This window comes from Heteronotia binoei, chromosome 10, assembly GCF_032191835.1.
Source record: "Heteronotia binoei isolate CCM8104 ecotype False Entrance Well chromosome 10, APGP_CSIRO_Hbin_v1, whole genome shotgun sequence".
Classification (NCBI taxonomy): domain Eukaryota; kingdom Metazoa; phylum Chordata; class Lepidosauria; order Squamata; family Gekkonidae; genus Heteronotia; species Heteronotia binoei.
In genome coordinates this window covers 94542269-94686447 of record NC_083232.1, presented here as the reverse complement: position 1 = coordinate 94686447, position 144179 = coordinate 94542269, and the positions used below count along the sequence as shown (strand labels likewise).

Below are 144179 nucleotides of genomic sequence, written 5' to 3'. Positions count from 1 at the left end.
TTTCTCAAAAATTATTTTTCAGTTTTCCTGAGAAAACCCAGATACATTTGGGAAGCCAAAGTTTAAAAAAAAAAAAAGTAAAGATGCAAGCACCGGTCGTTTCCAACTCTGGGGTGATGTCACATCACGTTTTCACGGCAGACTTTTTACGGGGTGGTTTACCATTGCCTTCCCCAGTCCTCTACACTTTCCCCCCAGCAAGCTGGGTCCTCATTTTACTGACCTCGGAAGGATGAGTCAACCTTGACGCGGCTACCTGAACCCAGCTTCCGCCGGGATCAAACTCAGGTTGTGAGCAGAGCTTGGACTGCAATACTGCAGCTTACCACTCTGCACCACCGGGCTCCTTGGGGAGCCAAAACATACCCCAAAATACTGATAAGGGGGTTTTATTTGGGGGGGGGGCTATTTTCAGTTTGGATAGAGGGATCAATGAATCCTGGTCAAGGTGACACTATGATTACTTTCACTTTTGACTTGACAGGTGCAGCTCATTGGTTTTATGATTGTCAAGATAATATGAATGTTTCTGCAACAGGTTACAGAGTGAAAACCTGGGTCTAATACCAGTTCTGATAACTAAGTCTGAAATTCAAGCTCACAGGCCCTGCCAAAGCGAGCAAACACATCTGTATACACCAGACTTCTACTACCACAGTGAACAGCTGGTTTCAAGCGAAAACACAGGAACAGGCTGAACATGGCATGCGTTTAAAAATACTACCTACCAGGTACTTACAAACACCACTTTGGACAATATCTATACACTGGCTTCGAGAGGGTATAGCAGACAGGCACTGGCTCACCATCTGTTATAATATCAAGAACAAAAAAGCATGCAAAGATGTATTTGTTTACTATGCACACACAGTAGGTCTCTGCTTAAAACTGCCAAACACAACGCTGTCTATTAATCCATCATGAGAACATGAAAAAACAGACGATTTGCTTCCAGATGTTGTTGAAGGAACAGCCTGCTTCATCATATCTGTTGTCAAGCACACAACAAGAGGCAATATGCATGGGGGGGAATGGACTCAATATTCAGCCTAATCAACATAGACCAGGGGTGGCCAAACTGCAGCTCAGGAGCCACATGTGGCTCTTCCACACAGATTGTGTGGCTCTCAAAGCCTCACCCCCCACCCCACTGGCCAGCTTGGAGAAGGCATTTGTCTCTTTAAATCACTTCTCGAAGCCAACCCAACCAGTGACTTGGAGAAGTGATTTAAATTTAAAGTTGCTTTCTTTCCACCTCTCCTTCCCCCCATCTATTCCCACCTTTCTTACCACCCTTCCTTCCTGTCTTGCGGCTCTCAAGCATCTGATGTTTATTCTATGTGGCTCTTACATTAAGCAAGTTTGGCCACCCTTGGCCTATGCTATCAGGACAGGCCACTCCTCCAAAGAAAGGAGGGAGAGCACAGAGCTAATTCCACGGCAGGCCTGCTCTCAGTCCCATGTGGGACTGCGCAGAAGACATGAACCTGTACTCTCAGGACGGCTATTTTTTACGGGTTCCTAAATGATAAGGGGTGAGAAAACACAGTCTGTACTTGACGTTAGGTTGAAGCTAGGAAACAAAATCCCCATCAAGCTAGGAAGCACAAAATCCCCACCAGATTTATTATCCGTGTAAGTTGCATCAACTTGCAACAAATTTGGAGCACTGAATCACAAGGAGGTTTTGCTCCCTTAGCACACTTTGATTTGAAGCTTTCAAAGGAAGACAATCAAATAGCCAAATTTTTAACAACTTAAAGTATTTGGCTACTGCACACTGCTTGGTAATAGATAAACGAGACAGTAAAATGACAGAATTCTTTAGAAGTCTTATCCGGTAACCTGGCAAGTCAGCAAACCCATGTCGACATGAGCCCTCCAGGGACAAAGAGCTTACTGCAGCATGAACAAATTGCTCCTAGGCTGTGGTCAATATCGAGGCTACAGATCCAATGCTAATGAACGTTTCCTGCTTGAAATGGAGAACAAGCTCCGCCTTCTATATCATCAAACTGAAAATGATGCTCATACTTATATTCTCATATCTCATTAGCTTCATTTTTTTAAAAGACACATCATTTTCTAGGATTTATGGTACGTAGCCAGGTGTTCTTACAGGAATGGGTGCACCTGTTAAGACACAAAGCCTTTTTCTTCTTTCTACCCCTGCATGGAAGTTTCACCAGAAGGGAAGGTGGGCCTGGCTGCCTGTCCAACTGCTTATTCATTTCCTTTTTTCAATTTGCTGAGTGTCTGGAACACATTTGCAGGCGGAAGCCTCCTAGGCAGCCCCTCTTCCTAAGCTGTCACCCCAGAACAGAACCCACAATATAAAACCATAACATATATACCACTCAAAATAACAGCAGCCAATAAAAATCAATCAAAAACCAAAACGGACAACTGGTGAAAACAAAACGCAGTTAATCACAAACCATCAAAACACAAATAAGGTCAGTAGAAATTTCCAAAACAAGCAGGGGACCTGCAAGGATTGGGGGTGGGAGGGGGAGAAACCATCCCCACCCCAGTCGATCCTCTTCGCCACACCATCCCCACTTTCTTTCCCCCTTTCAGCCCTCACGGCTTCTCTGCTTTCTAGTCAGGGAAACATGCAGCATGGCTTGGGATGAAAATCTTATGTAGTGGGCACTCCTGCTTTTTTCTAGTGGCCAGGAGAACGGAGGGAAATTTGGGGCCGTCACAGAATTACAGGCCAGCAACTACTGAGAGGAAATCATAGCAGCCCCCTACTCTCCAAACACAAAAGCTCCTGGCCTTGCTTTCAATGGCTTTTCCTTCCCCTTCTCACAGAATCCCCCACCCCCAACCAATTCTTCCCCTCCCAATATGCTTTGCATTTTTTTTAGCACATATTCAAAAAGTCCAGAATATTTAGGTTGCTTTGTGATGATTTTCAAAGTGTCACTTCTTGCAAAAATACAACCTGGGATAATGGGAATGTTAAGACACACAAGGATTTTCTGGAAATGGTGCAGGAGAGAACTTGGCCGCCTCTGAGCTCCAGAGACCCAGAATTCCTGGGGGACTGGCCTTGTTGCCACGTTGACCCTGCTACCAGCTCTTGCTTCCAGGGCAGGCAAAGAGGAACAAATACATAAGAGTGTGAATGAGCACTGTCTATAGCAAACAAGGAGGGAAATTTGAATATAGCCCCTAGACCAAATCCAGAATTACCATTCTCTTGCCCAAACATCAAAATCTTAATTCCACTAAAAATTACAGAAGAGCACTCCAAGTGAATTCCTCAATTGTAACTTCCACGTCCCATCCTACCAATTTGAACTGTTTTGCCTCAAAGTGCAACCATATTCCCCACTCCCTTGAGCAGTACAGTCTTGCAAGGTGGCTTTTATGATTTCCCCTTTGAATCCTGAACTTTTCCAAATGCTACGCTAGTTCTTTTTGCCACTGGGTCACTGAATCAGGAGTGTTTTTCCTTCTAGATCTCATGAGTTTAGCCCTCTCATGTAAAAGCGGCTTTTAACAACCATTCAAACCACTGGTAATTCTTGCCCTGTCAAACTTATTTATGTCACAAAAGATTCTGCTCCTGACATGAGAATACGCTGAGAAACTGAAGTGCTTCAGAGGATTGTGGCTCACTTGCAACCCAACCCCGATTACCTGTGCCGCCATCTGAAAGCAAAATTAGCTTTGCTCTGAAAGAACATACCAAGCACGGCTTCCATTACTATGTCAAAGGGATTCAGCCTTGCCATGGCCTCCTGCAACTGGCTCGCAACGCCAGCAATGAGTCCCTAAGAACCTACGAGAGTCAACCTGTTTGGTTCATTTCCGTTTTCCAGCGATGTACTTGGCAAGCCAGTTTTGGAATCGCACGTGTGCCGTTTCATAGGAAGCAAACATTCAAACGAAGCCATGGTGAAATCAAGTCCTTGATCAATTTGTGCAGGATGTCAATACCCATCCTCAACCTCCTCTTTTATAGGCGAACAATACTTTCTTTTTTTATCTCGCTGCTGCTAGACATATCCCTGTACTGCTTCAGGATGCCAGTCCAATGTGCACCTTTTGCCACAAAAGAGACACATTATGAGCAAAACCCGGCATTGGCAGAAACTACCAAGCACTGGGCTCAGCTGTGTGTGGGGGAAGGGGAGGGGGGGGTTGACAAGAGAAAAATCTCTTGCCTTAATAAGGCAGTCAGGAAAGGGTTAACTACTCCAGCTCAGAAAACAGGGCTAGTAACCGTGAGAACATCACTATCAACTAGAACACTTCCTCAAAATAGTTATGCCTACCTTTCCCCAACCAACAGCAAAATCACAAAAAAAATCAAATAAAAATACTGAAACATAAAATAAACCTAAAGCAATGTTTGAAAACATTGCTTTAAAACCCATGTGTATGTTTCCAGTAGCCCAGATCCATACTCCAAATGTTCTTTGCTACAGCCTCCATGGAGGGTGGAAGCCCTCTGGACCTCTCCTAGGAGGCTGGAGAAGATGCTGAAAAAGAGGGGCACTGTAAGCTCTTGGAGGATTGGCTACATCGGGGGGGGGGGGGTGCAGCCTAATAAGCAAAGGAATTTCTGCTACAAAAAAAGCCCTGCCCAACAGGAACATACTGGGAGAGGCAATTCTGCAGACATGTGGCCCCAGATCATTAAGAGCTTTAAAGGAAAGCATCAGCAGCTTGAACTGGCCCCAAATCCCAGTTGTCAGCCAGTGAAGGTTAAGGTGCTCCCAACAGCCTTGTAACAGGTGGGCTTGACATATTTTGCACCAGCTGAAGTTCCCAGATTTCATTCAAGAGCAGCCCCGTATAAAACACGCAACAGCAATCTAGTCTGGAAGCACAGACCGCGATGGCAAATACATGAGCTATCACTAACCACTGAAGAGTTGGAACTAGTACAAGTTGAAGGCGACAGACAGCGTATCTCCAGAAATCAAAGCATGACCAGCCACAGAGTGGCAAAAAGAGAAAAGCAACCCTCCTCCCTTCTGTGGAGTTGCCATTCTTGAGAAGACCACCTTGTACATAAACCCAGCATCACTTTCTCCTCCCGCTGGTTAATGCCAGGAGGGGTGGGGGGGGAAGGCGAACACATTCTAAGGAGAAAGCCAGTGGAAATACAGGAATTTTGCACCTTTCGTTAAAAGCACAAATGTTCCTCAGTGCAAATGGGCTTAACTAAGCAAAACAAATCCCCCCGCTGCTAATTTTTGAGCAGGCGGCTACTTGCTGCATAGCGATGCAGACTGAAGACAAGGTCATTCCCAGATCAAAAACCAGTGGAGAAATGTAAAGAGAACACCCCCACAAACACCATCCCCCTTGCCAGGTTCCTAGGCGATGGACAGAAACTGATGACCAGCAAGCCTTTCAATTCACCCTGATAACGCAAAGGTTGCCAGGGCCAACGGGCCTTGCAGGAAGAAGCAAAAGCAATTACTTTGGCCGTGCCGTCAATGGATGTCGCCCAGGAACCACTTACTCTGATGTTGTCCTTAGGCTTCAAGTGAAGACTACCCTGAAATAAAACGATTTGTCAGCTGCAGCCAATATTAGCATCCCGTTATTCTCGCTGCCCTTCTCACTCTGCTTAGGATTTTGTTCTAAACAAACATTTCGCACCCCTGGCCAGGCTGCAAAAACTTATCCTTAAAAAAAAAATGGGAGGGAGGGAGCAGCAGCACTTCTCAGCATGGACGACGTTACCTCCATCACAGCCCAGTGATATAAAAACTGGTCCAGATCTGTCAGGTAGAGCTGGATAGGAGACAGTTGTGCTTGGCTTATGTGAGGTCTCCCTCTGATGCTCTGCAGGCTGGTCAGCTCTTCTTTGGAAAAGCCTGGGGGAAGAAATGGGGGAGAATTAGATTCAGACCTCCAAAGCGAACCACAGGGCCATTATTTTGTCTACAGCAGAAATGGACGGGACCATGGAGGTAAAGTAGCTTGAAAAAAACACAGTCTCTCCGTTTACAAAATAATGATAATGTATAATGTTTAACAAAGACACCTTTAACTTTGCAACACACTAATGCAGTTCAAAAACCATCCGGTGCGCAACATAGCTACTGTCCAAAATTCATAATAATTTTATAATCAGTAGCTATATTGTATGGATGGTTTTTTAATTGCATTAGTGTATTGCAAAGTTAAGGTGCCTGGTTAAACATTATACATTATCATTATTTTGTAAGAGAGACTGTGTGTTTTTTTCAAGTTATTTTGTCTACAGCAGAAATATAGTAGAGACTCATTACAATGTTATTTCACTTTGTGTAAGTATAAAACACCAGTATACAAGACTGTAGTTTAGAACTATAAATTAATTAAATGTGAATATCTACATCTTCATACATGATCACAGAAGCATTGTCTAAGAGCGCTATAACGAAGTATCTAAACAGTGCCACCGTTGGGATGCCTGGACTCCACTGAGAAGCATTCTATCCTATGGGCCCAAAGGGTAAAATGCACTCCATTGTCTCCTATGGGCTCACAGGATAGAACGGGGAGATCGGGCACCACCGCATGTCAGTGGAGCCCAGGCATCCCAATGGTGGCACTGTTGCCCTGCTTTGATGCTTTGTTATAGCGCTCTTACACCAACACCCCGCCCCCCATTGCAGAGATTGTGTGCCAGCCAGCAAAAAAGGTGTGAAAACCACCAGCACTCCTGGAAGTGCTACAGGGCATTTCTCACAGCCTGCTGTAGCGATTCAGATCCAGGAGGAGGGGCTGAAAATCACATGATGCCTCAGGCACACCCCACTAAGGGGCAGTTCTGTGATAGTTTGAAAAGGTAAAAGTATTCCAGTAGTAGCCAGTTATTGCAATGGGTCTGTCTGAATTGACAGAAAGAACCTGTTACTGGGCAGTAGCTGGCCAGCTGTCATTCCGGAATACTTAGGCTGTGTGAAAAAGACCTTGGTTATGTTGTCACTACTCATCACTTAACCCAGCACTTTTTGTTGTGGTACTTTCATGCACACGTTGTTTTGGGCTGCTGAATTTCTGAAAAATACCTCGAGTCCACATGTGCACAAAGTACTATAACGTTCTGCACCTGATTGGCAGTTTAGGATACGTTTAGTAACTCCAAGAAAAGCTGTCTTGATATCTGTAATCCCTGACATTTTAAAACCTTTTTATATACACCCACACTGCTTGAGGCCTCCCATATCATTGCTGGGTACGAGGAACGTACAGTGCAAAGAACTCTGAATATATAATGTACTGTTGACTATATAATGTGAATTATTTTAAATTCTATACATTATGCAAATCATTAATTTTTGTCTATAGTAATCATATAATAGTAGTAAGAGTGTTGTATGTATTTTTCAGGGCAGCATTTCTTAAAGCTGCAAACTTCAAAATATCACTCATTTCTCCTAAACCAGATTTTTTTTGGGGGGAGAGGCAGTCTAAGAACATCTCACATTTTATTTTACAGAAGCTAAAAGAACCAAAGTTCTCTTTTGTCTCTGTTAAGCTTTTAAGAATTGATTCCAGACCAAGAGTTCAGTAATTTACCGTAAATCATAATTAATACCATTGTTGCTTCTTGGAGCTCTTACATTTTAATACCTCTAGTGACAATGAAAACAGCTACTCCTGATGTTTTCGTTACAAAGTATAGATTCAAATCCTTAAATTGGGACAAAAGTTAAAGCAGGGGTGTCAAACATGCAGTTCGGGGGCTGAATCAGGCCCCCGGAGGGCTCCTATCAGGCCCCCGAGCAACTGGCTGTCATCTGCTTCCTTCTCCCTATATCTTGCTTCCTTCTGCATAACAGCTTGCTTTGCCAGGCTCTCTCAATCGCACAGCAGAGCTACTGAGCCAAGCCTTTCTTCCTTCTATTGACTGACACCCCTCCCCACCCCCAGTCCGTGGGGAAGGAAAGAAAGAGCCAGACCTTCCTTTGGCCAGTTCCCTGGATCCCATGGGAGAAATATAAAGAAAGCACCTTTAAAACCAATGAGTGCTAACATTTTAAGCATGTTTTAAGTTTTAAAAAATATATATTTGTGTTTGTCTGTGTTCTTTATAAAATTTCTCTGCTACCTAATCTTAAATAGGTACACACATGGCCTGGCCCAACAAGGTCTCATTTATGTCAGATCCAACCCTCATAACAAATGAGTTCGACACCCTTGAGTTAAAAGTGTTGGTTTGGCATATTATTTCTATTAGGCTGTATTAAGTCTGGTAACAGCCCAAAAGCAGTCTTAATTATGAAAAGAGTATGGCTGGGCAAGAAGTTCAAAGGTGACAGAAGGCAACACTGCCTTGCAATGAGATGATGGGGGCACCCCACACCAGTTTTCCATTCAGCAAAAGAGGCCTTTGGAAAGTCATACCAACGGGCTGCATCTGCAGGCACAATCAGGACACAGAGGTCTGCCGGACGAAAAGACACCAGAGGCTATCTGGGTAGTGCAAGACTGCTAAATTATTTTAGTGGGCTAGCCAGTCTTCTTCCACCTGCCAGGCTGGCATAGACAGCTACCTGGACGAATTTCAATACACTACTGAGCATTCCAACTGCAATAATTTATATTTAGATACTGAGAACAATGTTTCAGAGCTATGAGGCCACTACAGAACCAAATGCAGAGTTGTGTGTTAAAAACCAAGGACACACCCATCAGAGCTGCATTTTGTAAAAAAATTCACGCTCCTGTAAAATAGAAAACAAAACCTAGATATAGCTTAGATGCTCTGCCTACTGGCCCAGATTGAAAAGGAATCCTCACAAACTACAAAGGAAATCCAGGTGACAAAAAACGAGTGGGTAAATGAAGAAAACCAGTGCTTTCACTGCTTTTTCCATAAATGTTATTACTTCTGCTCACTCTTTGCACTCATTTTTAGTCTCAGTCATCTTGTAGTTATTTTCTTCCAATGCAACCAAACAGTATCGTCTTGCAGAAAGCCAATTCAATTTCTTTACTACTTTCACGAGAGTTACCTGTAAGGGTTGAAAATAAGAAGCTGAAGTAGTCCACCTCAGCCACAGAGCTCTGCGCTGGACATTTCCTTCCCACAAAAGGTGATCTACGGGCGGGAGGGGGTGGGGGGAGAGAAGATTACATTCATCATTTAGGCCCAAGTTATACAGAGCTGCAGTAGATTTAAATGCAAATTGCTCCTAACCGCATATTACGGGAGGTTCACATTCAAATAGATGGGCGGATGCGACACTGCCCCCTTCTACCAGCCCTGCTGTCCTCTTGACATTGTTTTTCCTCAGAATCAGAAACCAGAAGGGAGAGAGGCTGAGACAAAAATCCCAGGAAAGAAGGCTTTCGGAGAAGGTTCTTTAGATCAGCTCCATGCTCTTGCTTTGTGCAGAAAGGGGGCATGTCAAGACATCAATCTGTCATGTACCTGAAGCCTCTCAGCCTAGTTTTCATATTAATATGTGTTTCTACAAACCACCAATTGGCATACGTACTGGAGGGAACAACTGAAGGATTGGAGAGAAAAATGAACCAGAAGTCGAAGAAGGAAGCCGAAAAAGTGTTGGCAAAGATTGAGAAATGCGCCTCGTTAATCATGGCTGGGGGGAGACGGCCTCGCAGATTGCTATGACTTGGAAGGCTATAAGCCAATTTGCTTGGAATTTCTTCCTCCACATGAACACTTTATCATGGGGAGGCTCATTTTTAACCCAGTGTCTGATCATGTAGGAAAAAGAACCAGCAATCTTATTCACTTCAGGGCTGCCAGCTACAGCCTGGTAACAGTGGGAGGGTTGTGGGCGGGAATACGGAGGAGCCGTCATGCTGACTGCAAAAAAAATCAACAACAGAGCAGGGAAGTTAGAGAACCAGTGAAAAAACCAAATCGTTTCCCAAGCAATTAGTAAACAAATGCTATTGTAATAATAAAAGAAAAGAACACACCCAATCACAAAATCAGGTAAGAGGCAGTGTTCCCTCTAGGTTGAGTTAGTGTGAGCTAGCTCACAATTTTTTAGCCTCTGGCTCAGCTCAGGAAAAAATTGTTCTAGAGCAAACTAATTTATGTAGTAGCTCACCACTTTAATGCAAGTAGCTTACAACTTTAAAGCCACTAGCTCACAAAGTAGAATTTTTGCTCACAAGACTCCATTGCTTAGAGGGAACGCTGGTAAGAGGTCATACAAATATCCTTAGAAACTCAAACCAAAAGGAACCGATTAAATCACATTACAGTCCACCTCAAACAAGGTAAAAAAAAATCTTCAAGGAACAGAACCCACATACAGATGACTTTGAACAATGTACAAGGGATTCCCAAAACTCATAGTCACATAGCAGGTCTTCATCAATAGGATGCAACACATATAGCACTGTCAAAGGCTGATTCCAAAATGCATCTAAGTCAAAAATTCCATATTCAATATGAGAATCTCTTTAAAATCTCTACAGTAGCAACCTTTTTGGATATATGCCTTTGTCAAGAGATGAGAATAACACCCAGTTATGGAATCAAGTAAGTGGTCAGTATCCACTAATACAGTGACGTTACATACAGATGGAGCACAGTCACCTTCTCAATGTGTCGCAGTCCAATGGTAAATTCAAATCAGGTACGGTGACAACATACAAAAGATATTCTCTGCAGTGGCTAGGGAATATATCCAAAGTGCAACAACATGCCGGGGGTCATAGAAACTTTTTTTAAAAGACTGATATTTTCCTACAGGATAACCATGCCTCATCTCCCTTCTGTGTCTCTTGCCACAGGTGCTTTCCCCAGCTTGTACAGTCTTGGCAATATTCCAAGCCCCAGCTACTGCTAAGAAACATTCTTTTATGCTGGCAGACTAGTTCATTTAGACCCCTTTTTTATTTCATTTCAGATGGATCACCGATTTCAGAAACGCAGCTATAACCAACTAATATCTAGGAGGAATTAGATGGGATTTGAAAGACATACACACCAGCTGTAAGGGGAAACAATTTGGCTCTAAGCACAGTAATTTTTCCCCCTTATTTGTTACAAACAGACTGAAAATCTAAATTGGAGAAACCGTCCAAGACGTAAGCGGGCAAGGGATGTTTATTTAAATATAAACCTTCCAATCTAATACCGTCTTCATGCAAATCTGTTTTTGAAATACAAACGAGGGTTATGTATTTGAGCCTCTATCTGAATTAGCCTTCTCTACAACAGTACTGTGCGCTCCTGGATAAAGCCTGAACATCTGAGCTTCCATTCTGAGTAACTTTCTGAGCTTTACAATTGGAAAGAAAAGCCAGGAGTCATATTGGTAGTGTAAAGAAAGACTCAAAGAGATAACAAGGGAGCTCAAAGTCTGCTCCGCAGCTGTTGTGGCACCTCGACAGGCAGGGTGCCACATTCTGATATGCTGCAAATTATGTTGTGCAAATAAGATGCTGCACCCAGGGCCATAGGATTCATCTCCAAGTATCACAGGTTGCGTCAGAACAGAACAGAAAATGCTGTCTACGGGTTGCTAATCTTTTTCAGAGAATCATTTCAAGATGACCTACCCGCTGAATGACATACAGTACTGGAATGTAAGCTATTTTATTATTTTCAGATGAGGTACAATGCATGAATTTTGCCGAATGCACTCAAGAGTTCTTCCACGCAGACACAAGTGTTATGGCCAGCGAAACTTCATTAAAAAGAGTTCAGTAATATGATAATCACTTCCGAAATATCCCATATATGGCCACGTCTAGTTCTAGGCTAGAAATTAAATGAACAGTTCCTCGTCACCAGCTGCAAGCTGAATCTACCATATTCATGCAATTATATGGTATTTGAAGAAGATTCAAGTTTGAAACACTGCAAATCTAGTACTCGGCATTAAACGGCTCCCCCAGAACTTTTAAAGTAACACTCCAAGCTGACAAAACATCAGATAACTCAAGTTCACAAGCTGAGACTTTCACACTTCCTACATTTAATTCTAAATTAGTACTTTATCCAGAGAGCAGCAACAAGTCCTATTGAGAAATAATAGCTATCTAACAGGAGACCGGATCAATTATGTTGCTGTGCTGAGTCTTATTTAGATGACCCGAGAAGACTGACCGAGTCCGAAAGAGGATATGCGTAAAAATACCTCCCCACCCCCATTCTCCACCAGTACAACAGACCATTCCCAGGGAAGAAACACAGCGCCATCTACTGAGACCATTCACTCCCACAAAACAAAACCAGATCTGGAAACTGTGCCTGAATCTTGAGTGTCCTCGGCCAGAGAAAGTTAGTTCCACTCTTTACAAGCCGCTACAAATTTCAAAAAGGAATGCTAAAAGTTCACAGATGTATTTTTAACTTGGTGTGATAGCCAACATACAAGTCTGCACAGTTTAACCTGCCTAGTCCAGGACAGCAGTTCAGCCTCCTCCATCAATTTTGCAGACCAGCATGGCAATTCTTTTTTTAAAATACAACTGGTATACCAGATTTAAGCAGTGGTTAGTCAATTTAATCTGGTAATATGTTCTAATATAATCATCGTCAAATTCCCTGTAGCAAAAGTACAACGACCAAAGCCAGTTCAGGTATGCCTGAGGTGAAGGACCTCAGCTGTATCAGTGGAATGGAGAAAGCACCCAGCCAACCCATATCTCAAGTTACTAGATCTTAATGAGGAGCTACCCCTTTCCAGCATTATTTTCCAACCACATCAGAAATAAAAACACCTTTCTCTGCTTGTCACCTCCTAAAGCCTGCAGAGACATTCCAGGTTAGACCTTCTGAAAACTAAGCCATCTTCTTCTCATTCTTTATTTTGAAGAAGAGTGGTTAAATAGCCACTGGCTTTTCCTGGCCATTGCACTTCCATTTACTGTCACAATACAGGCATTTATGAGGAAAAACCTGATACCAATTTTGTAAAAGCAAAACATGAACTGTACATACAATTTAAACCAGTAATCATGGGGGAGGAAATCCCAAATATTAGCGAACTCTAACTGCAGGCGCAAAGGATAAGTGAAAAAGAGTACTAAAGGCCAATCCTTTCCCCTCTAGATCTAACATGACCAGCCTTCTGTGTCCTACTTAGAAAGCATGGCCTTCTAAAGCCATGCCTTCTTCGCCATCAGGCCAGCACAGTGCTCTCTTCTCTGTCAGTTACAGTTGCTTTACTGCCCCTAATCCGACTCCTAAAAAAATAATCTCTGCATTTTAACTGTTGAAAAACTTTTAGCCTTCTGATTCCAGGAATAAGGCAGCCTACTTGATAGCTTCTGGACTACACAAAAGATTATTTCGCTTTCTCGGCCCCTAACTACCAATTCACAGAGAGCTTACTTTCGGACACCAGAATGCAAACTAGTTTTCCTCTTCCCAGTCTACAGATTGACACAAGTTACCAATGAGTGAGAGGCCATTATGACTACCCACCGCCAATTCTGTGCATGCAGGAGATGAAACACCTGGTTCTGCAGGCCTCTCAATTCAGCAAATTTAAGACCGTTAATCAGTTTCACGATTTTAAAAAAAAAAAGGCGAATGGCTATTTACCTGGTACGCAATATCCCAATAAGAGTGGCAGATAACTTCACAGACAGTTTTCCCATAATGCAGCAGCGACTAAGAGAAGACAGCAGGCTAGCTGGTAATTGTGGCAAAAAGTAAACAAGCTGGACTAAGCGCTGCTGAGATTCGACTGGCAGAAGAGCCACAGCGCCATCTAGTGGATCTAAAGCAAACAGAAAAAAAACACAAAAAGCTAAAAACATCTGAGAACGTATTTTCCATCAGTATTTTAGACAATGAACTTTTTTTTGCATTCCTTTCTAAACTGTTATGAGCATTTGCAAAACATGTATCAAGCTACAGAATGTGTCAGTATTTAACAGACTGCTTTCTTAGTTTAAGACCAAAGGTTCCTATTTTTAACTTTATTTATTTAAAAGACTTATTTATTAGCCACCTGTCTTCTTTACAGAGATCAAGGCAGTGTATTATAATAAAATACATAAAACAGATCACATAACACATTACAGAAAGATACTGAAACGCTGTTGCAGAACATACCACATATCAGGGCAATCCTAAACAGAGTTACTGCCTTCTAAGTCTCACTAAGTCTAAGGTTGTAACTGTGCTTAGATATATTTCTCATATTTGCAAGGACCTATACATGGAGAAATGAAAGAGTGCACAAAAAAGCCATAAGAGTTTCCATTACAGCAATCTGATCCTTCAACAGGTCTTTTTCCTCCAGGCGACTTCAGAGTCATTGCCCAACTTGCTCAGAGATACACAAGCGTGAAAAATCAACAGAATCATATTTTGCAAAATGGAACTTGAGTTACGGACTTTCGTCCGTGTCTCACTCTGGCCCTGCAAGACAATTTGGGCAGAAGTCTCTTCCATTAAAAATAAAGCCCCTGCACCAGCAATGGCCTTCTTCAAATTAGAATCATGAGCTCAATCTACCGCTGAAGTGTTTGTTTCTAGGCTCCTGCCTTCTGAGAAATCAGTAGTCTTTGTCCCCCCCCCCCCCCCAATACTTCTAATTTTAAATTTCCATAGAGATGTTACCATAAATTCGAGGAGCAGCAGCTTGTAAACTCTGCAGCATTTCTTTGTTTGCCCGAGATGCTGCAGAATAAATAGTTCCAATAAGCTGGTCTGAGAGCTCCGGGTTTCGCAAGCCAAGGAGAACAAGCTGTTGAGGGAGACCAGCCAGCCAACGCGTTAATACTTTGCTTCTGCTTCTAGAGAACAGAGAAACATAATAGCATCAGCGTAAAACACCTAGAAGTTTAGACTGCTTTCTTAAACCATTCAAGCATTTCCACAATTACACATCATCAGGGTCATTTTGTAGGGAAATAGTTGGTGCAGCTCATTAGCTCCCACCTCCCAGCCAAAAGCAACCTGACACAACAAAGGAGAGCCCCGGGCAAGTGAGGCCTGCTTGGGCTGGCTAGACATCCAGCCAGTCCAAGCAGGTCTCGTTCAGCTGGGGCTCTCCTTGGCCGCCCCCGCCCTGTCAAAAGGCCAGCAAGTCACCTGCTGCCCCAAATCACATAAGAAGTGCAGAAAGGGTGGTGCGGGCTTCTCCAGGGGTTAATGAGGGCTGCTGGAGGTGTGGCAAAACCCCTGATGGCTGGCTGGCTGGCAGCTCTCCTAATCCAGGGATTGTTATGCAGCTGCACCTACTATTCAATGGAGAAGGTAGGTATGTGGGAAGGAAGATGGGGAACCATCAGAAAAGTGCAGGAGCTGTGCTCCTGTGAGCTCCTGCTGAATTCGAGGCCTGCACATCATCATCAATTAGAACACACAAACAGATGAATACAATTTTCAATGAAAAGCAGAGGAATCATGACGTTCCACAAAGAAAGTACCATGAGGTATGCTGTTTCTCATGAAAAAAGGAAACTTCTGGTTCTTAAAAGGGGCGTATCTAATTTTCCTTCTGTAGCAAGATCTTTGTTTCACATTTGACCGTGCACCAGTTTTTTTTATTGCTAGATAATAATCTGCCCTCACAAATGGAATACCCTAAGCTGTTTTCCCTCCCTATGGGCTACAGCATTTCTTCCTCTCATATTTTGGCTGAATTCAAATCAAAAGAGCAATACATTCTTCAACAGTATTACTCAGGCATCTCCTCTTTCAGCAAACTTATATTTCAGCCAAAAAGCCCACCTGTGAAATTCATGCATAGCGGCCAGTATCCCTACAAATTGTCCAGTTGTTAGTGTCCAGGCTAGCATCTCCTACTCCTGAGTGAGGAACCCAGGGATCATCTCAGTAGAAAAATATTAGAATATATCTTAGGAAATTCAACAGAAAACTAAAATATTCTACCTGTTTGTCCGAGTGTTCAACTCTTCTTTTTGATAAACCCTGTTGAAAAATTTCAGAAGCAAGGTACGCACAGAGAACGGAAGATTTCTTTGCTGGTAGAGCGTGTAAACGGCTTTCATTAGCGTTTCAGAAGTCACTGGGGAGAAATCAAAACTTTTAATTGTCTTTGATCTAGGGAACATGTGCAGAGACGTTTTTTGGCACTTTATCCTACTATGGGGCTGGATCCAAAGACCTCCTTGTGGAATGAATGTCACCTCACCTTCACACTGCAACTCTCTGTGCCACCTGAAAAGCCAGGCCTGAGAGCAGGGGAACACTCAGGAATCATCCAAGAGGCAGTGTGGAAGGCTGAGCAGTAAGAGAGAGCAGTGGAAACTCTACTTGTGCAAGAGGAAGTGCCTTCCCACTTGTGCAGTGCAGACAAGAAGAATTATTGGAGATTTATACCCCACCCTTCTCTCTGAATCAGAGACTCAGTGGCTTACAATCTCCTATATCTTCTCCCCCCACAACAGACACCCTGTGAGGTGGGTGGGGCTGAGAGGGCTCTCACAGCAGCTGCTCTTTCAAGGACAACCTCTGCCAGAGCTATGACTGACCCAAGGCCATTCCAGCAATTGCAAGTGGCGGAGTGGGGAATCAAACCTGGTTATCCCAGATAAGAGTCCACGCACTTAACCACTACACCAAACTTGACAAGACTCAAGTGGATTCTAGATTCCCACCCAGAGCACAGAGATACTGCACTGTGTGTGTGTTTAGATTGAAATGTTCCTTTAACTTCATCGAGGACAATTAAAACAGCTTCTGAAAAATTCACATTCACATGCTATCTCTTGTCATGGAACAAAACTGCACCGAACTGATGTGTGCATTATGATATTATAACTAACGTGTCCTGGCACCACAATTCATGCCTATGTGCAATACTGTAAACGTCTGAGAGAGATCAGCTTGGAACCTAGGCTTCCTGCCCACTTGTGCTCCTCCTTGTCCTTTGTGGAGGCAGTCCTGCAGTGAAGGCCACATCTCCTCGGGCGTCACGTACACAAGACCAACATCTTCCAAGCGCCCAGTGAGAGAGGAATGTGCTCCACAGGACAGCACTGCGCTTGCAACTGACAAAGATGGTTGCAAAGGAGGGGAAAGCACAGGATCCCAAGTCACAGAAACTGTTTATTCTACAAGGATAGAACACCAACACTTGTATTCCTGACAGTGAAGACAATAGTATTTACTACCACTGTAGCTCATAAGAGCCTGATAGAAGATGATGATATTGGATTTATATCCTGCCCTCCACTCCGAATTTCAGAGTCTCAGAGCAGCTCACAATCTCCTTTATCTTCCTCCCCCACAACAAACACCCCGTGAGGTGAGTGGGGCTGGAGAGGGCTCTCCCAGCAGCTGCCCTTTCAAGGACAGAAACGCAGAGCGGCTTACAATCTCCTATATCTTCTCCCCGCACAACAGACACCCCGTAAGGTGGGTGAGGCTGGAGAGGGCTCTCCCAGCAGCTGCCCTTTCAAGGACAACCTCTGCCAGAGCTATGGCTGACCTAAGGCCATTCCAGCAGCTGCAAGTGGAGGAGTGGGGAATCAAACCCGGTTCTCCCAGACAAGAGTCCACACACTTAACCCCTACACCAAACTGGCTCTCCTATAAAATGAATCTCCATTCTTTTCTCCAACAGAAAATGCTAGCTGAATCCAATCTACATTCTTTCAGTAAAAAGTGGATGAGCTGATTACAGGAAAAGCCTCATCCTACTTATTTGCATCAAGAGCAGCAAAATAATCTACTAACTTTAAGCAGTTCAAGAAGCCCTCTGTGAGCAAAATATGAATGGCAAACTGAAGTGTTATTTCTGAGTTAGTATTTTGTGATCCCCGTCAATTCTGCTACAAGCATGTGCAAGCACTATGCCACACGTCTCAATTTACTTCTTCCCATGCTATATTACGACTGATTTAATAAATTTGCGCATTTGCACCATAACATCTGAGGCCATTTATCCTGATTGTATATACCTTTGATTGATAGGAGAGCCGGTGCAGTACAGTGATTAATCGATCTGGGAAAGGCAGGTTCCAATCCCCACTCCGCCATGCAAGCTTGCTGGATGACCTTGGGCCAGTCATGCAGTTTTAGCCTATCCAAGCTTTGCTATCCAATGCATGAGAGGAAAACCATATAAACTGCTCTGGGTCTCCACTGGGGAGACAGGCTGGGGATGAATGAAATACTGTAAAACTACCGGCCAGGAAGAGTTTCCCCCTTTTGTCTTTCTTCATTGTAAACATACTGGTTAAATGCAACCAAATTTTTGCTGGCGAAAAAGAAGAGAAACATGCCAAAAAAAGGCTGTAATGGGAATTGTGAGATTTGCAAGTCATGTGGGATGGGGGAGCAGGACTTTTTTTTTTATAGCAGGAACTCCTTTGCATATTGGGTCACATACCCCCGATGTAGCCAATCCTCCAAGAGATTACAGTAGGCCCTGTAAGAAGAGCCCTGTAAACTCTCAGTGGATTGGCTACATCAGGGGTATGTGGCCCAATATGCAAGGGAGTTCCTGCTACAAATAAAGCCCTGGAGGGGAGGGGACTGTAGTAGGGAGAGGAAATCGTTTGAGTGACCCTTACCTTTGTTTATCTGTATCTGCCAAAGCCTCCAAGTCACTCTCAGCAACCCGTCCAACTGCTTAGAGTTCAACTTGTAACCACCTTCAAGAGTCTCTATCACAAATTTTCTAATCATATCTATCCAATGAGAATCCATGTGGAGTGTTGCAGAACTTGCCAACGAGACCATAATATCGCATAAGGTCAAATTTAATAAGAGATGGTCAACGTTATTTGAAGGCGTCATGTAGCACTTGTTGCTAGATGGAAGACAGAAAAGAGTTGTATGAATATTGACAAAACCTTAACACTTCAGCATTACTTAAGGGGGAAACTGTTTTAATGGAACCTCTCATGAGGTGCATAAGACTATATTTAGCTATCTCAAGTAAGAGCATATCTAATCCAAAGTACTAAAGACTCACTGGGACCCAATGCAATCACCAATACATCCCCAGTAACAGGGGAAATGAGATCTATGAAGAAGCCGACAGTTTCAAGACTGTGCATACTCCATAGTTGGTGCACATACACATGCACAGTTAATGGTGCTAGAGCACAGATTAGAGAAGTCCCAGGTTTACACAATTATATTTAAAAGGCTTCTAGGGGAAGGCAATGGTAAACCACCCCGAAAAAAGTCTGCTGTGAAAATGTTATGATGCGATGTCACCCCAGAGTCAGAAACGACTTGATGCTTGCACAGGGGATGACCTTTACCTTTTTAGTGCCTACAATTGTTATAAGCAGCACCCGAAATCTCAACCAGCAGAGAGAAGGGCCTAAGACTGTTCTAATGACTTGACGGGCCACTCATGGCATGGACAGAAAAGTATGTTTTTGTTTGAAAAATTCCTATGCCCCCTTACCAAGGAACCCAATCACTCCCTCTTATGTCTTCTTGCGTACCTTTTCAAGGAATCTTTCTTTCTGTGCTTGATCGTTTCTTGGAAAGAGTAAGGAAAATGGCACATGAAATGGTGCTTGAAATCAGCCAGATAATTTGCTCGAAGCCACGCTTCCTGTTGTGAAAACATCATACATCAAATGAAGGTAAACCACGATAATAATTTTCTCTATGCAATAATTGCCGATTGCTTGAAGACAGACTGAGCTTTTCGGAGGGAAGCTTTTGTAAACAGACACAGTTATTTAAGAGGCTTTCAAGTGCGTAATGCAAGTCATATAAATGACCACCACACCCATTAGCCACAAGGCAAAGACTTCTAGCATTGAATAACAGCTAGCAGGAGGGGCAGTTTTTAAAAAATAGACCCTTCGTTATATGACTGCAAGATGTAACTATGTTTGTTCTTTCACCAACTGACTCGCACAAGTGATTGGGGATGGGAACCAACTGGGAAAAGCCAGTTCGGTTCACAAACTGAACAAAGGCATGTCTCAAGGCAGTTAGTAAACCGGTTTGCATGGGACGCAGCCTCCCTGGGGTCCTAGAGGCTCCAAAATCACAGGACTCTCCAGCTGACTCTCCTCTGCCTGCCCACCAGGTTTGGTGAAGGCTGGACTTTGCGGTCCAAGTTACAGAATACCAAACTAGGCACCCCCCCAGAAGAGCAATTTTTGGGAGATGTCAGGTGCAGATTCGGGAGTGTATAGAACAGACCCTGAGTGAGCTTTAGGCATCCAACTCACAGTGCACCTCCCCAGGATGCCCCTTCACATGCCTCACAAGTTACATGTGGATTGCAACTGCAGGGTCCAAGTTCTGGACCCCAAACAAGGTGATCTCAGGAAAGTGCTTTTTGGAGAGATGTCAGGCACAGGTGCATAGACCAGACCACCCTCCGTCCTACTGAAATTGTGATCACCGGGCAGGACAAGCCTGCAAGCCACCCGCAGGCTCCTACCCAGCCCCACCCTCCCTCTGTGGACTGTCACTGGGCAGGGCCAACCCTCCTGCTCTGCTCAAGGCATGGAAGCCACCTGCACAGATGCAGGTGGCTGCACGTCCCCAGGCTCACCCTCCCTCACTGTATGGACGTGGTGAGTTGCTCCCAATGGGGAGAACATGCCAGCATCACAAACACAGAAGCTCCAGGGAGGTCATGTTGCCACCGGGCGGACTTTAAGGACAAGAGTGGATGGCTACTGTACAAGGACAATGATATGGAGTTAGTGACCAGCATAACGGCGTGGTAGGATTTCAGGGCAGACTGGAAGGATGTGTTGGGTGGCTCCCGACAGGAAGATCATGCCAGCATCCACAAACAGAACCCAATGAGAGGGCATGGACCTGGCCAGTGATCACGGTGTCAAGCGGGCAGTCTGAGAGGACTTGGTGGATGATGGCTCCAGCGGGGTGGTCCATTTTGACCAGCATTTACAATGGTGTGGGCAGATTTGGCTGTGCCCAGTTATCACGTGGCCAGCTGATGGAGGACACAAGGTGGTGTGGGTGGATGGGAGCTCGTGAACCGGTGGCGAGGATAGAAGTGGGAAGATAAGGACCCATGAAGAGGGCAATATAACATCGTCACTCATAGTGCTGGAATATTTGTGCTGCTGCACCTTGTATCTTCAGGGTAAGATCCATATTTGTGTATGGAGATTTTAAAATTGGGGAAGGAGACATGCTCAAAATTAGGGAGGTACAAAGTGGAACAATTGCAACGCGTTTGTTTCTTCCAGCACGGTCACAGTGCCTGTTTTGCAAGGCAACCCCAACCCTCCTGGCCTTGCTTCGGGCTCAAGAGCCACCATCCTGGGGTGAGGTTTGACATGGAGAGGACCCCAAGCAGCAACTCTGGAACCAGACAGGCACCCACCAAGATCAGAGCCAAAAGAGAAGCGGGGTGGTGTCTGAAATGGAGAGGAGTCAAGGGAAAGCACCCCAAGCAGTAACTCTGGATTCAAGCAGGCAAACCACCCCCTCCACAGCAGATTGGGGTGGCATTTGAAATGAAGAGGAGTAAGGCATCCCAGGCAGCAATTAAATCGAAGCCCCTCCCCCCAAAAAAGCAGCCTGAAAATAAAAGCACCCAAAGAGCACTGCAACCTGAAAGGAGGGAGAATAAAATGAAAAGAAAAGGAAGGGGAGGGGAGGGGAGGGGAGGGGAGGGGAGGGGAGGGAAGGGAAGGGAAGGGAAGGGAAGGGAAGGGAAGGGAAGGGAAGGGAAGGGAAGGGAAGGGAAGGGAAGGGAAGGGAAGGGAAGGGCAGGCAAGGCAAGGTAAGGTAAGGTAAGGGCAGGGCAGGCAAGGGAAGGGAAGGGAAGGGAAGGGAAAGCTGACAGCAGTGAACGCCTGATAAATCAAAATGCTTGCTATGTGAAAGAGGCATTCAATCCTGATTTTCTTACCCTTTGCAGCATGAAAACGAGTGGCAGCTCAGAGGACCCCATGGCAAAACTAAGCTCCCCAGCTCCTGACTGAATAGGCTGGCTCCCACCATGCCTAGCAAGCAAGCTCATGCACTAGGGCTCCTGCTCCATCCCAACCTACCACGCCCTGTGAACAAAGGGGACAGGTGCTCATCCAACACACAGACATCATCCCCTCCTATTGCAAGCAATGGGAAGGGAATTTTGTTATTGGCTGGCAGCATTATCCATCAAGCTTGGAGGGTCCCTGTTTGTGTTTCCAAGGCTGGAAAACATCACCACCCCCACCGTTACCTAGCGTTTTCTTGCCAGGTTTTGTGGGTGGGTTTCGCTGTCCAAGCCATACCCAAAAACTTGGTGATTTATTCAGATTTTAGCTCATCCATTGTGATCATATCAGGCCATGGGTAACAATACCCACACCTCGGTTGTCTTAGTTGGGATGAAGCCTGAACTGCAGAAGGCAGAAGACTCTGCTCCACTGACCACTCTTGTATTTGATATTACTAGAATTTTTAACAGACCTGATTAATCCACAGGCTTTACATGACCTGTCAGTCACAGAGGTATAAACAGCACAGCGCTATTTCCTGCACTGCTACAGGACCAACCCTAAATCAGACTTTTCCCTGCAGCCACTGTGGCCGGACCTGCCTGTCCCACATTGGTCTTGTCAGCCACCAGCGAGCCTGCAGCAAACGTGGACTATTGCACCCTTCTTAAATCTTCGTTCGCGAAGCCAAGCCGAGAGAGATTTCCTTGTGTTCTGAGTTCTGAGCAGCCACAGTTCTAGGTACCTCACTAGGCTACGTTCAGCCGCATTCCAGGAGCTTTTGAGCTCAGTTCCTGGCATCTGCACTCTCCCCCACATATCATCACTTTGGGGAATAAACCGCAAACCCACCAGCATCTTCAAACACTTAGTGGGAAGCTAGGTGTGAGAGCTGTTCTAAGGATCCCGCTTTGTGCAAATATCCTAACCACACTTGACTATTCCAGCAAAATAATGGAAAACAGCTTGAAAAATCATGTTAACTGGGAGCAGGTGACAAGAACCATAACTGTAACTGAAATATAACTGAGATACTTTAAAAAAAATCACATTCTGCGTTACAATGAGACTGCCAATTAATATACTTTTCCAGCTTCTGAACGGTGAAAAATTCTAATAGCAGTTTTTGCTTACTTCTTCATTCTGCAGTTTCATATATAAATGGAAAAAAACGAAGCTACTCATCTTCCCAACACATTTATGTTTTGACTACTTGAAGCGCATCTTTTCTACAAGTTAAAACATTTGTTAAGTTTGCTAATTCAAGACGGAATGCGAAGACCACCCATGCACACGCTCTTAATTTTAGCTTCAACGCTGCAAATGTGCAACTCTCGTAATTTTAACTTCTTACCATTTGTTGTGGCTCTTCGTTTTGCTTGGCCAGCTTCCACAAGAGGTGCACAATGCTCAGGACTTGCTCCATGAGCTGCAGAGATCCAGGCTCTAGAAGATTCCCAAGGGCAGGAGCTGCCACTTGCATGGGAGATGCTTCAATCCAACAATCAAGCAGCAGCGGAATTATTATTTCAATAAATTTTTTCAAATTTTCAGGGGATGACAGGCCTTGTTCTGTGCCACCTGTTACACTCACCAAAGACCTAAAACAGAGGCCGACAGAAATGTACAAAATTACTGCACAAAGTCCAATATTTAAGCCACAATCATATATATATTGTTACCTTGTGCTGTGTCCAGTGGTGCTTGTGTCCGACTCTCTTTATTTATATATATATATAGAGAGAGAGAGAGAGAGAGAGACAGAGACAGAGAGAGAGAGACAGAGACAGACAGACAGACTCACGCAGGAACACAACACAGGATAAAAAAAATACACAGAACCAGACTGCGTCAAATGTTTTAGAATTCTAGAATACCAGAGAGAGAGAGAGCCAGACTCACTTCAGAGTGCCCAGTAAAGCCTACACAATCAATGCCAGTGGTCTTCAGGATGGGGAGCGCTCTGAAGGAGAAACCTTCTCAGATGAGTATCGCCACCCCACCTCCCTGCCCCACTGTTTGCGACCAATGAAGGACTGAGAACCCAGAAGGTAACAGGGCTTTTTTAAAGGTGATTGTTTCACTGTCCCTCGTCCAGGTCTCTGTCACCATGCCATGTCCACATCTTGTGCTGAGATGTAATATCTTGCAGCATAGAGGTCTTATTATTAACGGACCTGACACTGCACATCCGAAGTGTTGAAGGGGGATGGAAATTCCTAGCCCTCACACCCACAGGTCTCAGGATGGGATCAAGCAGGCCCATATCTCCATATCCTTCTGTTCCAGAACTTTCTCCCACCACCATAGCTCCCCCTGCTCCCTTATCATTGGGATCCCAAGCCCAACACTGGCTCTCTCTGTGTTACTCTCACCCCTCTCACTGCTCCCACAATCCTCCCCCTCCCACACCTATCAGGCAATAATCCTAGATCTGCAAGATTGCAAGCCAATTGATCTAATCCAATTAACAAATTCAGCAGGCATAAGCCAAATCTCTTAGGTAAAGTGAACAACAATCTCCATCCCATCCCAACCTCCCCTCTTGCTACCCACCCCTGATAAGCAAGATACAAGCAGATTCTGACTAAAAAAGGGTGAGAGTAACATTAATTCTCTGTACTACCTAACTAACAATCCCAATATTAAACCCAGCATATGTAGCGAGGAGTCTTGCCCAGTACCAGGCAGCAGGTTAAAAGCCTCTCTCTTTCCCTGACAGGAGGAGGCAGAAGACCCCAGCAAGGTCTCAGTTCGATGACCCGGGAGGGTGGGAGTCCGAAGCCCTCCAGGCCTCTCATGTGCTGGCAAGTCCCCATCTCTAGGCACAGAGCCTTCTGCAGAAATGAACTCCGCCAGGAGTCTTTAGGGCCAGCCCGTGACCAGGATGGCCAAAGCAGGGCAGGGCATATAGGGCAAGCTGGAGGCACCCCACCACCCCTCACTCCAAGAAACAAGCTAGGGACTGCAGGGGGGTATAATAAGTGAACTAACGGACTCCAGGTCCATAGATAGCCTCCCGGTAAATACCAAAGAGGCAGAGGATGCCACAGCAGCAACAAGGTGATACATGGTGGCAAAGCGACTGTCCAGCTCGAATTTCCAGCCACCCGATTCTGCTACAACAGCCGAGGAGATGAGAAACAGCAGTGGGAATGGTGGAATACGCCACAACACAGGGGCTGGTGTTTCGGCCCTGTCACTGGCTCTTCGGGGACCACGAGATGATGATGTTGTTGAGAGGGTGTCGCGGCTCCAAACAGAAAAGCCACAGCAGGATGGCCAATGTCCAAGCAACCAGCTGCTGGGTCTGTGAAGGGCTGATAGTTATTCACAGCATCCAGGTTGATGTTTAAGCCATCCACCAATCCCAAGAAAGCTGGGAACAGTTAAGGCGGTCGCAATGGCGGGGGAGACTGCAATGGTGGAATCAATGGTTGGGCCGTCAGCTGCTGGCTCTACAGTGGCCGCAGAAGAGTGGGAGGCTACTGTAGGAAAGGCCATGGTGGCAGGGTCAACCTCCTAAAAGATCAGCAGTGGAGTCAGCATTTGGGCATCTTCATTCCTTCTTAAACCTTGCCCATGAACAGTAACAGCTCCAGTTCTTTAAACCAGGTAGGCTCAGTCCTCGCTCATTCGCTTCTGCCAAATCAGTGAGTTTATGTTTAATAAAAAATAAAAAATGTTTAATTAAAAAATGGAGAAAGTAGAGAAAGAAGTCCTTTTCTCCCTTTCTCACAATACAAGAACTCGTGGGCATTCGATGAAATTGCTGAGCAGCCAGGTTAAAACGGATAAAAGGAAGTACTTCTTCACCCAAAGGGTGATTAACATGTGGAATTCACTGCCACAGGAGGTGGTGGCGGCCACAAGTATAGCCACCTTCAAGAGGGGTTTAGATAAAAATATGGAGCACAGGTCCATCAGTGGCTATTAGCCACAGTGTATGTGTGTATATAACATTTTTTGCCACTGTGTGACACAGAGTGTTGGACTTGATGGGCCGTTGGCCTGATCCAACATGGCTTCTCTTATGTTCTTATGTTCTTAATTTATTCTGATCTGTAGTAAACCAGCAGAGCTCAGCTCACAGCCACCATCTTAGGTGCTTCTTTGAAAAAGCAGTCATGAGACTCCTCCTGAATAAGGCATCCCTAGGCCCCACTGGCCTGAACAACTGTAGCCCAGCGGCCAACATTTTACTTGGGGGCAAGGTGCTTGAGCAGCTGGTGGCCATGTAGTTTCAAGCTGTCTCAAAGGAGAAGGATTATCCAGACACATTTCAATCTGAATAAGGCCTGGTTTGGGGATAGAACCCATCTTGGTTGCCCTGATGGTTGATCTCTGACTGGAGAATGACACCAGGGTGCATCCCTATTGATCAGGGGTGTCAAACTCATTTGTTATGAGGGCTGGATCTGACATAAATGAGACCTTGTTGGGCCAGGCCATGTGTGTCATAAAATGTAATGCCAGGTAGCAAGATATAAACTTACCCAAATCAACAAAAAGAACACTGATACTGACACACAGAACACTGTTGGGCAAGGATTTAACACATATGACCTCCACAGGAATATGAGTAAAAAGGTAAAGTAGTCCCCTGTACAAGCACCAGTCATTTCCAACTCTGGGGTCACATCGCATCACGACATTTTCACGGCAGACTTTTTATGGGGTGGTTTGCCATTGCCTTCCCCAGTCAACTACACTTTCTCCTCAGCAAGCTGGGTCCTCATTTTACCGACCTCGGAAGGATGGAAGGCTAAGTCAACCTTGAGCCGGCTACCTGAACCCATCTTCCGGCGGGATCGAACTCAGGTTGTGAGCAGAGAGCTCGGATTGCAGTACTGCAGCTTCACCACTCTGCGCCACGGGACTCTTATGAGTACTGTGTCCCAATTTCAACAGCAGAGGAGGAATGAATATCAAACTTTTGTTGCAAGCGAACAAGCAATGCAGTTGTTCAAGAATGAACAGCTCTGAATTTGTCATAGTGGGCTATACCACAAAGTATCCGAAATGCCAAGCATTTATTCTAGCCAAGGTATTTATTCATGTCATTTTTTGTGGGGTCCACTGCTGAAATTAGGAGCAATGTATTAATGCAAAAATCATGTGTCATGCTAAAATCACATGCTCCTACATATAGCAGTAGGAGACCAATCCCAAATCCACAGTCTGTAGGAAAGAGAGGGAAAGTCAATATCTAAACTGGCACATTGCAAGAGCACTATTTCCTGGAACGTAAGGCATGGGAATACAAGGATAAATGGTGAGGAACCAGCTACTTCCAACCACTTCACTTTCTATGCTGGGCAGCCCATTATCAGTGAGGAAAGACGAACAATCAAACAGGTTGCCAGTTTCTTACCTCAGCCGGAATGATGAGTTGGTTCTGGGTTGCAAGCCCCCGTTTTCGTACAACTGGATGTGCTCCTGGCCCTTGGCAAGGTCTTGCCAATTGACAGTTAAGGCATTTTTTGGCATTTGGGGACTGCTATTTTTTCCTTGTAGTGCATCATCAACCAATTCACTGGATCCTTCCGCCAACACCTGGAGGAACTTCCGGAGCCTGAGCAGTACTTTCAGCCTCCACTGTTGGGAAGTTATCCTACGATTTGGACTCACAGACAGCATCCATGATACATTCTCTCTGCTTTTCAGCTGCTTTGACAGTTGCTGATGAGATATAAGCTCTACAAAGTTATTCAGCAACACGCTACTGCGGTCCATCAAAAGGGTAGGGTATTCCTCCAACAGAACATCCAACACTTTCAGAGAATCCTCCTGAATTCTTTCGCTGATGTGAGTCATAGCACTGGAGAGGTGAGCACTCACCAAAGGGAAAAACGGAGAGATATGCTCAGCTTGTATTTTTGGAGCCAGGAACTGAAGAAGGCGGATTGCTGCTGCTCTTACAGTAGAGTCCTTGTCTGTAAACACAGCTGCCAACTCACTCAGTATATTTGAAAGGTGTTCATCGATCACATATGGATACTGGGACAGCAGATCTTTGAGTCCCAAAAGTGCACTTTGCTTAACTCCAGCACTATAGTGGTTCATTTGTGAGAGCAGATCCTAGGAGAAACAGGCTGTATGTGTTAGTAATAGCTTCACAAGTAACCCGCATCACAAACTTTCTAAAACCAAGCTATTCATAAATAAATCATTCAAATGTTTTACTCTTATGCACAATTAGTGATTTGTGAACAATGAACTACTGGCTATATTTATGATCAACAGAGGAATAAAGACTACTAGAACAGCAAAATCTAAGCCTCAGAATCTTGCCGAACTGTAATCTGACGCAGATTTAGAGAAGTCTGACAGTGATTTCAAAGAGCTTAGGTAAAGACATTTTTGCAAGGTAAATGATTTATTGCCTCTTGGCTGGAGTAACCTGAAACCAGCTCCAATGAAATCTGCTCTACATCTAACTTACACTGAACCTCACGTCCTGAGGCGTTCTCCCTTCCCAAATACTTTTTAAAACATTTTTTTGTAATATCCAGCCCGTAGAAGAGTTCTGTTGAACTCAGGGGGTGATCCTCTCCTTTCTACTGAGGGCACTGGAGTTTCTTGGGGTACCTATTCCTGTCTGACATGAGATAGGAGTTTTTGTTAATATCTGTTCTTGCTATTTCATTGTTTTACTTGCACGCTTGTGAGAACCAATGTAATGGTTAGAGTACTGTTCTAGGATCTGGGATATGCAGGCTTGAATCCCACCCACCCTGCCATGGGAGTGTGCTAGGATTTTGGGCTGGTTACACTCTCAGCCTAACCTACCTCACAGAGTTCTTGGGAAAAGAAAAGAGAACAACGTAAGTTGCTTCACATCCCAACTGGGAAAGGAAGGCAGGGTATAAATGAAACAAAGTAAATAAATAAACGATAGCCAGATGTAAAACATAACCATGTATAAGAAACCCAGCAGAACCCACTACTGAACACAACAAAATTATAAGTTCGCCTACATCGCAAGAATGAGCACTTTAAACCCCTATGCGGAATGAGCACTCCACTATGAATGTCCCACCCTGAGAGTACTGTCTATTCAGTAAGAGGGGGCTCCTGTGTTGTATATTTCAGCAAACAATCTTTATCAGGAGCACAAAACTCACTGCACAGTTGCCATAAAACATAGCGCCATACAGATGTCATAGGGTGGAGGTGTGAGATATGTGAGATGCTGATCAGCATAACAGACTTTCTCAATTTTATCATACTAGTAGGAGGAGAACGTTTAGTTATTTCATGAAATGTCTTATCCAAGAAGCCTGAGAAAGCAGTCATTATATGATTTTGGTGCCCATGGAAGCTTGTGTTCTGTTAAACTAGATTCAAGAGGTGCTGTTTAACTTAGGGAAAGTTACAGCTAGTATTGATGTCTGCGTTCAACTGTACCTTTATGTTAAGCTTTCTGTTGTTTGTTGGAAGTACTGAGTCTTCTCTAAGCTGCTCAGGAATATGTACAGTCTTTGTTTTGAAGTTTGTGTCAGTGGCATTTTCTAGTCTAGGCTTCTTTTTCCCGACTTTCAGCTTCACTTTGTGAAAATCCTCCTGATGTTTCCTTTTCTTCGTCATTTTGAAACTAATTCTGCAAAGAAAATACCAAACACTTTAAAAATGCTTAAACAAAAAAAGTGAACTACATCCAACTAAACTCAGCAAGCAAAACCATCTACTACTCATTTTTAAACCCCAAAACATTAAACATATTGTGATCAAAAAGAGGCACTTATGTTACAGTTGAGAAAGAATTTCACATGCATCAGTTACCCTTCTCAAAGTAGTAGTAAACCTGTGTGTACTACTGCAGAGGAGATGCTCACCTGACTCGGACTGGGTCTCTCTCTCTCTACACACACACCAAAGGGATTTTCATTCAGCTTATTTTTATTTACATTATTTCTAATGCACCTTTGCCACTGAAACTACACAATGCAAGTCAATCCAATCAGTATTATCAGATATACGACACAATGTAACAGGACTAGCAAAAATCTGAAAGGAAGCACAGGAAGGAATAAGAATCCAGTAGCACCTTAAAGACTAAAACAATTTGCAGAAGGGTATGAGCTTTTGTGAGTCACTGCTCTCTTCTTCGGATAACTGTATCTGAAAAAGTGAACAGTCATTCACAAAAGCTCATATATTAGTCCTGAAGGTGCTCCTGGACTCTTACTCTTTTCTGCTGCTACACACAGACTAACATGGCTACTCATCTTGATCTAAAGCATAGGGATTAAACATAAAGTGAAAAATGATGTTACACAGAGATGTGAAAGCCCAGAAAAAAAATGAAAAAATTCAGAAAAAAAACCAGTTTTTTTCCTGAAGCCTTTTTCGTTTTGTTTTGTTTTTTCTGAAAAATTGAAAAAAGAAAAGAAATTGATTACGGAACATTTTATTTTAATATGATGAATAAAAACATGTTAAGACCGGGTTTTCAAATAGTAAACAGTTCAGGAGATTGTTGCTCCATTTGTTATAATTACAAATAAATATTATTTTAAAAGTAAATTATCTTTGTAATAATTGTTTGGATACACTATATTTTTAATAAGCTAGTTGTGATAATTTCATGCCAAGTAAAATAGTCCATGGTCAGATTTTATGTTGCTAAAAGTAACAGAATGACTTTCAATCAGGAAAAGAAAAAAGAAGTGCTAATGTAGCATTTTCTTTCAATTTTTCTGAAAATCCCCGGGGGTTTGGGGGGGGGGAAACCAGAAAAAAACTGGAGGGTTTTCAAAGCTTCAAAATTTCCAGAAATTTTACAACTCTAGTACAAATCCAATAAGAAAATTTAGAGCCTCAGAAAATATACACTATATATGAGATATCACCGTTCACAGCCCCATTCCCGTTATTAAAGCATCTTCCTGAACCTTCTTTTTCTTTTTTGCCATCATGCTGCAGCTGACTTATGACTGAAGAGTTTCCAAGGCAAGATATGCTCAGATGTGGCTTGCTATTGCCTCTCTATGCATAGCAACCCTGGCATTCCTTGGTGGTCTCTCATCCAAATGCCAGCCATGCTCAACCCTGCTTAGCTTCTGAGATCTGAAGAGATCGGACTAGCCTGAGCCACTCAGGTCTGGGTAATGCAACCCTACTACTTTAATAAAAACGTTATATATTACAGAGTTTGCAGAATACTAGACGTGTGGGTGGCCTCCTGGCTGACTTCCACTACAAAGAATTCACGTGTACAGCCTGGCTGATTTGCAAGATGGCACCAGGCCACGTTCAAATGGGCAGTAGTTGTGATGAGGCACTGGAGGAGACAAGGTACTGCAAATATGAGGAGAAAACACCAGCGGCGGGACTGGAAGGACGGTGGCAGGCACAGCTCTTATTTTGCTGCTGGGAGGTTTGCATTGGCAGATCCACGCGGGACCCACGCTGAGTCATATGGCTAAAGGCTCAGGGGGAGAGACGGCGCAAAGAGCACATTTTCCCAGTGGGTTTCTTCCTGAGTCCAGCAGGCATCCAATGCCAAAGAGAGGCTTCCCAAGCTGATTGGAGCGGCCTTAAAGGTTGAGCAGGGGTTTGATGGGAGAGGTCTGGCTCTCATCCAGTAAGCCACAGAAGTCAGGCAATGCCCCAAGGCCTGTACTGCATCACCAAGAGATTTGGAGACAGAATGCACCTTACTAGTTTGGTCAGTAGCTGATAACATCATCTAAACACAATGCTGTTTAAACAGAGTGATCAGACGAAAAAAAAACCTCCTGCGCTTCTTCCCCTCTCATGAGACCCAAGGATACTCTTGTCCCAGTGGTGTAAACTACAGCCAAGCGTTATACTTCTGAATCAGGTATGCTGGCTCCCTCCCTGGTAAGAGGAAACTTCAAGTCAGGGTTAACAATAGTTATGGTCAATGTAGAGATTTAATCCATAAACCTAGTTAAAGAGTTCTCTCTCTTTCTCCAAGTGTGTGCTTGGTTTCTGATCTATGAAAATTGTGTTGGGGGAAAAAACCCCTGTTCTTATAGACATATATCTGTATCCTGTTTCAGGAGGTAGTTTTGTTGGTCTGCAGCAGATCTGTCACACTTGAGTCCAGAAGAAGAAGAAGATATTGGATTTCTATCCCGCCCTCCACTCCGAAGAGTCTCAGAGCGGCTCCCAATCTCCTTTACCTTCCTCCCCCACAACAGACACTCTGTGAGGTGGGTGGGGCTGGAGAGGGCTCTCACAGCAGCTGCCCTTTCAAGGACAACCTCTGCTTGAGCTATGGCTGACCCAAGGCCATTCCAGCAGGTGCAAGTGGAGGAGTGGGGAATCAAACCCGGTTCTCCCAAATAAGAGTCCGCACACTTAACCATTACACCAAACTGGCTTCTCAGTAGAACCTGAGAAGTCAATATGATTTGGGGGGGGGGGGTGAGTTGGGTAGATAAGCTTTGGGAAGGAAAAGCTCCCTCGTTCAGATAGGAGATACAAAGCACATTGTAGGGTTACAAGATGTCCATTTTTTTCCAGGGCATGTCTTCTTTTCTGGTGTCCATCCTCTTTTGGGCTTTTTAAATAAAAACTGATGAAAATGTCCTCTCTTTCAGGGTTGGAAGGTTAGAAATATTTCTAGTTACCAGCAATGACCACAGTTTAAACTGTAGGGATATTGAAAATGAGATTTGTTACAGCTGGTGGTCTCTGCGAGGGGGGGGGGGAATTGTCTGCAGACCTTACCCCCCCACCCCTGTCCATGGCACTTTTGTGACGTGGGGAGCATCACTACAGCTACTGGAAGGCTCTTATATTGCCAGCAGAGCCCCAGGACTCCTGGGGCAAAATGATGGATGGTGATGAGGAAGATGAAGAAGATAATCTCTTAAACCCACAACTTCTCAGTCTCCTGCGTCAGAAGGCAACCAGATAGCTAACTGACAAACCAGATAACTAACTGCGAGAAGAGAAGGACAGTTTAAGGGGGTCCCCTGCCACTAGCAACACAGACCAAACTCAACACCTGGACTGTCTAGTGGGACACAGGTACAACTGGAATACTATCTGAGCTGAAGGAGTACCAGACCTCACAGGGACCAACATGACCGCCACCGGAACATGAAAGAAGACAAGCCGCTTCTGCAAGGAGCCCTGCATCCCAGACAAGAATACCAGGCTCCAGTGCTCCCAGCTGCTCACAGAGACAACCCCACCCTAGTAAGGGACACTGCGGCCCCTCCCACTTTTGTTGTCCCAGGAAACTCCCTTACTAACCCATGTGGGTTTGTCTGTCCCCCCCACTTAGACATTATTACTAATAAAGACATCTTTATGCAAAATGCATATCATTACTGTCTCTTTTGAAGCTCCCTGGAAAGGAGTATTTCTGGCGTGGGAGGGAGGCAGCAGGCAGCTTCTGCACTGGGGTGAGAGAGCCTGAGAAAGGATTTATATGGGGTATAAGCTCACCATCCAAAGCAGCCTCCAGGTGAACTGATACCTATCGCCTGGAGATCAGTGTTAACAGCAGGGGATCTCCAGACATTACTGGAGGTTGGCAACCCTCTCAGCCACACACGCCTTTAGAAGCCTCGCGGGGTGCCACGCCCTAAAGAGAGGGCTGACAAGAATCAGGACTGGACTGAACCCGCCTCGCTGTGAGGACAAAACACAAGCTTTCAGCCTGTGGGCGCCAACTACCCAGAACTCCTTGTAGTGCCTCAGCGTCCACCTGCCAAAGCAGCCACGGCCCCCAGATGAACTGATACCTGGTGGGGAGGGGTAGAGGAACGATGTTCAGAAATCTCCTTTAGGGTTGCCATGTCCAATTCAAGAAATATCTGGGGCCTTTGGGGGCGGAGCCAGGAGATATTGGGGGTGGAGCCAGGAGCAAAGTTGTGACAAGCATGATTGAACTCCAAAGGGACTGCACATCTTTTAAATGCCTTCCCTCCTTGGAAATAAAGGATAGGGGCACCTTCTTTGGGGGCTTATAGAATTGGGCTCCCTGGTCCAATCCTTTTGAAACTTGGAGGTGTTTTGGGGAGAAGCATTGGATGCTATGCTGCAAATGTGGTGCCTCTACATCAAAAAACAGCCCCAAGAGCCCCACATACCCGCAGATCAATTCTCCATTACACCCTATGGGACTCGGTATCCATAGGGAATAATGGAGCGAACAGCAGACATTTCGTCTCCCTCCCCTGTTTTCTGATGACTCTAAAGTGGGGAGAGGGGAGAGAAGAGTCCCCAAACCAGGGGATCCCCTGCCCTCACCTGGGGATCAGGCAAACCAGAAACCACAGCGTACAGATTAGTAAAATGAACAAGCACTGTGTAATTATATGCTGCAAATAAATGCTTTAAACATTCCACATCCACTTCTAATTAATCCAAAATTCATAATCAAAAATCCAGTGTTCAATCCAACCCTGGATACTCTGAAAACAAGGTACCAAATTCTGCTGTCCTTAACTTTCTTCTTGTTGACAGACACAGACAGTACCAATGATGAAGATTCCTTCCTGAGGTAGCAGTCCTCAATTCAACAGGTACAGCTACACGAGTCCTAGGTTCAAGTCATAAGAACATAAGAGAACGAAGCCATGTTGGATCAGGCCAATGGCCTCTCCAGTCCAACACTATCACACAGTGACCAAAAAACCAGGCGCCATCAGGAGGTCCATCAGTTGAACCAGGACACTAGAAGCCCTCCCACTCCCAGAGCACAATAATTTATGCAGCAGCTCCCCACTTTAATGCCAGTAGCTCACAAAGTAGATTTTTTACTCAGAGGACTCTGCAGCTTAGAGGGAACTTCTTGGCAACCCTTTGTTAGGTAGATTAATGACATAATAAGGCAGTTGTGTATGTAGCATAGTACAATAGGAATTCCTACTTATTTTTCTTTTATGTCCTACCCCTAATACCACCCACTGTAATAACTCATATGCTTCAGCCACTAAGAACATAAGAGAAGCCATGTTGGATCAAGCCATGGCCCATCCAATCCAACACTCTGTGTCACAGAAGAACATAAGAGAAGCCATGTTGGATCAAGCCATGGCCCATTCAATCCAACACTCTGTGTCACATAAGAACATAAGAGAAGCCATGTTGGATCAGGCAAGTGGCCCCTCCAGTCCAACACTCTGTGTCACATAAGAACATAAGAGAAGCCATGTTGGATCAAGCCATGGCCCATCCAATCCAACACTCTGTGTCACACAGTAGCCAAGAAAACCAGGTGCCACCAGGAGGTCCATCAGTGGGGCCAGGACACTAGAAGCCCTCCCAAGCACCAAGAATAGAGAGCATCACTGCCCCAGACAGAGTTCCATCTATAAGAGCATAAGAGAAACCATGTTGGATCAAGCCATGGCCCATCCAGTCCAACACTCTGTGTCACACAGTGACCAAAAAACCAGGCACCATGAGGAGGCCCATCAGTGGGGCCAGGACACTAGAAGCCCTCCTACTGTGCCCCCCCCGCAAGCACCAAGTATACAGAGCATCACTGCCCCAGACTCAGGCCTGAATGGCTCAGGCTAGTCCAGATCTCAGAAGCTAAGCAGGGTTAGAACATAAGAACATAAGAGAAGCCATGTTGGATCAGGCCAATGGCCCATCCAGTCCAACACTCTGTGTCACAGGAGAACATAAGAGAAGCCATGTTGGATCAGGCCAATGGCCCATCCAGTCCAACACTCTGTGTCACATAAGAACATAAGAGAAGCCATGTTGGATCAGGCCAATGGCCCATCCAGTCCAACACTCTGTGTCGCATAAGGACATAAGAGAAGCCCTGTTGGATCAGGCCAGTGGCCCATCCAGTCCAACACTCTGTGTCGCATAAGGACATAAGAGAAGCCCTGTTGGATCAGACCAGTGGCCCATCCAGTCCAACACTCTGTCACATAAGGACATAAGAGAAGCCCTGTTGCATCAGGCCAGTGGCCCATCCAGTCCAACACTCTGTGTCACAGAAGAACATAAGAGAAGCCATGCTGGATCAGGCCAATGGCCCATCCAGTCCAACACTCTGTGTCACAGAAGAATATAAGAGAAGCCATGCTGGATCAGGCCAATGGCCCATCCAGTCCAACACTCTGTGTCACAGAAGAACATAAGAGAAGCCATACTGGATCAGGCCAATGGCCCATCCAGTCCAACACTCTGTGTCACAGAAGAACATAAGAGAAGCCATGCTGGATCAGGCCAATGGCCCATCCAGTCCAACACTCTGTGTCACAGAAGAACATAAGAGAAGCCATGCTGGATCAGGCCAATGGCCCATCCAGTCCAACACTCTGTGTCACAGAAGAACATAAGAGAAGCCCTGTTGGATCAGGCCAGTGGCCCATCCAGAACAACACTCTGTGTCACAGAAGAACATAAGAGAAGCCATGCTGGATCAGGCCAATGGCCCATCCAGTCCAACACTCTGTGTCACATAAGAACATAAGAGAAGCCATGTTGGATCAGGCCAATGGCCCATCCAGTCCAACACTCTGTGTCACAGAAGAACATAAGAGAAGCCCTGTTGGATCAGGCCAGTGGCCCATCCAGACCAACACTCTGTGTCACAGAAGAACATAAGAGAAGCCATGCTGGATCAGGCCAATGGCCCATCCAGTCCAACACTCTGTGTCACAGAAGAACATAAGAGAAGCCATATTGGATCAGGCCAATGGCCTCTCCAGTCCAACACTCTGTGTCACAGAAGAACATAAGAGAAGCCCTGTTGGATCAGGCCAGTGGCCCATCCAGTCCAACACTCTGTGTCACATAAGAACATAAGAGAAGCCCTGTTGGATCAGGCCAATGGCCCATCCAGTCCAACACTCTGTGTCACATAAGAACATAAGAGAAGCCATGCTGGATCAGGCAAATGGCCCATCCAGTCCAACACTCTGTGTCACATAAGAACATAAGAGAAGCCATGTTGGATCAGGCCAATGGCCCATCCAGTCCTACACTCTGTGTCACATAAGAACATAAGAGAAGCCATGCTGGATCAGGCCAGTAGCCCATCCAATCCAACACTCTGTGTCACATAAGAACATAAGAGAAGCCATGCTGGATCAGGCCAATGGCCCATCCAGTCCAACACTCTGTGTCACAGAAGAACATAAGAGAAGCCATACTGGATCAGGCCAATGGCCCATCCAGTCCAACACTCTGTGTCACAGAAGAACATAAGAGAAGCCATGCTGGATCAGGCCAATGGCCCATCCAGTCCAACACTCTGTGTCACAGAAGAACATAAGAGAAGCCATGCTGGATCAGGCCAATGGCCCATCCAGTCCAACACTCTGTGTCACAGAAGAACATAAGAGAAGCCCTGTTGGATCAGGCCAATGGCCCATCCAGTCCTACACTCTGTGTCACATAAGAACATAAGAGAAGCCATGCTGGATAAGGCCAGTGGCCCATCCAATCCAACACTCTGTGTCACGTAAGAACATAAGAGAAGCCATGTTGGATCAGGCCAATGGCCCATCCAGTCCTACACTCTGTGTCACATAAGAACATAAGAGAAGCCATGTTGGATAAGGCCAGTGGCCCATCCAGTCCTACACTCTGTGTCACATAAGGACATAAGAGAAGCCATGTTGGATCAGGCCAATGGCCCATCCAGTCCTACACTCTGTGTCACATAAGAACATAAGAGAAGCCATGTTGGATCAGGCCAATGGCCCATCCAGTCCAACACTCTGTGTCACAGAAGAACATAAGAGAAGCCCTGTTGGATCAGGCCAGTGGCCCATCCAGACCAACACTCTGTGTCACAGAAGAACATAAGAGAAGCCATGCTGGATCAGGCCAATGGCCCATCCAGTCCAACACTCTGTGTCACAGAAGAACATAAGAGAAGCCATATTGGATCAGGCCAATGGCCTCTCCAGTCCAACACTCTGTGTCACAGAAGAACATAAGAGAAGCCCTGTTGGATCAGGCCAGTGGCCCATCCAGTCCAACACTCTGTGTCACATAAGAACATAAGAGAAGCCCTGTTGGATCAGGCCAATGGCCCATCCAGTCAAACACTCTGTGTCACATAAGAACATAAGAGAAGCCATGCTGGATCAGGCCAATGGCCCATCCAGTCCAACACTCTGTGTCACAGAAGAACATAAGAGAAGCCATGTTGGATCAGGCCAATGGCCCATCCAGTCCTACACTCTGTGTCACATAAGAACATAAGAGAAGCCATGCTGGATCAGGCCAATGGCCCATCCAGTCCAACACTCTGTGTCACAGAAGAACATAAGAGAAGCCATACTGGATCAGGCCAATGGCCCATCCAGTCCAACACTCTGTGTCACAGAAGAACATAAGAGAAGCCATGCTGGATCAGGCCAATGGCCCATCCAGTCCAACACTCTGTGTCACAGAAGAACATAAGAGAAGCCATGCTGGATCAGGCCAATGGCCCATGCAGTCCAACACTCTGTGTCACAGAAGAACATAAGAGAAGCCCTGTTGGATCAGGCCAGTGGCCCATCCAGACCAACACTCTGTGTCACAGAAGAACATAAGAGAAGCCATGCTGGATCAGGCCAATGGCCCATCCAGTCCAACACTCTGTGTCACATAAGAACATAAGAGAAGCCATGTTGGATCAGGCCAATGGCCCATCCAGTCCAACACTCTGTGTCACATAAGAACATAAGAGAAGCCATGCTGGATAAGGCCAGTGGCCCATCCAATCCAACACTCTGTGTCACATAAGAACATAAGAGAAGCCATGCTGGATCAGGCCAATGGCCCATCCAGTCCAACACTCTGTGTCACAGAAGAACATAAGAGAAGCCATACTGGATCAGGCCAATGGCCCATCCGGTCCAACACTCTGTGTCACAGAAGAACATAAGAGAAGCCATGCTGGATCAGGCCAATGGCCCATCCAGTCCAACACTCTGTGTCACAGAAGAACATAAGAGAAGCCATGCTGGATCAGGCCAATGGCCCATCCAGTCCAACACTCTGTGTCACAGAAGAACATAAGAGAAGCCCTGTTGGATCAGGCCAGTGGCCCATCCAGACCAACACTCTGTGTCACAGAAGAACATAAGAGAAGCCATGCTGGATCAGGCCAATGGCCCATCCAGTCCAACACTCTGTGTCACATAAGAACATAAGAGAAGCCATGTTGGATCAGGCCAATGGCCCATCCAGTCCAACACTCTGTGTCACAGAAGAACATAAGAGAAGCCCTGTTGGATCAGGCCAGTGGCCCATCCAGACCAACACTCTGTGTCACAGAAGAACATAAGAGAAGCCATATTGGATCAGGCCAATGGCCTCTCCAGTCCAACACTCTGTGTCACAGAAGAACATAAGAGAAGCCCTGTTGGATCAGGCCAGTGGCCCATCCAGTCCAACACTCTGTGTCACATAAGAACATAAGAGAAGCCCTGTTGGATCAGGCCAATGGCCCATCCAGTCCAACACTCTGTGTCACATAAGAACATAAGAGAAGCCATGCTGGATCAGGCCAATGGCCCATCCAGTCCAACACTCTGTGTCACATAAGAACATAAGAGAAGCCATGTTGGATCAGGCCAATGGCCCATCCAGTCCTACACTCTGTGTCACATAAGAACATAAGAGAAGCCATGCTGGATCAGGCCAGTGGCCCATCCAATCCAACACTCTGTGTCACATAAGAACATAAGAGAAGCCATGCTGGATCAGGCCAATGGCCCATCCAGTCCAACACTCTGTGTCACAGAAGAACATAAGAGAAGCCATACTGGATCAGGCCAATGGCCCATCCAGTCCAACACTCTGTGTCACAGAAGAACATAAGAGAAGCCATGCTGGATCAGGCCAATGGCCCATCCAGTCCAACACTCTGTGTCACAGAAGAACATAAGAGAAGCCATGCTGGATCAGGCCAATGGCCCATCCAGTCCAACACTCTGTGTCACAGAAGAACATAAGAGAAGCCCTGTTGGATCAGGCCAATGGCCCATCCAGTCCTACACTCTGTGTCACATAAGAACATAAGAGAAGCCATGCTGGATAAGGCCAGTGGCCCATCCAATCCAACACTCTGTGTCACATAAGAAAATAAGAGAAGCCATGCTGGATCAGGCCAATGGCCCATCCAGTCCAACACTCTGTGTCACAGAAGAACATAAGAGAAGCCATACTGGATCAGGCCAATGGCCCATCCAGTCCAACACTCTGTGTCACATAAGAACATAAGAGAAGCCCTGTTGGATCAGGCCAATGGCCCATCCAGTCCAACACTCTGTGTCACATAAGAACATAAGAGAAGCCATGTTGGATAAGGCCAGTGGCCCATCCAATCCAACACTCTGTGTCACATAAGAACATAAGAGAAGCCATGTTGGATCAGGCCAGTGGCCCATCCAGTCCTACACTCTGTGTCACATAAGAACATAAGAGAAGCCATGCTGGATAAGGCCAGTGGCCCATCCAATCCAACACTCTGTGTCACATAAGAACATAAGAGAAGCCCTGTTGGATCAGGCCAATGGCCCATCCAGTCCAACACTCTGTGTCACATAAGAACATAAGAGAAGCCCTGTTGGATCAGGCCAATGGCCCATCCAGTCCAACACTCTGTGTCACATAAGAACATAAGAGAAGCCCTGTTGGATCAGGCCAGTGACCCATCCAGACCAACACTCTGTGTCACATAAGAACATAAGAGAAGCCCTGTTGGATCAGGCCAAAGGCCCATCCAGACCAACACTCTGTGTCACATAAGAACATAAGAGAAGCCATGTTGGATCAGGCCAGTGACCCATCCAGTCCAACACTCTGTGTCACATAAGAACATAAGGAAGCCATGTTGGATCAGGCCAAAGGCCCATCCAGTCCAACACTCTGTGTCACATAAGAACATAAGAGAAGCCATGTTGGATCAGGCCAGTGGCCCATCCAGTCCAACACTCTGTGTCACATAAGAACATAAGAGAAGCCCTGTTGCATCAGGCCAATGGCCCATCCAGTCCAACACTCTGTGTCACAGAAGAACATAAGAGAAGCCATGTTGGATCAGGCCAATGGCCCATCCAGTCCAACACTCTGTGTCACTTAAGAACATAAGAGAAGCCCTGTTGGATCAGGCCAGTGGCCCATCCAGACCAACACTCTGTGTCACAGAAGAACATAAGAGAAGCCATGCTGGATCAGGCCAATGGCCCATCCAGTCCAACACTCTGTGTCACAGAAGAACATAAGAGAAGCCATGTTGGATCAGGCCAATGGCCCATCCAGTCCAACACTCTGTGTCACAGAAGAACATAAGAGAAGCCATGCTGGATCAGGCCAATGGCCCATCCAGTCCAACACTCTGTGTCACAGAAGAACATAAGAGAAGCCCTGTTGGATCAGGCCAATGGCCCATCCAGTCCTACACTCTGTGTCACATAAGAACATAAGAGAAGCCATGCTGGATAAGGCCAGTGGCCCATCCAATCCAACACTCTGTGTCACATAAGAAAATAAGAGAAGCCATGCTGGATCAGGCCAATGGCCCATCCAGTCCAACACTCTGTGTCACAGAAGAACATAAGAGAAGCCATACTGGATCAGGCCAATGGCCCATCCAGTCCAACACTCTGTGTCACATAAGAACATAAGAGAAGCCCTGTTGGATCAGGCCAATGGCCCATCCAGTCCAACACTCTGTGTCACATAAGAACATAAGAGAAGCCATGTTGGATAAGGCCAGTGGCCCATCCAATCCAACACTCTGTGTCACATAAGAACATAAGAGAAGCCATGTTGGATCAGGCCAGTGGCCCATCCAGTCCTACACTCTGTGTCACATAAGAACATAAGAGAAGCCATGCTGGATAAGGCCAGTGGCCCATCCAATCCAACACTCTGTGTCACATAAGAACATAAGAGAAGCCCTGTTGGATCAGGCCAATGGCCCATCCAGTCCAACACTCTGTGTCACATAAGAACATAAGAGAAGCCCTGTTGGATCAGGCCAATGGCCCATCCAGTCCAACACTCTGTGTCACATAAGAACATAAGAGAAGCCCTGTTGGATCAGGCCAGTGACCCATCCAGACCAACACTCTGTGTCACATAAGAACATAAGAGAAGCCCTGTTGGATCAGGCCAAAGGCCCATCCAGACCAACACTCTGTGTCACATAAGAACATAAGAGAAGCCATGTTGGATCAGGCCAGTGACCCATCCAGTCCAACACTCTGTGTCACATAAGAACATAAGGAAGCCATGTTGGATCAGGCCAAAGGCCCATCCAGTCCAACACTCTGTGTCACATAAGAACATAAGAGAAGCCATGTTGGATCAGGCCAGTGGCCCATCCAGTCCAACACTCTGTGTCACATAAGAACATAAGAGAAGCCCTGTTGCATCAGGCCAATGGCCCATCCAGTCCAACACTCTGTGTCACAGAAGAACATAAGAGAAGCCATGTTGGATCAGGCCAATGGCCCATCCAGTCCAACACTCTGTGTCACTTAAGAACATAAGAGAAGCCCTGTTGGATCAGGCCAATGGCCCATCCAGTCCAACATTCTGTGTCACATAAGAACATAAGAGAAGCCCTGTTGGATCAGGCCAATGGCCCATCCAGTCCAACACTCTGTGTCACATAAGAACATAAGAGAAGCCCTGTTGGATCAGGCCAATGGCCCATCCAGTCCAACACTCTGTGTCACATAAGAACATAAGAGAAGCCCTGTTGGATCAGGCCAGTGACCCATCCAGACCAACACTCTGTGTCACAGAAGAACATAAGAGAAGCCATGTTGGATCAGGCCAATGGCCCATCCAGTCCAACACTCTGTGTCACATAAGAACATAAGAGAAGCCATGTTAGATCAGGCCAAAGGCCCATCCAGTCCAACACTCTGTGTCACAGAAGAACATAAGAGAAGCCCTGTTGGATCAGGCCAATGGCCCATCCAGTCCAACACTCTGTGTCACAGAAGAACATAAGAGAAGCCCTGTTGGATGAGGCCAATGGCCCATCCAGTCCAACACTCTGTGTCACAGAAGAACATAAGAGAAGCCATGTTAGATCAGGCCAAAGGCCCATCCAGACCAACACTCTGTGTCACATAAGAACATAAGAGAAGCCATGTTGGATCAGGCCAGTGACCCATCCAGTCCAACACTCTGTGTCACATAAGAACATAAGGAAGCCATGTTGGATCAGGCCAAAGGCCCATCCAGTCCAACACTCTGTGTCACATAAGAACATAAGAGAAGCCATGTTGGATCAGGCCAGTGGCCCATCCAGTCCAACACTCTGTGTCACATAAGAACATAAGAGAAGCCCTGTTGCATCAGGCCAATGGCCCATCCAGTCCAACACTCTGTGTCACATAAGAACATAAGAGAAGCCATGCTGGATCAGGCCAATGGCCCATCCAGTCCAACACTCTGTGTCACAGAAGAACATAAGAGAAGCCATACTGGATCAGGCCAGTGGCCCATCCAGTCCAACACTCTGTGTCACATAAGAACATAAGAGAAGCCCTTTTGCATCAGGCCAATGGCCCATCCAGTCCAACACTCTGTGTCACAGAAGAACATAAGAGAAGCCCTGTTGGATCAGGCCAATGGCCCATCCAGTCCAACACTCTGTGTCACAGAAGAACATAAGAGAAGCCATGTTAGATCAGGCCAAAGGCCCATCCAGACCAACACTCTGTGTCACATAAGAACATAAGAGAAGCCATGTTAGATCAGGCCAAAGGCCCATCCAGACCAACACTCTGTGTCACAGAAGAACATAAGAGAAGCCCTGTTGGATCAGGCCAATGGCCCATCCAGTCCAACACTCTGTGTCACAGAAGAACATAAGAGAAGCCCTGTTGGATGAGGCCAATGGCCCATCCAGTCCAACACTCTGTGTCACAGAAGAACATAAGAGAAGCCATGTTAGATCAGGCCAAAGGCCCATCCAGACCAACACTCTGTGTCACATAAGAACATAAGAGAAGCCATGTTGGATCAGGCCAGTGACCCATCCAGTCCAACACTCTGTGTCACATAAGAACATAAGGAAGCCATGTTGGATCAGGCCAAAGGCCCATCCAGTCCAACACTCTGTGTCACATAAGAACATAAGAGAAGCCATGTTGGATCAGGCCAGTGGCCCATCCAGTCCAACACTCTGTGTCACATAAGAACATAAGAGAAGCCCTGTTGCATCAGGCCAATGGCCCATCCAGTCCAACACTCTGTGTCACATAAGAACATAAGAGAAGCCATGCTGGATCAGGCCAATGGCCCATCCAGTCCAACACTCTGTGTCACAGAAGAACATAAGAGAAGCCATACTGGATCAGGCCAGTGGCCCATCCAGTCCAACACTCTGTGTCACATAAGAACATAAGAGAAGCCCTTTTGCATCAGGCCAATGGCCCATCCAGTCCAACACTCTGTGTCACAGAAGAACATAAGAGAAGCCCTGTTGGATCAGGCCAATGGCCCATCCAGTCCAACACTCTGTGTCACAGAAGAACATAAGAGAAGCCATGTTAGATCAGGCCAAAGGCCCATCCAGACCAACACTCTGTGTCACATAAGAACATAAGAGAAGCCATGTTAGATCAGGCCAAAGGCCCATCCAGACCAACACTCTGTGTCACATAAGAGAAGCCATGTTGGATCAGGCCAACGACCCATCCAGTCCAACACTCTGTGTCACATAAGAACATAAGGAAGCCATGTTGGATCAGGCCAAAGGCCCATCCAGTCCAACACTCTGTGTCACATAAGAACATAAGAGAAGCCATGTTGGATCAGGCCAGTGGCCCATCCAGTCCAACACTCTGTGTCACATAAGAACATAAGAGAAGCCCTGTTGCATCAGGCCAATGGCCCATCCAGTCCAACACTCTGTGTCACATAAGAACATAAGAGAAGCCATGCTGGATCAGGCCAATGGCCCATCCAGTCCAACACTCTGTGTCACAGAAGAACATAAGAGAAGCCATACTGGATCAGGCCAGTGGCCCATCCAGTCCAACACTCTGTGTCACATAAGAACATAAGAGAAGCCCTTTTGCATCAGGCCAATGGCCCATCCAGTCCAACACTCTGTGTCACAGAAGAACATAAGAGAAGCCCTGTTGGATCAGGCCAATGGCCCATCCAGTCCAACACTCTGTGTCACAGAAGAACATAAGAGAAGCCATGTTAGATCAGGCCAAAGGCCCATCCAGACCAACACTCTGTGTCACATAAGAACATAAGAGAAGCCATGTTAGATCAGGCCAAAGGCCCATCCAGACCAACACTCTGTGTCACATAAGAACATAAGAGAAGCCATGTTGGATCAGGCCAACGACCCATCCAGTCCAACACTCTGTGTCACATAAGAACATAAGGAAGCCATGTTGGATCAGGCCAAAGGCCCATCCAGTCCAACACTCTGTGTCACATAAGAACATAAGAGAAGCCATGTTGGATCAGGCCAACGACCCATCCAGTCCAACACTCTGTGTCACATAAGAACATAAGGAAGCCATGTTGGATCAGGCCAAAGGCCCATCCAGTCCAACACTCTGTGTCACATAAGAACATAAGAGAAGCCCTGTTGCATCAGGCCAATGGCCCATCCAGTCCAACACTCTGTGTCACACAGTGACCAAAAAATCAGGCGCCACCAGGAGGTCCACCATTGGGGCCACGGCACCAGAAGCCCTCCCACTGTGTCCCACCCCAGCACCCCAGAATACAGAGCATCACTGCCCCAGAGAGAGTTCCAACAATACTCTATGGCTAATAGCCACTGATGGACCTCTGCTCCATTTGCTTATCCAATCCCCTCTTGAAGCCGGCTATGCTTGTAGCTGCCCCCACCTCCTGTGGCAGTGAGTTCCCCGTGTCAATCACCCTTTGGTGCCACTTCAACTGGCCGCTTTTCCTTAACTGGGGACTGGCAACCCTTCCCTGGCTCTCCAGCGCGTAAAAGGGCGCCCGCCTTCCCCGCCACGGCCGTCGGGAGACGAAGGCTGAGCCAACCGTCACGGGCTGCTGCGGTCGCCTGAGTGAGGCGCGCGGCGCGACTGCCCGACAAGGCGGGTGGTTTTCAAAAAGGCGGGGAAAGAGCGCCAATCCGGCCTCCCGCGCTGACCCGCCGGCTCCAGGGTCCTCGGGGCGAGGAGGGGGGCTGAGGCGGGGGCGGGCCGGGCCTTCTCCCGCCCCCTTCCCCACCAAGCACTCACCTGCGGGCCTGCGTCGCGCGCCGGCCTCCGACCCACGAAACCGCCACCCACGCGGCGCCCAACGGCCAGTCCCCTCACGGCTCCGGCCGCCTCCCCGGAAGTCGCCCCGCCTCCCCGGAAGTCGCTACAACCGCTCTGCAGGGCACGTGACTCCGCCTGAGCTCGGGAATGGCGGGTTCCTCTCTTTCTCCCGCCCTGGTGGGGAATAGGCGCGAGAAAGAGCGCGGCTCTTACCCGCCCTCTGACGCCCCCTGCTGGAGCGGAAGGAAAGGGATGCGGCGGGATCTACTGCGCACGCGCCGTTGTCGAGCCACGGGAAGCGAAGCTCTCCCGCGCCGCAGACCGGGGTTGCCACCTCTGGGAGAAATTCCTGGAGATTTGGAGGTGCAGCCTGGAGAGGGCGCAGTTTGGCCAGGGGTTGACCCCAAGAGCGGGGTACAACAATCCCATAGAGTAGTGATGCCATCAATGTTCCCCCTAAGCTGCAGTCTTGTGAGCAAAAATTCTACTTTGTGAGCTACTAGCATGAAAGTTGTGAGCTACGCATAAATTAGTGTGCTCTGGGGTCATCCTTTCTGAGCCAAGACAAAAATGTGAGCTGGAGGCTAAAAATCTGTGACGGAACACTGGTTGCCATCTCTGGGCTGGCAAATGGGGTGTGGGGGAGAAGCAAGAGGAGGATGGAGTTTAGGGAGAGGAAGGACTTCAGAGGCATATGGAATCCAAATGCCAAAGCGGCCATTTTCTCCAGTGGCCTGTTATCCCAGGAGATCTCCAGCCTGCACCTGGATGCTGGCAACCCCACCATAGAGGCCACCTTTCGAAGCAGCCGTTTTCTCCAGCTGTAATTCCAGATATTTGTAATTCCAGGAAATCTCCAATCTTATACAATCCAGAGGAGTCTGACAGCCATTCTGGAAGGAAGTCATGTCTCATGGCTACCAATAAAAGTGTAATGACAGAATAAAAGGGTGGCTGATGACGGAAGTGCAACAAAGATGATGATATTGGATTTATATCCCGCCCTATACTCTGAATCTGAGAGCAGACACAATCTCCTTTACTTCCCTCCCCCACAGCAGACACCCTTGTGATGTAGGTGGGGTTGAGAGAACTCTTACAGCAGCTGCCCTTTCGAGAACAACTCTGCCAGAGCTATGGCTGACCCAAGACCATTCCAGCAGCTGCAAGTGGAGGAGTGGGGAATCAAACCCAGTTCTCCCAGATGAGTCTGCGCACTCAACCACTACATCAAACTGGCTCTACGCCAAACAAAGGGTCCCCTCCCCCCTTCTGTGAAGATCTCCAGAGGGCACTCATCTTCCACTCTCCAACAACAACCCTTTGAGGAAGGCTGGGCTGCGAGTGAATGGGTGCTGCCCAAAAGCTACCCTTTTGAGCTTAATAGCAGCAGAGGAGGGACTTAAATCCAGGCCTCCCAGTCCAATGCTGAACTACGAGTTCCCAAAAGCGGTTCCCAGCATTTCTGAGAGGAAATACATCTTTACTCAATTAGTAATTGTGGAATTCACTGACAGCAAAGCAGGGCTGGATCTAGGGCGGGGGGCAGAGGGGGGTGCTTGCCCTGGGCACTAACGGAGGGGGGGGGCACGCCAAATTGGGTATGGAGCCCATTGTATTCTATGGGAGCATAAGATAGAATGGCCCATAAGGGGGCGCCATTTTTTAATTTTGCCCCCCCTCAGAAAACATGTAGATCCGGTCCTGCAGCAGAGGTGTTGATGCCCAGGAGCCTAATCAGCTCTCAAAGGGGGTTCAACACATTCCCTGAGGAGCAGAGGCCCATCAGTGGCTACTAATCATGATATGGAAAGAGAACCTCCATCCTCAGAGGCTGTAAACCAAGGGTGTCAAACTCATTTGTTACGAGGGCTGGATCTGACATAAATGAGACCTTGTTGGGCTGGGCCGTGTGGGTCATAAAATGTAATGCCAGGAGCAGAGATAGAAACTTTATAAAGGACACTGACAAACACAACCGTTTTTTAAAAGCTTAAAATAAAACACGCTTAAAACGTTAGCCCTTGTTGGTCTTAAAGGCGCTTTCTTTGTTTCTCTCCCATGGGATCCAGGGAACTGGGCAAAGGAAGCTCTGGCTTTTTCCTTCCTTCCCCAGGGGACCAGGAGGGGGTGGAGCCTCAGCCAATAGAAGGAAGAAAGGCTTGGCTCCGTAGCTCTGCTTTGCGATTGAGAGCCTGGCAAAGCAAGCTCTGCCTCCACCCCTGCTCCCCAAGAGAGGAGCCTCAGCCAATTGAGAGAATAGAGGCTTTGCTCTGTAACTCATAGCTCATGGACAGCCCTCTTCACAGTGAGCTTCAGCCTGCCAAGTGCATGCCCCACCAGGGAAGGGCCTTAACATTTTCCCGAAGCATGGGACAGGTACCGCACTGGGAAAGAGTGCAAAGACGAGCCATGCACACTTCTCAAGCCATGGAGTATCACTGGGTTATACATTACTTTACATGCTTCTAGGTTCAAGGTATTAAGCTCTTTCCTTTAAAACCCTTTGTGACCCAGGGCCTGTGCATTTGAATTACCTAATTAAGAACACATTTATTTATATGACTACCTCACTTTTCTCTACCGAGCGTGGACTCAACGTGACTTGCAAAAGAAGGAAACAACAAACCACTGAATACCACCAATCTACCAGTCCGCACCAGATTAATCCCCAGAGGAAGGGGGGGGGGGGTCAAGTGGAAAAAGCTCAAGCCTGACGGAGGGCAACAGTCTTTCCCCAGGCACACAACCTAGCGGCACTCCTCACCACAACTCCTGCTCTATTCCTTCCCCTCCAGGTGGCATACAATGCCTACTGGTCGCTCTGTTGCTGTCCCAGCTCCGGCTTTGTTGCCAGTTCATAGAAGACATTTGTAACAAAACCAGAAACCATAGTGCAGAGATTAGTAAAAATATGGAGGAAACATTGTGAATACTTATACACATGAATGATTTCTTATACACTTTTTTGTTTTGTTTTTCACTTCTGCATTTCATTGGAACTCACACATATTTCACGTGACTCAGACAAAATTCACGAACAATTTGATTAGTTCCAATAAAGTCCATGTATAGTCTTATGTTCATGAGGTGTATGTTCCTGAAGTCCTGTCTTCTGAAAGGGGCAAGTATACCTTGCTTTGCAGATGTAGGGGTAGCAGTCCTCTATTCAACAGGTGCAGCTACACGAGTCCCAGGTTTGATTCACGTTTCATTTGCCACTTCCACTGCCACCTGTTCACGAATTTTGAATTTTGCTGAGTTATATGAATTCTGCTTTGAAATGCGTGAGTTCCAACGAAATGCAGAAGTGAAAAACAAAACAAAAAAGTTTATAAGAAATTATTCATGTGTATAAGTAGCCACAGTTTTTCCTAATTAGTATTTTTACTAATTCATAGAAGGCATGCAAGGCACTACTTTTCTGCAAGGTCTTTTTGCTCACCCGGGCAAGGGGTGATCTGTTTGTTGCTGTGAGTTTTGCCCATTTGTAACCATTTGCTGTGCAGGTGTTATACTTACTAACACAGAACAGACACATTGTTTTAATGAACCAGTTTTTTTATGGCTGTCCGCCACACCTTAAGCTTTTGTAAAAAGGCCATGTACAAGCAGCCAGTAAGTAAACGATCTCAGAAAAATACATGGTAACTGGTTTAAACTGAGACAATATCAATATGCTTGAAGGGTAGATGAGTATTGCAATTAAATTTCATTTTGCACCGTTCATCCTTCAGAGGTAATTTAATAAGTTGAAAGACAAACATTTTATTTACAAAGTTCTACTGATTTAACCTTACGCATCTAGCATGAGTAATTTATCAGGAAGGACATGACGCTATCACAACTGATCAGCTACAAGTGGCAGTGCAGGACACTGATGTAGTGAAGCCCTCACTGCGCAACACCTTAAGGTTCTTCCACTTCTCATTTCCACTGTTTATCCATCCTTATTGGCAGGGCTGGAATTCTAGCAGGAGCTCCTTTGCATATTAGGCCACACACTCCTGATGTAGCCAATCCTCCAAGAGCTTACAAGGCTCTTTTTTGTAAGCTCTTGGGGGATTGGCTACATCAGGGGTGTGTAGCCTAATACGCAAAGGAGCTCCTGCTAGAATTCCACCCCTTATTGCTTATTGGGTTCCCCCCCACTTTTCTGCATGTGTTTTGCTCCCTCTATTGGTCAAACTGATATTACATCAGGTGGATCCAAGAGAGCCAGAGTGATTCAAGCTGATCTGGGTGTGCACCTAACATAATTGCTTCAAAAACCTGTATTATATTACAATGTTTTGAGTCCAGCGGTGGCCCCTTTAAGTTTTATTCTGGATATCAACTTTCGTGTGCATACAGATCGGAAGAAGCATGCATGCGTACAAAAGCTTATACCTGGAATAAAACTTCGTTGGTCTTAAAAGTGCCACCGGGCTCAAACTTGGTTCTGCTGCTTCAGATCAACAAAACCTGAATGTATTATATTACTCTGTGCGTGTGTGTGTGTCACCTGAATATGTCTAAATGCGACATCCGTTTTGAATGCACCAAGCCTCTCCCATAAACTTGCACTTCCTTTTACAGAAAACCCCTCCAGAATGTGCACAGCTAGCTGTTCACCCTTCCCTACGCTGGACAGGATGAAAATTAGTTGAGTGTTAGCAATGCAACGCTACTGCACTGCAGCTGGTGATGTCCTTGTGTGCTCGCCTGGGCATTTGTCAGGATGCAGCACTGCATGTGTGTTGCTGGGGATTCTATAATACAAAGAACATGCAGCACTTTTCCCATTTACTATTTTCTTTTTTCACTCTGCTTCTGAGTTGGCCCGACCCCGCTGCCTGAGCCCAGGATAACGAATAGTTTACACCAAAGCAATCAAGAGTGGCAGGACAGATCCACAGTTGCTTGACACGATGGCAATGTAAATCGGAAGGAGAAAAAAGTACTCGTTTCCATCTTAATTTTGGATCAGATGCTGCTGTTCAGGAAAACAGACTAACCTAAAACCAAAGGACAAAAAAGTTCAACTTAGGATGGCACCGCAAAAGGAAAGCCAGCAACAAAACACTGTTTCCTTCAACTTGCACTGGTGGTTTTCTTTGGTTTCAGGCTCCCACTCTCAGTCAGAATCTTGATCACGTTTTGGACGTCCATTCCTTTAGGAAGAGAAAAGCGGAAAGCCCAATTTATCTTCCATTCAGGCTTTAAATAAAAAAACACTGTTTTAAACAGTTTGTCAATAACTACCACCCAACAATCAAATTTGATAGTTTAAAGTTTTGGGGGGCCCTAGGGGCTGGGAGAGAGCAAGAGCGAAGGGGAAGAAAAACACTGGAGACGTAAAAACAGGCCACAGCTTTTATTGAGTACAACTGCAGGAGCAGTGGTGCATAACATAGAGATGGGATCCAGCATCAGCCAACCTGCCTGCTGCCCAATATAATGCCATTCCCACGGCTCACCTGCTGGGGGAGCAATCACAGACGGCAAGCCGTGGGATCCCACGTGGGTGCAAGGCTGCTGCATGGCTCCCTTGGCCACCTGGTAGCGAGAGGCCGCTGACAGCCTCCAAGCTGGGCCTGCTGCTGTATGGCTCCATCCCCAAGACCCCTTAGGGGGGTTCCCAAAATGGGAGAGCTAGGCATGTAGGCACAGACACACACACACACACACACACCCCGACCATGGATCTGGCCCAAAAACCAACCTGCTGCAAGAGCCAAAGCTTCTAAGACTTCAGCCAGCAAAGCAGCTCATGGCGAACGCTATGAAGCCAGATGTCCAGACCCCATTCCGAGAGGTTAATGCCATCAGACCTATAGAGGGCCGTATGTTTGAAGGTAATGTCCGGGTGCTGTATGACATAGCCGCCAGTCGCTCTGACGATCTGCCCTGCCGTGGAGGTCACATTTTTCCTAGCAAGGTCGACCGTTTGCACTGAGGTAGCCCCGGGCCATTTGCAACGCTTCAGCATGTCTGACCAGAAGAACCGCGTGTGCGGGAGCCTGCAGAAAAGGGTGTGCAAATCCGCAGCCACGGTAATGGTGAGGTCGATCTCTTTTTTGGCCGGGAGATCGTTATCGCCCAGCTGAATGATGAGGGCGTCCGGAGACCCCAGGCGGGAGACGTTGAGGGAGACGGTTGGCAGAAGGTCATCCCACTCCATCCCTCGGCGTCCGATCCACTTGATCCTGATGTGGTCCTCGAGTCCCAAGGCGTTCCCCCACCCAGAGGAAGAAGCATAGTCCTCCGCCGCGTAAACGATATAATGGCCAATGATCCATACTGCCTTGCGTGGCACTACAGGGGCTGAAAAAACAAGACGTTAGGCGGTGTTCCCGCTAAGCTGAGTTAGCGTGAGCTAGCTCGCAGATTTTTAGCCTGCAGCTCATACATTTTTTTGTCTTAGCTCAGGAAGGATGGCCCCAGAGCACACTCACTGATGCAGGAGCTCACAACTTTACTGCCAGCAGCTCACAACTTTAATGCCAGCAGCTCACAAAGAAGAATTTTTCTCACAAGACTCTGCAGCTTAGAGGGAACACTGATGTTTGAGACCTGCCTTAGCTGGAGGCGGATGTAGGTACTGTAAGAGGAGGACATCCAACACCCGATGGCCTGTATTTCAGAAGCCCCAGTGGCAGCGCCAGTACAGAAAGAGTACACCCCACGATCATTGAGTGCAACAATGCCCACCTGCGTGATGCTGGCCGACTGGAACCTTGTGAGGAAAACCCCGTCCACGTGAACGAGGAAAGGATGAGTCCTAATAGGAAGCTGCTTAGCAACACAGGCTGATCCGCTGGAGCAGCGCAAAAGAAAAGCTGGCCCTCGCCCCCCGTCGGTCTGTTTTGGACCCGCGCAACATGAACTGGAGCATGGCACCCTGTGCGGAGATGTCCTGCAGACCGAGAGCCCGCCTGGGGCATGAAACCAAGAGCGGTTCGCCGCTGCGGATGGCCTAAGAAAAGCCAGCGTAAACGTTGCATAGAAGAGGGTGGTTTCAAACTCCAGCCAGCAAACAGAGGGGAGCTGCGGCAGGAGCTCTCTGAGCAGTTGTACGGCGACAGGCATCCCAGCACTGGGGCAGAGGTCTTCTTCCAGCCCCAGTAGCCCACTGCACAACAAAAGAATCACGGGTCAGAAAAGCCGGAGGCCTTGCCGTAAAACAAGTTCGCCAAAAGGTGGATGCCTGCGGCTCCGGGTGCAAGGCCCCACTCTCTCTCAGGGATGCAAGGTAACGCAAGACCAAATGCTGGCCAGGTGCTGTCCCCTCCATTTGGCGCTGGAAAAGGCCAAAAATGCTGCCTGGGCTTGAGAACTGCCAAGAGGCACGTGCAATGCTCAAATACGCCCCTCCCGCCCCCCCCCCCCCCCCCAAGATGATCACTCGCTGCCGCATGTCCACCTCTCCCCTGGAAAGGGGGTTCTAGGCAGCGGTTCGCATTTGGGGCCAGTGCCCAGAGCTACTTCTCCTGAACCCAACGCCAGAGGCCTACAATGTCGTTACTGGTGCCTGCAGGCTGAAAAGGAGATGGTGGCAGCAAGGCAGACCAGAACAAACCCCTGCACCAGCCACATGGCCCACTTGGAGCGTGACGACTGGTGGCTCATTGCTCTGGCCATCCCATCAAAACTGACCCCTGTGTATTCTTGAAGGGGGAAAAAGGAAAGGCCCCCTGTGCAAGCACCAGTCGTTTCCGACTCTGGGCTGACGTGGCTTTCACAACATTTTCACGGCAGACTTTTTACGGGGTGGTTTGCCATTGCCTTCCCCAGTCCTCTACACTTTCCCCCCAGCAAGCCGGGGACTCATTTGACCGACCTCAGAAGGATGGAAGGCTGAGCCGACCTCGAGCCGGCTACCTGAAAACCCAGCTTCCGGCGGGGATCGAACTCAGGTCGTGAACAGAGCTTAGGACTGCAGTGCTGCAGCTTTAACACTCTGCGCCACGGGGCTCTTTTCCATTCTTGAAGAGATCCTGCCAAATAATCACTGCTAGAAGGATCGGGAAGAAAATTTTTAAAAAAATGAGGCCCCTCTATGTGCTGGACCAAGCACAACTGGGTAGCCAACGCTGGGTGCACCAATGACCCACGAGGAAAATGCAAAATCTCAATGAACATCAGCGTGAACCTGTAAGGAACCGCCCAGGGGCCCAGCAGTGACTGCCAGGCGGCCTCCCTTCATACCCGAAGAAGTGAGCAATGACTCATGAAAGCTCATTCCTTGCCACAAATTTTGTTAGCTTTTAAGGTGGCTCCTGGACTTTTGATTCTTTTCTATTTCATACACCAAGTATTTCTAATATGAGGGCGCTGAGATGAAACCCCCGAGGTGGCTCAGGAAAGCAAAGTGCAGATTGGTGGCACAACCCTACAGGTGAAGCTAAGGTACTTAAGGAGCACCTGAACCTCCTTGCTGGTGATAACCTGGGGTGCCACAGCAGAAGGGGTGCCAGGTTGTCATCTGGCAATTCAGAGGTGCCCTGGACTGAATCCAGTAGGATTCTTAGACAGGGCAGCTGGATGGAGAGGTCTTCCATCTTGTTCTGGACTAAAGGAATCCCCAGCTCGGCAGCTAAAGCTTCAAAGGCAGCCGAACACGAGACGTGAGCCAGCATCCCTGGTGGGCCTGCAAAAAGGTAATCGTCCCAGTAATCCATGACATGTGAGGAATCAGTACGCTCACTGACCACCCATTTGAGAAGCGTGCTGGCAGAAGAAGCCGCCACTGGAAGAAGCCACTGAGAAAGAAACGGCTGCTGCTGCAGCTTCACTACTGCCGGGAGAGCCGCTAACGGAAAGACAGCACCGACCAGGGAATCCTGCCAAAGACCAGTGGAGGAGAACTCCCCGCCCCCCCCCCCCCGCAAAACCTCACTGCCATAAGAAGAAGTCACCAAGAAGATGCCACCATCAAAGAACTTGCACTGCCGATCTTCAAGCCAAAGCCAGAACTGATTAAGGGCGAGGCCCCAGCAGCGGCCTGACTAAAACAGGAAGAGGTCAGACCAGAGCAAAGCCTCTGAATTCATATGAATGTATGAAAGTGCCGTCTACTGAAGCAGACCCTCTCGAGTCCTTCAAAGTCAGTATCGTCTACTCAGACCGGCAGCGGCTCTCCAGGGTCTCAAGCTGAGGTTTTTCACGCCTCCTTGCCTGGATCCCCTTTTAGTTGGAGATGCCGGGGATTGAACCTGGAACCTTCTGCTTACCAAGCAGATGCTCTACCATTGAACCACCATCCCTCCCAATTTCATGTTTGCCTGGAGCTTCATGCCTCTCCCACCACTGCCACCAGCTCCAGAGAAGGTGACTGTCCCGTCCCAGAGGAGATGGGACTCCATCGGGGCCCCCCCCAAACCCCATGGCTGAGACAGGACGCTGCCAGGAGCCCCCCCCTCCTCCCGCACCTCCCCTGAGGCTCCAGCATACCTCCTGGTCGCCCGACGCGGCCCATCCCTCTGAGACGCCTGCCAGAGCTGGGAACCGACGGGCCCGATCTCAGGCCCGGGCGAAGCAGCCGAGCCATGGCTGCGGGAGAGGGCAGGAACGCCGCCTGGGTGAGGGAGGCAGGAGCCGCGCCCAGACGCAACCACAACGCCCCAGCCCCCTTGACTGCCACCTGAAGACCATGCCCCAGGGATCCCTTCCCCAGCGTCCCCGCTTATAAGCAAGGGCGGAGTCACCCGGGGGTGAGACCTGGGAGGAAGGGAGGGGGCTGGGAGAAGGATAAAAGGCCGCAAGGCTGAGAGGTCAGGGAGGAAGCAGGCTGCTGCGATAAACGGGCGGCCGAGACAGAGAGAGAGTGGAGCCCAAGCACAGCCAGGGAGGACACGAGCATAGACGGGTGAAGTAACCCAGCTCTGTCCTCCCGCATTCTGAGACCTCTGGGACACCTAGACGGGCCCAGGCCCAAGCAGGTCACCAGGAGAGTAATGGCCACGGCGGGGCGTGGCGGGGGCCAGCAGGGGCGTGACAGTGACTGATCAGCCTGGACCTGCTGTAGCAACCGGCCCCTCGGCCTTGAGGGCTGAGAGATGCTGGTAAAACCTCCCCTTGGCTCACCCCCAGACCTGTGGCCATAAACCCAGCCTCAGGTTAAGTTCACGGCTTCTGCGGAAAGAAACCTGAAATCCTGGAGAACAGCACGAAACAGAGCTTGCGTGGACAGAAAACCACCATCTTCAGGAGCCAAGGCACCCCACTGTCACACTGTGGCCCCGCACCCAGAATTTCCACATTTTTAGCAGTAATTGCAAATACAGGGTTTGGCGTCTACCAACTTGTGGGCTACACATTTAAACGGCCCCTTCCTACCTAAAAGTTAACTGCGCATTTTGGAGAGTCCGTTGATCAGATGATAATTACAGATTCGAGAAGACAGTCGGGGTTAGGAGACGGGATCAAGTCTTCTGAATTTCCCCACCATCCCATTCTGAAGTTTATGACGGCATTGCTGTGTGAACCGTGCAGGACAGAACTTCTTGTACGAGAAACTATATATATAAAAACAAACGGTGGTGGTGGCGGGTCAAGTTGTGGCCGATTTATAGTGACCCCGTAGAGTTTTCATGGCAAGAACAAGTTCGAAGACGCTCTTCTGCTGCCTGCCTCTGCTTCCCTGGTGGTTTCCCAATCCAAAGTACTAACCAGGGCTGGCCATCCTTCGTTTCTGAATCAGATGAGATTGAGCTAGCCTGGGTTATCCAGGTCAGAACAGAGAACCACCGTTAAAAAAAATAACCTGGGTTTTAAGCCAATTACAAAACCCCACTTCCGAGGATGAGTGCTGAGCATCAGCCGTCTCGTTCTGGAAATGGCTTTTCTACAGATAGACAATCCCAGAGCAGGGCCAGGTACAGACAAACGGATCGAGGAGAGCACTCAGGTCTGCAGGGAAACGCCAAAAGTTTAACAAAATTGGGGCGGGGCGGCTAAACGGAAGCAGAAATATTTGGTACAGGCCATCAGACGTTGCAGGTCCTCCTCTTTCATAAACAGAACGCTTTCTGTGCTCGCCTGGGTAACGCCAAGGGAAGAGGCGGGACGGTTTGGGATAACGGCTGCCCATGGCGGCAGCATGGGAGTGGCCAAGGAAGAGAAAGTGGCAGGGCAGACAAGCAGCGAGCGAGGGTAGACAAGTGTTGGTGGTCGGCAGGGTCATGGATGATGGTGCCGCTGCAGCGGGTGAATGAATGAAGCTGGGTTGGCCGAGCAAGAAGTTTCCAGTGCTTTCCTTCCTCGCCAAGCTCCCCCCCACCCCATAGAGAAGAAAACGACTGCAGGTTTATACCCCGCCCTTCTCTTTGAATCAGAGACTCAGAGCAGCTTACAATCTCCAATATCTTCTCCCTCCACAACAGACACCCTGTGAGGTGGGTGGGGCCGAGAGGGCTCTCCCAGCAGCTGCCCTTTCAAGGACAACCTCTGCCAGAGCTCTGGCTGACCCAAGGCCATTCCAGCAGCTGCAAGTGGAGGAGTGGGGAATCAAACCCGGTTCTCCCAGATAAGAGAGCTCTGGCTGACCCAAGGCCATTCCAGCAGCTGCAAGTGGAGGAGTGGGGAATCAAACCCGGTTCTCCCAGATAAAGAGTCCGCGCACTTAACCCCTACACCAAAGAGGCTGCCGTTTTCTCTTTCCTCCCCCACTGCTACATGGGAAACAACATGACCCAGCGGTGGCAGTGACTAAGAGGAGGAGAAAGCTGCAGCAGTTTCCCTTCCCCTTCTGCCTTCACTTTTCATTAAAGATTCATTACATTCAGATCTGACTCGACCTACTAATGTCAGTGAGGCAAACAAAAAAAACCCTCAGCCGTTAACTCCTGCAAGACCGCCCGGCAGCCCAACGAAAAGGATGCAGGAAACCAGATTACCTTTGAACGCAGGGTTGGTCTCAGATATTTTCTGTAAAGTCCCGGCGACTTCATCCACATCCATGTCTCTTATGCTGCTGAAAAACTTCCCAATGGCGCCGCCTTCGGACTGTGACGGCACAAAAGGAGGTATGCGGGGCCGATTCCGACGTGAAGGTGGGAAGTCTTGCCCTTCAGGAATGGAAGAAGCAGGTTCTTGCCCTCGGAAGTTGTGAGAGGCAGCCTTCGGGCCTTGGCGGTTACGAGCGGCGGCCTCCAAGCCTTGGCGTGAGTCCAGACGTCTGGCATCACGAGAAGCGGCACGTGGCTCTTGGGGCTCAGCTGGCTCCTTGGCAACCCAAGAGTCAGGGTCATCGGGGACTTTTTTAAATGAGGACCCAAAACCCCCAGGTTTACGAGTTTTAACCATCTCTTTTGAAAGTTCCTTGCGCAGCTTGGAGGCTTTTCGCTTAGCTTGTCTCTTGGCATTTGTTCCCGTGGCTTCGAAGGACTGCTCGGCTGGTCTCTTAACGCTGGCATTTGTTCCCGTGGCTTCGAAGGACTGCTCAGCTGGTCTCTTAACGCTGGCATTTGTTCCCGTGGCTTCGAAGGACTGCTCAGCTGGTATCTTAACGCTGGCATTTATTCCCATAGCTTCGAAGGACTGCTCAGCCGGAAGCTCCCATTCGGAAAAACTGCCCTCTTAAAAGGAGAGAGAGAGAGATTCGTGAAGAGGACCATGTCTCGATTCAATCCTGTTTTCATAAATAAGAACTGCAGCAGTTGCCTGGGCAAGGAGCCACTGGCCTTCAGGAATGCATACAGCAAAGTTGGAGTCCATTGACACCTTTAAGGCCAACCAAGTTTTATTTAAGGTATAATTTTATTTATTCATTTATATTTCTATCCCGCCCTCCCCGCAACGGGCTCGGGGTGGCTCACAACCAATAAAAATAAGCTTTCACGTGCATGCACACTTCTTCTGATTACTTCTAGCAGGGGTGGGGAGCCTTTATTCTGCCAAGGCCCATATGGATATTTATAACATCATTCGTGGGCCATACAAAATTATCAACTGAAAAAAAACAGTGCTCTGCCGATGGAGAATGATTCAGGCCAGCAAAATTAATGCAAATAATTGTTTTTCCATTTGAAGTCATGTGGGGAGAGCCTCATCTGGCATGTGCGCACGCACACACCTGGCCCGCCGCCCTAGGCAAATGCAAAGGTCCAGGGCTTTATTGTAGAAAAAGCCCAGCAGGACTCAGTAACATATAGGACCACATCCCCTAATATTAGCATATTAGGTCACACACCCATTAGCATATTAGGCCACACCCTCTGGGATAACCACGTGCACACTGAACGGTGACAGTATTTTTTCCAGGCCCTGCAGCAATTCTGGCCGGCCACCCAGGCCCCAGGGGAGGCTGCTGCACGGCACAGCCGGGTCCCACAATCCTCACTGGCCAGCCAGGCCCCAGGGAGGCTGCCACATGGCAATCTATGTACAGCAATCCTCGAGGGCCACACCAAGTGACCTTGAGGGCCGTATACAGCCCTCGGGAATGGAGGTTCCCCACCCCTGACTTATAGCATGACTGAACCTACACAGTCTTTCTGCAAGAAAATATTTCTAAACAACGTAAGTATTTTAAAAGGCATCCTGCTAAACAGGGTCTGGCCTGAAATGCTGAAGGGTTCCTATGAGGATGGTCCATAACTTCCCTCCAAGGACATTTTGTGGTTAAGCTCCTCCTCCTGCTGCAGCCATTTTGAGCCCGCGCCCACCACCCTGAGTCAGAATTCCAAAGGTGCCCACAGGCTGGAAAAGGTTGGGAATCCCATTCTAGAATAAGCTTTTCCTTTATCATCTCTTGGGAGATCTAATGCAAATGGAAGAGCACTCACGACTTATTGCTCATCTTTTCCAGGTTTCTGCATCTTCTGTTGGATAAATGCGTCGAGCTTGGATTGATAATGGTTTGTCTCTTCAGGCCCGTAGCTGTGGGGGGCCCTGGGAGGGACCAGACCCCAGTAATCTCCCCCGCTTTACCTTTCTGGCCCTTCCACTGCTCGCCCGCTGCCTTCCTCGCTTGCCTTTCTTGCCCGCCTGTCGCCTTCTTTGGCCACCTGCTGCCTTTCTCTACTGCCCATTGCCTTTCTCAGTCACCAACCGAGCTTTTCTCGGTTGCCTGCTGCCTTCCTTACTTGTCTTTCTCTCCTGCCCCCCACTTTTCTTGCCCACCCGCCTTCCTTGCCTGCTCCCTGCTTTCCTCGGTCGCCCACCGCCTTCCTTGGCCACCCACCCACCGCCTTTCTCACCTGCCTGCTGTCTTCCTTGCCCACCCACCGCCTTTCTCAGTCGCCCGCCACTTTCCTCGCCTGCTTTCCCTAGTCACCCGCCGCCTTTCTCGCTCACCTGTCCCACGGCCCCACCACCTAAATTTTTATTTCCTGGGCCCCCCCCCCATTTAAAGTTTTCTGGCTACGGGCCGGTGTCTCTTCAATGTAACCCTCTTTAATAATGGACTCTGTCCCACTGGTAGCCCCAGCCACCTCCCCGTCTGCTTCCCAGGGGCTCCCTTTGACCTCTTTTACATGCTTTATGCATTTGCCATAAGCCGTCTTACCAGCCTGAGATCCATAAGCTCCCACAAAAGTTGGCTGCTCTGCATGTTCACCAATAATGGTCTTCTAAAAACAAAAAGAGAGAGAGAGCAAGATGTGCATTCTAAGCACGACCATCTATCTCTAAGCCCCTTCTCGTATAAAGAGTTAAGCATGCATCAGTTCAGTTTGTGACTGTGTATTTCTTAGTGAAAGCTTGCAATGGATCTGCCTCCACATAATGTCAAAACAGGTTCTGCTTTGCCAGAAAGGCAGCATTTAAAACCCCAGTATTTCATGAGCCCCCAGCCTCAAAGCAATATAGCCCATTTTGTACTTTGAAGTCAGAGATTTCCAAAAACCACATCAGGCTCCTTCGGGCATTAACATATCAGGGTGTCTCAAAAACATTATGAAGAAGTCTATAGGAAACGAGTGACATAAGAATTGCTAACGACTCCTGCTTTCTCTTTTCATGGTCCAGATGGTAAAGACAACGAATTCGCACCACGTGCCCTGACGCTAGATACGTGACCCACCTCTATATGTGTCTGTAGTTTTCACATCTTTACATGCAGTGAGGTGCCCAAGTCTCATTTGGACCATTAAAAAAGAAGGGGAGGCAACAGGGCAGTTGCGATGTCTGTCCTTCCCTCATTTAGCACCTTAAGTTGCTCTCTGGTTTCAGAGTCCTAAATATAATTGATTCTCTTCACTGCTTCTATCTCTTTTGTGGCTTTACCATTCAGTTCTGAACCAGCCCCTAGAGCAGGGGTGTCGAACCTATTTGTTATGAGGGCCAGATCTGACATAAATGAGATCTTGTTGAGCCGGGCCATGTCAGGTTGGGCCAAGCCATATGTATATCTATTTAAGATAAGGTAGCAGAGATATAAACTTTATAAAGGACATAGACAAACACTTTTAAAGATTTTTAAAAAAAAACTTAAAACATTAGCACTCATTGATCTTAAAGGTGCTTTCTTTGTATTTCTCCAATGGGATCCAGGGAACTGGGGAAAGGAAGCTCTGGCTCTTTCCTTCATTCCCTATGGGACCAGGAGGGGGAGGAGCCTCAGCCAACAGAAGGAAAAGAGGCTTGGCTCAGTAGCTCTGCTATGCGATTGTGATAGCCTGGCAAAGCAAGCTCTTCCTCCCCACCCGCCTTCCCAAGGGAGGAGCCGCAGCCAATGGAGAAAATAGAGGTTTTGTTCTGTAGCTCCTGTGCGATTGAGCAAGCCTGGCAAAGCAACCTGTTACACAGAAGGAAGCAAGAGAGAGGGAGAAAGAAGCAGATGACAGCCAGTTGATTGGGGGCCTGACAGGAGCTGTCGGGGGCCTGATTCGGCCCCTGGGCCAGATGTTTGACACCCCTGCCCTAGAGTCTGAATCAAAACCTCCACATCTGGGTCTGGAGACAGAGGAGGAGGAGGAGATTCTTCTACAGACCTGGGATAAACCCCAATTTTCAGAAATATCTGAAATCTTTGAAAAGTACAAGGTGGAAGTTAAAACACCCCTCAAACAACAAAAGCCACATTTCTTGCTATAAAAGATGAACGCTCACTGAGATTTCGGTAGCCACTGGGGGGATTACTAGGCAACCATTCCAATGCTGCTGAGCAAGCCAAGCTTTGGCTTCTGTCAAACAAAGGCAAGGGGATGAGAGAGATTGAAAAAGGTAAAACACAGATGGAGGGAAGGAAGCAGGGAAAGAGAGGAGAAGCTGAAGAGAGGAGAATCAAAAAAGGTGACTAGGTGGGTGGAAGAGAAGACAAAGGAAGAGGCTGCTCATGGGAAGGAAGGAGGACACTAGAAGCCCTCCCACTGTGCCCCCCCAAGTACCCAGAATACAGAGCATCACTGCCCCAGACAGAGTTCCAACGATAAGCTGTGGCTAATAGCCACTGATGGACCTCTGCTCCATATGCTTATCCAATCCCCTCTTGAAGCTGGCTATGCTTGTAGCTGCCACCACCTTCTGTAGCACTGAATTCCATGTGTTAATCACCCTTTGGGTGAGGAAGTACTTCCTTTTATCAATTCTAACCCGACTGCTCAGCAATTTCATTGAATGTCCACAAGTTCTCATATTGTGAGAAAGGGAGAAAAGGACTTCTTTCTCTACCTTCTCCATCCCATGCATAATCTTGTAAACCTTAATCATGTCACCCCTCAGTCGACGGTTCTCCCATCTATACCCTGTGACTAACAGCCACTGATGGACCTCTGCCCCATACGTTTGTCCAATCCCTTCTTGAAGCCGTCTATGCTTGTAGCCGCCGCCATCTCCTGTGGCAGTGAATTCCACGTGTTAATCACCCTTTGGGTGAAGGAGTACTTCCTTTTATTTGTTCTAACTCGACTGCTCAGCAATTTCATGGAGGGTCCACAAGTTCGTGCATTGTGAGAAAGGGAGAAAAGTTGGGTGGGGTGGAAGAAAAATAATCAGGAAAGGTCTCTGCTGGGAGAGAGAAAGAAGAAACAGTGTGGGGAGAGGGATACAGGAAGAAAACAAGAGTCTCCAGCAGTTCTCCACAGGTCCCATACTTGAGTATCCCTATTGTAAAAGAATTCAAGATGCCACAAAGCAAGGGGGAATGTACAGTTTTGACACTGGAGGGAGCCATGACTCAAGCAGCAAATTCTACCGTATTGGGGAATTTAAATTTTGTGTAACAGGACACATTTGCTCTGAGTGTAGCATTTCAATGGCCATAGCTAAATTACAGCATTTAAAAATTAGGAATACTAAGGAAATTACTTTTCTTCCTGAGATTTTCTCCCGATACATAATCAGTGCATCCGTAAGTTTCTGAGTAACCTTCAGTATAAACGCCGCATCATCTTCATCCACGATTTCAAAACTTCTCTGGAAAGAGATGCAAAGATTTTAATAACAAACATAATGGAACAAAAATCCAGCTTTTCACTGGCATGTTGGGAGCTCAAAAAAGCAAATGTTTCGAAGGTATTTAAGCAGGCAGAATACTCAGACTAGCTGGAACATAAAACCAGACTAAACCAGCCTGACCATAAGTGCGCAAACATAAATAGTTCTTGGTCAAAGACATCAGCATCTCAAACCTCTGCCAGCATCTTTGTTAAACCATTTTAAATAATATGGCACTAAATTACCTGCCCTGGCTCCTTTTTATCTTCTGATTTGTTGCTATTCTCACCCCTTTATAAAATTTAAAGGAAAAAGAAATCTATGAAACATGTACCTGTCTTCAGGTACAGTGTTTGCACTCTTGCATTAGCTCACCCACAGGCGTACCTGTGTCAGAGAGATGTGAAGTCCTAGAGAAAAAAGTTCCCCACCCCAAGGAAACATTTTTCCAATGGAAAAAAAAACCTCCAGTAATTTGGGGGCTGACGGGGGGGGGGGGGAGGGGACACAGAAACTACTATGAATCATTTTCCCTCCTTGAATGAATGAAATGCCTCTTCAGACACATTCAAAATGTGTAGTATGAAGATTTTTGTAGGATGATTTACAGGTATTCCTAGGTATACTATAGGCATAGACAATATTGCCAAAGATAAATTTATGCTTAAATGTGACTTATTTCGAACATATGAAGCTGCCTTATACTGAATCAGACCCTCGGTCCAGCAAAGTCAGTATTGTCTACTCAGACTGGCAGCGGCTCTCCAGGGTCTCAAGCTGAGGTTTTTCACACCTATTACCTGGACCCTTTTTAGTTGGGAGATGCCAGGGAATGAACCGGGGACCTTCTGCTTCCCAAGCAGATGCTCTACAACTGAGCCACTGTCCCTCCCAGTCCATAAGAATGGCCAGAGAGTGATTAAAATGTGGAATTCCCTGCCGGAGGATGCAGTGATAGCCAGAGGAATAAGCAGATTTAGAAGGGAATTAGGTAGATTCATGGAATAGAGGGCTATCAGTGGCTATTATGGTGACTGAGGGGAACCCCTCCATTCAGAGGCACTACACCCCTGAATCCCAGAGCCAGGAGGCAACATCAGGGAAAGGCCTCGGCCTCTATGCCTTGTTGTTGGTCATCCAGAGAACTGGTTGACCACTGTGTGAGACAGAACGCTGATGGACCACTGGTCTGACCCAGCAGGGCTCTTCTGATGTTCTTATAATATTTCACTTGGGTTGTAACTGAAAATGTTTTAAGTATGATTGCAAGCTGCCTTGAACCACAAGGAAAAACGGTACATAAATATTTTAATAAGTGAATGCATATGCTGCAACATGTAAGATATTAACACCGGCTGATTCCGCACTAACCGTGCTCCGCACCAGGCTTCCGTTTCTCTCCAGAGCAAGCTAGTGATTTCGCGCCAACTGCTCCGTGCTGCCATTTTGCGTGGGGGAAATCCGCGATTTGCCCCGCCGCAGCATAAACATGTGTTTTTTTCAGGTTTACACTGTGGCACAGCAAATCGTGGGTTTCCCCTGCGCAAAATGGCAGTGCGGAGCAGCTGGTGCAAAATCGCTCGCTTGCTCTGAAGAGAAACGGAAACCTGGCATGGAGCAAGGTTAGTGCAGAATCAGCCACTATTTAAAACTTCAATGATTTCAGTATTAATAAGTATAATTTTATATGGAAATATACTAGTGGTCATATTGTGACTACATGCGATGGTTTCTGTCCATATGTCACCCTGGCTTTTCTCTACTACATACATTGCATTGACAACTTTTACTTCTTCTGTATTTTCAACTTTTATTTCTTCTCACCTCTTCCTACCAGATGGCAAAAACTACAGTTACATACTAGGCGCGTGCACTTGGTATATGCCGAGCAGAATAAATACCCCCCAAAAATAACGTATCAGTATTTTTCAGGTACTTATTCAGCCACATCAGATTTTCTAATCTGATTCAGCTACCGATCTAGCTGAGCCCAAATAGAACTCAATATTATTCGGCTTTTATTCAGGCTTAGCCAAAGTGGCTCGGGTTCACCCACCACCTTGTACATGAACTTGTGCCACTTTCAGGTTCCTTGTGTGCAGCTTGACTTTACAAAAGCCATTTACAGGGAAAGTTCCTTTTAAATGGCTTTTTCAAAGCCAAGCTGTATACCTTCCCTCCCCTCCCCATGTCATGGCGAAGCAGTGGAACACTTCCGCAAAGAAGGAGAAGATAGTTCTCTTTAAAGACCTTCCCTTGCTGAAGCATGTTGCTATTGCAGTGCAACTCAGGGAGGGAAGGGAAGGTCTTTAAATAAATTGGGCAATACCAATTATTTCCCAAATACCAATATCATGCCAATACTGGGATTTGGGAATATCAGTATATACCTATATTTTGGGGGTTTGGTATGCACAAACCCGAAAAATACAGATTTGTGTGTGTTAGACTGATTAGATTAGATATTGGATTTATATCCTGCCCTCCACTCCGAAGAGTCTCAGAGTGGCTCACAATCTCTTTTACCTTCCTCCCCCACAACAGACACCCTGTGAGGTAGATGAAGATATTGGATTTATATCCTGCCCTCCACTCCAAAGAGTCTCAGAGCGGCTCACAATCTCCTTTACCTTCCTCCCCCACAACAGACACCCTGTGAGGTAGATGAAGATATTGGATTTATATCCCACCCTCCACTCCAAAGGGTCTCAGAGCGGCTCACAATCTCCTTTCCCTTCCTCCCCCACAACAGACACCCTGTGAGGTGGGTGGGGCTGGAGAGGGCTCTCACAGCAGCTGCCCTTTCAAGGACAACCTCTGCCAGGGCTATGGCTGACCCAAGGCCATGCTAGCAGGTGCAAGTGGAGGAGTGGGGAATCAAACCCGGTTCTCCCAGACAAGAGTCCACACACTTAACCACTACACCAAAGTGTGCACACCCCTAGTACATACACTAAGGGTGCATAGGGTGCAGCAGTTTGCATCTGTTTGACATACTGAGTGTATTCCCAATTTTGCTTGCTGAAAATAAAGGCATGCACATTTTAAAATTCACATCGATGACTATCAATTAAGATGTTACGCTTTACTATGTTGTAAATGATGCAATTTATTTTGCTAAAGCATTGGAATTAGTTCAGAAACATGAAAATGTAATTACTGTATAATTTCAGTAGTACCTAAAATTTACACACATACAAAGAAAACATTTCCCCCCATGACTTCAAAATTTTCAGACGTTACATATGTATCTAAACAAGAGTAATGATGCATGTACATTTTCTCTCCTCCATGCACTGTTTCCCTTGGTTTCTTGTCCCTCTCTTTGTTGGTTGAAATTTGGCTTCTAAATTCTCCAGAGCAGAAATCTCTTCTTTCTGCTTTATATTGTATAAAGTACCACATACATCAACAGTACTGCATGAGAATCACGAACTCCACCACCATTGTCAGTAATAATGGTGAACTGTGACTTATCATTACCAATATCTGAGCTCACATAGGAATATATGAAGCCACTCTTGCACCAAGTCCGACAATTGGTTCATGCAGTCTAATACAGACTACTAGAAGAAGATATTGGATTTATATCCCGCCCTATACTCTGAATCTCAGTCTCAGAGCGATCACAGTCTCCTTTACCTTCCCTCCCCCCCACAACAGACACCCTGTGAGGTAGGTGGGGCTGAGAGAGTTCTTACAGCAGCTGCCCTTTCAAGGACAGCTCTGAGAGAGCTATGGCTGACCCAAGGCCATTCTAGTGGCTGCAAGTGGAGAAGTGGGGAATCAAACCCGGTTCTCCCAGATAAGAGTCCACGCACTTAACCACTACGCCAAACTGGCTCTCTCAAACATGGCAGTTGTACAAGTTTAGGTGTCAAGGCAGAATTTTTTCTGAGCCTGATAACATCCTCTGCCATGGAGTTTGGGTCTCTCCTTATCACTAACTTACACATCAAGTTTTTTATCTTTCCCAGCGAAGCCACAGCACAATTTAACCACCTACCAAGTAGCACAGCAGCCCTTCATTGTTAGTGAATTCATCTGAATCGGAGCCAGCATCTACGATCAAGGCGTTTTGCTGCTGTGTGGCACTCTAGAAAACACACGTCACAGATCTGGTCTGAAAGCTTGTAGTACACATAACAGAACACTATGCAAGAACGTCTTCTTAACTACTGAGAATATAAAGAGCCATTGACATATGAGAAATTGCTTTATTTTGAGAGTGTCGGTATTGTAAAAAAGGTACTTTTTCATCCAAATAGATACGATACGCATGGTCTGAGGGTACTCGGTATTTTAAAATTAGATTTTAAGAAAAACAAAACACTGCTAAAATATTCCAGTGAGCATTTATTTATTTAACTTGCATCCCGCCCTACCCCACAAGTGGGCTCAGGGCAGCTGACAACATAGTAAAATCAAAATAAAACCGATAAAATCCAACAGTCAAGATAATTTAAGCAATTTAAAATAAGAAAGCACTAAATTACCTGCTCTGACTCCTTTTTATCTTCCGATTTGCTGCTATCCTCACCCCTTCATAAAATTTAAAGGAAAAAAGAAGTCTATGAAACAACATGTACCTGTCTTCGGGGGCAAAAAAGAACTGTAGTAACTGGGAAAACAATATGAATCCGGGCTGAGATGGTAAGAGTGCAGCTTCCTGCTCCCTTCAACAACCCTGTACGTTCTGTGCTTGACTGAAATACTTTTGCAAAACATCGACAAAGTCTCTGACTGCTTTCTCTGTCTCTTCCACTTTCAAACACCTTGTCACATTTCCCTTTTCCCCATGAAATCTCAATCCACAATCAAGGTTCTCAACAATCCCCACCCCGGTTCTGCAGCTGCAAAAACCCAAGGGGGTTCCTGAACCTCTGCTGGCTCATTTAAGCAATGAATGGGCTGACTCATTAAGCTTACCTCATTACCCTTCTGCCCTCCATTGCAAAAGTCTCCCAATCTCAATTTTGAATGTAAAATACTTGAGCCAGGGCCCTGTTCTTTACTTGTTGCACTGTAAAGCAGGAGTCCCCAAACTTTTTGTGGGCACGTTTGGAATCCTGACACAGTGTAGTGGGGGCAGGCCCCAAACGGCTGCTGCAGGTTACCTTCAGTCACATGGTAAAGATCCGTGTGCTGCGGTGGAAGCAGCTGCCAAAGCGATGTTTTCTGAAGTCTGCAAATCCAATCAAAGAGGTGGACGGATATACCTTCTGAACTGAGAAGCACTAACAACTGGACTTGAAGGTATCAGGGAGAGCACTTGAGTCTCCTAGCAACCAACAATGCATCCCCTAGAAAAGGGGTCCCCGATCACCAGACCGTGGACTAGTCCCGGTCCATGGCCTTCTAGCAACTGGGCCGCGGAGCAAGGCAGAGGCACCACACCGCCCCCACACACCTGGGACCCGGACAAATGAAAGAGGCAGTGCAGCCTCTGATGAGGGTCTTTAAATGGGGGGAGGAGGCAGATTGGCCTTCTGCTACCTGGCCACCTAGCGGGGAGGTGGCAGAAACAGTCCCAGTCTCCCCCCCCCATTTAAAAACCCCCACGGGGGCAGGGGCCAGCCTGGGGCGGCATAAACCCCAGTACCACCACCCCCACACCGGTCTTCCATTAAACCGGTCCATGGTGCCAAAAAGGTTGGGAGTCACTGCCCTAGAAGACACTCACTTGTGCTTTGAATGCTACAGGCCAGGGGCAGCCAAACTTGCTTAACATAAGAGCCATAGAGAACAAACATCAGAACAAATGTTACACAACAAATGTTACACAAACACCTTCATTAAAACTCTTAATACTTTCTTTGCACAGAAAGGTAAAATACATATGTATGCACTATACCACAGGAGGAGACTTTTTTTTTAAAAAAAAGAAAACCCTGGGAATAACAGTCCCCATAAGACCAGCACAGGGGAAGGAAAGACCAGCAGTGGGAGAAGGAAACACACATATGCCATATAAAACACTAGCCACTGACTCATTAGATAACTGAAGGGGTTTTGAGCAGACACATCCCCGCAGAAAGATTTTCTTCTTGAGGTTTCTTAAGGCTACTCCAAACTAAATAGGAGCCCAGCAGCAACTGAATAACAGTATTTCTCCCAGTTCGACCCTCCTGAAGTAAATGCTGTAAGTCTTTATGGTGCCACTGAACTTCTGTCTACTTTGCTACCACAGATTAAAATGGACACCTCCCCTGATTTTTCCAAATAAGCTGTTAACTATCTTAAAACGTACTTATCCTTTGACGCTTCCTTTGCTGCAGGTTTAGAATCTTCATTCTTCTTCTCTTTCCCTTTATCATCTAAAAAAAATTGAGCATATGAAGTCATTTGACCTAGATCACAAGGATTGGTTCACAGCCCTGGACGAGAGGCGGGACTTTTAAAGGTTACTGCCGCATACCCCAAAATATGGAAGAAGTGGGACTCAAGGCTATTTCATCTAGTACAGGGTTGGCCAAACTGTGGCTCTTCCACACATATTGTGTGGCTCTTGAAGCCTCTACCACCTGGTCGGCTAGCTTGGATAAGGCGTTTGTCTCTTTAAATCACTTATCCAAAATCACTTATCCAAGCCAGCCGGCAGTTTGGAAAATTCATTTAAAGTTAAAGTTTCTTTCTTTCTTTCTCCCTCCCTCATTTACGGCTCTCAAACATCTGACGTTCATGTCTTGCGGCTCTCAAACATTTGATGTTTATTCTATGTGGCTCTTATGTTAAGTAAGTTTGGCCACTCCTGATCTAGTACAAAGGGCACGGAGGCAGAATGCACCCACTGCAAACCTGCCCTGCCCTCTTAGGGGGTTCCCAACTCCCTAGAGGGGCTTTTCCTTTGTCTGCCACAGTAGCTGCCACCATCACCTGATCAATATAGGGATTCCCTGCTGAGAGGAACAGGCCTCGCTTCAGTGTCCCTCCACCAGCCCAGCACCTAGCTCCCATGGGGAAAGATTAATGTCTTGTGAGCTTGGTAACAGCCTTGCTAACCTAATAAGGAGGGCTTTAAACTAAATTGTATAGGGCAGGGGTTTTCAAACTACGGCCCGCGGGCCAGATGCGGCCCGCTGAGGACGTTTATGCGGCCCGCCGGGTTATGGCAAAATCAGACCGGAAGTGACGTTCGACCTAAACTCGCGTTAGCAACGCACACTTCCGGCACTGGGCTGAGGCGGCGGAGACAGAGTGTGAGGTGATACCGAGGTGAGGTGAGTTCCCAGGCCAGGGTGTGTGGTGTGGGGAACGGAGAGAGATGCAGAAGACGGAGAACTGACGGCCCGCGGCCTTGTACAGTAACGGCAGTCCGGCCCTCCAACAGTCTGAGGGACAGTGAACTGGCCCCCTATTTAAAAAGTTTGAGGACCCCTGGTATAGGGGAGTGAGACAATAATTCAAAGCCTCGTATGATGCCAGAAACTGGGGATAAGAACATTAAAGATTTGCAGAGAGGGGCACATACGCTAGGTAATGTTAACTTGCAGGCCTGTACAGAAACCAAACCCTCGGGATGCATAAAACGTGGATTCCGATGTATGGGAAACAAACAGGAGGAACTGGAAGTCCTAATAAAGGAAGGAGACTATGACATAATAGGCCTTACTGAAACATGGTGGGATGACACTCACAACTGGAATATTAGGATTCAGGGGTACAACTTATTTAAAAGGGACAGGCAAATGAGAAAGGGCGGAGGCGTAGCAGTATATGTGCAGGAGGTATACACTTGTATGGAAATATGTGAATCTGAGCATGGCAGCTCAGTTGAGAGTCTCTGGGTAAAAATAAAAGGAGTAAGAAATAACAGTGATATTATTGTGGGGGTTTGCAATAGACCACCAAGCCAGCCAGAGGACTTGGATGAGATACTCCTACAACAGATTGCAAAGTTCTCCAAGAGAAGGGATACAGTGATCATGGGAGATTTCAATTACCCAGACATCTGTTGGAAGTCCAACTCTGCTAAAAATGAAAAGTCAAATAGATTCCTGACTTGTCTTGCTGACAACTTCCTTTTCCAGAAAGTGAAGAAGGAAACAAGGGGATCTGCTATCTTGGATTTGATTCTCACCAACAAGGAAGAATTGATTGAAGAAGTAGAAATAGTGGGCACCCTGGGCAGTAGTGACCATGTGATTTTGGAATTTACAGTCTTAGGGAAGAGAAAAGCTATACATAGTCAGACTTATAGGTTGGACTTCAGAAAGGCAAACTTTGATAAACTTAGAACTATGCTGGATAAAACCCCATGGTCAGAAATACTTAGGAGGAAGGGGATTCAGGAAGGGTGGGAGTTTCTTAAAAGTGAAATACTGAAAGCGCAATCACAGACTATTCCTATGAGAAGAAAAAATGGAAAAAAGTCTAAAGAAGTCAAAGTGGCTCCGGAAACAGCTCTCGAAAGACTTGAGAAATAAAAAAGACTCCTTCAGGAATTGGAAGGAGGGCCTTATAACCAAGGATGAATATAAACAAATCACCAGTGCTTGTAAAGAAAAAGTTAGGAAAGCTAAAGCTCAGTATGAACTTAGGCTGGCCAAAGATGCTAAAAACAACAAAAAAAGGGTTCTTTTCTTATGTTCAGAGTAAGAAAAAGGGCAAGGACATGGTAGGCCCATTGCAAGGGCAAGAAAGTGAAATTGTAACAGGTAATGAAGAGAGGGCAGAACTGCTCAATTCCTACTTCTCCTCAGTCTTCTCTTCTGAGAACAGTGCTCAACATGGCAAAAACAGAACATTTAAGGAGGGTATAAAGTTCCAACCTAGGATCAGCATAGGGGTAGTGCATAAACACCTAGTTTCTTTAAATGAAACTAAGTCCTCAGGGCCAGATGAATTGCATCCAAGGGCTCTAAAAGAGCTTGCGGATGTAATTTCTGAGCCTCTGGCTATTATTTTTGAGAATTCTTGGAGAACAGGAGAGCTGCCGGAAGATTGGAGGCGGGCAAATGTTGTCCCCATCTTCAAGAAGGGGAAAAAAGAGGCAACTACCGACCCTTCAGCTTGACGTCTATACCTGGAAAAGTTTTAGAACAAATCATCAGTCGGTCCTGGAACATTTAGAAAGAATGGATGTGATTACTAAGAGCCAACATGGTTTTCTCAAGAACAAGTCATGCCAGACTAACTATCTTTTTTTGAGAAAGTGACTATCTTGCTGGATCGGGGGAATGCTGTAGACATAGTTTATTTTGATTTCAGTAAGGCTTTTGATAAGGTTCCACATACTATCCTTGTTGACAAGTTGGTAAAATGTGGTTTGGATCCTGTTACCATTAGGTGGATCTGTAACTGGTTGACATATCACACCCAAAGAGTGCTTGTGAATGGTTCCTCATCCTCTTGGAGAGGAGTGACAAGTGGAGTGCCTCAGGGATCTGTCCTGGGACCTGTTTTGTTCAACATCTTTATCAATGATTTGGATGAAGGAATAAAGGGAATGCTTATTAAATTTGCAGATGATACTAAATTGGGAGGGGTTGCAAACACAGAAGAAGACAGAAACAGGATACAGGATAACCTTGAGAGGCTGAAAAACTGGGCTAAAACCAATAAAATGAATTTTAACAGGGATAAATGTAAAGTTCTGCATTTAGGTAGGAAAAATCCAATGCATGGTTATAGAATGGGGGAGACTTGTCTTAGCAGTAGTATGTGCTAAAAGGATCTAGGGGTCTTAGTGGATCATACGCTGAACATGAGTCAACAGTGTGATGCGGTGGCTAAAAAAGGCAAATGCAATTTGGGGCTGTATCAACAGAAGTATAGTGTCCAGATCATGTGATGTGATGGTATCGCTTTACTCTGCTCTGGTAAGACCTCATCTAGAGTACTGTGTTCAGTTTTGGGCACCACATTTTAAGAAGGATATAGACAAGCTGGAACAGGTCCAGAGGAGGGCGACGAAGATGGCGAGGGGTCTGGAGACCAAGTCCTATGAGGAAAGGTTGAAGGAGCTGGGGATGTTTAGCCTGGAGAGGAGGCGGCTGAGAGGTGATATGATCACCATCTTCAAGTACCTAAAGGGCTATCATATAGAAGATGGTGTAGAATTGCTTTCTGTGGCTCCAGAAGGTAGGACCAGAACCAACGGGTTGAAATTAAATCTGAAAAGTTTCTGGCTCAGCATCAGGAAGAACTTCCTGATAGTTAAGAGTGGTTCCTCAGTGGAACAGGCTACCTCAGGAGGTTTTTAAACAGAGGCTAGATGGCCATTTGACAACAATGGCAATCCTGTTAATTTAGGGGGAGGTGTTTGTGAGTTTCCTAAATTGTGCAGGGGGTTGGACTAGATGACCCTGGAGGTTCCTTCCAACTCTATGATTCGATATGATTCCTGGGGGAATAGCCAGTTGCCATCTTCTTACCTTCTCCCCTCCTAGGGCTCCCTTTTAAAATAGCATGTTTGAAACAGGCCTATGTGGTACAGAGAACCGCTTCCAGAATCAAAAGTTTTAAGTACTGATTAGAAAGAAAATGCTTATGAGCATATTTTAGCACCACACTAGGTTGAAGCAAGGAAGAACGAAAGAAATGTGTAAAACACAAGCTCCTCTCTCTCTCTAGAACATGTCCTAACTAGATGTTAAAATTAAGACAGGCTCTATGGTAAAATGTTGATACTGACTATTTATAAGTAGTATATTATCTCTCTTTGAAGTATATATATATTTTTAATAAATATCTAAGAATTGCAGACTTATGTAAGTTTATATATAATTGTACTGTTTCATGCTTTATTTTATTTTTTAAACCAATAAACTGTTAATGTAGACAATTAAGACAGGCTCTTTATCGTTGGTGTCCTACTTCTATAAAGACCTTTCGTTACCTGAATGGCTGCTCCCAGCTCTTTGGGACAGCCGTGTGGTCCAAAAATGGCTGCCTGCCCCCCACCTCAGACATGAGGCCTGTTCGGCTTAGCATCCCAAGAAAAAGAGAGGCCACCTTCCCCCTTGCAAGTCACAAACCTGTGTCTCCTCCCTCTTGATCCCAGTCACAGTTTCTTTTCCTGTTGTCTCCAGGAAGCTCCTTCCTGTAGCCAGTCTAGCAAAAAGTCCTCTGAGCCTCAGTTCCCTGCTTGCAGAAGCGGGGGGGGGGGGGTGAACTTGCCCATCTCATTTTCTGTAGCAAGACCCATTAACATTTTTTGAGAGATACATCTAGAGCAGGGGTGTCGAACTCATTTCTTATGAGGGTCGGAATTGATATAAATGTGACCTTGTTGGGCCGGGCCATGTTGGGCCAGGCCATGTGTATACCTATTTAAGATTAGGCAGCAAGGATTTAAACTTTATAAAGGACACAAGCACAAATATTTTTTTAAAAAAACTTAAAACATTAGTACTTGTTGGTCTTAAAGGTGCTTTCTTAATATTTCTCCCATGGGATTCGGGGAAATGGGCAAAGGAAGCTCTGGCTCTTTCCTTTCTTCTCCAGGAGGTGGAGGAGCCTCAGCCAATAGAAGGAAGAGAGACTTGGCTCAATAGCTCTGATGTGTGATTGAGAGAGCCTGGAAAAACAAGTTCTGCCTTCCCCTCTTCCTCCCCAAGGGCAGAGGCTCAGTCAATAGAGAAAATAGAGGTTTTGCTTGTACCTCCTGTGTGATTGAGCAAGCCTTGCAAAGCAAGCAGTGATGCAGAAGGAAGCAAAAGAGAGGAAGAAGGAAGCAGATGACAGCCAGTTGCTTGGGAGCCTGATAGGAGCCCTCTGGGGGCCTGATTTGGCCCCCAGGCTGCATGTTTGACATCCCTGATCTAGAGGGCCATGGGTTACTTTCTTCCCTACTCCTGTTTGCTCTTAGCTCAGTGGGGGGAGGGGGAACTGTCAAGCCCTGCCTGTTGCCAACTACCCGGGAGACCAGCCATTTCTCCACAGGCCCATCAAGAGTATTCCACTGCAACAAAGTCAATTTTATGTATCAGAGTATTTCACTGTAACCCAAGCTTGTTGAAGGATTTATCTTTTAATCTCGATTTCAAATGCAGATGAACAGAAAACAATTACCTCCCTATGCACTTACTCATCATGCATTTGATAAAACACCAGTATTAAAGCACCCTAGTCATATACACTGTTTTTGAGTACCTAGATGATACCTAGATAATCTAACAATGCTTATTAACCATAAACCCTTGCCAATCATTCCTCAAACACAGCTCATGGTTTATAAGCCATCAAAGTTCCCGGTTTACACAAAACAACATTCCTCCAGTTCTTAACAAGGGATGTTACAGATCTGATCAAATGTGACTACTGGAAGTGAAACAGATCTAACAGCTTTGAGTACGGGGCCTTCATTCATTCGCTCTACCAGCTCACCTTCAGTAAACCAAGTGACAAAACAGTCTGAATTCTGTAATGAATATTCATCATCTGCAAAACGAAAGAAGACACGAAAGTTTAAACTGGAGCCATGTTTTATTCATAATTCTACTCCTGTGAACAAAAAACCCCGTAGGATTTCCATAAACAATGATGGGGGTAGTCGGTGTTGAAATTCTTCCAAAACTTAAAACTAAATCGTACCTGATGCCTGAACCTTTAACAAACTTTTCAATAATTCTCCCCATGATCAAGAAGAAGAGTTGAATTTATACCCCGCCCTGCACCCAGAGCCTCAGACTGGTTCACCTCCTTCCCTTCCTAGGTGGAGCTGAGAGAGCTCCCCAAGAACTGCTCTTGAGAGAACAGCTCTGAGAGAACTGTGACTGACCCAAGATCACCCAGCTGACTGCATGTGGAGGATTGGGGAAACAAACACAGTTGAACTAACTGAACTCCCTCACATTTATCTCTAGATGACATCAGGCGGTTATTTTAGGACAACATGCTAATCTGGAAAGAAGTGCCACCAGGAGTAGAATTCGAGCAGGAGCTCCTTTGCATATTAGGCCACACACCCCTGATGTAGCCAATCCTCCAAGAACTTACAAAAAAGAGCCTTGTAAGCTCTTGGGGGATTGGCTACATCAGGGGTGTGTGGCCTAATATGCAAAGGAGCTCCTGCTAGAATTCCACCCCTAAGCGCCACTCAAGGCCTAATCTTTCTAGTAAACAGGTTTACATTGGGTGGACATGATGGGATGCTCACAAGAAGTTAGTCCCATGCATAGCCAAAACGGTGTAGTGTTTAGAATATCTGACTAAGAAACCCAGTTATCTTCCCTGGATAACTCTCACACGCCCAGACTAACCTACACCTCATGGGATCATCGTTGTGAGGATTGTTAAGAGAAGGACAATGTCATTAACCACTTTGGGTCCCCGCTGGAGAGAAAAGCAGGATACAATGATGGATGCTAAGAACACGCCTAATGCTTGAAGCGACACTGTACCCTGGACCAACTTACCTTTTGGAACAGGAACATCCATTGTACTCTAAAGAGGGGGAAAAAGACATTTTAATCAGTATATAACTTGCTATATAGGGGAGGGACGGCGGCTCAGTGGTAGAGCATCTGCTTGGGAAGCAGAAGGTCCCAGGTTCAATCCCTGGCATCTCCAAAAAAGGGTCCAGGCAAACAGGTGTGAAAAACCTCAGCTTGAGAACCTGGAGAGCCACTGCCAGTCTAAGAAGACAATACTGACTTCGATGGACCAAGGGTCTGATTCAGTATAAGGCAGCTTCATATGTATATATGTCCTGCAGAAATACACATTTTTTTTATATTTTTAATTAATTTTATTCTATAATTTTATTCTATATTGCTGGCTTTTGCCGTGAATAAGCATCTCTCTCTCTCTCTTTCTCATAAACTGATTTCCATCCTCTATCTTCTCTTCCTTCCCCTTATGTGTCTATTCTTACAGTGTAGGTCTGATAGCAGGGCCTGTATCTCTTATTTTAAGGCAAAATGTTCAGGAAGACAAAGAGCAAACTTATCATAGAACTCTGAGTTTAAAAGTTGGATAACACTTTGAAGAAACCATCAAAAATGCCCAGATGTTCAGCAGATGCCCAGTGGTTGCACTGCTGTTTCATTTACCACAGGGGAAAAAAAAAATACTAAGTTAACGAAAAGTTCCTCCATTTAATTGAACGTGGGTAGATCTTGCAGATGAAACAAAATTCAACACTTAAATAAATGCAGTTGACTCAACATATTCCACCTACGGAGGCCTTGTGGATAAACAACTTTCTTTGACTAAAATAGCACAGGCAAACATCCTAACGTATTTTACAGAGCAAGAAGTGTTACAATCTCATACCTTTATTGGCTGCCTTCCTTCCATCGCTTCAACTTTCGCTGCAAGCTCTCTAAGCCTTGCGTTCAATTTGGAACCACGGCCTTTCACCTCCGCTAGTTCAGGGTAATGTTTTTTCTGGGAACAAAAACGCCACCAAGTCACCATTCTTCATCATCATCATCGGTATCGCATTTAGCAAGCAAATAAGACAGGACAGGATAAAAGTAATGACCCCCCCCCTGTGTCAAATGCGGACAGCTTTTAATTAGTCCCCCCCTTATATATTCACTGTCCATTACCCAATGAAAGGGGTGCATCCTGGGTGAAAACACAAAGCCTCTTTATACAGAGCCAGACCACCGGTCCATCTAACCCTGGAGAGCCACTATGGTGTTGTGGTTAAGTGCGCAGACTCTTATCTGGGGAACCGGATTTGATTCCTCATTCCTCCACTTGCAGCTGTTGGAACGGCCTTCAGTCAGCCATAGCTCTCGTAGGAGTCGTCCTTGAAAGGGCAGCTGCTGTAAGAGCTCTCTCAGCCCCACCTACCTCACAGGGTGTCTGTTGTGGGGGGGGGGGAGGAAAAGGAGACTGTGACCTGTCTGAGACTCTGAAATTCAGAGTCTAGGGCGAGATATAAATCCAATATCATCCTCTTCTTCAGAGAGACAGGAATTCCACTCCTCTGTCAGCTCATCTAATGAGGCGCCAGATCCTGCAGAGCATTCTGGAATCCAACTGGATCCATGAGTCTCCATGGATAAGCGTAGATTAGCTCACTGTCTAGATGCGGGGGGTGGGAGGCAGGCCTGTAGCCAGAAAATTCCAGTTGGGGGGGGGGCATACGGGAAAAAAATTTGGATAGAGGCCCCCCCCCCCCGGCAGCTCCCACTCTCTCTGGCACCACTTATCTCCCCGAGGCCCTGGCAGCCCCGCCCCCCTCCGCACGGCACCTCCCCCTCCCTCCCAGCCACCCACTCACCCAACAGGCGAAACTGTAAAGAGCGGGCTTCTGGGGCTCTCATAAGGCGCCCCCTCTCGCCGATCACGTGATCGGCTTTCCAGCATGGCTTTTTCCGCCGATCATGTGATCGACGGGTTGGCGCCTTGCAAGAGTCCGCTCTTCAGTTTCACCCGGTGGGTGAGTGGGTGGCTGGGTGGGAGGGAGGGAGGGGAGGAGCCGCACGGAGGGGGGGCCGCCAGAGCCGCGGGGAGAAAAGTGACGACAGAGAGAGTGGGGACTGGGAAAGGAGGGCCCATAAAGATCTGGGGGGGGGGGTGTTGGTGGTAGGGGTCGTGTCCCTCCAGTCCCCCGCCCCCGTGACTACGGGCCTGGCAGGAGCGGGGGGGATACCCCCTGCACCATCTCATCATATTGTTCTGCCAGGCTATTTTGTTCTATTGAATACTGTAATGGACTTTTATTATTATGTGATTTTATTATTTATGTTGTGCTCCGCCATGAGCCCCTACGGGGGAATGGGAGGAATATAAATAAACTAATAATAATACCCAGCTGGGCCTTCAAAATCCAGTGATCCAACCATGGCACTTCCTCCTTCCAAGTCAGAACCACATCCATCCATGCACCAAAGATTAAGTCCAAAGTATGATCTGCTTGACGTGTGGGGCCTGCCACAATTCAGGAGAGCCCCACTGCTGCCTTGGAAGACATCACGTCCAAAGCCGAAGTGGAGGGGGGCAGTAACCTTTTGGCAAGCATGCTCCAAATTCATAAGCAGCTTTAATGAGAAGCCCTGGGCCTATACAAAGTTTGTACCAAGCAACTAAATCTGGAAGTTGAAGATGGGAGCACAACGGAAGTGCCATCACTGAAAAGCCCTGTCTCTGTCTGGTCCTTCAAGCCTTCTGGACTTTCCTATATAATGTAACAAGGAAGGAAGGAAGGAAGGAAAGGTCCCCTTGTGCAAGCACCAGTCGTTTCCGACTCTAGGGTGACGTTGCTTTCACAACGTTTTCGCGGCAGACCTTTTTACGGAGTGGTTTGCCATTGCCTTCCCCAGTCATCTACACTTTCTCTCCCAGCGAGCTGGGGACTCATTTTACCGACCTCGGAAGGATGGAAGGCTGAGTTAACCTCGAGCCGGCTACCTGAAAACCCAGCTTCCGCCAGGGATCGAACTCAGGTCGTGAGCAGAGCTTAGGACTGCAGTACTGCAGCTTTAACACTCTGCGCCACGGGGCTAGTTACACGTAAATGCTCCGAACATACAATATATCCATGCTTACCAAATATGCCGTTCGGTGTTTAATCCCCAAAACGTGCATGAACATGCTTGTTAGTCCTCCTTGACTTATGCAGAGGTTACACTCATAAATCAGGGCTTCACTTGACCGATATTCTATTATATATTGAAGACCTGCGTTTTAAGAAAAAAATATTGCAAAATAATGTCAATTACTGAAATACCATGGTATGAATTATTACCGTCCCCTCCCACTTCCCACCATTTCTTGCCCTCGCTTGGATGGCCACCAGGATAGCAAAACAGAGAACATATTTCCCAACTGGCTTCTTCAAACAAGTGATCCCTGTGGCAAATTTCATCTTAAACACCCCTACTACAAAAAGACCGATTCCCCGCTAGCCTTATGCCGCTCTCGCTCTCCTCTTCTCCGCGGGGTTTCTGTCGGATTTCACACTATCTGCCCTGGGGCTGCAATTAGCTCCGTCTCTTTCACGCAGCAAACTAGATCCTCTAAAAACCGGTTTCTGTGTGCAAAAAAGGTGAAGTGAGTGGGGAATCGGTCTAAGCTGTGATAATTGCTACTAACTAGGAATATTCCTAACCTTAGTTCAACAAGAAAAGAGGACATTTTCATGAGGTTTTTTTAAAATGGCCCAAGAGTGCCTTTTGCCGTGGTTGTAGTTCTACTCTGTGACCTGTAGCTGCCTTGTTGCTAATACAACGTTATCTCTGTAGTAACCAAATGAAGCATATTTCTGCCTGGTCTCAGACAGTCAAGGTGATTATGTGTGCACCTGCAGAAGGGGGTATGGGAACCGGTCTCTGCTTCCTTGGCACCATTGTATTCGAATGTATAACGGTTAAGATCAGGGGTTGTTTTGTAGAAAAATAGGTGGAGCTCATTAGTATAACTCATTCGCATATGCCACCACCCCCCATCAGCCAAAAGCAACCCAATGCAAGAAAGGAGAGCCCTGGGCGAGTGAGGCCTGCTTGGGCTGGGTGGATCTCTAGCCAGCCCAAGCAGGCCTCGCTCGCCCAGGACTCTCCTGGGCCGCCCCCTCCCCACCAGTCAAAAGGCCAGCAAGCCACTTGCCACACAAAATCACATAAGTGGAGAAAGGGTGGCGTGGGCTTCTCCAGGGGTTAATGAGGGCTGCTGGGGGCATGGCAAGGCCCCTGGTGGCTGGCTGGCTGCCTGCTCTTCTAATCCAAGGATTATTACGAAGCTGCACCTAATATTCAAGGGACAAGGTAGGTGGGGAGGAAGAGGGGGAACCTCAAAAAGGTTCAGGAGCTGTGCTCCTGTGAGCTCCTGCTCAATCTGAGGCCTGGCTAAGGAAAAGGTTATAAGTAGAGGGCAAGAGCCTGCCATAATCAGTTTTCGCAAGAACTGTCTTGCTCTAAGGAAGTCAGTATTTCAGTAAAACCTATTTACTAAATGGTGTTGATGGCTGAACTGCCGGGAGCTTGACAAAAAAGAGGACATGTCCTGTTAAAAGAGGACATCTGGTACTCCTGGTTTCACCATAGAATCATAGAGTTGGAAATCTTTTAAATTTTCCCTGTTCAACTACAAACCAGAACTCACCAATGGCAGGATCAGTATCTTTACATGAATTGAGCTGTTCTTCCAAAGTTTGTCCTAGAGCTATTTCATACGCAGGGACAACTGCGAAGGAAGCATTTTTATGCATGATAAACACGTGCGCTTCATGTATACAAACAGTATTTAATCACATGCAAAATAGGGTTTTCCCCTCCAGGTACGCTGTGTTACATGCTATACAAGTCACAGTTTTATACAACAGTAATTATTTGGTGTGTATAACATTGGGTTAGGGTAGGGTGCCCCGTGGCGCAGAATGGTAAGCTGCAGTACTGCAGTCCAAGCTCTGCTCACGAGCTGAGTTCGAACCCGGCAGAAGCCGGGTTCAGGTAGCTGGCTCAAGGTCGACTCAGCCTTCCATCTTTCTGAGGTCAGTAAAATGAGTACCCAGCTTGCTGGGGGTAAAGTGTAGATGACTGGGGAAGGCAATGGCAAACCACCCGGTCTGCCAAGAAAATGCCGTGGTGCGACGTCACCCCATGGGTCGCTAATGACTCAGTACTTGTACAGGAGACTACCTTTACAACATTGTGTGGGTGGGGGTCCATAATACACTCAAGAGTTGACTGCCTTTTGAGTAAATATGGTTCATTCTTGTCTCCAGACGGAGACAGCCACTCACTAAATATGCCCACACAGGTGTGGCAATCTGGCAGAAAGGCTCTGGCACCCCCACTTCCCCCAGAGTTTCTTGAGAGCTTGCCAAGAATCTAGTGTCCAACCTCTTCAATCTTCTTGATGGAATGCTGCTGTTTGCCAATATGTTTCCAAGCACAATTCAAATGTTGGTCTTTAAAGTTCTGGGCCTGGGATACCTGAAGAGGTGCTTTCTCCTGTTTATTTCTATTTATTAACACAATCAGAACCTGCCTTCTACCAAGAACTCACGATAGCTTACAAAGGCAATATTACCTTGCCAAAAACAACCTCAGAATCCAACTACATAAGTAATAAGCAGCTGTCAATGCCCATTCATCTGCTTCTCCCTCTCCGTCCCAACCCCCCCCCCCCCCCCAGCCTTTACATGCCTTCCATTAAAAAGGAAATGAAGGTGCCTCATCATCTCTTTAGGCAGATCATAACAGACAGCCCTCTCAGAGCTAAAGAAGAGTGAACTGGTCTGAGAGACGGCACAGCAACCAGGCAATCATATGAGGAATGTAGCAGAAGTACAGGATTATATTTGGAGATACAGTCTATTAGGCATGAAGGTTCCATGCCACAAAGAGGTAAAGACCAGCATCCTGAATTGGGTCTGGTAGCAAACTGGTAACCAGTAGACACCCCAAATTTGCTGCATAGCTGCTGGTGCCTCTCTTTAAAAAACCTCCCAAGTTTTTAAAAAGACTAGACAAAGGGATCCAACTCTATGGCCCCCCCCAAAGAAAGAGCCCCCCACCCTCCACTGTTTCCAACGGATGGGAGGAGAAAGGCATGTAAAAGAACGCAGTCCCTTTAAATGCCTGAGTTCACTAGTTGAATTGTGCCGCTGCCAAAGCACGACTTCTCCAAACTGTGCACGAATAAAAGCTGAATAATTTCAACTTTTATTTGGGACTCTATATTCGGTAGCCAAATCAGATTTGAGAATCTCATTTATTCAGCTCGGTACATACTGAGTGCATATCTCTAATATATACGTAATGGGGGGTAAACCCCACTCAATTACAGGGGTACTTTCTTCTAAACAAACATTATAAGAAACAGGCTACGTGCAGATGTGAAGATAAAAGAATCTAAGATCTCGTGAATTTAAAAAATTATTCGTTACTGCATTTCTTTATAAAAAAATAAATTCTCAACATCCCATTAAAGTGTTTCAGTTTCATTTACTGTACAGTCAAACACCAGCATAGATAAAACACTACAAGGTTCTTGATAAAAAAAAAAAACCCACAGAATTAAAAATAGACAATATTATACATAGACAGTGATATAGTAATTTACATAAACCCTGATAACAAAAGCAACTGACGGATTTTATAGGCTGTTGCACAAAATTCTGTGACTGAGGCTATCCCATTGAAGTGAATACTCTTCCGTAAACACAGGCATTTAAGTTTTTTAATACAAGATTTTGCATTTCTATTCACCACATGAATAACAGATTATCTTAGTTAAGGAAGACACTCACTGTACTCTGGAAGGCTTTCTTTTTCCGGTAGACTGATTGATTCCCCTGAAGGGTTTAGAGGCTTAACTGTAAAAGAAAGTCAATATATATATATATATATGAAACAGGAGTTCTCTCTTCACAAGTTGCACATACCAGTTTAGAAACTGTATATATGAAATTATAGACAATGGATTTAAATCAAACTATTTTCCAAATATACGTGCACACAGTACAGTGGGCGATGATGATGATGATATTGGATTTATATCCCGCCCTCCACTCCGAATCTCAGAGTTTCAGAGTGGCTCACAATCTTCTTTACCTTCCTCCCCAACAACAGACACCCTATGAGGTGGGTGGGGCTAAGAGGGCTCTCCCAGAAGCTGCCCTTTCAAGGACAACCTCTGGAAGAGATATGGTTAACCCAAGGCCATTCCAGCAACTGCAAGTGGAGGAGTGGGGAATCAAACCCGGTTCTCCCAGATAAGAGACTCAAGACTGGCAGGATTTCAAAGGCACCCCCATATGCACAAAGTGCCAGCATTCTACTGGGTGCAAATTAATCCGTTCATAATTTATTCTATAGCCTACAGCCAATTGTGACTCTGGAGGCAGCTGAAGATGAAAAAAACCTCCACAGGCCAAATGATTTTACTCGCATGGAATGTCTAGAGTCTGACCAAATGGAAAATTCCCATGACTTTCATTGCATGCACTCAGAATAGCTGCCAGTCTTTTCATGCATGGAACATGATATCAGCCTGTTTGAACATATGAAGCTGCCTTCTACTGAATCAGACCCTCGGTCCATCAAAGTCAGTATTGTCTACTCAGACTGGCAGCAGCTCTCCAGAGTCTCAAGCAGAGGTTTTTCACGCCTCCTTGTCTGGACCCTTTTTAGTGGGAGATGCCGGGGATTGAACCTTGGACCTTCTGCTTCCCAAGCAGATGCTTGACCACTGAGTCACCATTCCTTCTCTTTCTATCTCAAAACACAAGGGCAAATGACAAGTTATACCACAGCTGTGTGTCACAGAACCCTTCTGGCCACATCCCCCCCCCCTTTTTGGCTGCAAAGCAATATTGAAAGAAGTACCTTTGCACTGACAAAAACCCAGTGAGAGCAAAGTAGTTTGAGAAGTGACAACTGCAGGGGGAGGGAGACTGAACCACCCTTACCCACCCACTGCAAGTTACCCCTACACCATTCCGTTTTGCAGCAAAAAGACCAATGGCAGGGGCAGAGGCATCTCCATTTTCCCAGGAGGCCCATCCTTAGCAATCGATATTAAATTATTTCAATATGAAGTTATTTCTATTGCCATCACCTGTGTGCCACCAACAACTAATCATGTGGTTTTAAAAACATAATTTGTCACTCAAAATAGTCTGCATTTCAGACAAAGAGAGAGGATTCTGTAAGGAGAGGAAATATGTGGTGAGCACCACTGAGACGATCCAAGTAAGTATTTCATTTGTGTGCAAAACAAAATACTTTCTCTCAGGGGTGGAATTCTAAGAGGAGCTCATTTGCATATTAGGCCACACAACCCAATGTAGCCAATCCTCCAAGAGCTTACAAAAAAGAGCCTTGTAAGCTCTTGGAGGATTGGCTACAACAGGGTGTGTGGCCTAATAAGCAAATGAGCTCCTGCTAGAATTCTACCCCTACTTCCTCTCCCTCTCTCTTCTCCTCTTACTATCCTGCGAAGCAGGTTAAGATGAGAGTGCCTGGCTGGCCCATGGTCACACAGTAAGCTTCATCGTTAACTGGACTTTGAACTCGGGTCTCTCCAACCTCAAACCAACTACACCACAATATGAATCTCCGAATGCATCTCAGAATCCACAGTAAACACTGACTTCTCAGATACCCTGGCCTGAAAATACGGGAGCATTTGTTTGGGTGAAGCGGAGTCAAGGACAGTAGAATCATCTCACTTTTCATAATTGGGGAACCAGCTTTTTCTTCTCCCCAATGTGTCCAGAAATGCAGAGACAACACAAATAGCTCAAGAGAGAAATTTCCCCATCTCTTCCATTTCTTTCTCTCTAAAGATGCAAGTCCCAAGATACCAAAACCACCTTTCATTTCAGCATTTGAGTCGCAGGCCTCTGCCCCCACCCGCCCTCCCACTTCGGTTAAAGACAGAAGTATTTGTACTTTCTTTTTCTCTACAGCTGCAAGTCAAGATATCAAAATCACCTTTACTTCCAGCATCTGAGTCACATTTGCTCCCGTTCCCCTCCCCCCCCCCCAACACTCATGGCCAAAGACAGAAATCTTCCCAACCCTTCATTTCTTTTTCTGCAAAACTGCCAAGCCCCTAGATACCAACATCACCTTAAGTTCCCCTACACTGTCTATTTCAGTGATCCACACATTGAGAGCAGGGGCTTTAGGCAGAACTTCCAAAGATAAGAAGAAGACTGCAGATTTATACCCCGCCCTTCTCTCTGAATCAGAGACTCAGAGCGGCTTACAATCTCCTATTATTTTCTCCCCCCCACAACAGACCCTGTTAGGTGGGTGGGGCTGAGAGGGCTCTCCCAGCAGCTGCCCTTTCAAAGACAGAGCCCCAGAGTGGCTCACAATCTCCTTTCCCTTCCTCCCCAACAACAGACACCCTGTGAGGTGGGTGGGGCTGAGAGGGCTCTCCCAGCAGCTGCCCTTTCAAGGACAGAGCCCCAGAGTGGCTCACAATCTCCTTTCCCTTCCTCCCCAACAACAGACACCCTGTGAGGTGGGTGGGGCTGAGAGGGCTCTCCCAGCAGCTGCCCTTTCAAGGACAACCCCTGTGACAGCTAGGCCATTCCAGCAGGTGCGAGTGGAGGAGTGGGGAATCAAACCCAATTCTCCCAGATAAGACTCCGCACACCTAACCACTACACCAAACTCTCTAACAAAGAAGAAATTAGGTGTTCTGCGTGGCAAGCAGTGTTCCCTCTAAGCTGAGTTAGCGTGAGCTAGCTCACAGATTCTTAGCCTCCAGCTCACACATTTTTGTCTTAGCTCAGGAAGGATGACCCCAGAGCACAATCACAACTTCAGAACTTTAATACCAGCAACTCGCAAAGTAGAATTTTTGCTCACAAAACTCTGCAACTTAGAGGAAACAAGTTAATACCCCCAAGTCCCAGAGAAAGAAAAGCAGAGTTGGATGAGAGCAGTGACAGTTAAGAGGAGCCAGCCCAGAAGAATGTTAAAGACATAAGGGGTCCAGGAATTCAGGAAGAGTATAGGATGAGACTGTATGGATTTCTTGGCTCAGGCTTTGTTAAGATGGGGAGAGGCTTCCTGGAAAGATGACAAAAGCAGACTGCAGGGTGGACAAAAGGCATGGCAGCTTCCCTTGTGCCTCCATGCCATGGAAAGGGGCCATGGCTCAGTGGTAGAGCAACTGTTTGGTAGGTAGAAGGTCCCACAATGATAGTCACGTTATAATTAAGTAACCAGTCACACGGTATCTGCATTTGTAGAACCTCTGGCTTAGGCAATAAACTTTCAAATGGTTTTCTGTTTCAACACTTACTGATGCCATGAGCTTTCAAAGCGTCTTCCACCTAGATTGGTTTTCAGATTGATGGGGAAGCAAAAGCATAACATTTGTATATTACTGAGTTTTCACAGAAAATACGGGAGGGGGGGGGACACATCAAGATCTAGACTCTAAATAAAGACTCATAAATAGTGATCGTCTACATTTCTATCTCATTTACTAGTTTTTGCCGTTACCACAGTTCCGAAGAACCATTATTTCCGAGAAACCAAAACAGAAACTATATTGTGTTTCACAACAACAGCAAAAAACCAACATACTCCTTTCGTTTTCCACACTATTTTCTATGGTTTTAGGAAGGTAATGTTTCACTGAATCAATAATTACCTTTCCAAGAATTCTTAGAGCTATGCCAGAAACTGAGAGAGGGACCATACAAAGATCCTTGGTCCATGTCAAAAACATGCACATAAATAACCTTTTGCCTGGTTACCTGGATTAGAATTACCTACAGGCAACCAGTCATGGTTGCTAAATACATATGGATAGATGTCTACTAAATACTTTCACAAGGCTACTAACTTTTGTAAATTACATTGGTTCTAATACAAATTCATTAAATCACACAGTTCTGAGTTTCACTCTGTGATGAATGAATAAAACCAAGACAGTTAAACTGTATTTTCTTGTTCAGAGAGTCATTTTTTCCCCACAGAGCAGGGCTGGGAAGAGGCAGGAAAAAAAATACAAGACAAGCATGAGCTCTACTCTCAGTCTTTCCCTGTGTGTTGGGAAGGCAGGGAGTAATAATCTGAACAAGCTCAATCAGTAGTTCTAGAACAGGTGTGGCCAAACTGTAACGCGGGAGCTACATGTGGCTCTTTCACACATAGTGTGGCTCTTGAAACCCCCACTGCCCTGTTGGCCAGCTTGGAGAAGATATTTAAAGTTAAAGTTGCTTTCTTTCTACCTCACCCTCTATTTGCTTTCCTCCCTCCCTCATTCCTTCCTTACAGCTCTCAAACATCTGATGTTCACGTCTTGGGGCTCTCAGACATCTGACATTCCTATCTTCTGGCTCACGGACATCTGATGTTTATTCTATGAGGCTCTTTCATTAAGCAAGTTTGGCCACCCCTGTTCTAGAACCTAAATGGCTGGAAGTACCACTTTAAAAATTGCTTTGATCAACTTTGCTGCATTCTATTACTCAGCAAAATCTTTTTCCACAATGTAAAATGGTTTTAGGGAGAAAATGATTCTTACCGCTTTGTGTTTGAGCCCAAGGAAATGAGTCTGCAGGTTTACTGCAGACGCACAATAGACTTTGCAAATCTGGAAAATATTTTAAAAATACAAATGGCACATGAAATATAATACATTTTTAAAATATTACATCTTTCAGAAGAACACACAGGCAACAGAAATTTCACAAACACAACAAGCAATGCTTCTTGAGAGTTGTTAAATACAGAACTAAATCCAGTTCAAAACAGAGCAAATAGAACTATTATTTTACCATCAAAAACGTAAGCAACATGGCACCCGCCAACACCTCTCCCAGTGCCCACCAAGTTTTTTTAGAAAGGCGCCAGGGCCGGATGGGCTTCTGATTGGCTGTGCGGATTTTTAAAAAACTGCTTCAGCAGCATCTGGCACCACAGCACTAGAAACCTCAGTGTGTGACTGAAGGTCCCTCAGCGTGTGATTGCTGTGTGTACACCAGAAAACGCCCCCAACCCTTTAATTTAAAAGTTTACAAGAATAAATTAATTCAAAAACGCATCCTATTAAAGCATAGCTCTTGCCTGAAATGTTGAACAGTTACTATTAGAATTATGCATAACCTCACTCCCAGACATTGTGTAATTGGCTTTTGTGGCTGTGTCACCAACCTCTGTCAGAATTCCAGAAGTGCACGCAGGGTCAGAAAGTTGAGGACCCCTGATGCAACCCCATTTCAAGCTGGGGGGGACAGAGGGAGCAACCCCCCCTGGCGCCAGAGCAAGGGGGGCACCACCAGCACCCCTTTCCCCTCTAAAAATAGGTAGTGGGGGAGCGCAATTTTTTAACTTTGCCCCCCCTCCAAAAATAGGTAGTGGGGGGCGCAATTTTTTAACTTTGCCCCCCCCTCCAAAAGAGAACCCATCAAAACAACAGACTGGTCAACTTATCGGGCAGAGATGATGAAAGCGGCAAATTCAATGTTAGAAATTATTAGGAAAGGAAATGCCAGTTGTGTTATGTCTTTAATACAAAGTAGCCGTATTTGGAATTCTGTGTGCAGTTCTTGTTGCGCTGTATAAAACAAAATTATTGTGAAAAATATAGGGGAGTTAAAGATTACTTTGCCTTTAATTAAAGTTTTCGGATCCTGAAGTTATACTTCACTGGCTTATCCATGTTGGACAAACTGTGGCCAGAGTATCAGGCTTGTATCAGGTAGTCGTGGCATAAGCTTTAATAAACCAGAGCCAACATCTTCAGATGCTAGAATTGTTACTTGGCAGAGATTTTATACACACACACAGGTACAAAGGGCAGAAGACTAATTACAAAGGCAATTTAAACTTCAAAGTTTGAGTCCGGTGGCACCTTTAAGACCAACAAAGTTTAATTCTGGGTATAAGCTTATTTTGTTGTTGTTCAGTCGCAGTCAATTCCAACTCTTTGCGACCCCCTGGACAAAGTCATGCCAGGCCCTCCTGTCCTCCACTAGCCTCTGAAGTCTGCTCACATTCGTGTTACATCAATAACACTGTCCAGCAATCTCATCTTTTGCCGCCCCCTTCTTCTTTTGCCTTCTGTCTTTCCCAGTATTAGAGTCTTCTCCAGTGAGTGCTCCCTTCTCATTTGGTGGCCAAAGTATTTGAGCTTCAGCATCTGACCTTTCAGGGAACAGTCAGCGTTGATTTCCCTTAGGAGTGACTGATTTGATCTTCTTGCAGTCCTGTGGGACTCTCAAGAGTCTTCTCCAGCACCACATCTCAAAAACATCTATTCTTCTGTGCTCAGCCTTCCTTATGGTCCAGCTCTCACAGCCATACATTGCTACTGGGAATACCACCGCTTTGACTATATGGACTTTTGTTGGCAGGGTGACTTTTTATTATTATATAAGCTTATACCCAGAATTAAACTTTATCGGTCCTAAAAGTGCCAATGGACTCAAACTTTGTTCTATTTTAAACTTTGCACTAGAGAATTCTAATCCCAGCTCAAAACACGGCAGTTAAATAGCTGCTATAAAACTAATGCAAGCATTAGTATAGTATAGATTAAAAATCATTCTGAAATCTCTTAATAGGAAGCATGATACTCACATTACAGTAGTAAGGGTTGCAGCTCTTGACTTTCCCATACTTTTCGTCGTCCATTGTAGAGGGATTTGAGAGAGGAAATCCACCAGTGAAAACTATGGAAGATAAAGGAATGAGTTCAGATTAAAGACACTGCTTTATCAGAAACATGTTCACATGCCAAATGTATTCTATCAGGGGTCTCTATCAAGTAGGCAAATACAGGTATAAAATTATCAGGAGTCACAAATTCCCCCCTTCTGTAGTTTTTACAGCCCTGTAATATACAATGCAGCCCCATGGCACAGAGTGGCAAAGCTGCAGTACTGCAGCCCTAAGCTCTGCTCACGACCGGAGTTCGATCCTGGCAGAAGCTGGGTTCAGGTAGCCGGCTCATGGTTGACTCAGCCTTCCATCCTTCCTGGGTCAGTAAAATGAGTACGCAGCTTGCTGGGAGGAAAGTGTAGATGACTGGGGAAGGCAATGGCAAACCACACCATAAAAAAAAGTCTGCCGTGAAAACGTTGTGATGTAACGTCACCCCAGAGTCGGAAACAACTGGTGCTTTACCTTTTTTAAGATACAATTGCTTAATAATGTGTAATCTGAAGAATGATGGCTGCTGACATATGCCCTAATTTGGGGCCCTCCAAAAAAGCCCATTCTGTGCAGTCTTCGGGCATGCGCCACAGAATGCTGCATACACTAAAATGGGCCAGTAGTCACAAGTAACACCTTTTTCAATTTGGACCTTCCCTTGCAAATGTCAACAGAACATGATTCTGGGGCTCTTGACATTCTCCTGCAGAGGGCCAAATGGAAAATATTTTCCCCAAAACAGTAGTCTATTCTAAAGTACATCATTACGTCACCAGAGGCAAGCAAAGTTTTGAAAGTTCATAGGACAGTTTCTTAAAATATTTAATAATCTCTAGCGAATATTATCAGGTATCAATCCTCAGCCTATTGTGACATAATCATGCATTGCATTTCAGTTTGCAGACTGAGCCTTCGTAATGCCTCTGGACTAAAATAAAATGATCTGGATAAGATCAAGAGGGGGTTTTTTGCATTGCGCACGTGTGCCAGAATATCATGGAATTCTTGCCAGCAGACTAGCAGTGGGAACTCCCGTAAGAATCTGACTTCTCCTTCACATATTCCTCAGAGGTCCTGCTCTAGATGTCTTTATCTTCTGTTGTTAGGCAGGTGGTGATACGGACTGAGACTTTTCTATGATCATCCTCTCCTTTAAGGAACTCCCACCATACAAATGGTCAGGGGTTGTTTTGTAGAAAGAAAAGTGGTGGAGCTCATCCAGGGATTGTTATGCAGCTGCACCTACAATTCAAAGGACAAGGTGGGAAGGAGGAGATGGAACTGTCAGAAGGGTTCAGGAGCTGTGCTCCTGTGAGCTTCCACTGAATCCAAGGCCTGCAAATGGTGATCTTTTAGGAGCTAAGCCAATGTTTTTATTCTTGCAATTTTTAATGGAGCAGCATCCTAGTTACTATGCATTATATGTATTTTTTGCAGACATTAACAACATCAACTGGCTTATTCATTGTGTATTGTCTTGTTTTAGTTGTTTTCCCTCCTTCATTTTAAGTGTAGAAGCAGTTATTGTTTTTTTTAAATTAATAATACCTTCAAATAATAAATATTTCTGAGATTGAAGACATGTGATTCTCAGTGGTGCTGCCTTATCTCAGGTCAAGCTGGTAGCCACTCAATATAGCAATCACTCCCAAGTCATTGAAACTATAGGTGGCCCAAAGCGTGCTTGGTCCCCTCTCTTTTAACCTGTTGAGGACAAGTGAAATCTACCTATCTGAGAAGACTTTTGGTACAGAGAAAGATCACAGAATATACAGCTATTTTTGTCTGCTGATTTTACTGTTCCTATCTCACTTTGATCCTGACTGCTGCTTATCTTAAAATGGTAGCATTAAGGCTTAATTGCTGCTAGCCTAGCATGCGTTTTATATTACGGTTTTACAGTCTGCATACACATACATTCTTGGCATTTTTATTGTGAAATTATAAACCACCTCCACTGTTTTATGCATAGATTCAGCAGCAAAATTAAATATTAAAATAAAGTCCAAAATAGTGGACGGGTTTTATTTTGAATGTAAAACTGTCTCTGACTGTAAATGCTTCATTTTCCTCCATCAAAATGAAGGGCATACCACCAGGACTGAATGCCCTTTTGCTGAATTCCAGATTAGCAAACGCAATGCAACATTTGTTATCTCAGATTTAATGGCTGATCTGGCATGCCAAGACGTGGGTGAATGAAGGTGATGGAGCGGGTCTGCTTCTTCTGTTCTCGCACGGATTCTGAGTACAGCAACAGACTGTCTAATAGCTGGACCTCATGTTTCTATCCACCTACATAGCCCATTCCTTGCAGGACAAATTCTGAGTGTTCAATTTTGATGTTTGAGGTGGAATTTATTTTCGTACACCTCAGTAACCCGAACAGTTTTCAGAAGGCTAATGCAGATAAACTTTATTATACTTAAATTTCTACTCCAGTCAGAAGGCATGGAAATACATAAGCAAAACAACAGATAACATTACAGTTTCCGGATACTGCAAGGTTTCAGTATCCACTGGTAGGGGCAGGGGATCTCCCGGTTTGGAGGCCCTCCCCCCACATCAGGTTCATCAGAAAGTGGGGGGGAAAGGAAATGTCTGCTGGGCACTCCCATTATTCCCTATGCAGACCGATTCCCATAGGGAATAATGGAGAATTGATCTGCTGGTATCTGGGGCTCTGGGGGAGTTTTTTAGATAGAGGCACCAAATTTTCAGCATAGCATCCGATGCCTCTCTTCAAAACACCCTCCAAATATCAAAAATACTGGACCAGGGGGTCCAATTCTATAAGCCCCCAAAGAAGGTGCCCCTATCCGTTATTTCCAGTGGAGGGAAGGCATTTAAAAGGTGTGCAGTCTCTTAAAATGTGATGGTCAGAACTCCCTTTGGAGTTCAGTTATGCTTGTCACAACCTTGCTCCTGGCTCCACCAAAGGGTGATTAACACATGGAATTCACTGCCACAGGAGGTGGTGGCGGCTACAAGCATAGCCAGCTTTAAGAGGGAATTGGATAAAAACATGGAGCAGAGGTCCATCAGTGGCTATTAGCCACAGTGTGTATATATATATATATGTGTGTGTGTGTGTGTGTGTGTGTGTGTATACACACACATATATACTGGCCACACACATATATATTGGCCACTGTGTGACACAGAGTGTTGGACTGGAGGGGCCATTGGCCTGATCCAACATGGCTTCTCTTATGTTCTTATGTGACACAGAGTGTTGGACTGGATGGGCCATTGGCCTGATCCAACATGGCTTCTCTTATGTTCTTATGTGACACAGAGTGTTGGACTGGATGGGCCATTGGCCTGATCCATCATGGCTTCTCTTATGTTCTTATGTGACACAGAGTGTTGGACTGGATGGGCCATTGGCCTGATCCAGCATGGCTTCTCTTATGTTCTTATGTGACACAGAGTGTTGGACTGGATGGGCCACTGGCCTGATCCATCATGGCTTCTTTTATGTTCTTATGTGACACAGAGTGTTGGACTGGATGGGCCATTGGCCTGATCCAGCATGGCTTCTCTTATGTTCTTATGTGACACAGAGTGTTGGACTGGATGGGCCATTGGCCTGCTCCAACATGGCTTCTCTTATGTGACACAGAGTGTTGGACTGGATGGGCCACTGGCCTGATCCATCATGGCTTCTCTTATGTTCTTATGTGACACAGAGTGTTGGACTGGATGGGCCATTGGCCTGATCCAACAGGGCTTCTCTTATGTTCTTATGAACTGAACTTTCAATAGGCAACCCTACGGATGTCAGATCCGGCCCTCATAACAAATGAGTTCGACACCCCTGCTCTAGGGCTGGCCCTGCTGCTCACACTGCCAAGAATCTCCCGATCAGAAGCTGGGAACTCTGCCTGACGGCTCAGCGGAACCTCCATGCTCAGAGGCAGTCCATACCATACCAAACCTTCATTGGCATAATAGATTCAGGTAAAAATACACAGAATATAAAAATTTAAACATTGGAGATAAAATCAAAATGAAACCGAGCTTACAGATGCATTCAAACATGGTCAGAATTAAATTTAAGGATGTCAGCCAGAAATTTTGCCACAGCCTCACTAACCACCCCCTCAGTATCACTCAATAAATAATAACAGGGTGGTAGAATAGACAAATCTGGGGGAAAAGAAAGCTTGCCAAATAAATCTTTGCGGAGGTTATGGTAAAAAGAACAATCAAGCAATATATGCTGGATTGAGTCAGGAGTATTCGCTCCACAGGAGCAAAGTCTGTCGGCTAAAGGGACTCGCTGATATCTCCCTTGTAAAACTTTGAAGGGAAACGCATTTAGTCTAGCCAACATAAATGCCCTGCGATGACTTGGAGTGGTTAAGTCTGATAGATAATTGGGCATTTTGCCACAGAAAGCATAGAGACCTAAGGAAGCTGGAGAGCAAATATAAGGGTCAGTTGGCCGTAATTTCATTTCCTCCGATTCCCACAGTCTCAATTTAATACATCTAAAGATATGACTCATCAGAGGTAGAAAAATCATCTACCTCTAACCCCAATTGATTGAGTTTGGACAGAAGCACTGCTGTCCAGGATGATATATATGGGTCTCTTTTCATACAATCAAGAAGGCTGTTGGGATCTGTTCTAAAGTGAATTTTGAGCCAGAATTTAAACACTGCAATCCAAGCTTTTGTCTCCACCAAAGACTGACCCACTTCAGAGCAGAGAGCAAAGTAGGACACACATTTTGGCAAACCAAGAATTTGTCTAAAGAATGAGGCTTGAATGCCCTCCACTTTCCAGGTAAAAGCTGAGATCCATATAGGGATACCATAGAGAGTTTGGGCAAGCGTTCTGGCTTTGAACACTTTAACAGCTGCTGGAACTAATTGGTTGCCCCTTGCAAAGAAAAACTGTTTAATTTGAGCAGCTGAACATTTAGCCAAGTTGACGGTGTTGCTACGATGTGAAACCCAGCTTAACTTGTGATTAAAAGTGATCCCCAAGTATTTAAAAAATTTTGTTTGCTCAATTGTTGCCAATAAACCATCTCTGTGGGCGCCAGCAATTTGAAAAGACAACTACTTTAGATTTGGCATAGTTGATAGAAAGTGAATTACAATTACAGTAGTCATAAAAGGCATTCAAATACCTTTGCAGGCCCACTCTTGTACAAGAGAGGATGGTAGTGTCATCGGCATAAAGTAATAAGGGGACCGCTCGGCCTGCAAGTTTAGGCGGATGACCGTTAATAGGGTTCAAAAATTGTGCCAGGTCAATTAAAAATAAATTTAAAAGATGCGGGGCCAGCACGCAACCTTGTTTAACCCCCTTTAGCACTGGGATTTTACTAGTCAAGTCACCGCTAGAAGAAAATTTCACTTGGCAAAAGGTATTAGAATGAAGTTTCCTCAAGAGAAACAGCAGATGGGGGTCCATTCCCAGGTAACCTAGCTTGATCCATAGTTGGGCTCTATCTATTGAATCAAAAGCACCCTTCAAATCGATGAAGGCAGCATATAATTTTTTTGACCCAGTATGCATATATTTTTCAGCAAGGAAGGCCAGAGTGCAGCAGTGATCCATAGATTTGCCTTTGGAGAAGCCAATCTGCTCAGGACCTATGATGTTGCCTAGGCACATCCAGTCAATCGGAGTTCTAAATGTTATGCATACAATTTGCCCACTGTAGATAATAAACTAATGGGGCGGAAATTTTCTGATAACTCCAACCCCCCCTTTTTGTATATTGGGATAATTACAGAATCAAGCCAAGAGTCAGGGATGGAGCCATGCAGATCGATAAAAGAGAACAATTTTGCAAGAAGAAGAAGAAGATATTGGATTTATATCCCGCCCTCCACTCCGAAGAGTCTCAGAGCGGCTCACAATCTCCTTCCCCCCCCCCCCACAACAGACACCCTGTGAGGTAGATGAAAATATTGGATTTATATCCCGCCCTCCACTCCGAAGAGTCTCAGAGCGGCTCACAATCTCCTTTCCCTTCCTCCCCCACAACAGACACCCTGTGAGGTAGATGAAGATATTGGATTTATATCCCACCCTCCACTCCAAAGAGTCTCAGAGCAGCTCACAATCTCCTTTACCTTCCTCCCCCACAACAGACACCCTTGTGAGGTAGATGAAGATATTGGATTTATATCCCACCCTCCACTCCAAAGAGTCTCAGAGCAGCTCACAATCTCCTTCCCCCCCCCCCCACAACAGACACCCTGTGAGGTAGATGAAAATATTGGATTTATATCCCGCCCTCCACTCCGAAGAGTCTCAGAGCGGCTCACAATCTCCTTTACCTTCCTCCCCCACAACAGACACCCTTGTGAGGTAGATGAAGATATTGGATTTATATCCCACCCTCCACTCCAAAGAGTCTCAGAGCAGCTCACAATCTCCTTTACCTTCCTCCCCCACAACAGACACCCTGTGAGGTAGATGAAGATATTGGATTTATATCCCGCCCTCCACTCCGAAGAGTCTCAGAGCGGCTCACAATCTCCTTTCCCTTCCTCTCCCACCACAGACACCCTGTGAGGTGGGTGGGGCTGGAGAGGGCTCTCACAGCAGCTGCCCTTTCAAGGACAACCTCTGCCAGAGCTCTGGCTGACCCAAGGCCATGCCAGCAGGTGCAAGTGGAGGAGTGGGGAATCAAACCCGGTTCTCCCAGACAAGAGTCCGCACACTTCACCACTACACCAAACTGGCTCTCCAAGGGGCAAGAGCCACCAATGGGCAAACTTTGTGAAAACCTCAGCGGGAAGGCCATCAGGGCCAGGTGCTTCACCCGCTTTTAAATCCTTCAATAACTCACTGATTTCCTCTAGAGTTACTGGAGGCCAGACCTGCATATCAGTAACTGAGGGGTTTGCTAAGATAGAAGGGGATGCACATGGAGCAGCAAAAACGTTCTATACAGAGGCAGCCGATCTCTGGGTCAAAGGGCACGGCGGGTGGGGGAAGGGACAGACTTCCTGCTCGGCTGGGCCGCTTGTTATTCCCAGAGGGCTACCGCGACCCTCCGGCTCCCCCGACCGGGCGAAGGGGCCAAGGGAAGGCTCCCGGCCCGACCCCCAACCGCCCGCCCGCCGCGAGTCCAACGGCCGCCATTCCCCCCCTCAGAAAAGCCACTCACGGCCTCCTCAGGCTCCCGCCGTCGCTCGCCGACGCCACGGCCTCAATGCGCAGGCGCCAAACGTGTGCCTTTTTTTTTTCCCCGGGTCGGCCGCGCTGCCGCCTCCAAAACCTGGACTGGATTTCCGAAGAGAAGCGGGAAGGGCCGGCGTTCTGTGCCATTTGCAAACAACGTTTTCTGTTTTGACGCCCGGCAAAGGATAACGTGATTATTATTATTTTTTTAATAAACGTTTCTTGATACCCAGATCGTGATTGCATCCGGCGTGTGATTGCAAGCCTTTGGATCGCATGCATGCCCCAGGACGGAATTTGTGGGCAGCAGGAGGGAGGGGCTAGTGTTGAGAAAGGGAGGGGGCGCGGAGCGGGTCCTGCCCTCCCCCAGCCAGTCGAGGAAAAGAGAGCCTGGGAAATGGAGGCGCTTTATTGTTAAGGGCGACGGTTGCCGCTTTGGGCTTTGCAAGCAGCCTCGAGGCTGCGGCGGATCTGCAGCGCGTTTTTGCAAAGGAGATCTTTTTGCAAAGGATTGTTATTATTATTATCGATTTCCTTGGCTGCCTCCTTCTCCCTGCGGCTTGGAGGCAAACAACATGAACGACGACGCGGCGGCGGCTGCTGGGGGCGATTTGCACCGTGGCTTACGTGCCTGCGTTGGGCAATCTGCAGCCGCCGGTGCGCAATCTTCGATGGGCGGTGGGGCGTCCTTTGTCAGGCTAGAACCTGCGCTGCCCGGGATCTAAAGCGAGGCGGGGGAAAGCCGGCACAGCCCCGAAGAGGAGGAGGCGGCGGCGGAGAGATCCGAGAAGGCCCCGATGCGCGAAAGCCTGGTAAAAAAAAAAGCACAACACAAAAGGCTCACGAGAGCCCTTCTTGGGCGGGAATGCAAGGGGAAAAAGCAAAAACCTTCCTACTCAAACGGTAACAGGTTGGGGGGGGGGGTCAGATCTGGCTAGGGACAGTGGATCCCAGCAGATCACTTGGAGGGGTTTGTACCCACACCCTTTTTGTGGCATGGGAGGCAGTTTTTGGGCAAAGATTTCCCTCCCCCGCCCCAATAGAAGCTGCTGAGCCAGGTGAAACACTTCCGCATTAACACTTATTTGATTTATTAATTCGTTTGTACCCCGCCTTTCTTCATGGGGATGCGAGGCGGTTGGCGTCCTTCTCTTTCCTCCCAGTTTATCCTCACCGACTAACCCTGTGAGAGGTAGATTAGGCAGACGGTGTGTGACTGCCCCAAGGTCACCCAGCCAGCTTCCATGGCACCAGGGGGGATTCGAATCCAGATCTCCCGGATATGTGCGCTAAACCACTATACTGCACTGGTTCTCTGTCAGGAGTTTATGAACGCCTTTAAATGTAGGCCGCGGGCAGTCCACCTAGTCCTTTTAAATTGCTTTGGCTTGAAAGAGTGGCAGGGCCCTGATAAGGGGATGGGGTGGCATTATGGAATTTTTGCTCTCCCTCCCCCAGCTTTTAAGGTATGCAATTTTCTCATAAATTAGACCAGAGTGGCCAAACTGTGGCTCTTTCATACAATATTGTGCAGCTCTTGAAGCTCCCACTGCCCTATTGGCTGGCTTGAAGAATACATTTCACTCTTGGAGAATGAATTTAAAGTTGCTTTCTTTTCACCTCCCCCATCTTCCTTTTTTCCTTCCTTCTGTCTCTCAACCATCTAATGTTCATGTCTTGTGGCCAGGGCTTTTTTTGTAGCATGAACTACAAGGCCGCACCATGGAGGTCCTAGTTAGCACTTGGATAGGAAGATGATTTTGGATGTATATCCCGCGTTGTACTCTGAATCTAAGAGTCTCAGAGTGGTCATGATCTCCTTTACCTTCCCCCCCCCACACACACACACAACAGACACCCTGGGAGGTGGGTGAGGCTGAGAGCTCTCTCAGAAGCTGCCCTTTCAAGGACAACTCCTACAAGGACTTTGGGTGACCCCAGGCCATTCCAGCAGCTGCAAGTGGAGGAGTGGGGAATCAAACTGGGAGAGCTAGTTTGGTGTAGTGGTGAAGTGTGCGGACTCTTATCTGGGAGAACCGGGTTTGATTCCCCACTCCTCCACTTGCACCTGCTGGCATGGCCTTGGGTCAGCCATAGCTCTGGCAGAGGTTGTCCTTGAAAGGGCAGCTGCTGGGAGAGCCCTCTCCAGCCCCACCCACCTCACAGGGTGACTGTTGTGGGGGAGGAAGGTAAAGGAGATTGTGAGCCGCTCTGAGACTCTTCAGAGTGGAGGGTGGGATATAAATCCAGTATCTTCATGTACCTCACAGGGTGTCTGTTGTGGGGGAGGAAGGTAAAGGAGATTGTGAGCCGCTCTGAGACTCTTCGGAGTGGAGGGCGGGATATAAATCCAATATCTTCATCTACCTCACAGGGTGTCTGTTGTGGGGGAGGAAGGGAAAGGAGATTGTGAGCCGCTCTGAGACTCTTCAGAGTGGAGGGTGGGATATAAATCCAGTATCTTCATGTACCTCACAGGGTGTCTGTTGTGGGGGAGGAAGGGAAAGGAGATTGTGAGCCGCTCTAAGACTCTTCGGAGTGGAGGGCGGGATATAAATCCAATATCTTCATCTACCTCTCAGGGTGTCTGTTGTGGGGGGGGGGAGGGAAAGGAGATTGTGAGCCGCTCTGAGACTCTTCGGAGTGGAGGGCGGGATATAAATCCAATATCTTCATCTACCTCACAGGGTGTCTGTTGTGGGGGAGGAAGGTAAAGGAGATTGTGAGCCGCTCTGAGACTCTTCGGAGTGGAGGGCGGGATATAAATCCAATATCTTCTTCTTTCTTTCTTCTTCTTCTTCTCCCAGATAAGAGTCTGCACACTTAACCACTACTCCAAGAATGTCCAAGGTCTCTAATCAGATGTGGGGCATGAGAAGACACCTCTGAATTTCTCTTGCCTTGAAAGTCCCATGGGGGTCACTGCCACTTTCCACCACCAGTTGGGTACCCTCTGCCTTGGATAGACTAGCCCGACTGTGTCAGATTTTGGAAGCTAAGCAGGATTGGTCCTGATTAGGGCAGGGATGGGAGACCACCATGGCATGCCAGGGTCGCTACGCAGAGACAGACAATGGCAAACCACCTCTCTTGCCCTGAAAACCCCATGAAGGGTCGCCATAAAGTTAGCTGTGACTTGAAGGTACATTCCATCGCAGACGAAGTTTGAATTCTGCCCAGGGCTCGATAACCTTCAGACCTTCAGTCAGGTGTTGTCAGACTTAATTCCAAATCTCATAATTTCTTGGAAGGTTAGCATTCAGAGCCATTCGCACCCACCTCCCAAGGTACGGGACGGGTGGCCACATGTGGCTCCTTTATATATATTGTGTGGTTCTCAAAGCCCCCATCGGCCAGCTTGGAGAAGGCATTTGTCTCTTTCAGTCGCTTCTCCAAGTCAAGCCAGCTGGTGGCTTGGAGAATGCATTTAAAGTTGAAGTTGCTTTCTTTCCACTTCCCCCTCCGCATCTGTTTTTCCCTCACTTCCAGTCTTGTGGCTCTCAAACATCTGATGCTCATGTCTTGTGGCTCTCAAACATCTGACGTTTATTCTTTGTGGCTCTTACGTTAAGCAAGCTTGGCCACCCCGGGTGCAGGAGAACCTCTACTAGTTTCGATGCTTGTGTTATGCTTTGCTGCATAAACCTTCTGAAATTGGTATGTTTTTAAAACCCTGTATCGTAGATGGCCTTCTTTCTGCCACTTTGCATCTCAGGGGGGGGGAGGTTGCTGCAGAGGAAAATGTTTCCTTTCTCACCTAGAAAAATCATGTGCCTTTCCTGGGGTATTGACTGGTTGCCTTTATCAGCAGATCCTGTGTGCCATTGCTCAGAGCTGCGCTGAATGTTATTTGGGGGTTTTACTAACCCCTCGTGGCAGGGAGATTTCTGACAGCCTTTCTCATAGGAAGTCAAGATTTCCAAGGCAGGAGAAATCCCACGGAGGTGGTGGCGACAGTTGGAGTCTTCCCTGCCTGCTAACTTGGCAATAAATCCTGTATAGATTAGTGTGATAACGCTTCTCAGAATGTTACAGGGTTGGGCTGGTTTGCCTATACAATCGGTTAGATTAAAACAAGAATCAAGTCGCACCTTTAAGATCAACAAAGTTTTATTCAGAATGCAAAGAAGCACACTTCATCAGACAATAGGATGGAATGGCAAGCAGTCCTAAATATAGAGAAGGTGGGCAGTGAGTTAGTTTTGTGAGTTCTTAATATTAGGGTTGCCAATCCCCAGGTGGGGCAGGGGATCCCCTGGTTTGGAGGCCCTCCCCCTGCCTCGGGGTCATCAGAAAGCAAGGGGGGGAAATGTCTGCCAGGCACTCCGTTATTCCCTATGGAGACAGATTCTTACAGGGCACTGTTTCCCATTCGCAGGGTCAGGACCTGGTACCGGGCCACGGAAGCCTCACTACTGGGTCACAAGAAAAACCAAAGCTAGCCCCGCCCCCAGCAAACCATGACCTCTGCTCTGCTTCTTTCCTTCCACTGTCTCTCTGTTGTGCAGAGAAAAGCTAGCCTTGAAGACTGACACAGGCTGCAAAGCCTGAGCTTCATTTGGCTTCCTTCCTTCCCCCATCTCTGTGTTGTGCAGAGAAAAGCTAGTTTTGAAGACTGACACAGGCTCCAAAGCCTGAGCTCTGTTTGGCTTCCTTCCATCCCCTGTCTCTGTGTTGTGCAGAGAAAAGCTAGCCTTGAAGACTGACACAGGCTGCAAAGCCTGAGCTCTGTTTGGCTTCCTTCCTTCCCCCGTCTCTGTGTTGTGCAGAGAGGAGCTGGGCTGCCTCTCCTTCCTTCTCCCCCTCTCCCAGTGTTTGAGAGTAAAGCTGGCGTCCACTGGCACTTTAGATCCATGAAGTGTTCTTCAAGGTATGAGCTTTTATGTGCCTTGCAGTGTGTTCTTTTGGGACGATTTCCCCGGAGGCCTGGGTGGCAAAGAAGGGGTGTGTGTGTTTTTCAATCGGGAGGGGCGGGGAGTTGGCATTCCAGCAGCTATTTTTTTTTACCAAATGACCCCTGGGCAGAATTGTTGCTGATTGGGGTAATCTGATGGTGTGTAAGGCTTTTTTCCCTTTTGTCCCCCCTTTATTTCTTTTTCAGTCTGCAAGGGATGCTCTGTCTGTATTCTTGGTGCTGGGGGTGGGGGGGAAGCAACAGTGGGAGGGCTTCTAGTGTCCTTGCCCCACTGGAGGACATTCTGGTGCTTTTTGGGCATTGTATGAGAGAATTTTGGACTGGATGGTCCACTGGTCTGATCCAATATGGCTTCTCTTATGTTCTTTCTTTCCATGTCTTTCTTTTCCTTTCCTTCCATTTTATTCTTTCCCTTTCTTTCCTTCCATTTTTACTGGATCAAACTTTTCTGTTCATCATACTGTTGTTGCAGACATAGGAGCTCTGTCAATGAAAAATTGGCACCCCCAGTTGTAGCCAGCTGGCCTTTCTATGAGATTTCTGTGTGAGTGAGTGAGAGTTAGAGGTGTGGGGGCAGAAAGAGATTATTGGAGATTGCTGCTGTATATCTCAACAGCACTGGAAGTGATGGTACTATGAACTTGGCACCATTTTACTAGTCCTGCTTTTAACAGCTGTCTGACACCAAAATTAAACTCCTCCTGTAGATATTAAAAAGGATGAAAGTTCACTGGCTAAATATCTGCACAACAGGTTGCTTTTAAAGGCATGGGAGACACAGCCAGTAAAAAGTTGCAAGCCCCTCATAAATATGAACTTTATATAACTTGAAATTAATTCATTAATTGCAGTACAATTCTCTGCTACCTTTCATAGCAATTTCCCAGTGTTTCAGTCAAGGAAAAGTATGAAAAAAAGCTGTCAAAAGATTTTCTTGAAACCAAGCAAGCTTGAGGAAGGGTTCCAGTAGTAGCAGTTGAAGGAAGGGCCTACTAAATGTGTCAGCATATTTTGAGGTACAGCAGCTGCCAGGGCCCAGTGTGGGCGGTACACAGCACTGGCATTCCTGATGGCAACGGCAACAGCACTTCCAACTGCATACACTGGCCAGTACTGTTGAGGAAGGGGTGTGTAGGTGGTGCAGGCAATTGAACATGGGCATTAGGAGTGCTTGCAAGCTGGAGAAGAACACACAAACAGAGAGGTGCATGCAGGTGTCAGGGTGGAAAGAGAGGACCCTGGGAATGTATGGAAATGTTGCAGACCACTCACTTTCCTCCCCCATTTTGGCTCAGCATGAGTTTCAGATAGATTTTTCTGAAAACAAAGTTACTTCAGAAGAAGAGGCAAGTTTGGGGAAATGCCCTGGAAGTGACATCACAGGAAAAGGTGGCATTTTGGATTTGGTGGAGTTTTGGTTCAGTGTGCCCTGGAAGTGACATCACAGGAAATGACATAATTCCTGGCTTCACCCCCCAAATTTTAGTGGACCACGAAGGAGAAGTGTAAAAATAACCGGGCCAAGGGAAAGAAAAGTTTGGGAAACCCTGCTATATTGTATAGTGGAGAATTGATCCGTGGGTATCTGGGGCTCTGGGGAGCCTGTTTGTTGAGATAGAGGCACTAAATTTTCAACATAGCATCCAGTGCCTCTCCTCAAAACACCCTCCAAATTTCAAAAGGTTTGGACTAGGGGGTCCAATTCTGTGAGCCCCAAGAGAAGATGCCCCTATCCTTCATTATTTCCAGTGGAGGGAAGGCATTTAAAAGGTGTGCGGTCCCTTTAAATGGGATGGCCAGAACTCCCTTTAGAGTTCAGTTATGCTTGGCACACCCTTGCTCCTGGCTGCACTCCCAAAGTCCTCAGATATTTCTTGAATTGGATTTGGCAACCCTAGTTCTCATCCATGAAAAAAAAAAACCCTTAAAGTATGCTTAAAACGTTAGCACTCATTGGTTTTAAAGATACTTTCTTTGTATTTCTTCCATGGGATCCAAGGAATTGGGCAAAGGAAGCTCTGGCTCTTTCCTCCTTCCCCAGGGGACTGGCAGGGGAGGAGCCTCAGCCAGTAGAAGGAAGAGAGGCTTGGCTCAGTAGCTCTGCTGTGTGATCGAGAGAGCCTGGCAAAGCTAGCTCTCCCTCCCTCCTTCCTCCCCAAGGGAGGAGCCTCAGCCAATGGAGAAGATGGAGGCTTTGCTCCATAGCTCCTGTGCGATTGAGCAAGGCTTACAAAGCAAGCTGTTATGCAGAAGGAAGCAAGAGATAGGAAGAAGAAAGCAGATGACAGCCAGTTGCTCGGGGGCCTGATAGGAGCCCTCCGGGGCGCTGATTCAACCCACAGGCTGCATGTTTGACACTGTTAGGCTAGCCTGTGCCATCCAGGTCAGATCCATTGTAGTCGTACTGTGTATTTTATCAGTTGCTTCAGTTGCATGGGGGGAGAATACGTAGGCTGTGGCTTCATGTGCTTCTCTTTGCCTCTCCTCAGAACCTTTCACCGTGATCAACAGAGAACTGTGTGACAAAGACAAACACCCTGTGAGGTGGGTGGGGCTGGGAGAGCTCTCCCAGAAGCTGCCCTTTCAAGGAGAACTCTAGTGAGAGCTATGGCTGACCCAAGGCCATTCCAGCAGCTGCAAGTGGAGGAGTGGGGAATCAAACCCGGTTCTCCCAGATAAAAGTCCATGGACTTAACCACTGTGCCAAACTGGCTCTCAGACTGGTTTCATGCGTTCAATAGGAACAGGGCCTTTTGTGTAGCAGAAACTCATTTGCATATTAGGCCTCACAGCCTTGATGTAACCAATCCTCTTGGAGCTTACAGTAGGCCCTGTACAGAGGATTGGCTACATCAGGGGCGTGTGGCCTAATATGCAAAGGAGATCCTGCTACAAAAAAAGCCCTGAATAGGAACAAAAGAAGAAGATTGCAGATTTATACCCCACCCTTCTGTCTGAATCAGAGACTCAGAGCAGCTTACAATCTCCTTTATCTTCTCCCCCCACAACAGACACTCTATGAGGTGGGTGGGGCTGAGAGATCTCTTGGAGCAGCTGCCGTTTCAAGGACAACTCTGCGAGAGCTGTAACTGCCCCAAGCCCATTCCAGCAGCTGCAAGTGGAGGAGTGGGGAATCAAACCCAGTTCTCCCAGATAAGAGTCCGCACACTTAACTACTACACCAAACTGGCTCTGGAAATGTTTGGGAAAGAATCCATTGTTCTTGTTGTTTGCAGATCTAAGAGGCCTCCCCTTGTCTTCCTAGGTTCCTCTGGCACCCTGGAGAAGCAACGGAAAATGCAAAACAGCGAAGTGATAAAGCCGGCCAAATACTTCTCCGAAGTGGAGAAGAGCGTGCTGCTTGCGCTGGTTGAGAAATACAAATATGTACTGGAGTGCAAAAAGAGCGACGCCCGGACGATTGCGCTGAAGCAGCGGACCTGGCAGGCCCTGGCGCATGAATACAACTCTCAGCCCAGCGTCTCCCTCCGAGACTTCAAGCAGCTGAAGAAATGCTGGGAGAACATCAAGGCGCGGACCAAGAAGATCATGTCCCACGATAGGCGAGATAAGGTCAAAAGGAGTCTAAGCCCGCTGATCAGCAATCACGTCCTAGGGAAGGAGAAGATCGCCAGCATGGTGCCGGAGCAAGTGTACTTTTTGCAGAGCCCGCCGGAGGACGATTCGGAATACCAGCCGGAGACTTCCAGTCAAGGTACAGTTCTGTCCTAGACTTGAGCAAACTGTGCTTGTGGGTTTTTTGCATTCCAGAAGCTGAAAGAAACCACCTGCAAGCGCGTTCATCCGTTCCTCTTTCTCTAAAGCTGGTTTCAGAGCTGTTGGGTATAGACAGTTTAGGGCAAGGATGCCAAACATGCAGCCCAGGGGCTGAATCAGGCCCCCATAGGGATCCTCTCAGGCCCACGAGCAATTCACTGTAATCTGCTTCCTTCTCCCTCCCTTGCTTCATCTGCATCACAGCTTGCTTTGCCAGGCTTGCTCAATTGCACAGGAGCAATACAGCAAAGCTCCTCCCTTGGGGAGGAAGTGGTGGAAGGAGATCTAGCTTTGCCAGGTGCTCTCAGTTGCACAGCAGAACTACTGAGCCAAGCCTCTCTTCCTTTGGTTGGCTGAGGCTCAGCAAGCCGATGATGATGATGATGATGATGATATTGAATTTATATCCCGCCCTATACTCTGAATCTCAGAGTCTCAGAATGGTCACAATCTCCTTTACCTTCCCCCCCCCCCAACAGACACCCTGTGAGATAGGTGGGGCTGAGAGATTTTTCCCAGAAGCTGCTCTTTCGAGGACAACTCCTACAAGAGCTGCAAGTGGAGGAGTGGGGAATCAAACCCGGTTCTCCCAGATAAGTGTCTACGCACTTAACCGCTACACCAAACTGGCATCTCAGTGAGGTGGATTAAGCTGAGTGTGGCTGCGATCACGCACCCTAAATGCACTTTTAACCCACTTTCAATGCATTTCCAACTGGATTTTGCCAGTTCACGCAGTAAACTCCAGTCGGAAAGTGGATTTGAAAGTGCATTATTTAGTGTGTGTGATCACAGCCTGTGTGTATTTGTCTGGGTTCTTTATAAGGTTTATATCTCCCTAACCTGGCATTACATTTTATGACGCACATGGCCCGGCTCGACAGGGTCAAAATCCAGCCCTTGTAGCAAATGAGTTCGACACCACTGGTTTAGGGTGTCCTTCAGGGCCGGCCCCAGATTATCTTTCACCCTAGGCAAAGCTAACTTCTGGCGCCCCGCCTCCCTGCACTGACAGTGTCACCGAGTCACATGGTGTTTTTTGCAGGGCCTTAAAACCTTTGGCAGCAGGTGAACAAGGAATGGAGAGATACACTCCATACCGAGTGATCCTGATTGTGAGACTTTCACCTTTGGAAACGCTATTAGGTGCTTCCCCACACACCAAACCGCACACTTTCAAGCCAGTTTCAATGCACTTTGCAACTGGATTTAACTGTGAAATGGCAAAATCCACTTGCACACGGTCACTGAAGTGGATTGAAACTGCATGCAGGAAAGCGCCATATTGTCCTTTGTAAAAATGCTTGCCGTTTCCTACCCCCCCCCTTTTTTTTTCCTTCCAGCCACAGCAGACTTATGGCAACCCCGTATGTTTTTCAAGGCAAGAGACGTTCAGAGGTGGTTTGCCGCTGCCTGCCCCTGCGTAGCCACCCTGCACTTCCACGGTGGTCTCCCATCCGAGAGGGATGACCCTGTGTAGCTTCTGAGATCTGATGAAGTCAAATATGACTGCTTCCCTAATAAAGGCAATATCGCCATCTAGTGGTGCGTTTAAGTGGCATGCGATGTAAGTGGAGGATCCAGGTTATAGCATGTGTCGGTGCAATGAAAAACTCGAAAATATGAGCCTCGTAATACCTTTGAATAAGACAAGCCAAAACGACAGTGACTGCTGAACAAGCTTTTGAACTCTCTTTTTCAGCTTAGGAGAACTCAAAAATTTGCACATTGTTTTGTGTGTTGTTCTGATTGGCTGCAACAAACAGTGGGATGTAATTTTGGTTTTCAAGCGATACAGTAGGTCCCTGGGGTTTTCACACCTATTTGCCTGGACCCTTTTTTGGAGATGCCAGGGATTGAACCTGGGACCTTCTGCTTCCCAGGCAGATGCTCTACCACTGAGCTACCGTCCTTCCCCCTGGGTGGATCCAAGCATCCTCCAAGTACCCTTCCTCCAACTGAGGTGTCTCTTGAGAGCCAGTTTGGTGTAGTGGTTAAGTGCGTGGACTGTTATCTGGGAGAACCAGGTTTGATTCCCCACTCCTCCACTTGCAGCTGCTGGAATGGCCTTGGGTCAGCCCTAGCTCTTGCAGAGCTGTCCTTGAAAGGGCAGCTTCTGGGAGAGCTTTCCCAGCCCCACCCACCTCACAAGGTGTCATTGTGGGGGTGGGGGAGGTAAAGGAGATTGTGACCGCTCTGAGGTTCAGAGTATAGGGCGGGATATAAATCCAATTTCTTCTTCTTCCTTTAATGGAAGAGCTACGGAAACTGAAGTCTCCTTCAACTGGTAGAAAACTTCAGCAGAAAGGAAAAGCGAGGTTTAAATATTTTAATAAGTAAAAAGGCCTTGGGGGATGTGGAATGGTATATAACAGGGATGGCCAACGGTAGCTCTCCAAATGTTTTTTTTTTTGCCTACAACTCCCATCGGCCCCAGCATTTGCCCATGCTGGCTGGGGCTGATGGGAGTTGTAGGCAAAAAAAGTCTGGAGAGCTACTGTTGGCCACCCCTGGTATATAATATAGTCTGATCTCATCCAATCTCAGAAGCTAAACGCAGTCATTGCTTGGATGGGAAACTACCAAGGAAGACTTTGCAGAGGTAGGCAGTGGCAAACTTTACTTTACTTCACTTTACTTTATTTGATTTATATCCCGCCCTCCCCGCCGAAGCAGGCTCAAGGCGACTCACAGCAATAAAATCGCAACAATCAATTAAAATCTCATAGCACTAACGCATCAATTTAAAATTCAATAGTTAAAAACAACCTGGTGCTAACATCATATGTAGTTGTTTCGCTTCCGATGGCTCCAGTGTCTTACATTTTCTCCTACCGTAATGGTAACTCTGAATCGGTTAAAGGCCAACCAGAAGAGCGTGGTTTTACAGGCCTTGCGGAACTCGTAAACCATCTCTGCTGAATCGTTCGCCTCGAAACCCCCTTGCTGGAGTCACCAGAAGTTGGCTGTGACTTTACAGCATCTTAATCACACACTGAGAAATAAGCTGAGAAACACGCGGAGAAATGAGCCACCCAGGTTGCGGCAAGAGATGAGCAGAGGTGATGTACCGTCGTCTGCCTCTGCGTAGCAACCCAAGACTTCTTTGGGGGTCTCCCATCCCAAGCACTAACAAGAGCAAACCCTGCTCGGCTTCCAAGATCTCATGAGAACAGGCTAGTTCAGGGATGTCGAACTCATTTGTTGTGAGGACCAGCTCTGACAAAAATGAGTCCATTCAGGCCAGGCCATGCGTGTACCTACTTAAGATTAGGTAGTGTGTACCTATTTAAGATTAGGTAGTGGAGATATAAATTTTATAAAGGACACAGATAAACACAACTAAATATTTAAAAAAAACGCCTTAAAGCATGCTTAAAACGTTAGCACTTGTTGATTTTAAAGGTGTTTTCTTTGTATTTAGATAGATAGATAGATAGATAATTTTATTTGTATCCCGCCCTCCCCGCCGGAGCAGGCTCAGGGCGGCTAACAACATCATACAAATTTCAATTATACAAAGAAAGCAAAAAACACAAAATTACATTTAAGCATTAAAATCCTGATTAGGTTTAAAAATTAGTTAATTAAGTTAATAAAAGTGCTAATACTGTTCTTTTAGGATGGCGGTTATCATTAGCAATTTCTTTCTTCGTCAGCGAAAGCCAGTCGGAAGAGGAAGGTTTTGCAGGCCCTGCGGAATTGTTCAAGGGCCCGCAGGGCCCGCATTTCCTCTGGAAGTTGGTTCCATAGGCTCGGGGCTACAGAGGAGAAGGCCCGGTTACGGGTACATTGCAGCTTCACCTCTCTCGGTCCGGGAGTAGTCAACAAGTTTTTTCCGACTGGCCTCAGTGCTCTCTGGGGTTCATATGGGGAGAGACGGTCCCTAAGGTAGACAGGTCCTCGACCATATAGGGCTTTAAATAGATATAGATATGGTCCTCGACCATATAGGGCTTCCATGGGATCCAGGGAATCGGGCAAAGGAAGCTCTGGCTCTTTCCTTCCTTCCCCAGGGGACTGGTGGGGGAGGAGCCTCAGCCAATAGAAGGAAGAGAGGCTTGGCTCAGTAGCTCTGCTGTGTGATCAAGAGAGCCTGGCAAAGCTAGTTGTCCCTCCCTCCTTCCTCCCCAAGGGAGGAGCTTCAGCCAATGGAGAAAATAGAGGCTTTGCTCTGTAGCTCCTGTGCGATTGAGCAAGCCTTGCAAAGCAAGCTGTTATGCAGAAGGAAGCAAGAGATAGGAGGAAGAAAGCAGATGACAGCCAGTTGCTCGGGGGCCTGATAGGAGCCCTCTGGGGGCCTGATTCAACCCATGGGCCACATGTTTGACACTCCTGGGCTAGCCTGTGCCAGCCAGGTCAGATCCATTATAGTCTGTTGTGAGGGACCCGGTCCAAGTCTGCTTGGAAGGGTGACCACAATAAATTTCTTCTCAGTCACCTTCCCTCATTCTCTCAGGCACACACTCAGAAATCCCGTCAGACTTCAACCCCAGACGGTTTTAAACTCAAAAACCACAAAACAGATTTATTAGATAACAAAAGAAAGGAAGAGGGATCAAAATAATATTGATTAGAACTGTTCAATATGAAAAGGCAAAATCAGTTGGCAGCAGATGGATGGCAAAATTATCAAATATTAAACACAGAGTATTTTCGAAACAACGAACAAGCAGGTTTTAGAATTCAACTGAATTCTATTTCAGGCAGGCAGTGTCTTCCAGACACTAAGAATGCTTTTAACTCAGTTGTTTAGCCCTAGGCTTGGCTACTTAAAATTATTTAAAAAATAAGAAACTTAAAATCACTCCTTCCGCACACAGAGAACTCCTGACTGGTGCCAAATTAATTCTCCCTGTGACGGAACCGGCCCGATTCTGCCTTCAGACTCGGTCCCGTCAGCTCCCTATTGAGTCGCCAACTCCTGGAGGGAGCTATTTCTCCTCCTACCACTTGGGCTCGCTGCCACCACCTGCTCAGTCTAGGGGTTCAGATTGAGAGGAACGGGACTCCCAATCCCCCTCTCCAGCTATGAGGCCAGGCCTCAAGGTCCTCTGCCGCCCTGTACTTGGGTATCACAGAGACCTCAGCACTTCTTTGGGGAACCCCTGGAGGATTGGCACCTTATCCAACTGCATGCCTTCCCCCTTCCCCGGGGCCCCCTTCTTAACGCAGCGTGGTCTAAGGCGGTTAGGGATCTATGTGGTACAGAGATGGACTGCCAGCATTTAAAACAGTAGAAATATTTAATTAAAAGAGAAAAAGAAAAGAAGAACAGAACAGAACAAAAACAGTTGCTTGTAAATGGTTAGCACAGCACAGCACACGCACAGCAAACAGCATAACAAAGAAAAGTTGATTATAAACTCATCCTATTGTCCCTGGTCTAAACTGGTCCTGTCTTGTGGACGACTTACTTGGTCTGACTACCTGGGGGCCTTGTCCTGCGTAAATAGGCCTCTTTCCCAGGCAGGAGCTCCCAGGCTCACATCCTTCTCCGTTGAGTGCTAGCTGAGAACTGACTTCTCTTCCTGCCTAACTCACATGCAGAGAACAATAGAACTTCCTGCCTCTCTAGGAGACTTTCCCCCTAGAGTTGTTGGTTTGGCTCTGGAAGGGAGGGGGGTGAGGGGAAGGCTAGGCCAAAGCCTGCTTAGGCGTTTCATGTTTTCCCTCCCAATGAAGCACCAACATTGACTAAAATGGCGTTTCTCCACACTCCCTCACAGACCCTCTCACACTAGCTTCCAGGACTCACACCTCGTGTGTCTCAGCCCTAACTAGTTTTCTGGTCTGAGTCTTGGGTAACCCTGCTGACCAGCAGAATCCCTTTAGAGTGTCTTTTTGTGAGTTTGTACACAGGAGACTGCTTAATGTGCTGGCAGATCTCCCTCAGAGTTTTTCCTTCACAGAAGGGCTTGGTTTTGCCCCCTTCTGGCTTCAGCCTCTCTCACAGACAGAAGCTAAGCCCAGCTCTGTCTCCACAAGGAACTCAGCCCACTGGCTGTTCTCAGCTCCTTGTCCAGTTGTCCCCACACAACTGACCGGCCTCAGCCCACAGTCTTCACTTTAGACTCTTTCTGAAGACTTCTCTCAAAGACTCCCAAAGTAAAACTTACTATTCCTGAGGTGTTCTTTGCAGAGCTTCTCGTTTTGTTACCTTTCCGTTGCTAGGGCAACATTTCAGCCAGTTGCTGCGAGCCTGTTCCCCAGCTACTCAGACTAAATTCCCGAGTCTGTCACATCTGTTTCCTGTGTATTTTATCTGTTGCTCCAGTTGCGTTGGTGGGGCAGGGAATACTTAAGCAGTGGCTTCATGTGTTTCTCTTTGCCTCTCCTCAGAACCTTTCACCGTGATCAACAGAGAACTGTGTGACGAAGATAAGGAGCTGGTGCATTACCAGGTCTGCGAAGGGACCTCGCAGTCGGAACCCTCTTGCTCAGCTGTCAGACTGACGGGCAACAAAAACTTCCGCAGCAAGGCCGCTCAGGAGAGCGACCTGAAGAAGATGCACGAGGAGGAACACCACCAGCAGATGTCCATCTTGCAGCTGCAGCTGATCCAGATGAACGAAGTGCACGTGGCCAAGATCCAGCAGATCGAGCGGGAGTGCGAGATGGCCGAAGAGGAGCACCGGATCAAGATGGAAGTGCTCAACAAAAAGAAAATGTACTGGGAGCGGAAGCTTCAGACAGTGACCAAGGAGTGGCCCGTCTCTTCGTTTAACAGACCCTTCCCAAATTCACCCTAGAGGATCTGGTGGCGATCGGATGGGATCCGCGGGGGTTCTTCGCAAAGGGGGTTGGGATTCGGGGAAGCGGAATTTGTGTTTGTGGTGTGGACGGCTGTTGGAGTGGCTGTGGACAAAGAGTAAGGAGCAGCTAAACAAAAAAACCCCGGGGTGTTTAATTTAAAATAGGTTCTGTTTCTTTAGAGGGGGAGACGGCGGGGATGCGCTCTGTAGGGCTTTCAGGTTGGCACAGCGGCGCTGTTACAGAATCCGTTTTGTTTTCTCGGCAGTGGGTGTTTTCAGTCTTAGGAGGGCCATAAAGTGGGTCTGCAGTTTGGGCTTTGGAATAGCTGTTTGTTGGCTAAAAAAGATGGAAGATCCCTTTTGGTTTTAAAGGGGAAAAGCTGGACCTCACAGCACAGTCGTATGTTGAGACGGATTCCCCACTAGCCTTGTCCTGGTCTCACAGTCCTCTTCTCCGTGGGGCTGTGACTCGCTCCGCCTCTTTCAGGCGACATTCGTTTTCAGAGGATTTTGCTTGCTGCGCAAAAGAGGCCAAGCGAGTCGCAGCCCCACAGCAACATCTGAGTGGGGGGAGGGGTCTAGGTCCCCGATGTGGTGTCTGCGGGCACTGTGGTTGCTGCCCATACCTTTCCTGGTGCCCATTAAGTATTTTCAGAGAGTGGATATGGCCAGGTTGGGCGTTGCCCGGCAGGACTTCTGGTCGGCCACTGGAGATACAGATTGGCGAGACAGATTGAAATAACGTTCTTTCAGCCGCATCTGCCACCACAGTGTTAGTTTTATTCTCTCGCTCCTTTTCCCCCTTTTATTTTAATTGTCCCTCTTCTCCCCTGCGCTTAGCCTTCCTCTGTTGGAGGGGGGGGGCTCTACCGCCTGTGGTTGCGCCCCCGCACCCCCGTGTCAGCATTCCAAAGGTGCCCGCGGACTCAAAAAGGTTGGGGACTTGCAGCCCCTAGAATCTTTCCCTGTTTTCCTCTCAGGAGAAGTCAATGAAAGGTGTAGGCAATACTCCCTCTAAGCTGTGGAGTCTTGTAAGCAAAAATTCTACTATGTGAGCTACTGGTGCTAAAGCATCAATCTGTTCGCTGTAGGGCCATTTTTCCTGAGTGAAGACAAAAATGTGTGAGTCAGAGACTAAAAAACTGTGAGCTAGCTCACACTAACTCAGCTTAGAGGGAGCAGTGGGTATAGGCAATAGCATCCAGGTTTTGACCACAGCAGAAGGGAATCTAAAGGTCTCACACGGTTGGCTTTCTGCTTAATCTCAGCTGTTGTCAAGGGTATAGATAGGCAAATAAATATAGAACGCTCCGTGAGGGTTTTTTACTAATGCATATACCAAAATAATTTTATGCTAAACAATATTCAGTAGTATTCCAAAAAGTTTTTACAGAAAATTGTGCAATGTTCTCTCTGTGTTTGTAGCGCTACGCAAGGTCCAAGACATTCCAAAATAGGGAAGCAGTCATATCTATTTTGGAATTTCTTGGACCTTGTATAGCTCTGCAAACAAAGAGAGAACATTGTACAATTTTCTATAGAAATTTTTTTTTGGAATACTGCTGAATAGTGTTCAGTATAAAATTGTTTTGGTATATGCATTAGTAAAAACCCTCACAGAGTGTTCTATATTTATTTGCCTAACCTCGGCTGTTGCCTGCATAGAAAATATCTATCCCGCCTCTGCCGGCTGTCGGTTTAATGCCCTGGCTCTATAGGATCTGACCAATCTCCCAGTCACGAACGGAATTATTATTATTTTTTTTTGTATCTTTGTTGCAGTAACGAAAAATCAAAAACTTAACATGGAGTGTCTACATATATGTGTACGTTGTGATTACTTACGTCTGGTCATGAGCGGCTCATTGTAGAAAACTTGGGAGTATGTCGCGCAGTGACCATATGGCGGGCATGTCCAACTTCGAACAGGTCGCGATCTATTTTTTCCGGACAAAAGTGCTGGTGATCTACCACCATGAAAATTAAGTTTCAAATTAGTTTTGAATTAGATTTTAACCCACCAAAGTTGGGTTCCACGCCCCCTCCCCCCATTTACAGTGCGCCTTCTGTCATTTACTGGTAAGCAAAATAAGCAAAAACAAAACAGACGAAGATCCAAAAAGAACTGCAAACAGTTTTTCTTAAATTTTTATTGTTATAACTTTAACTGTCTTAATAACTTCCTTTGACTTTTATTGAGTAATTTGTGTTAAATGTAGGTCAAGTATGGATCCAGGCTGATCTTGCGCAGTCTTTAAAACTTCGCTCTTGCTAATTAGTGAGACGTCTGAGCCTGCATTTCATCCGCCAGCTTTTTGAACTTGGGTGAATATTGCATGAGGGCCAGTCTCAGGGAATCCTGGAGTTGTTCATCTGTCATGTTGGAACGCTGTGTACTCTTTGTCATTTTCAGATGGGAAAACGCAGATTCACACAAATAAGTTGAACCGAAACAGAAGTGTACAGCTTCACTGCATCTTCTCAAGTTGGGAAATTTGTCTCTAGGCACCAGCTTCCAAAACGATTCTTGCTCAGCATGGATCTTAAGAAAAATGTCATTTTAAGGGTTACTGTTTCGTTTTCAAGAGATGCCTTGTTCAATGTGTAATTGTTACTGATAGCAGCTGCAGTTTCCTTAATGTCCATATCTGCTTTGAATGGGTATGACAAGTACTCCACAACTTTTTCAATTCTTTGGAAGTCACAGAATCTTTTTTCGAATTCCTGGATAACAGAGCAGATTTCTGTCACATATTTCTCATTCTGAAAAACAAAATTTGGATATTGTCCCAGATGGTCCTGCGTATTAGGAAAATGATCAAAAGTGTTGTTTGCAAGGTCAGTCATCGTTAGCTCAAATTTGCTCTTGTAGGATGAAACTGTACTCATCATCTCGCCAATGCATTTGTTTTTACCTTGCAGTTCAATGTTCATATCACTTAGTTCGCCTGTAAAGTCAGCGAGAAATGCCAGATCACATAACCACTCCTCATCTTCCAACTCTGTTTTGTCATCTCCCCTCTCCTTCAAAAACCTTATTTCATTCATCAAATCATGAAATATTTGCAGAAATTTGTGCCTACAGCCACCTTACATCTGTGTGCAAAATGATTTCCGCTGCCCCTTCATCAAAAGTACGATTGAAAAGCCATCTTTGAAGTGATCTTCCATGAACCGAATTTACAATTTTGAAAGTGATGTCCATGACAGTCTTTGTATTGAGTCTCTTGCTTGCCAAAACTTGCTGGTGAATGATGCAGTGATAAGAAAGGAAATCTGGAAAGTTGTCATGCTGTCTACAGAGGCCTATGAAACCGTTAACCTCACCTGTCATTGCTCTTGCTCCATCAGTAGTAATAGAAACAAGTTTATGCAATGGAAGATTACACTATGCCACAAAAGAATGGAAAAAGCTGAATATTTCCTGACCGGTAGTTCTCCCTTTTAAAGAAATCATTCCAAGTAGTTCTTCTTTAACACTGATGTCTTCAAAAACCATCCGGATAAAGACTAGTAACTGGGCTATGTCTCTTATGTCTGTAGATTCCACCAGTTGGAGTGAGAAAGCAACACAAACTGAAACATCCTCCAACAATTGTTCAGATGCGTCTCCACACATCTTTTCTATTCGCCACACGACGGTGTTTCTTGACAATTGTACGTCTTGAACAGCAGCAATGATCTCTTATTCTTAAATCCTTCAAAAAGATTGTCTCCTGCTTCAAGGAAACAATCTTTTACAAATTCTCCTTCGTTGAAAGGTTTGCATTTCTTTGCGATCAGGTTGCTGACCTTGAAGGATGCCGTGGTTGCATTGACCGAGTGTGACCTTGGCTTCCCCATCAACTGTTGCTGTGCAGCCAGTTTAGATTTAAGTTCTTTGAGCTTCAGTTTACGAATGTCACTTTTGGGTGGAGAATCAGCATCAAACTTATTGCTATGCAGAGCCTTATAATGACGCTCCAGATTACCCTTTTTGGGAAAGGATACAGCAGCGTTACAAAGTAGACAGCAACACTTGTCTTTCACCATGATGAAGAAGTAGTAGTCCATTTCCCATTCATCATGAAAGTGGTAGGCTTTGCTCTTCTTTGGAACACTCATCTTCGTTATACTAGGGTGGCTGGGGTGCTAAGTTAACACTGGCTGAATCTGGTCCAAAACTGTCACTGTCCCAAGGTATTAAAGATCAACAGGAACTGAAGACCTCTGACTGATGCCAAAACCACACATGCAGTTCTAAAAGTAAAAATAAGAATTCATCATACTGGCACCAATAATCAAATACCACCACACCAACAATCATCAAAAAAAACCCAAATACCTGTCCAGCAAACCATGAGACCAAGTGGGGCTGGTGATCTACCTCTGACCCCTCCGCGATCTACCTGTTGGACATACCTGCCATATGGAAATTAAAGTAAGGTTTCTGTACCCGTACAGAAGAGAGAACCCCTTTTCTCCCCTCTGTCTGTCATCCTTTACTTCTGCTCACCCCACCAGGTGACCAGAGAGGCAGTTTGGTGTAGGGGTTAAGTGCATGGACTCTTATCTGGAAGAACCGGGTTTGATTCCCCACTCCTCCACTTGCAGCTGCTGGAATGACCCTGGGTCAGCCATAACTCTCGCAGGAGTTGTCCTTGAAAGGGCAGCTGCTGTGAGAGCCCTCTCAGCCCCACCCACCTCACAGGGTGTCTGTTGGGGGGTGGGGGAGGTAAAGGAGGTTGTGACCGTTCTGAGATTCAGAGTGGAGGGCAGGATATAAATCCAATATCTTCTTCAAGTTTGATCTCAAGAGTGGCGAGGGGCCTGCAGAAACCAACTGGAAATTCCTTCTGAACATGATCGGGGTGTGTCTGTCTACAAGCTGACACCACATGCTTCTTTACCGGAACTTCACTTTTCGTGGAGGTGGATCAAGATGGGTAGCCATGTTTGTCTGCAGCAATTGAAAAGAGCAAGAGTTCAGTAGCACCTTAAAGGCATAGCAAAATTTGTGGAAAGCTCACACCCCACCACAAATTTTGTTAGTCTTCAGTATGCTGCTGGACTCTTGCTCTTTTTGATCACTTTTCGTGTGCTTTGCGTTCTCTTCTAGATCCTCCTGGAGTGGCGCTGGTCTCCCGGGTATTGGGTGAGGCAGCGATTGCTGTTCGTAGCCCTCATAACCTGAATCATACCTTCTTAAATCCAGCGGCAGCCAGTGTGGTGTTCAGAGCAGATGTGTCAAACATGCAGCCCAGGGGCCAAATCAGACCCCTGGAGGGCTCCTATCAGGCCCCCGAGCAACTGGCTGTCATCGGCTTCCTTCTCCCTCTCTCTTGCTTCCTTCTGCAGCACAGCTTGCTTTGCAAGGCTTGCTCAATAGCACAGGAGCTACAGAGCAAAGTCTCTATTTTCTCCATTGGCTGAGGCTCCTCCCTTGAGGAGGAAGGGGAGAGGGAGTGCTTGCTGTGCCAGGCACAGCAGGGCTACAGAGCCAAGCCTCTCTTCCTTCTATTGGCTGAGGCTCCTCTCTTTCCTGGTCCCTTGGGGAAGGAAGGAAGGAGTCAGAGCTTCATTTGCCCAGTTCCTTAGATCGGACAGGAGAGACACAAAGAAAGTACCTTAAGGCCGAGTGCTAATATATTAAGGATGTTTTAAGGGTTTTTTTTTTAAATTGTGTTTGTCTGTGTCCTTTATAAAGTTTATATCTCTGCTACCTAATCATAAATAGGAACACACATGGCCCGGCCCAACCTGACATGGCTTGGCCCAACAAGGTCTCATTTATGTCACATCCGGCCCTCATAACAGATGAGTTCGACACCCCTGGTTTAGAGTGTCAGAATAGGAACCAGGAGACCCAGGTTTCAAACCCACCTCCAGGATGGGAGCTCGGTGGGTCACTTTGGGCCAGTCCCATACTCTCCGCCAATGTTCCCTCTAAGCTGTGGAGTCATGTGAGTAACAATTCTACTTTGTGGGCTACTGGCAATAAAGTTGTGAGCGACTTCATAAATTAGTTTGTTCAGGGGCCATTTTGCCTGAGCTAAAACAAAAATGTGTGAGCTGAGGGCTAGAAAACGGTGAGCTAGCTCACACTAACTCAGCTTAGAGGGAACACTGCTCTCTGCCTAAGCTACCTCACAAGTTTGTTCAGAGGCTAAAACAGAGGAGAGGAGAATCTGTGAGTTGCTTTCGGTTCCAATTGGGGGGAGAGGCGAGCAAGACCGGCCCTGCCGCTAGACAAACTAGGTGATTGCCTAGGACACTTGACTTGTGGGGGTGCCAGATTGGGCACCCCCCATGTGGTTATCAGTGGGGGGACACCAGAAATTAGCTTTGCCTAGGGTGCCGGATAGTCTAGGGCTGGCCTTGGAGGCGAGGTACAAATGAAGTAAATAATTGAAGTTCGTGAACTGAGAAAGGTGTTCCTCTGTTTGGAATTGCACTGTTGTTGAGCCACACGTATTCCCACCACAGTGTTATGAGAATTTAATCCCAGTTTTTAGCTTTGAGGCTCTCCATGTTTCTCCTAAGCTCAGAGATCAGTTTAATGTGTCTCTGTTGATGTATTTTGTTGTAAAGAGTTTCTGCTGCAGGCCCCACTCCTTCGGCCCATACCGGGAGAGGTGATCATAGGTGATCATCTCAACTTCCCAAATTCTCTTTTCTACGTTCATGCTTGTTAATTTTAAAAATTCTCAATCCACCTCCTCCAAGCGGGGTGCGGGCGTAACTCTTCGGACATCCCTTCTTTTCGTAATATTTCTTTCGATCGCAGCTCTGTCGTTTGAAAGGATGACAGTTTCTTTTCCAAGAGAGAATGGGAAAGTGCGTTCATGAATTCAGCCAAGTCTTCAGGGCTTTTTTTTTTTTGGTAGCAGGAGCTCCTTTGCATATTAAGCCTCACACCCCTGATGTAGCCAATCTTCCCAGAGTTTACAGGGCTCTCAGTACACGGGCTACTGTAAGCTCCAGGAGGACTGGCTAGATCAAGGAGGTGTGGCCTAATATGCAAAGGAGTTCCTGCTACAAAAAAATGACCGGCAAGTCTTGTTTTGTATTTCAAGTGAATGTTTTTGGGCAGCCTGCTCTTTCTTTATTGAGCCTGTTTCTCAACTATTCAGTACGGACCCAGTGTTCAGTTCTTCCTTCCCTACTTCTTATTTAGCTAGGAGTTTTTGTTGTTGTTGTTCTTTGGGGGTTTTTTAAATTACAGTGCAGTTTTGGTGCCAATCTGATGTACTTCCATTTCTCTTGCCTTCTGAGCTCTCCTGCATCTTCTTATCCCATTGATTTTCCTTATTCCATCTTTTCCGTATTGCCCCAATGGAGTTCTTGTTGGGTACCCTCTCCTTTGTGTAGACTCTCTCTTGGCCAAAGATTTACGGTATTCCGTTATTTAATTAATACACAGTGTTTCACATTTCATCTCATGAGCATTTGTTGAAATCCGTGCAGTAGACTGAGGAGAGAGACTGGCCCCAAATCACCTGGATATAAGGTTGCCGACTCCAAGCTGGCAAATTCCTGGAGATTCAGGGGGAGAATTTGGAGAGGGCTGGGTTTGGGAAGGGGAAGGACCCCAGCAGAGTATAATGCCATAGAGTCCATCCGCCAGAGCAGCCATCTTCTCCATGGAAACTGATTGGAGATCATTTGGAATTCTGGGAGATCTCCAGGCCCCACCTGGAGGTTAAACAAAAAAAGCCGAAAGGCTGTCACAATCGCTCTTCACTAAACCATAAATCTCCAGTCACCTCAAAAAGTATGCAACAAAGTCTTTGTATGTCACCTTATGCAATATTATAGTTATCATATATAAATATTACAACCGTGAATGCTCATATTGTCTTATGCAACCAGATTACACGTTGTTATATGTGCCATATATGGATTGAAGACCTCCATAACGATATTTTAAAGTCCAAAGACTTCTTTTAATAAGAATCCAAGGGAACCAGGCAAGGATATTCCATAGTCGCTGCCAACAAACTCATCAACCTGTAGTCCGTTTCCCCAATGCTTTTTCTAGACGGGACTTGTTACCAATAGCCAAAGTTCCAACCCTCAGACATCGACTGAATACATTCACATCAAATGTCTTTCATTGTCCCAGCAGTTGTGTTTTGCTACCAACCTTCAGCGTTGCAGTCCTCGCGCACAACTCAAGAAATATTTTACTGTTCAAACAGTAATATTGTGTAAGGTGACATATAAAGACTTTGTTGTATACTTTTTGAGGTAATTGGAGGTTCATGGTTTAGTGAAGAGTGATTGTGACAGCCTTTTGGCTTTTTTTGTTTGACTTCTGTACCACAGTCCCTCCCAGGTCTGGCTCCCACCTGGAGGTTGGCAACCCTACCTAAAGAACTCTAGGGATGATTCGGTTATGAATCCATTTCTCTCCAGTCCTGACTTGATCCTCTAACCATCACATTCTACCAGCAGGTATGAAGGACACACTCGCCTCAGGTCCATACAATGTGAGCCACCTGACTGAGTTTGGTCACTCGCTGCTTATGATTTTATATCATACACTTATGACTCCACCAGTTTCTGTCGCGTCAGGCAAGAGGCAAAAACAAAAGGCTTTATTGGCCTCTGGTAACATAGCTTTTGGCTTGGTGGGTCTAAGGGAGCTTGTGCCTGTGTCTCTGTTTACCAGACCAGGTTAATTAATGATCTTTTACTATTAAGCACTTCCATTTTCCACCATTGATCTTGTTTTTTACGAATGGGTAGTAATCGCTTTTGTGAAAATCAACGTTTTTTAATGACCAACAGAAGACCTCAGATGAGCTTTATGACGCAGCAAAAGCATCCCCACAGATGTTTGTGGATTACTGTAATGGGTTAGCATTTGAGCAGTATGCCGTATTTGTACGTGTACATGTTTTTTATTAAATATAGTGACTTACCCCTGGGGGAGGTGGCGGAAACGGCTGGTAAGCATTGGCCACAAATGACAGGATTACTGTCCACCTCATAACTGGGTGAGACTAGAACTCAAGATCTGGTGGGCAGTAGGTTCAGGATGGAAGAAAGGAAATACTACTTTACACAGAGAGTGATTAAAATGTGGAACTTGCTGCCAAAGGATGTACTGATGGCCACAGGAGATTTATGGAGAATAAGGCTCCCAATGGCTACTAGACGCCGTAGCTGAAGGGAACCTACACATTCAGAGCCGCTATGCCTCTGAATCCCAGAGCCAGGAGACAACATCAGGGGAAGGCCTCGGCCTCTGTGCCTTGTTGTTGGCTGTCCAGAGGAACTGCTGTTGGCCACTGTGTGAGACGGGATGCTGGACTAAATGGACTAATCCAGCAGGGCTCTTCCTACGTACTTATGACAAGACTTTCTGGGGGTCTTGTGGATGGTTTACTGAGGTGAATGTTGGGTGTGCTGTGACCAAAGGATTTGGCGTCTAGATCAAATAGAAGAAATAATGGGAATCCAGGGGAGAGGGAGACCATATTTTTGCAGATTGGAAGTTGTCGCACTGAAAAGACACTTAAGTGTTGAACTCTTACCCAGAGCCCTTATAAAGCCTGTGATAGTTCTGTAGTGTCAGCAGAGGAAAGGTGCATTACGGGCTTTTGGACTCAGAAAAGCAATATTAGTGTAGGTTCTCTAGAGTCGTGCAGTTCACAAAGTCACTATTAGGGCTTTTTTAATAGCAGGAACTCCTTTGCATATTAGACCACACATCCCTGATGTAGCCAGTCCTGGAGCTTACAGTAGGCCCTTTGCTAAGAGCCCTGTAAGCTCTTGGAGGATTGGCTACCTCCGGGGTGTATGGCCTAATATGCAAAGGAGTTCCTGCTACAAAAAAAGGCCTGGTCACTATAGAGTTGTTCTCGGCATGGATTGGTCTCGTTGGTTTGTAGTGCAATTCTAAGCAATGTCACACATTTCTGGGCCCATTGAATTTGGCACACTTGGAAGGACGTAACAGACAGTGCTGTTATGTCCCTTAGATGCTTATTTTGTTCCTCATAATTAGCACCAGCAATACCAAGTGACATCCCATGGATCAAATAACATTTTGCAGGTATGTAGCTGCTCTTTTTGGTGCCCAAGGAAATGCCACCCAAATGCAGAAGTGCTGCGACCTTATAAAAGGCTACAGTCGCTCTTGGTGTGCTAAATGAATAAATGGATTGCATCGTTTTCTAGATTTCTTATAACTAAGCTAGAGAGGTGTAGGTGCATCCATTCCCTCCCACCCCCAATTACGTAAGTTTTAACTGGTGCTTATCCCTGGCTGGTTTTGTGCCCCTTTCACTAGTTGATCCTCATGCTACCTTGTACTGCTTGTTGTATCATCGTGTAGCCTCCGTGATGCCTTTTTAAGGTTGCTGTTTACCGGTTTGTGCTGTTGAGATATGATTGTCTTTTGCATTTGGAAGCATTTTGCGATTCTTTCGGACTTCTGGAGAGTTTGTAAAAGCAAACACCCGTGTCTCATGGGATCTGTAAAATAGAAGCTGCCAAAATGAAATTTCTGCTCTCCCGGAAGGGGGGCGGGGGGAATCCTAATAGTTAAGCAATTTCTCCCATCTGGTATAGCTACAAGTACACGTTTTCATGCTTGTGAGGTTTGTTCTTCCTTTGTTTTTTGGGATCCTTCTTGTGCCTTGCATTTGTTTGTCCCAAATTATTTTGGAGATAATTGACTTGTTTAAATGCGCAGCCCACCACTGTTACGAGTAGCAGATTAACGCGAACCCTTTTTTCAGAACTGTGTGATTATTCTTTAGGGAAGATCGGTATGCCCCTCCGTACGCGATGCTAGGAATTGATTTTTAAAGCACTGTTTGGACAGTATTTTCCTTTTAACCTCACTATAAAATAATTTCACTCCTTTCATCTGACAGATCTAATATTACCCTGTAGCTAATTTTTTTTTTTATTCTTTGGAGATAAAATCTCAAAGATGAGGTTTATCAGAGGAGGGTATGTGCTCAAGCTATTTGATCAAAAGACTTCTTAATCCGATGAAAGGAAAGGATGAAAGGAGGGTAGGCTCAGGTTCCTGTACCATCCTTAGGATCCAGATTCATAAATGCAGCTGCTATCCCTGGAGCTCCCACCACTGGAACTTGCAGCATAGAAACCACTACTGGAGAAGGGATCGTGCTTTTGGCGTGTTTAAGAAATGGGGGACCCACACTTCCTCAGTTTCATCCTCAAGAATCTCTGGAAGGCAGGAAAGAATGCCTTCCTTCCTAGGCAATACCTCCCTTGCTCCTTCTTTTGCTGGGGAATTCTCGTGGCTCAGTGGTAGAGCATCTGCTTGGTAAGCAGAAGGTCCCAGGTTCAATCCCTGGCATTTCCAACTAAAAAGAGTCCAGGCAAAGAGGCGTGAAAAACCTCAGCTTGAGATTCTGGAAAGCCACTGCCAGTCTGAGTAGACAGTACTGACTGATGGACCAAAGGTCTTATTCGGTATAAGGCAGCTTCTTATGTTCATATATTCACCTATTAAAGTTTAAAGACAGTAATTCTTCATTGAGGTTCCTTTGGCTCGACTAAATCCAAGATGCATGTTTCTTGCTCCTCTTCATCAGACTAGCTTGTGGGATCTTTAGTATCTGTCATAGAAAATGCTGTTATCTTCTTTGTTTTTAGCACCTCCATTGGCCATCACTCATTGGGAAGGGGCTGTAGCTCAGTGGTAGAACATGTGCTTGGCATGCAGGAGGTTCTAGGTTCAATCCCTGGTATCTCCTCTCCAGTTAAAACAAATCTGTCAAGAGGTGATGTGAAAGACTTCTTCCTGAGACCCTGGAGAGCTGCTGCCAGAGTAGACAATACTGGCTTTGATGGACCAAGGGTCTGATTCAGTATAAGGCAACTTATTTTGTATTTGGGGAGCTTAACGCATACCAGGGCTACATTTTGACCCAACTACACCTTCCACCCCTTATACTCCCAAGGAGAACCATCCAGATTATATTTGATCTAGTGTGCTATGGGTCTACAGATCCAGAAGCATCACATCCTCCTAAGAGGTGACCGCCAAAGCCCAAATCAACCAGACAGAACTATTCTTCGTGGCACTACACAGACCAAAGAAACTCTGGTTTTCCAGCCTTGTAGAAAATGTCTTCTCTTCCTCTCTCCATTCAGCAGCCACGTTGACATCAGTGATTGGTAGAAAGGTCTATAAGCAATTCACCTCCATTCTCATGAGTCCTTTGGCCTCTAGTAATGAAGTATAATTTAGGGGGAGGTATTTGTGTGTTTCCTGAATCTATGATTCTAAGTCTTCAGCTATATTGCAATCTGGGTTTTTTAAAATGTCTATTGGATACCTACTTGTCAGGGTATTATAGGTGTTGTTCCTGTGTTGGCAAGGGTTTGGACTAGATGACCCTTCCAACTGTGAAGTTCATGAATAGATTCTATAAAAGGCATTGTCCCCAACTGGATGGGAAAAGCTGCATTCTATCTGAATTTATTCCCTCCAGTTGCAAACAGAGCTTGGGACTCACCATGTTTCTTCTCTTGAGCAGGGGTGGAATTCTAGCAGGAGCTCCTTTGCATATTAGGCCACACACCCCTGATGTAGCCAATCCTCTAAGAGCTTACAAGGCTCTTTTTTGTAAGCTCTTGGAGGATTGGCTACATCAGGGGTGTGTGGCCTAATATGCAAAGGAGCTCCTGCTAGAATTCCACCCCTGCTCAGAGATAAGGGAAGAATTCTGCACCTCTGTTAATTAATTGTGTGTCTGCTTTGTTCTCCGACACCCTTTTTCTACTTCAGTTCTGTGTTTATTGTTGACCCTCTTGATTAGGAAAGTTTCAGAGGGTATTCATGTTGGGGGTCTGTAGTAAAACATCTAGATTTGGGTCCAGTAACGCCTTAAAAGGCCCACAAGATTTTCAAGGCTCCATTCATCAGAGCATCAGACACCATGTCTGACAAAAGGGGTCTTTGACCCTCTGCATACCCAGAAAATCTTTTTGGTCTCCAGGCGTGGGATTCTAGCAGGAGCTCCTTTAGATATTAGGCCACACAAAAAAAGGCTCTTTTGTGTAAGCTCTTGGGGGATTGGCTACATCAGGGGTGTGTGGCCTAATATGCAAAGGAGCTCCTGCTAGAATTCCACCCCTATTGGTCTCTAAGATGCTGCTACGAATGTGAACCTTTTTGATACAAAGCAGGAGTTCAGTCGCACCTTTAAGACCGACACAGTTTTATTCGCAATGTAAGCTTTCGTATGCATGCAAAAGAAAGCGTATATTGTGAATAAAACTGTGTTGGTCTTAAAAGGTGCTACTGTAATCCTGCTCTGTTCTGGGAACCTTTTTATTTCGGGGCTTATAAGGCTGAAAGGTTTTTGTTGGTGAAGTATCAAACCAAAGGAGAGAAAGTTTCCTCCTATCAGTGGAGACAAGAACCAGAATATGACCCTCCCCCATCTAGATAGGAGGAATTGCCTGTCCATCAGGATTCACTCCTTACCTAAGAGTAGAAGGAATCATGGCAGTTAATCCACTGGTCAGGGGTAGCCAAACTGTGGCTTGGGAGCCACATGTGGCTCTTTCACACATATTGTGTGGCTCTTTAAGTCCCCACTGCCCCCGTTAGCTGGCTTGGAGAAGGCATTCATCTCTTTAAATCAATCCGCCGAGCCAGCCGGCAACTTGAACAATGCATTTAAAGTTAAAGTTGCTCTCTTTCCACTTCCCCCCATCTATTTGCCTGACTGACCGCCTTGAGGCTCTCCGACATTTGACGTTCATGTCTTGTGGCTCTCAAACATCTGATGTTTATTCGGTGTGACTCTTAGATTAAGCAAGTTTGGCCACCCTAATTCTAGATAGTGTCTGAAAATGTGCATATCCTGTCCAGCACTGAATTTTATGTACATTCAAGATAGAAACTATGGGGGGTTTCTAGTCTGAAATGGGAGGCTGCAAAATCTGGATTAATTCTGATCAGTCCCACTAATAGTAGAATAAACCCGAATAAATGGTATCAGAACTGTCAGCTGAATTAAATCGTTGTACTGTAAGGCAGACTGTTGACCTCTGCGCTCCAATAAGATTGGAGCACAATCAGTACCATGGCTGCTTGTCACCTAGTTTCCTTTATTGCCTTCTGCATAGTATCTGTGTAGTACTGTTCTCCTCTCTATATAAAGAATGACCTAAAACAATGGTTTGAGTACCTGTCTTACTAGAGCAAAATGGTCAACTCTCTAAACAGTGCTCTCTTTCCCTTTTTTTTTTTTCAGTGTGAGACGCTGGTTGAATACCATTGTCTATTTTACCATTATCTGTACTTAATATGTGGTTTAAAAAAAACAACAACATCCTTCACCGTTTGGCAGGATGATGCAGATGACCAAGTAGTTCATAGGTCCGTACGAGTTCAAGTATCTGAGTTCATACAGCTGATCCCTATGCTCTGTTGTATCCTTGATTTCTTGGGTGCCCCTTCTTGGAGAAACCTAAAATATATTTGGGGACCAAGCACTTGGAATCATATCCTTTAAAAAAAACATTCCTTGTCCAACAGGGAGACAAGATATAGCACTACCAGCCAAGCCATGTTTGTTGTGTGGCCCGAAGGGTTTCTATCAGGCCCATGAGCCAGTCTGCTTTCTTCTCCCTCTCTCTTGCTTCCTTCTGTGTCACAGCTTGCTTTGCCAGGCTTGCTCAATCGCACAGGAGCTACAGAGCAAAGCCTCTCTTTTCTCCACTGCCTGTGGCTCCTCCCTTGGGGAGAAAGGGGAGGAGGAAGAGTTTGCTTTGCCAGACTCTTTCAATCGCACAGCAGAGCGACAGAGCCAAGCCTCTTTTCCTTCTGTTGGTTGAGGCTCCACCCCCTCCTCATCCCCTGGGAGGCAGGGAAACAGCCAGGGGCTCCTTTGCCCAGTTCCCTCGATCACATGTGAGAGATACAGAATCTTTAATTGTGTTTGTCTGGGTCCTTTATAAAGTTTATATCTTTGCTACCTGGCATTACGTTTTATGACGCATGTGGCTTGGCCCGATAAGCTGTCATTGTGTCCAATCCAGCCCTCGTAGCAAATGAGTTCGACACCCCTAAGAGTTATGAAAGGTCCATTTGTTTGTCAGAATCATATGACAGTCCTTCTGGTACAGTACCACTGCTGGGATTGCAGGTGGGGGAATCTTTTTCAAAAGTTGCTCCCGGACTTCTGCCTGTAGACCTAGATCACCTCTTCAAATTTAGTACCAAAGCTGCTGCGTCTTCTTGCAGAATTACTTCATAAATCACATTATAGAAAATGCTAAAAACTTCTCTGGCCTCCCAAATACGGGATCTCGCCCTGGTTTGGCTTACAGAACGGGGTCCTTCTCCTTCACATGGCTGTATTTAAGGAGTTAGAGGGTCTTTGTTACCCTGTTTCATTTCACAGGACGGAATTCTTTGACACAAGAGCTGTTCAATGATATTTATTTATTTTGCATTAAGACGGAGGCTCTGAAGTCAAGAAGAGAGTTTGTAATGAGGATGACTTGCTAGGCGTACTTTTTTTAGTGCCTTGTCTATTGTACAATGTGTAATCAAAATGAAGGATTTCTGATAAAAATGTATCTAAATATTGCTAGTAGAAGAAAAATCTATATGCCCATGGTTGGTACCAATAAATCATGAGTTATTAATCTTGAAATTTTCCCTTGCTGGAAAAAAAACATGTTTTGGTGTTGTGCTAGCATTCCCACCCCCCATCCCCTCCACAGTGGGTTATATCTTCAAGAGCAAGTTTGGTGTAGTGGTTAAGTGCGGAATCTTATCTGTGAGAACTGGGTTTGATTCCCCACTCTTCTACTTGCAGCTGCTGGAATGGCCTTGGGTCAGCCATCGCTTTCATAGGAGTTGTCCTTGAAAGGGCAGCTGCTGTAAGAGCTCTCTCAGTTCCACCTTCCTCACAGGGTGTCTGTTGTGGGGGGGGGAGTTAAAGGAGATTGTGATTGCTCTGAGATTCAGAGTATAGGGCGGGATTTTAATCCAATATCTTCTTCTTCGTGTCCTCTGAAGAGGCTCAGGGGTAACAAAATTGTGACAAAGAGAGATGGATGGTGAATAGCTTCAAATGGAGTAAAGAAGGCCTTAGAAATTTAAAAAAAACCCTTTATTGGTGGTCGCTAATTCTGGGATGACATTTGTGGAAGTTCCAATTAAGAACATAAGAGAAGCCATGTTGGATCAGGCAGTGGCCCATCCAGTCCAACACTCTGTGTCACACAGTGGCAGAAAGACCCAGGTGCCATCAGGAGGTCCATCAGTGGGGCCAGGACACTAGAAGCCCTCCCATTGTTGCCCACCCAAGCACCAGGAATATAGAGCATCACTGCCCCAGAGTTCCATCTATAACCTGTGGCTAAATAGCCACTGATAGACGTCTGCTCCATATTTCCAGCCAGAAACACCCTTCCGTGAACATGCTGCAGAAATATTAGCACATCCACCAACAATTCACAGTATGGTCATAGTGCCTTTTATGCTCCAGTGGAGGAACTGAGGGCAGGCGTCATCTCCCCCACCCACAGCTCCTGTTTTGTTCAGTCAGTTTGTTCAAACCCACTTTCTATTTCCAAATTCTCCTTATATGACTTTCCACTTAACTCCTCAAAAAAGGAAGAAGCTTGCAAAAGACATCCAAGGCCATGTCTCACCCCAATGTTTGGTCCCAACCATGCAGCTTAATGTGAACATGTTTACAGCAGGGGTGCCCAAAGATTTATTCAACACCCAAAGGTGATATAAATATATTCTCCAACTGTGCATGAAGTATGTTCTCAACGGAATTTCAATCGTTATTGCTCCCGTCGCGATTAATATCTTTGTCAAGAGATGCGCACATGAATAAAAGCCTTTACTCTGAGGCTCTCTAAACCATATGTCAGCTTCAAAAATATTTATTTTAATATTGCTCATCTCTGGAGCCTTATAGCCTATGTAATATTCACAACTCAGTGGTTGGTACATACTTTTTGCTGGGCCAGTAGCTATACTTGGAATAGTTGAATTTCAATCTTCCGAATATTACATTTATAATTTTGTAAAACTTGTTTGCCAATGATTCACAGCCTTTGGGTACCTCTGCCTGAGATTAGGGGGACAGCAGAAGCTCCACTGTACTGATGGAAAAAGTTCTCACACCCTGAACTCTACTGTTCATCATTAGCTGCCTTCTCATCCCACCTATTTTCTGATCTGGCCATAAAAATGGGTTTCGAAAGCTGTGTTATGCTCCCACATGCCTGCTCTTCTCTTTGCCCTGTATTTGCTCCTCAACCCTGCCACAGCCTCGCTTTGTGAATCTGGCTCTCCCTTTCATCTTGGTAAAGGTATGGATTTATAATTCTAGCTTTAGCTCCTGCCTCGATCTGATTCACCTACTCGCCTCAGGTCCTAGGGCTGGCGTTGGCAGCCATTTCCAAGACCCAACCTGTAGCTTGGATCGTGACCTTTCTAGCTAGAAGAATGATGACTAAGAAGGTTATATAAGGATGACACGAAGATAAATGGTATTACCTTTGCCCCAAGTTACCTCATCCATATTGTGACCTGGGTTCCTTAAAACATTCCCGCCTTCTAAAAATGTTTGGCGAAAGGCAATCCTTTGAATGTTTGAATAATGGGGAAAACAACTTGATTCATAAATAGCTAGATTCAAGACCAGGATAGAGCACTTTAAAAAGGTAAAGGTAGTCCCCTGTGCAAGCACCAATCGTTTCCAACTCTGGGGTGACGCTGCTTTCAGGGCAGACTTTTTACGGGGTGGTTTGCCATTGCCTTCCCCAGTCATCTACACTTTCCCCCCAGCAAGCTGGATACTCATTTGACCGACCTCAGAAGGATGGAAGGCTGAGTCAACCTTGAGCTGGCTATCTGAACCCAGCTTCTGCTGGGATCGAACTCAGGTCATGATCAGAGCACTTTAGAGACCAATAAAATTTGCAGGGTATAAGTTTTCAAGAGTCAATGTTCCCTTCATCAGATTTGACTCTTGGATGCTTACAACCTGAAAATCTTGTTGGGTCTCAAAGAAGAAGTAAGAATAGATTGAATTTATCTCCACCCTTCACTCAGAGTCTCCAAGCAGCTTACAATCTCCTTTCCCTTCCCCTCCCCACAACAGACGCCCTGTGAGCAATGTTCCCTCTAAGCTGTGGAGTCTCGTGAGCAAATATTCTACTTCGTGAGCTAGTGGTATTAAAAGTTGTGAGCTATGCATTAGTTTGTTCTGTGGACATCCTTCCAGAGCTAAGGCAAAAATGTGTGAGCTAGAGACGAAAAAAACTGATTTAGCTCACACTTAGCTTAGAGGGAACACAGCTTGTGAGGGAGGTGAGGTTGAGAGAGCTCTTTCGAGAACTCCTCTTGAGAGAGCGGCTCTTTCAATAACTGACTGACCCAAAGTCACTCCAGCAGGTGCATATGGAAGAGTGCAGAATTAAACCCTGTTTTCCAAGATTAGAGTCCGTACACCTAACCCCAATCCCAAACTGGCTCTCTGTTGGACTGCTGGACTCAAATCTGGTTGTTCCAGTACAGGCTAACACTGCTACTCTCTGAAAGAATTTTGATCAACACATTTTAGTTAATTGATCTTCCATTTTTATTTAGATAAATAAGTTTGTATATAGCCAAAACCTCAGTATAGATCGATGTTTTATGTATACCCTTTTCCGGCTTCCTTCAAGAGATCATAGAATCCTCTCCATACATATCATCACTGTTTCATGGGAGCAAAACACCGTGTATATTTTCTAGCTTTGGTGTATGGGAACATGCACTTCTCAAACATTTTTGGGTATCCAATTGCATCCACAGAAGCAGGTAAATGTACACATTGCCTTCTTACGCAATGGCAACTGCTCATATCACAGTCTCCCGACACTCAAACTGTAACATCTGGAAATGTGCTTAGGAAAAAAAACTCTACTGGTGAGCAGGAGAGATCAGTTATTAATATTTCTTCTTTAGTCACAGTAATAGATCAGAGGTGCAATAGGTTAAAAAAAGAAGCAGCTAACTCTCAACAGTTAAACACACCCTCTGCTGATAGGTCTACTCTAAAGACTACTCTTCAAAGCACAATTATTTATTTATTGCGTTTCTATTCCACCATCGCTCACAAGAGGACTCAGTGTGGTGTACAACCAGGTGAAAACAATTAAAATACAATAAAACAATCCAGTTTAAAATCTCATAAACACAACTCCCAAGTTGGCAAACGACAGCATTCCCAGGTCTATGCCCCAGACAAATCAGGGTCAGGAAGTTGGGCAAGTAGGCATTAGCACCACGAGTAGTATATCTCCATGCAGATGAATGGAGCAGGGTGAAGTAGGGAAGGCTGATATGAATGGACAATGTCGTTATTTGCTTTGGTTTTACCCTGCCTTTCTCCTCACCGGGAAACCAAAGCAGCTTATACCGATCTCCTCTCCTCGGTGTACTGAGGTGTGAGTCTCGCTGAACTCCATGGGACTCACTTTTGCGCAAATAGAAGAGTCGTGCTTAGTGTAAGGACAAAATATTTATTCAGGATGCAAAATGGATCCCCATCTGGACAAAGGTAAATAAATGAAAACAAGAAGTTATCGATGGATGATGAGGCTAAGGAGTAAAATCTGTTCTATACAAGCAACAGAATTAAGTGTTGGTATGGACAGCACCCTAGGGTGCTCCCCTCCACCCACTTCCCTCTCTCAGAGGCATGATTTTCCCTCCATTTTTTCTTTACCCTTACTGAGTTGCCCTAGTCATGTGTTTTTTTTCTTTGCTGAAGAACTATGGCTATTCTACCTTGTCACCGTACAATATTTTGGCTGTTGACTCAGCCTGAGGGGAGGATTGGGAGCCCCCTTTAACTTTGGCACTCAGGATGTTTTTATATTCCAAATTAACCATTTCGTTTTTTCAACATAAAGGGGAAAGATTAAGTGAAACTGGAGTGAGATTTCTGAGGTAATTCAGTATAGATAACTCTGAGGTAAAGTCAGTATGTACACAGACTTTAGTTCTTATGTTTCTGGCTAATCAGAGTTTCATAAGCTTTTCACAGTGACTTAAATCTTTATGTCAAGGGGCTTTTGTTCCAGTGTTTTCCCCAAACAATCCAACACACTGAGTATTTTCTAGGGCTACCTGGTCTGGCTGACAAGCCATTGGGGGACTTACCAGGAGAGGGAATGAGAGGGGGAGGAAGAAGCACAATGTTCCTACATCACCTCTGAGGGATGTCAAGTACAACACACCTATGTCACCCAGACGTGACGTACACATGTTTGTGACATCAGAGGGTGACACTCTGGTTTTTGGGCAAAACTCTATGGTTGAAGCTAATTCTACCATCGAGTTTTGCCAACAAAAAACAGAGCATTACCCCCCAATGTCCCTGTCACTTCCAGGTGAGGAAAGCACATTGCTGGGGAGGGTAATTCCTTGGTGGAGAAGAGTGCCCCATAGCCATTCCCACCCCCACCCCCATTTTCTAACAGCACTGAAGCAGGAGGAGGGGTTCCAAACAGAGGGAAACCCTGCCCTCAACTGGGGAATGGCAGCCCTTGTATTCTCTGATTCTTGATTTCTAGAAGGCTGGTATACTCTTTCCAGGACCCAAACCACGTCTCTTGACACATCAGTAATTGTCTTGAGTTTTTAACTGACTCTTGAGGTCTCCAAAGGCAGTTTCTAACCAAACTAGACCAGAGATCTCTGCACTCTTCAGAGCCAACTCCCTGTTTGACTCCCTCTCATGAAAAGATTTATTCTCTTTCTTTGTCTTGAATGGGAGTCTTCACCAACCTCCCAGACTTCCTTGCCAACTTTCCCCCAGTGCTCCATCTGTATTAAATTGCTCTCAGTCAGGGCTGAATTCCAAAACTGTCAGTACTCAACTCTTCTAAGCTAGGGCAGAAATCAGACTGAATCTTCCTCAACATCCAGTTCAGAAGTCTTTCTATGCTTAACGAATGCTAACCAATTAGTTTGCTGGGAGCAGCCTGTCACTCAATTAACCCTTCACAGTCCGATATTTTACACAACACTTGTAAACTTTTCAAAGTGAAGTCCATCACACACCCTTTCAGACTTAAGGTGGAAAAATTCTTTAAATTATTCCCTATGCTTAAAATACTGCACCCAAACAGAAGACATACCAGGCAAAAGTCAAAGTCAGATGGTCTCATCTTCTGTTTCTACAAGAAGTTATTCCATATTACAAATGGTTACTCTGTTGAAACTGTGGCCCCATTCTGTTCCTCCTGTAGATCTATGTCCTAACACTGAAACAAGATTGAAAGGGATGAATTTCAATTATTATGGGGGAAAGATAGAATTGCCAGGTCTGATTCAAGAAACATTTGGGGACTTTGGGGGTGGAGTCAGTAGACATTGGGGGTGGAGCCAGGAGCAAGGTTATGACAAGCATAACTGAACTCCAAAAGGAGTTCTGGCCATATTTAAAGGGTCTGCACACCTTTTAAATGCCTTCCCTGCACTGGAAATGATGAAGGATAGGGGCACCTTCTTTTGGGGCTCATAGAATTCGACTCCCTGGTCCAATCCTTTAGAAACTTTGCAAGTGTTTTGAGGAGAGGCACCGAGTGCAAAGTTGCAAATTTGGCGCCTCTACCTAAAAAAAACAGCCCCCTCCTGAGCTCCAGATATCCACAGATAAATTCTCCATTATACCCTATGGGAATCGGTCTCCATAGAGAATAATGGAGCGCCCAGCAGACATTTCCTTCCTCCCCCCACCCCTGTTTTCCGATGACCCTGAAGCAGGGGGAGGGCCTCCAAACTGAAGGATCCCCTGCCCCCACTGGGGGATTGGCAGCCCTAGGGAAAGAAACAACAGGTTACAGGCGTGATAACAAGAAAACAGAGTGGGTTATTTAAAAGGGAGAAAATTGCCCTTGGGCCCAGAACCGTTCCATTCATGTAGCTTTCCCAGTCCATGTATTTCATTTTATGGTGAGTCCCTATTGTGTTGCTGGTGAGTGCCATGGTGCCCACCAAGTGTTTTTAGATAGTGGTAGGACGAGCATGGTTTTGGAGATTTGATTGGGCTGTGCAGGTTTTCACAAACATCGCTTTGGGGTAGGTTGCCAAGTCCAATTCAAGAAATATCTGGGGACTTTGGGAATGAAGCCAGGAGACTTTGGAGGGTGGAGCCAGGAGATATTGGGGGTGGAGCCAGGAGACTTTGGGGGTGGAACCAGGAGACATTGAAGGTGGAGACAGGAGATATTGGGGGTGGAGCCAGGAGACTTTGGGGGTGGAACCAGGAGACATTGAAGGTGGAGCCAGGAGCAAGGGTGTGACAAGCATAACTGAACTCCGAAGGGAGTTCTGGCCATCACTTGTAAAGGGACCGCACACCTTTTAAAATGCCTTCCCTCCATTGGAAGCAATGAAGGATAGGGGCACCTACTTTGGGGGCTTATAGAATTGGATTCCCTGGTCCAATCCTTTTGAAACTTGGAAAGTATTTTGGGGAGAGGCACTGAATACTATGCTGAAAATTTGGTGCCTCTGTTTAAAAAAACCAGCCCCCTCAGAGCCCCAGATACCTGCAGATCGATTCTCCATTACATCCTATGGGAATTGGTCTCCATAGAGAATAGCGGAGTGCCCAGAAGACATTTCTCCCCTTCTGCTTTCTGATGACCCTGAAGCAGGGGGAGGATCCCCTGCCCCCACCTGGGGATTGGCAACCATACTTTGGGGGCAGCTGCCACCTGCCCCCAGCTGGCTTCTGTGATGCTTCCAACTGTGAAGGAGCCCTTTGCATCTGTTTGCCCCAGGCCCTTTTCCAATCTGCCCTGGCTACACACTTGGTAAAATGATGCCCGAGTAGACGAAGTGCAGAACAGGCTTCTAGTTGAATCAGAGCCTCCAACCAAACTCACAAACCGGTTAAGTTTTTCCAGTGAACCTGAAACGTCTCTATTGCTTTGAAGCTCAACTGGCGGCAGTGGTGGTGAGCAGATTTAATGCAGGTGGCTCAGCAATCAGGTACCTGAAAATGCTTTAGATGTGAGTGGAGACGCCTCTTTGTTCTATTTGAAGAAACGTTTATTTCCCAGTGAGAAGAAGAGGAACAGGAGAAGCAGGAGAGATTGCTAGGCAGGGCCTAGGACAGCTGGTTAGAAGAGCCTTTCCCATCCACAAAATGTTGTCTGCCAATACGGTTTCACCGTGGAGGATTCTTGAACTGAGCCTAGAACCTTCTGGTCTTTCTTTGGCCCGAAGTTCCTCTTTCCTGCCAGTCTAGTATGTAGGTGCGGGCTGGGGATCCCCCAGTTTCGAAGCCCTCCCCCACTTCAGAAAGCAAAGTGGGGGAGGGATATGTCTGCTGGGCATTATTCCCTATGGAGACCAATCCCCATAGGGTATAATGGAGAATTGATCTGCGGGTATCTGGGGCTCTGAAGGGGGGCTGTTTTTTAAGGTAGAGGCACCAAATTTTCAGCATAGCATCTAGTGCCTCTCCTCAAACAAACCCCCAAGTTACAAAAAGATTGGCCCAAGAAGTCCAATTCTATGAGCCCCAAAAGAAGGTACCCCTATCCTTCATTATTCCAAATGGAGGGAAGGCATTTAAAAGGAGCGTGGTTGCTTTAAATGTGATGGCCAGAACGTCCTTCGGAGCTCAGTTGTGTTTTGTCACACCCTTGCTCCCAGCTCCACCCCCAAAGTCCCCAGATATTTCTTGAGTCAGACCTGCCAACCCTAAGGGTATGTAATCTTCTTCCTAAATTAGTGGGGCTTCTTGAAAGTAAAGATGGAGCCGGAAGGAGTAGAAGAAACGGGAGGTAGTATTTTTATACTTTGTTTCATAAAGGAAAGGCTGCTATGATATGGGAAGGGGGGAGCTCAGTTTGAAAGATGGGGTAAGATGATGTTTAGGCAATCCCCAGGTGGGGGCAGGGGATCCCCCGGTTTGGAGGCCCTCCCCCCCGCTTCAGGGTCATCAGAAAGCGGGGGGAGGGGAGGGAAATGTCTGCTGGGAATTCTGTTATTCCATATGGAGATTTATTCCCATAGAAAATCATGGAGAATTGATCCACGGGTATCTGGGGGGCCTGTTTTTTGGAGTAGAGGCACCAAATTTTCAGTATAGCATCTAGTGCCTCTTTCCAAAATACCCCCCAGGTTTCAAAAAGATTGGACCAGGGGGTCCAATTCTATGAGCCCCAAAAGAAGGTGCCCCTATCCTTCATTATTTCCTATGGAAGGAAGGCATTGAAAAGGTGTGCCGTCCCTTTAAATGTGATGGCCAGAGCTCCCTTTGGAGTTCAGTTATGCTTGTCACAGCCTTGATCTTGGCTCCACCCCTAATGTCTCCTGGCTTCACCCCCAAAGTCCCCAGATATTTCTTGAATTGGACTTGGCGACCCTATGTTTAGCTAACATAAGATTATAATTTTGTTCTTTTGCCTAATAAGGCCTTCCTGGGTACCAAGGCCTAAAGCTTTTCCTCATTGACCACAATCTAAGACTAGACTTTCTTCCTAAAATGGAATGACTGTGTAATTCAAACGAGCAATGTAACATTTTCAAGCAAATGAGGGGCTACCTGAGGTAGAAGGGAAGGCAGTGGCAAACCACCCTGTCAAAAGTCTGCCGTGAAAACGGTGTGAAAGCAACGTCACCCCAGAGTCGGAAACGACTGGTGCTTGCACAGGGGACTACCTTTACCTTTTTAGCTCACACTAACTCACCTTAGAGGGAACACTGGCCAGGAGGGACACGGCAACCCTAATTCTGCCCTGGGAGGAAAGTTTTCTGTTTTAGGAGCCAGAGAGGAAAATGTTAGGCCTGAGTGCCAAACAAAATGGCAAAGTAATTGATCAAACAATCTAGTTAAAACAGCTAAACTAATTGCCTCCTTTCTAGTCAAGCTCAATTTTTACAGAGTTATGTACTTTGCATACAATGTGAAATTATTCTTCATGAAATGGGTTTAAGCTGCTTTTCGGTGTGTCTGAAGTGAACCAAATGTGTAATGGTTTGTCTTCTTGTTGAGCACTACAACTGCCTGTGTAACTAAGCTTAAAAATGATCGCTACTTGATGTGTAACTTAGGTGGGTGTATAATGTACTCATTATACATCATCTAAATTACACATAGAGTAGCAATCATTCTTAAGCTTAGTATACACCACCTAAGTTACACATAGAGTAGCAGTAATTTTAAAGCTTAGTTATACAGGGCAGAATTGAGTTCAAGAGAGGGTTAAGAATGTGACTCAGCAGTGGCTGTTTTCTTCATAAACTTGAGCAAAAAAAAGCTCATACACACACACACAGGAAATGCACTTAGATTGGAATACATTTTTAAACAATGGTAAGGAACTGAAATAAGTGGGGTTAATGGCGCAGAGTGGTAAAGCTGCAGTACTGCAGTCCTAAGCTCTGCTCATGACCTGAGTTCGATCCTGGCAGAAGCTGGGTTCAGGTAGCCAGCTCGAGGTTGATTCAGCCTTCCATCCTTCCGAGGTCGGTCAAATGAGTACCCAGTTTGCTAGGGGGGAAGCGTAGATGACTGGGGAAGGCAATGGCAAACCACCCCGTCAAAAGTCTGCCGGAAAACAATTGTGTAAAAATAATTGTGTTATAGAAAGTATCTTTGCCCTTGAGAGTTCTTCGCTCATGAAGCAAAGAGTTTGCACAAGTAACAGTAGGGTTGCCAATCCCCAGGAGGGGGTAGGGGATCCCCCAGTTTGGAGGCCCTCTCCCTGCTTCAGGGTCATCAGAAAGTGGGGGGGTGCAGGGAGGAAAATGTCTGCTGGGCACTCTGTTATTCTCTATGGAGACAGATTCCCATGGCATAAGGTATAATAGAGAATTGATCCATGGGTATCTGGGGCTCTGGAAGGCTGTTTTTTTTTTTAGTTAGAGACACCAGATTTTCAGCATAGGTTCCAGTGCCTCTCCTCAAAACACCCTGCAAGTTTCAAAAGGATTGGACCAGGGGGTCCAATTCTATGAGCCCCAAAAGTAGGTGCCCCCATCCTTCATTATTTCCAATGGAGGGAAGGCATTTAAAAGGTGTGCGGTCCCTTTAAATGTGATAGCCAGCACTCCCTTTGAAGTTCAATTATGCTGGTTACAACCAATGTTCCCTCTAAGCTGCAAAGTCTTGTGAGCAAAACTTCTACTTTGTGAGCTACTGGTATTAAAGTTGAGCTACTGCATAAATTATTGTGCTACTGAATAAATTATTGTGCTTCCTGAGCTAAGAGAAAAATCTGTGAGCTGGTGGCTAAAAAATTAGGTAGAAGACACACAAATATAAATACATTTTTAAAAACTTAAAACATGCTTAAAACGTTAGCACTGATTGGTCTTAAAGGTGCTTTCTTTGTATTTCTCCCATGGGAGCCAGGGAACTAGGCAAAGGAAACTCTGGCTGTTTTCTTCCTTCCCCAGGAACTGGGGGGGGGGGGGGGGGGGGAGCCTCAGCCAATAGAAGGAAGAGAGGCTTGGCTCAGTAGCTCTGCTGGGTGATTGAGAGAGCCTGGCAAAGCAAGCTATTCCTCCCCCCCTCCTCCCCAAGGGAGGAGCCTCAGCCGATGGAGAAAAGAGAGGCTTTGCTCTGTAGCTCCTGTGTAATTGAGCAAGCCTGGCAAAGCAACCTGTGAGATGCAGAAGGAAGCAAGAGAGAGGGAGAAGGAAGCCCATGACAGCCAGTCGCTAGGGGGCCTGATTCGGCCCTCGAACTGCATGTTTGACACCCCTGGTCTACCCCAGCTGAGTAGGAATAAGAAGCCCAAGTCCACCCCATCTGAGCAGCGCGCCTTCCTTCCAGAAAAAAACAAAGTAGGCCCCGCGCTGGATTCGAACCCCGGGCCCTCGGCGCGCTTTCGAGGCCGGCTCTCTCTTCAGTCTCCCGCGCGCCCCCTGGCGTCCCGCGGCAGGCGCGGCAGGCGGAGCGCATCGCGTGCGAAGGAGCCGAGCGGCTGGCAGCAGCGGGGAGGTTCGGCTCGTCACTCCCGCGCTCTCGCAAGCACCAGCAGCAGCCGCAGCCCGCCAGACACCGGGGGAGGAACAGCGGCTCCAGCCTCCGCGGTGCCAGCCGGGGCTCGCTTCCCATCCGGGCTGCGGTGAGTGAGTGCCTCCGGCCTGCGGGAAGAAGGGCTCGGGGGGCAGTTGGGGAGGGGGGCTTCTCGGGACACGATCCCTACCCCCCCGGGGACCGAGCCGCAGCAGCCCTTCGTTGCAAAGGGCATCGCGGAGGCTGGTCCCCCCCCCCCAAAAAAAGCATACAGGTGTCTCTTGGGGGACACCGGAGCAATTGCCTTCGGGACTCTCTTGACTTCAGGACAGGTTTCCCCCTTTGGGAAAACAAAAACCAAACCCAAGTAGTGCTGGATCGCATTGCCTTTTTTCGCATCGAAGAGAGACCCGCGCGGAAGGCGTGCGTCCCGGGGCTTACTCGGGAGTAATTACTCGCTTAAATGCGCAGGATCCGGCCCTGCTCGGGGGGATGGAGAAAAGGGGACCTGGGAAACGGTGGCGATCGTCTTTCCAGGCCGCCCTTAAAAGGCGGCGTCCAAACTTCACAGGGCTTTTCAGGGGTCTCGATCCGGCTACCTCTGGCTCGAGCTTCCGTTTGAACGGCGGCAGCGGACCGAGAGAGAAATTCGGCGCCAGCCCCGCGGCTGGAATCTGAGAAGACCCATTGAAGTCCATCAGACTTCATCTGAGTAATGGGGGAAGTTTCCCCCCCCCCCTCCAGATTAGGGGGCTTTGCAAGGACTTCCGAAAACTTTTGCAAAGAATTAACTTTTGCGCTGCCTAAGAACCGGCTGGCGGTTCGGGTTTGCAAATGCGACGCTGAAGAGACTGCAGTGTCGGTTCTGTGCGAAAGCAGGAGTTCAGAAAAACAAAATAGAAGTCCTTTAAGACCAACAAAGTTTGATTCAGAATGGCTGCAATCACACACACTAAAACAACTAAAACAACGCACTTTCAACCTACTTTTAATGCACTTTCTAACTGGATTTTACTGTGTGAACTGGAAACATACAGTTGAAAAGTGCATTGGAAGTGGATTGACAGTGCACTATTTAGTGTGTTTGATTGCAGCCACTGTCAGCATTTGTGCACACACTTCTTCAGCCGAGGAATCGGGTACAGTCAGCAGAGCTACATATAGCTGGTGGGCAGTGGTTTAGAATGCAAAATGGTACAAATTTAAAATCCAGTGACAGAATAGTCTTACCGTGCGATCCTCAGGGTGCTTGCCTGTGAGTAAGGCCCATTGGAGGGGGCTATGTAGGATTCTTAGTAGACCTGCTACAGATTGCACACTTAAAACATTGACAAATAACGTGTTTGTTTGTCACTTCCCCCTCCTTTGTCGACGTTTCCCCAGAAATGATTTTTAGGCTAGATGACGCATATGATAGAATACGCTTAAAACATTGACAAATAACAAATAATCATCGCTTTCCCCTCCTTTGTTGACGTTTCCCCAGAAATTATTTTTAGGCTAGATGACGAATATGATGATAGAATACAAAATTATCTCCCCCCCCCAATTGTACCATTCAGCTATAAGTTAAGAATGTATCCTAAGAACATAAGTTAGGATCCTGAGTTAGAATCCGTGTTGTGAAGATACAGAACAGCATACCCGGAACTTCTCAGTTTAGAAATAAATCACTGGCAGCTTCCAGTGTTTGTTTATAGTTTACATAGACCTTTTTTTTTTCTAAGAAAAAGGAAGTACTCTTTTTATTGCATTTCTCTCTCTCTTTCTCTACAACAATATGAAGCTTTTTCATAACCCTAAAAGCTTGCGACATACTACAGCGATATGCTCTCTAATATTTGCATGGTTTTATCAAATGATATGGTTCTAGTGAATTTCAAAGAGGACACAAATTGGGGGCAAAAACAGATTCGTTCATTTAAAAATGTTAATCCTAATAAAGTTTCTTTGAGTCCCTTTCAGCTGCAGGTAAGGGGGAAGAACAATTTTTGATGAGTTTATAGCTGAGTAATTGCACTTTGTGTTTACAGAGAAGGAAATCCCATTGAATTTTGCCAAATTTACTCCTGAGTAAATGTCATAGGGCTGTGGCCATACAGTCACAAGGAAGATTTATGCAACAGTTGAGCAAAAGCATGAATTGTTGCTAAATTAGTTGAATGGATCTTTGTAGAATTAAACTTCAAGTACGTTACTTAGAAATAATTCTTCAGCTACTTCAGTGGCACTTCCACATACAAGCATGCTATATTTGAACAGTTAAAAGAATACAGATGTGTAAATTAAAAGTATTTCTGCAGAAACCTCTGCCCAGAGATTTCTACAGAAACCCTCCAAAAATGGAATGGTTCTACTTTTAAAAAGACCATAAGAAAAATCAGTGTAGCACTTCTCTAGGATTATACTGGATTTTTCTTCTCTCTTTGCATCTGCAACAGTAACACTTTTGTAAAAGCAATCAAATCCATACTGCTGTGATCGTAAATCACATTATCAGTTCTCTTGCTTTTATGCTGTTAGGTCACCAAAATTACCCGAAAGGAAGACAACCCTGAGTGTAAGATGACCCTCCTAAAAATGTTATGCACACACACACACTCGCAATTATCACTGTACACACTTGTAACTTGTATGCAAAAATAAGACGGTCCCCTTTTTTTCTTAATAATGTACCTAGGAAAATATAGTCTTCCTTTTGGTAAATACAGTATACAATTCAGTGTGCAGCTATTCAGTGCAGATTTCTTTCGACTAAATGTTGCAAGCAAATAGTTTATCCGTTGGCAAAATTTGTCTTGCCTCTTTATGAGTCAGATGCCTATAAAGCGTTTGTTTCCAACAGCGTGGTCAGCAGTAGATCAGACGGCTCTGTGGGGGACGACAGACATGCAAACTAAACCGAATTAACCAGTTCGTAATACCAAAATGCTGCTATTCAAGCTTCTAGCCATAAATAATAATAAAAAAAGCGAATGTAACAAGAGTATTCCCCCCCCCCATCAGACTGGATTTAAAATGCCACATTCAGTTTTGACCTTGATCTAGGGTAGGCCAGAGCAGCCCGATCCTATCAGATCTTGGAAGCTGAACTGGGTTGACCCTTTCTAGTATTCGGATGGGAACAGGGCTTTTTTTTTTTTTCTGGAAAAAGAGGTGCTGGAATTCTCAAGTGAGAAATTAAGGAGAAACTCATGAACTTGACTCAGCCTTCCATCCTTCCGAGGTCGGTAAAATGTGTATCCAGCTTGCTGTGGGGGGGGGGGGGGGAGTGTAGATGACTGGGGAAGGCAATGGCAAACCACCTCGTAAAAAGTCTGCGGCGAAAACGTTGTGAAAGCAGCGTCACCCCAGAGTCGGAAACGACTGGTGCTTGCGCAGGGGACCTTTCCTTTTTCCCATGAACTTTTAAACATTTTTTGAGAATTTTGTTTCCGCAAAGAGGTTCCGGAACTTCGTTCCGCCATGTTTCCCCAGGGGGAAAAAACTCTGGATGGGAGGACCACCAAGGAATACCAGGGTTGTGATGTGGAGGCAGCAACAGCAAAACCACCTCTGAACGTCTCTTGCCTTGAAAAACACCGTAAGGGGCTGCTGTAGGTCAGCTGTGACTCAATGGCAACAACCACCAATTATTAGATTGTCCGTTTTTACACTAAACTATGAGAAAAAGTTTTGAACCCCCTTCTCTGTACAAGAGGTGGTTTGTCTGATTGTGCCAAGGTTCAGTGGTTACTCTCTAGTCATAACTCTTCACTAACTGCTAACGTTACCTACTTTCTCCGGTTTTGCGGTTCAAACCAGAGAAGCCATTATTTGATGTATTCTGTCCATTTTTTGTACTGTTTTTATAGCAGTTTATATCTTTTGACACGCCAGTAAAGGTTGCCTGTCCTGTCAAACAACCACCAATTCCACTTCGATCAGTCTACCCCTATCGATCTGCCATGGAACCCTTGTATATTGTAGAGCAGTGATGCCCAACCTTTTTGGCATCCGGTTTTGTGGAAGAAAATTTTTCCATGGACCGGGGTGTGGGGGGGCTAGATGGTTTTCAGGATGTTTCAGTTGTACACTTTATTTCCATTAGTTTGGTGTGTGGTTAAGTGCACGGACCTCTTATCTGGGAGAAACCGGGTTTGATTCCCCACTCCCTCCACTTGCAGCTGCTGGAATGACCT

At 46.3% G+C, this 144179-nt stretch overlaps 3 protein-coding genes across 4 annotated transcripts in view; 1 reads left to right on the top strand and 2 right to left on the bottom strand.

Annotated features, from left to right (window-relative positions):
* Positions 1-46177, bottom strand: part of TEX10 (testis expressed 10) — a 49500-nt gene extending 3323 nt beyond the window's left edge. The window contains exons 1-12 of one of the 2 annotated variants that reach the window (XM_060247791.1): positions 45990-46177; positions 29236-29428; positions 27200-27906; positions 23180-23426; positions 19345-19457; positions 18457-18695; positions 15809-15944; positions 14531-14706; positions 13505-13682; positions 8979-9064; positions 5713-5846; positions 729-809 (exon numbers count right to left, since the gene is read on the bottom strand). In XM_060247791.1, the coding sequence (XP_060103774.1) occupies positions 729-809; positions 5713-5846; positions 8979-9064; positions 13505-13682; positions 14531-14706; positions 15809-15944; positions 18457-18695; positions 19345-19457; positions 23180-23426; positions 27200-27906; positions 29236-29415 (2277 nt within the window). In that variant the 5' untranslated portion in view covers positions 29416-29428; positions 45990-46177. The remainder of the gene's footprint in view (positions 1-728; positions 810-5712; positions 5847-8978; positions 9065-13504; positions 13683-14530; positions 14707-15808; positions 15945-18456; positions 18696-19344; positions 19458-23179; positions 23427-27199; positions 27907-29235; positions 29429-45989) is intronic. The other variant, XM_060247792.1, reaches the window with a different exon arrangement.
* A 5174-nt stretch (positions 46178-51351) lies between these two features.
* On the bottom strand, positions 51352-97603 carry LOC132577947 (uncharacterized). The gene is made up of 17 exons (XM_060247737.1): positions 97545-97603; positions 90329-90420; positions 88272-88340; positions 87039-87069; positions 83524-83589; positions 81372-81452; positions 79821-79951; positions 77592-77705; positions 76733-76760; positions 75702-75755; positions 69622-69688; positions 67868-67913; positions 67378-67467; positions 63243-63350; positions 60502-60565; positions 57890-58570; positions 51352-52316 (listed from the first exon to the last, which is right to left on the bottom strand). Exons 2-17 carry the CDS (start codon positions 90380-90382, stop codon positions 51736-51738), a joined length of 2265 nt encoding a protein of 754 aa, XP_060103720.1. The 5' UTR covers positions 90383-90420; positions 97545-97603; the 3' UTR covers positions 51352-51735.
* Positions 97604-97930: 327 nt separating this feature from the next.
* MSANTD3 (Myb/SANT DNA binding domain containing 3) lies at positions 97931-113145 on the top strand. The gene is made up of 3 exons (XM_060247788.1): positions 97931-98370; positions 105739-106188; positions 112593-113145. The coding sequence occupies exons 2-3, from the start codon at positions 105771-105773 to the stop codon at positions 113000-113002; spliced, it is 828 nt and encodes a 275-aa protein (XP_060103771.1). The 5' UTR covers positions 97931-98370; positions 105739-105770; the 3' UTR covers positions 113003-113145.
* The last annotated feature ends 31034 nt before the right edge of the window (positions 113146-144179 follow it).

Bases quoted from the DNA above. Each gene is read 5' to 3' on its own strand.
- LOC132577947 (XM_060247737.1), bottom strand. From the start codon at position 90,382: ATGGACGACGAAAAGTATGGGAAAGTCAAGAGCTGCAACCCTTACTAC. The intron at 77,706-79,820 runs GTAAGCATGGAT...TTTTGTTCCCAG, and splicing joins AACACCGAACGGCATATTTG to AAAAAACATTACCCTGAACT. The intron at 76,761-77,591 runs GTATGAGATTGT...CCCCCTCTTTAG, and splicing joins AAGGAAGGCAGCCAATAAAG to AGTACAATGGATGTTCCTGT.
- MSANTD3 (XM_060247788.1), top strand. From the start codon at position 105,771: ATGCAAAACAGCGAAGTGATAAAGCCGGCCAAATACTTCTCCGAAGTG. The intron at 106,189-112,592 runs GTACAGTTCTGT...GCCTCTCCTCAG, and splicing joins GCCGGAGACTTCCAGTCAAG to AACCTTTCACCGTGATCAAC.